The sequence below is a fragment of the Felis catus genome, chromosome B1 (genome assembly GCF_018350175.1).
Source record: "Felis catus isolate Fca126 chromosome B1, F.catus_Fca126_mat1.0, whole genome shotgun sequence".
Taxonomy (NCBI): Eukaryota; Metazoa; Chordata; class Mammalia; order Carnivora; family Felidae; genus Felis; species Felis catus.
In genome coordinates this window covers 109,299,417-109,443,595 of record NC_058371.1, presented here as the reverse complement: position 1 = coordinate 109,443,595, position 144,179 = coordinate 109,299,417, and the positions used below count along the sequence as shown (strand labels likewise).

Here is a 144,179-nt window from a genome sequence, read left to right as displayed (position 1 = left end):
ATATCGTTGAAGTCTGTGTGTTCATGTGTCATTTGCCATCATCAGGAATGACTCCACATTTGAGTAGTGAGAGTTGCTACTAACTGGAAGGTCCATAAGCCAAAACTTAGCAAGGTGGGGGAGGAGTGAGGAAATAGAAGATTGTGTGGTCAGTTTTATAAGTTTTAAGAAGAAAACCATATGTGTCTGCTTAGAATTTTGTTATATCTTTCTCAGAATCATTGCCTCAGTCCTGGCTTGTTCTGCTCTGCTAAGAAGCTCCTGAAGATGTGTCAAAATAAGTCTTCACAGGGACCATCACTTTAAATGCATTTTTCGGATTTACACTAGAGAAGATTACTAGATAGTTTCTCAATGTCCTCATTTCCTTAGCTATAAAATGGAGGAGATGAATGAGAAATTCTGCAAGAATCTTGCAATTCATAAACTATATGATTCTATGATCACACACCATATTTGCCTTTTTCTGGAATACCGCCTTCAGAGACTAGGACATATGATTGTTGTAACCCTATTTTAATAAAGTCCTTATGGAACTTGTTGTAACTAAAAACCTTTGGATTAGGTCCAAGGTTGTTAAAACTAAATTCTGTGATATAGTGGCTTCTATTCTGTAGAGATTTTAGTTTATAGCATGTGTGCATTAAATAAAGCAATTTATAATGAACTAAAGCCCGAGGGAGATCTGACTATTTTTCAATATGTTCTGTCTTACCATTGTCTCTTAGACAGTAGAATTGTCTGTAAAGGAAGTTACCTTGAAACTTCTATCAATGATTCCTATTAAAAACTTCTCACTTCAACTTAATGTTTAAGTCTCATAGCTGTTCTTAGTTCTGTGTCAGGCAAATTCTGACATATTCTTTCTTGGCTTTGTAAATATGATGTCTCAACAACCGTTATTACTTCTTCAAAAGCATTTATTTTGTTTTTCTCCTCTGATGTATTATGTCATGATAACAATAACTGACATCTCCTGGGCACATAGTATGCTCCCAGCTCTGTGCTCTGTGTATTATATGCATGATCTCATTTAATTTTCATAGGAGCCTCACAAGGCAGTGCTATCTTCACTTCCATTTTACGAAAGGGCAAATTAAGGCTTTGGAAAGTTGAATCTTGCTCCAGGTCACACAAGTGGTATGGTTAGGACCTCAACTACCAAGTTCACACTTTTAATCACTCAGCTTTCTAGATGAGCATGAGGGAAAGGTTGACAATGAGGATGGCAAAAGTTTCTGAATTTAGATGTGTGACCTTCACTAACAGAGCAACTGCAAGATTTTCAAGTATATTTTATTTGAGCATGATAGATGTTTGTAGAACTTGGGGATTCTTTTTCTGTGCCAAATATTTTGCTTTCTATAAGTCTATTCACTCTATTTTTCTCAGATGGAGCTTAAATCTATTTTTATCAAAACTAACAATTCATCCATGCTTTTAGAAAGTTTGGTAATTATTTCTATTTAGAAATGGCTTATAAAACTTCCCTGGAGGATCTTTGCCTTTTACACTCTTGAAAAATAAATTATTTTGAGTTCCTTCTGTCCTCAAAGAGCTATTATCACTAGCTGAAACCTTAGCATCACAAATAGGCCAAAGGGTAAGAGGCTTTTATTGATACTGTTCATTAAAATATTCATAACTAAGAATTTAAGATGCATTCCCTGTTGAGTGTAATCAAGCTATTATTGCATGTGTGTATCTTTACCTCCTTATTTTTTAAAAGTAATTTTCCAAAGTATAAAAAGTGTTAGACTTTATAAGAGAAATGTGTACTTTTGCTTTGTGTAGGGTGGAAGATTGGGAGAGAGCATGTGGCGATAGAAGCTTTTCTCTCCCTGATGTGCCTAGTCAATTATTAAACCAATAATGGAGGCATGGTACAAGGCATTAGGCTAGGTATTGTGGTGGATACAGGGAAATAAAAGAATATATGGTCTCTGGGACAACAGGATACACATTTCAGAGAAAAAAAGGGCAACTCATAATGTCTCAAAAGAATACTGACAATACTAAATGCTTTAAAGAGAGAGGAATTTATATGGGATCATCACGCAACATTTAACAGAACAGGTGACGGTTGATCTTGCCTATGAAGAAAGAACAAGAACTAGATGCAGGAAGGGATACACTTAACTAAAGCCAGAGGCAGAACCATGACATCAAGAGATGCTCAGGACAGTGCTAAGTCCTCCAGGCTCAAAGGGAAAGTGTGTATAAGGGCAACGTTAGAGGAAAAATGAGAAGGGTAGTTTGTATTCTGGTAGTAAAGAAATGTGAATGCTAATTAAAGAGTCTTGGATCTTTGTCAACAAAGAAGCACTGAGAATTTGAAAATGGACAAATGACATGATGTCGTTTAAGGATATTTTTAAAAGATAGGTAAAATCACGATTTTTCAACAAGATACAAGATAAACATGTATTAAAGATTTTATTGAACTTACAATAAGTGAATGAGGCAGATGTTCAAAAGAGGATTCAAAGAATAGACACATTTATTGATCAGGAATACTGAAATACATGTGCAAATAGAGGCAAAACTGGTTTTTTGTAAGCAGAGGGACTACCTCTCCCCTGCACAGAATTTATTGACATGTCTGTAGGCAAGACTTATTTTGCATGTTTAATATTTTATTTATTTATCTATTTATTTATTTACTTACTTTATTATTATTATTATTTTTATTCTAGAGAGAAAGAGTGTGAGTGGAGAGAGGGATATAGGGAGAGAGAGAAAGAGAGAGAGAGAATCTTAAGCAGGCTCCATGCTCAGCACGGAGCCTGATGTGGGGCTTGATCCCAAGACCCTGGGATCATGACCTAAGGCAATCAAAAATCAGGAGTTGTATGGTTAACCAACTGAGCCACCCAGGCACCCCTAGTTTGCATTTTTATTAGCTCTCTCCAACATTTAAAGTTGTAAGAACCAGAAAACCCAGAAGATTATATAGTGTTGTGCAGGTTGGATTGAAAAGAAGACTAAAGCTTGTTTTTTTGTTGTTGTTTTTTTTTAATATTTATTTATTTTTGACAGAAAGAGCATGTGCAAGTCGGGGTGGGGCAGAGAGAGAGGGAGAAAGAGAATTGAAGCAGGCTCTGTGGTGATAGCAGACAGCCTGACATTTTGGGACTCAAACTCATGAGTCATAAGATCATGACCTAAGCCAAAGTCAGATGCTTAACCGACTGGGCCACCCAGTCTGGCGCCCAGGCTAGAGGTTTTTACAGGGGTAGTTAGTAGTTTATAATGTGAATAGTATGGGAATAAGGAAGAAGAAATACAAGGTAGACAAGGAAACAAATTGCCTGGATGTACTTTCATTATCAATCATGAAATTGTAAGGGAGAAGGAAGATCCATGATTAATCTGAGTTTCTAACTTGCATCATTGGGTGAGCAGTGGTATATTGACAGATTTTTTTTAAGATTATGTAAATCAGTTTTATACAAACTGAGTCTGAGGTACCATTTAAATGGAAATGTCCAATTGCATTCCTTTTATTTCCTTCCAACAGTGGGGACTGCATGTTGCTGCGGTTTACTAATATGCTTTCTTTCTTTTTAAAAAAAATTTTTTAACATTTATTTATTTTCAAGACACAGAGAGAGACAGAAGATGAGCAGGGGAGGGGCAGAGAGAGAGAGGGAGACACAGAATCTGAAGCAGGCTCCAGGCTCTGAGCTGTCAGCACAGAGCCTGAAGTGGAGCCTGACCCAGGAATTGTGAGATCATGACCTGAACTGAAGTTGGATGTTTAACCAACTGGGCCACCCAGGCACCCCACTAATATGCTTTCTTTAGGAATTTAAACTCTCCTAAGTGTTATGCTAAGTGAAATAAGTCATACAGAGAAAGACAGATACCATATGTTTTCACTATTATGCGGATCCTGAGAAGCTTAACAGAAGACCATGGGGGAGGGGAAGGGAAAAAAAAGTTAGAGAGGGAGGGAGCCAAACCATAAGAGACTCTTAAAAACTGAGAATAAACTGAGGATTGATGGGGGGTGGGAGGGAGGGGAAAGTGGGTGATGGGCATTGAGGAGGGCACCTGTTGGGATGAGCACTGAATGTTGTTTGGAAACCAATTTGACAATAAATTTCATATTAAAAAAAATTTTTTAAGGAATTTAAACTCTCCTAGAATGGTGGGTCCTCCTGTGAGGTAAGACTTTTGGAGCAGTAAGTAGAGCACAGGCAAAAGAAGGTCTATTACACACCAACGTGTTGGATCTTTTCATAGGATAAGGCATTTTGTTTCCAGAAAATCCCTGAAATGAAAATGTTCCTTGAAGAGAAGATCTTCCTTTTTGAGGCTAAAGCTCTCTGATTAATATGAACAGAGTCCAGAGAAAACGTGACTTGAGGCTGGTGAATTTGGGGGCTGGAAAAGAGCAAACACTTATTGTGTGTTTTTCATGTGCATGACATTATCCTAGACATTCTCCCGTCATTAGTTCCTAGAAACCTCACAGAAACCCACTGAGGTAGGTAATATTAATATCTCCATTTACCGATGAGACAACTAAGAGAGTTTAAGTTACTTGTCAGGGCTCACAGAACTAGTAAACTCAGAATCAAGAGTAAGCTTGGGCTGGTGATCCGGATACCCCACAGATTCAACCTGGCCCCACTGCTACTTACGATGAGTGAGAAGTTTGTAGTTATGGCTCTGCGAGAGAAGGTGGAGTGAGGATAAAGATCACAGTGAGAATTCCTTCTCAGAAATTTTGGAGGGGAGGTACTGAATGTCTGGGAACAGGGAATTACAGGTGTACAATGAAAGAAGGATCATTCCAAGCAGAGAATCGGGGGGGGGGGGTTGAATTCAAGAGAAAAAGGATATGAAATTTAATTTTAAGATCCTGTCTTTGTTTCTTTTCTAAAAATTGTTATTGTAATGGTTAGGAGTTTGGGCAATAAAACACCAGCCATGAATTTATAATTGTCTCTGCCACTCACTAAGCAGTTTAACCCTGAGTGGTGTGCTCCCTCTGTGCTGTAGTCTCTTCAACGGTAAAATGGGGATGAGAGCTTTAGAGCCTTATTGTTCAGAATCAGTGAGCTGAAATGTAGAGCATTTAGACCAACATCTGGAACATAGGTAAGCACTCAATGCGTATTTGCTGTTATAATTATCATTCATTATATTAATGAGGCAATTCACTTTCCAGAGCATTTGAATACGTTATGGTCACATTAGTCAGGTTTCTCCAGAGAAACAGAACTGTAGGATGTGTATATGTAAAGCTGTTTCTTTTAAGGACTTGGCTCATGTGATTGTAAAGGCTTAGTGAGTCCAAAGTCTGATAAGGAAGGCTGTCAGACTGGAGACCCAACAAGAGCCAATATGGCAGTTGAAGTCCAGTTCTTCCTTGTGGGAAGAGGCCAGTCTTTTGTTCTTGTCAGTACTTTAACTGATTGGATGAAACCCACCCACATCATGAAAGACTATCTACTTTACTCAAAGTCCACCCATTTAAATGTGACGTCATTTTTAAGTTTTATAAAATCTTGTGTGAGCTCTTACTGTGTGCTTCCTTCTGTTAAGTTTGAAGAGCTTCAAACTGAGGTTTATACTGCCTGTGATGCTAGCGCTGCTGCTGTTCTAAAATACCTATTGTGGGATCCTTCATTTTTTCAACCAGGCTCTTTCTCGAGAATAGCTGTTCTTATTCTGGGGCTGAGCCCTTGCTATATACACCTTTGGAAATGCTGCAGGAGCGTACATCCATCTGTTTATCTATTAATCACTCCTTATTGAGTGGCTCATTCTTCATTCAGGGGTCTTTGGAGTGTATCTCAGTCACAGCCAGCATGCTAGTTTTATGAGTACAGTTTTTGGTATTTGTTTTACAATGAAATTCTCAGGTAAGAAATTATTTTCTTGTCCAAGGTTAATAAAAAGGCTTATGATAGAGTTGGTATTTCAGCTTATATCCGATAGTACAGTATGGGCTTCCTTATCACCTGGCTGGAAGTTCTTTTTCCTCACATGTTGGCTTGATACTAATTTTAAACACCACTTTTCTTTTCAAAGTATTTTAAAATGTGAAATTAATGCATGCTGACTGTAGTAAAACAATGAAAAAATTACTAAAGAAAAGCCAACAATTTCCTTCCACCTCCCTGAGGAGAGCAATGCCAACAACTTAATGTGCATTCTTTGACCTCTCTCCAAGGTTATAGAAACACACATAGTTTAGTGTTGTTTTTACATATGGCACCACACACATCAACCTGCCCTTTGTTTTTCCTTATTTAACAATATACCATGGACAACCTTCCAGGTCAACAGATATATTTTTCATTTTTAAAATAGCTCCTGCTTTAACCTGGGTTTCCCCAAAAATCCAGAGACAAGGGCTTGCCTGCAGACAGTGTATTCTGGAAAGCTATCCTGAGGACCAGTAATGGAGGATTAGAAAGAATAAACAGAGTAAAAGGGAAAGTTATCCAGTGGTTCACTACCAAGCTGGTCAGAACTGTGGAAACTAGGACTTCCGTGGGGCAGTGTAGCGTGCACACAGAATTGTCTGCTCAAGGGACAGATGAGAACCCATTTATATACTAGTTCCCACTCTCTGGTAGTCAGGATATGCCCTATGTTCTCCTCAATTGCAGGTTTGCACCTGTGTTGAAGTGGCTGTGATTCTGTAAATGTTCCAAGTGTTGATGACCGAGACTCTGGGCACAAATCAAGAAATAAGTGATGCAGCTGAAGGAGGGTGCTGTCAATTATATATCTATAAGCAGCTGGTTGCTACAGCAACAGCTGGAGTAAAATGTGGACTGAGAGGATGTGAGATGATACCCGACAGATGTCTAAAACAACTGCATAATGTTCTGTAATGTGTATGTACCACATTTCTTTAACTATACACAGTTGGATAGATATTTGTGTTGTTTCCACTTTTATTTTTTGCCACCACAATGTTGCACTGAACATCCTTACACATATATTCTTATTGGCTGGTGCCTTTAGAGCTATTTAACGTAGTCCCCAAAGCAGAATTTCTGGTTTGAAACACTTTTCATCTGTTAACTCACTCAGTCCTCCCCCACAGCAGGCTTATTATTATTGTCCTCATTTTTCACATGAGAAATCAGGGGCACACAGGAATCTAGGAAATGGAAGCAGTTAGAATTTTTTAATGGATAGTGAAAGATTAGATTCCAAAAATTTCAGGGACTTTAAAAAAGAAAAGATTTTAGTATTATATCAACATGTTTTTATTTCTGCAACCTGCAAATCATATTCCCTTGCAGCCATTAGAGAATTGCGTCTCCAAGGAAGGGTACAGGGGGATGCCACTGGCAGAAAGAAGAGGTTCTGATTTAGCAGAATTTTTTCCACACTGGCCACGTTAACCTGGAAGGTCATTCCTGCGGTGGGATAGGGAGAATAACCCTTAGCTGAAGACTGTAAAGTAGATTGCTTGAGTTGTAACTTTTTGCAGGAGAGAATCCCTGGGCCCTGACCAAGATAAGAGAGACCATGTTCAAGAACCCAGCTTATAAATTAGAAGACAGCAGGGGAACTATCTAGCAGGCAGACACAGAAATGGGCAGGTTATAGGGCATGTAATTAGGGCTAGATTACAGAAATCTTTGATAACAAAAGACCTCAATTTGCTGGAGTAACCCTCACTTAAAATGTCTGGATTCTTAAAGGAAACTCAGTATCATTTTGTGACTCTGGTACTAAGGAGATGCTCTTCTAAGCACACAGGAAGAAATGCTTATGTTCAGATGAAACTAAGAACAGGAGCACCTGGGTGGCTCTGTCGGTTGACCATCTGACTTCTGCTCAGGTCATGATCTCACAGTTGGTGAGTTTAAACTCCACATCGAGCCCCACGTTGAGCATGTTGGACACGTCAGTCTGCACTGACAGCATGAAGCCTGCTTCAGATTCTCTGCATCCCTCTTTTTCTGCCCTCACCCCCCCAAAATAAATAAGTATTAATTTTTTTAAAAAAAGGAAGAAACTAAGAACATACAAGTCAGAATATGAAGGTTCGTTATGAGACAAATTTGAGGGACCTAAAGATCTTCCAGTAAATCCAGTTGAATCTTGATTGCACGTGTTCTCTGGTTTAGTCATAATCCTAAGACAAAAGCCTCACAGATGAATAACAGGTGGTTCCTAAATTCAATGAACTAAACTTCTAATGAGTATAATCAGTGTGTAAACACAACTAACTTGAACATGATCTGGCATGTTGCATTAGTTTTCTATTGTCATAACAAACTACCACGAGTTAGATGGTGACACAATTTGTTTTCTCACAATTTCTGCAGGTCAGAGTCCATGTGAGCTCAGCTGGGTTCTTTGCTGAGGGCTTCAGAAGGCGAGAATCAAGGTTTCACCTGGGGCTGCATTCCTTACTAGAAGCTCTGGGGAAGAATTTGCTTCCAAGCTCATTCAAGTTGTTGGATGAATCCACTTCACTGCGGTTGTAGGACTGAGGTCTGTTTCTTTGCTGGCCCTCATCCAAAGGCCAGTTTTTGCTTCCTTTAGCTGCCTGCATTCTTTTTCATGCTTTCCATACAATTCCCTCCAGCAATATGGGGTAAGTCCCTCTCAAGCTTTCAATCTCTGACTTCTTTTTTTTTTCTCTCATATCTTTTTCACTCTAGCCAGAAAAAGTTATCTGCTTTTAAGGTCTGTGTGCTTAGATTGGGCCTCCCTGCATAACCCAGGATACCCTCTTTTTTTTTTTTAATTTTTTTTTTCAACGTTTATTTATTTTGGGGACAGAGAGAGACAGAGCATGAACGGGGGAGGGGCAGAGAGAGAGGGAGACACAGAATCGGAAACAGGCTCCAGGCTCTGAGCCATCAGCCCAGAGCCTGACGCGGGGCTCGAACTCCCGGACCGCGAGATCGTGACCTGGCTGAAGTCGGATCGTGACCTGGCTGAAGTCGGACGCTTAACCGACTGTGCCACCCAGGCGCCCCCAGGATACCCTCTTAAAGTCTATAATTCCATGGGCAAAGTCCCCTTTTGTCATGCAGTGTAACATATTCAGAAGTTCCAGAGATGAGGGCGTGGACATCTTTTGGGGGTTCATTCTGCCTATTCTATACATTGTTATTATAATGACAATATGAACAAAGTGTTAAGAGGAACACAGAACAAAGAGATGGTAATTCTGATGGAAAAGGCAGTGCAGAGAAAGACTTCCTCAATGAGGTTTGAATTGTGTTTCTAAGGATGAATGTGATTTTACAAGATGGAGTGGGTATATAGAGGTTATTTCAGGCAAGCACAAAATCAGGAAAGCATGAAAACACTTGGCTATGTTTGAGATTGGCAAACAGCCTAGTATAGATAAAATACGCCTGAGTTTAAATGCTAGCTGTGTACCCATATAATCTTAGACAAATCCTTCTAAGCCTGAGTTTCTTTTTCTGTGAAATGGGGCTGATGATTGTACCTATTTCACAGAATGTGAGGATTAAATGAACTAAAATACCAAAGGACATCATGTTGTGTCTTTCACTTTGCAAATGCAAATCATTTAACATCTCTGTTATTATTGCTAGAGCTAGAGAGGATTGGAAAAGTGGAGAAGTGTCAGGAGTGAGGCTGAAAATGTAGGCTGGGGTCAGAGGAGCAGTATTAATCACTACTCTTTTTGAATCATTTTGCTCATTTGACTCCTGTGACATCACACTTCTCTTGATTTTATCTTACTTTTGAAGATCTCATCTTAATTTTCTTCAGTAGGTTATATTCTGTGTCCTCTACATATCTTCTGACACTGGGTCCTCTCCCTATAAGAGTTAGCCTATTTTCATGTTTTTAATGACATCTTTTTCTCTGGTCCCCAACTCCCCTGAACTGATATATGAACTTGGATATTTCAACTTAAATATCACCTTCCTCACCTGTTGTTCTTGTGCTTTGACCATTCCCTGCTCACCTACCTCACCCCTACTACCACCCCCAACACCGTACCCAAGAACGATTCATATTCTAGTGTTTCCAGTCTCAGTTCTTGATATCAACATTCCTAGCAATAAAAATCATTGCAATAAGTAGGTCCCAGTGTGCTTTCTTATTCTTATGCACTTTGCATGTGCCATTCCCTTTACTTGACATACCTTTCCCAAACTCAGACATCTCTCCATTCTGAAGCCCCTAGTATAAGTTGTCACTCCCTATTCTATGCTGCCCTGTGCCTTGTGCACACCCTTGTGGTTGCGCGTATTGCATTGTATTTTAAATAGGTCTTAATACATCTGATTCTACTAGAAGTACACTATGGGCTCCTTAAGAGTCCCTGCCTTTTTATGTTCATATTCATCATACTTAGTAGGCTGTGTATGGCTTGCAGTAATAGATGCTAAAAAAATAAAATAAAATAAAATAAATTATTGTTTTAATGACTTTGAGTTTATCTTACAGGCAACAGGGGTCACCAAAGTCAGTTTTAAGCCAATGAATGACATTATCAGATAAGTGTTTCAGTAAAATCATTCTGGCAGCTGTGCTAGAAGGTTGGAGGGAAATGAGAGACAGGTGGCAGAGAATCTATTTAGGAGGTTTCTTTATAATCAAAATGAGAGATGATAAAGGTCTAGCAGTGGCTGTGGCAATGTGAAAGAATGAATAGATTTGAGATAATGATAGGCAGGATTTCTATGACTTATTGCATGATTAGACAATGGAAATCAGGGAGAGAGGAGCACAGGACAATGCTTTGGTTTGGGGCTTGGCTGACCAGATGAAATAAATGTTGAGTTAGGGAACTTGGAAGACTTTATTCATGGGGGGAAAAAATACTTGGTTTGGTTTTGAATGTGTTGAGATAGAGGTGCTCAGGGACATACCAGTAGAAATGTCTAATAGACAGTTGTATATAGAGGTCATATATATATTTTGTATGTTTTAAAACATTCTTCCAAATATATATGCTGATTTTTAAAAAGTTTAAACAAATTTATAGAACATTTCTTATCTTTTATTTTCTAAATTGAAGGTTTTATCTCATTCTATACTATCTAGGCATCTATCGTTGTACTGTATGCTGAGAATCATGAATAGAAGAATTAAGTTGACTAAGTGTTGGCTCGCCTCACCTCTCCTTCATTCTGACCTTTGCAGTGAGGAGAAACACACACACCATGTATCACCATGGAAGCAGTGGATAGAGGATACACAGGGGTCACAAATGGAACCTGCTCAAGGTCCTATGGGAAGTAAGAGTGGAACTTAACTACAGTTCCTGACTCCTTAAATGTAAATGTTTATCTCAAGAGAGCATTAGACAGATACTGTTTGACTTTCTCAAAAGATGTTGAAGAATCTCTCTTCTCTCCCACCCAAGATCGAACAATAATGGATCCTTGAAGAGCTGTATTTTTTTTTAGATTCAAAATATTTAATAAAATATTTTTAAAATCCCAGCTGTAAACCAACTCTGCAGAGAAAGGGTTATCACAATATGGAAAAAGAAACTGATAAAGAAACCAAGCTATAGACAAGACCAAGGCCATTTTAGAGAATGGCATAGGATTATAAAGAAAGATTGAGTTCTATTTTTATTTTTCTTCTGTTTTTCCTTGCTCATTATCCAAATCCATTAGGCAAAAGTAGTGCAGCAACTGAATGTATTTTGTTGAAGCTACAACATACACACAATAATGCAAAACATCGAAACCACATTAATGAAACATAATTTTGGGAAATAGGGAAATTTTGACTCCAAATATTGTGAGCTGTAGCTCCAAGAAACGTTCTGATGGATGTTCTCCCCATCATACTTTAGGATATGAAAGACCTTCTATTAAAATCCCCAAGGAAAAGTTTCCATTATTTCCTGAAGGGCTGTCATAATTCTATTGTTTCCAGAGAGCATTAGGCTCTTGAAAACCTACAACATTAGTCTTTTAGTTTATCTGGGTTCTTGTGATTCTAGAAAAGACATTTAAGGCCACCTGTCCTCTGTGACCTCTAATGCCATGGAAGAGGCTAAGTGGTACATGTGTCCCTGAACAGGAAGGGAAAGAGAATCCATGAGGGAGATAGCATGAAGCAATCCTTTCCCTGAGGAGTGTGATTGCATCGTGCAGGTTTTGTGCCTGGTTAGTGTCTCTAAATATGGATTTAATGGTACTGTGATAGCATGTTCATACTCACCAAGGATAGAAGAACAAGTAACAGCTTTCTCACCAGTAAGGCATCTTATTTACCTAGTGCTTGCTGGCTGCATAGAAACCACAGACAATAAATCTCTCTTGAACATTTATGAGATTTCTTCTTAAAATGCAGGAAATGTAGCCCTCCTACAGACTGCAAGCAATTCTAAACTCCTTCCTAGGAGATTTCTCTTTAAACTCTTTGTGCCAAAATGCAATTTATTTGGAGTACTCTTGAGTTTCTTAGGACTTTAATGAGTTTAATGATTGTTTGGCTGTCATTTTTACATCAGTGCTGTCAATTATGGATAGCCACGAGCTTTACAGGCTCGTTGTCTGTTATGGTCTACCAGACCAGCTCCCTTCCTGGCTGGCAGGTGGACATTAGGCATTTTTAAATTATTTGATTCTGAATGTCAGATGGTGCAACAGTAAAACATACTTAATTTACTATGCTGTATGGTAGATATCCAGAAATAGAAATAAGTTCATCAAAGTATTAGCACCTGCTTGTCCTCCCTCATTCTGATCTCATCAGTAAGGAGGAGCACAAATGCCTATCAAGGACCATTGTGGACAAGATAGACAAAGAAGAACCAAAGACAGTTATATATACATTCAGCAGGTGGGTGGGGTGCACTATAAAGATGTTGTGTCACTCACAACTCTGGGAGTTGCAGACTAAAGCCTACATGGAGGAGTGAAGGGATTATAAATGTAGGAGCCCTGGAGGCTTTCTCCATTTTCCATACTACTGGTGGGGATTGAGTGTACTCCCCCCCCCCCACCCCAGCTCTCTTGAGGTATAATTAACAAACAAAAATTGTGTATATTTAAGGCACAGAAGGTGATGTTTTGATTTATGTATACATTGTGAAATGATTGCCATCATCAAATTAATTAACAAATTATCACCTCACATAGTTGTCATTTTTTTGTGCTGAAAACATTTAAGATATATTGTCCTCGCAAATTTTAAGTATACAATATTGCTAATTATTGTCACTATGCTGTACTTCAAATTTCCAGAACATGTTTATCCTGCATAACTAAAACTTTGTATTCTTTGACCAACATTTCCCCATTTCTCCTACTGCTCAGCTCCTGGCAATCACCATTCTATTTTCTACTTCTATGAATTTTACTCTTTTGGATTTCTCACATAAGTGAGATCATGAAGTATTTGTATTTCTGTGCTTGGCTTATTTCGTTTAGCATAATGCCCTCAAATATCATCCCTTCATCCATGTTGTTGCAAATGACAAAATTTCCTTCTCTTTTAAGACTTAATTATATTCTATTACATATATATTTATATAGATATATAGATATATTCTATTTTCTGTATCCATTTATTGATTCATGGAGACTCAGGTTGATTCTCTATATGGGCTAATGTGAATAGTGCTACAATGAACATGAGAGTGCAAATATCTCTTCAAGATCCTGATTTTATTTCCTTTGGCTATATTCCCAGAAGTGAGATTGCTAGATCATATGGCAGTTCTATTTTTAATTTTTTGAGGAACCTCCATACTGTTTTCATAATGGCTATACCAATTTACATTCCCACCAACAAGGTACAAGAGTTCCTGAGCTGGATGTATTTTATGCAAGTAGGAAATCTTGGTTTTGTGAGAGGAATGCCAGGGTGAGCCATCTGGGAAGAGAGGCAGGATAGACTTCCAGGTTTAGTTTGGCTCCAAGCTTGAAGGAAGTGTGTGACAAGAGAGAGGCCAGGTGGCTCCAGAAATGTCTGACTTAGTTTCCTAAGTAGGAGAGAAGATACATATTTGAGGCAAAAGCCCTTGCTATGAGTGAGGAATGGACACTGGTCTGAATCATTTCTGAAATCCAAGGATGGTATTCATTCAGTTTTTTTGAGGAAGGAGATGCCCTAGCATTTGATAGAATAACCTCATGAAACAGCAATATCCATAAGATTCTCAGCACAAACTACAAACTGCAAAATGGAAAAACAGAGTTGGTTCCAGAAAAAGATAATTATGTACCAGGTCATAGCATCCCGATTTAGATATTCTTGTTAGCAAAAATAAAAAGGAAATTATGAAGTTTGTCATGTGGTCCTGGAGAAAATCTCCCTATTCAGCTCTAGGATTCTTCAAGACAATTTGGTTTCCACCTGGCTGCCCAAAGAGAATTGCTCGGCTGCTATAGCAACTGTAGTCCCTGAATATATGGCAGTTGACAAAAAAACACTCTTTGTATGCTGATTTTTATGCTTAGAAATGTAGGCTGGGCTGGTGGGATGGATAAAATAACAAGCTGGCTGGTAACATTGCTGTAAGACAATGCTGTAACACTCCTTTATCTCATACTTCGCCTCCCAGTCGTCACCAAATCCTGTCAGCTCCACCACGCCCACCCTGATGTAGCCACTGCCATCCCTCACTGCAATTCTTGCAGTGGCCTCTCAATTACTCTGTTTCCTCTCGGTACATTTCCTCCTTCTACTCTCTAAACAGCTGTCAGAGCTGTCTTTTTAAAATATGTCAAATTACTGTCTTCCTTTGATCTAAACCCTCCAAGGGTGTATTAGTCAGCTCTTGCTTCAATAGGGCTGCTAAACAAGCCACTCTCTCAGTAGTTTCCAACATTAAGCACTCATTTTTCTTGCCCACAGGTCAGCTGGGGTGACTCTGCTGCGAGCTTCAGGATGGATTCTGCTGTGCTCCATGAATCTTATTCTGGGGCCAAGGCTTGAATAGGCAGTGACTACCTAGAACCTACTCTTCAAATGGTAATCAAGGGAGCTCCAGAAAACAACCCATGAGAGCCCATGTAAGGCCTCCGTTTATGTCACATTAGCTAATATTCCATTGACCAAAGCAAGTCATCTGTGTGACCAGATATACTCCACACACATGGGAGGGTACTGCAAAGGACTATGGCCAAGGGTGTATGTGTAAGTGTATAATCCTATTACAAGTGAGTGAAAAAACTGGGACCAATAATCGAGGCTCCCCAAAATGGCTTCTGAGGGAACTTGGGGGGAAGAAAACAGTACTATAGACCTTACCACAGTTCACAAGGGCCCATGCAATCTGGCCTCTGACTGCCTTTCAGAAGTAATTTTCTACCACTTTTTTCCTTTCTCTCTGTTGCAGATACTTTGGTCCTTTTTCTGTTCATTGAACCCTCCAAGCATGTTCTTGTCTGTGGACTTTTCGATTCATTATTCTTACTGCCTGAAATTCCCCCCACACTTCTGCACTGCTTAACTCTTCTTCATCTCATTCTGGACTCTGTTGAGATGTCACTTCCTAAGAAGAGGCTTCCCAGGCCACGTGTTTAACCCAGCAGCACGTGTCACATTCCTTCTTTTTAACTTGCTTGCTTGCTTTATCTATTTATTTAATTTAATTTTATTTTTTTAGATATATAGAGAGAGACAGCAAGCAAGAGAGAGGGGCAGAGGGAGAGAGAGAGAATCTTACTTAAGCAGGCTCCATGCTCAGCATGGAGCCCAATGTGGAACTCAATCCCACGACCCTGGGATCATGACCTGAGACAAAATGGAGCAAAATCGAGAGCCAGATGCTCAACTGACTGAGCCACCCAGGCACCCTCACTGTTTTTTATTTAGAAAATTTTAGGGGTGCCTAGGTGGCTCAGTCGGTCAAGCATCCGACTCCTGATTTTGGCTCAGGTCATGATCTCACGGTTTATGAGTTTGAGCCCCAGGTAGGGCTCTGTGCTGACACGGAGCCTGCTTAGGACTCTCTCTCTCTCTCTCTCTCTGCCCCTTGCTCTCTCTCTCTCCTTCTCTCATGCACACGCTCTCTCTCAAAATAAAAAAGATGTTTATTTATTTATTTTTGAGAGAGACAGAGACAGACCATGAGTGGGGAAGGGGCAGAGATTGAGGGAGACAGAATCCAAAGCAGGCCTCAGGCTCTAAACTGTCAGCACAGAGCTGGAGGTGGGACTCAAAACACATGAACCTGAGCCAAAGTGGGATGCTTAACTGACTGAGCCACCCAGGCTGCCCGTCATTTTTTTTTTAACAGCACTAGCACTACCTGTCCTGTATTCTAAACTTCTTTATTTATTTGTTTTTTCTCGGTCTCTTCCCTGAGAAAGTAAGCTCTGTGAAGGCAGATTCATTGATGTTCTCAACACAGAGCAGTTCAGAATATAATTGTTGAATGAATGAATAAACTGACTTGCGGTAAGTTCCAGGTCCCATTCATTCCCTATTGCTCCACACAACCTTCCAAGCCCTGGCAATATACTGGCATGTGGCCTTGTAAAGACACAAAACACTCACAGGCCAAGGGCAAAGGGTTTTTTTGTTTGTTTGTTTTTGTTTTTTAACTCTAGAGATTTTTACAGGCTCCTTCCACAGAAGGAAAATATTGAGCTCAGAGTCATTTTTGTCTTGTATTTTCCCTTCTAAGCACTTTGTGTCAGGTTTTTGAACTTGAAGAAGACCCAAGGAGTTTGTTAAGAGCTCCTATCAATCACTGCTTGAGTCAATGCACTTTGGATTGTTTGTGTGTTTGTGTATATCAGGGATGGGCAAACTCTTAATATTGGGTGCCAAGTTTCCAACTTCTGCTTTTTTGTTTTTAATTGTTTTCGAAGTGTGGAAGTTCCCTGTCATGAATATGGCGTGTGTATATTTGAGTGTACAATTGCTCTTATTCTCCAGCTCTAGGGGTTTGACCCAGGTAAATAATCTAGCACTTGAGAGCAGTGTTGAAGAAAGCACTTTTAGAAATAGAATCTCTTTAAAAAGAGGTACATAGGGAGGACTGCAGATGGAGGAAGGCCCAGTTTTATTGGGAAGGTCCGATGACAGCACGCACACCATGGGCAGATAGTCCTTCACGAATGTTTGCCAAACCTGTGGTACCTTGTACCTCCTCTGTGAGCCAGCCTGGCCAAATTTCAGCCATGAGGAGGAGCATATGTGCGGTAGAAGGGTTGGAGTCATTTCTCAAAAAGAGCTCCCTATCAGTGTGTAACTTGAGATGATGTTTGGAAGAATGTGATTTGGAGTATAGGGGAGGAAGCCAAAAGTCTGGAAGTGGGATGGCAGCCAATCAGTGTGTCAGGATGAACACAAGGGAACCAGGAAGCAGGTGAAGGTTCAGCACAGAATACTAAGAGCAAAGTATGAGGGGGCAGTTCTAAAAGTTATTCTGTAAATGCAGTGTATGGGCCATGTATTCCTTTTAGGTATAGCCTGTAATTGAGCTGGACCAGCTATATCACACATGTGTGCTCAGTATTTTTATAGAGATTATGGTTCAATGCATTTTTTTAAGATTTTTATTTTTAAATAATCTGTACACCCAACATGGGGCTTGAACTCGTAACCCCAAGATTAAGGGCAGCATGCTCCATCAACTGAGACACCAAGGCACCCTTCAATTTATTTGTTTTTATGCCATATTGTCTAGGTAAAAAGGCATAATTCAAGTTAGATAAGGGTGTATAGTATTTGAAGGAATCTGAGTTGCAAAAAAAAAAAAAAATCTCTTCTACGTCAAGTCATTTGGTACATGAACATTTAGCCCTAATAAGAAGCAGGAGTGATGCCCCTTACTCCAATTAAATGTGAAAGAGAAAGGGTATGAGAATAGATAATGGGATCTTTTTTTAAGCTCAAATCTCTTCTTTCAGAACTCTAAGAATGTATTTAGACCCTAATCGAGGTGACATTTAATGGAATGTACTGTTATAAATTTTTTAAGTACTGGTACATGGCTTAAGCAAAACATTTTTGTATATCACCAATAAATATTGCAACATCTTTAAATTTTAATTTATCATCACCATTGTTGTATCTTTATTTGTAGCTTTAGCTCAATATGCTGAGATAAAGGACAAACCTTTGAAAAATAATATATGACTATGTTGGCAACATTAAAGATGATGGTAAGCAAACAGGCCTTATTCATGTAATTGTTTTGGGCATCAAGTAGTTTTAAATAAACACTCATTAAAACTGCATTTCATGAATTCAAACTTGTTTACTAACTTTTTTTTTTCCTTTGTGGAAAATCACATAGCCTGGGGGTAAAAATCTATTTGAGAAACTGATGCGACACACTTCCTGGGATTGTCTGGGGTTCATATAATCACTGTTCTCAGGCTCTCTGCCCAAGAGCATTTATTTCCATCAGGTTCTTCTTCTACATTTTCTCTTTCCAAATTGGTTTTAGGCAGTGGATACATGCATATCAATTGTCTTGAATAATGTCTTCTTTGCTTATTCGTGTGAAGTCTTTATCATGGTGTCTGGCACCAAAATAAGTATTCTCTAATATTAGTGTTCATACTATCCAGACTTCCACATTTCCTTGTCATTTTCCATTGTTCCCTCTTTCAACAAATATGTACTGAGTGCCAGTCAGACTCATAGAAAGCTGTGTGATAATGAAATACCCCAGTGGGCTGTATTATTGCAATGTGTAGGGTCAAAGCCAAGACTATGATCAAGTTTTATGGTACATTTGTACCTTTAAGCATTTCTGACAGAATTGCATCTTTTCAGTTTTAGTCTTCTATCATTTTATAAGCAAAAGCTGCTACTAATTTCCTAGATTATCTATGTCAAAATATAAAGTTATTATTTATTTTTATTTATAGTATTTTTTCATTATATAACATTATTAATTTATATATCAGTGTCATTGTATTAGTTATCCACTGCTTTGTAACAAGCTATCCCCAAACACTAACAGCTTAAAACAACAAATATTTATTATCTCAAAAAATTTCTAAAAGTTTGGAGACCAGAAGTGATTTAGCTAGGTCGTTGTGACTCAGGATTTTTTATGAGATTACAGTAAAAATTTTAGCCAGGGCTGGGGGTCATCTGTAGGTTTGATTGGGCCAGAGGATCTTCTTCCAAGATGGCTCAGTCAAATGGCTTTTGGCAAGCGGCCTCAGTTCCTTGCCATGTAGACCCCTACATAGGGTTGCTTACATGGTATCTAACTTCTCCCAGAATTAGCAATCCAAAAAAAAGCAAGAAGAATTTACTTTCTGTCAATATGAAAGCAGTCAATACTTTATCCTCTTAAATAAAAGAAACCATCTAGTACTAATAATTTTTAAAAAGAGAGCAAGGAGCAAGCAGCAATGCCATATTTTATTACTTATTCCTAGTTAATTCCACTGTAGTCTGTTCTTAGTGGATCATAAAGACCAGTCCACAGTCAAATGGAGGAGAATTAGGCTCTATTCTTTGAACCTGTGGACATATTTTAAAACTCCTAAAATCATAGTTTTATCAAAGCTTTCTGAGCCATTTTCTTACTTTCATAAATGAGGATACTGAGTCCCAAAGATGTGATGACATATTCCAGCTCTTACTAACCTCACACTTCTACCCTATCTGGAGTTGAATCCTTTTCTTTTTTACCCTAGATCTTTGAGTTTTCTGGCTTCTGGGTTTTATTGATGTTCATTCTGTCCTGTTCACTCCTTTCCATCTTATATGTATAGTTAACTAAATAATAATACACATTTATCTATTAAGTTCTTCATAAACACAAAACATTTATTACTCCTATTTTTACCCCAAATGCCTGGCACAGAGCCTGACACATAGTAAGAACTCAAATATGTATTGATTTGAGCTAATCTGGTTAATATTTGCTCATCTCTCCAGGCATATTGGTGTGCTATTGTTTAAAGTCTCAGATAAAAAATGGCCACAGGATATCTCTTAATTCTATTTTACAGCTCTTAAGTAGAGGATTTGTAAATTTGATCATGAAGATATTGAAGCAAATAGCAATAGTAGAAAAAAATGTTCTTTTTCCTGCTATTATTGTGTTAAAGTAATCATGCAGTAGGAGGTAAAAAGGCAGATTTATGAAAGGAAATGAAAATATTTAATATGTTCATTAATGTCTATAGAATTTAAATTGTTAACATTAAATGGGATCTGATTGTGTAAAAAAGTGGAATCAGCTACTTCTTAGATGTCAAGGTTTACTAACAGCTGGTGTAGGTACCAGTACAAATTTTATTCAATAGATGAATGTGAATGCATGAATGTGAAGGGAAGGTATTGCATTTTGTTCTCTATTCCATCTACCCGAGTGAAACAAGTTCCCAGAAACAGAATACTGGTGTTGAAATTAAGTCTACATGCAAGAGCTAAGTCTCCTTGTGAGCTGCTAGCTGGTTCTATCCATCCTGAGCCTATTTCCAAACCAGGCCTCTATGTCTCCTGGGGAACAGTCTCCAGAGCAGGCCCCGGGATTAGCAGCATTATGGAGACTAGACTCCCACTGTAGCTCTACCTCACACTGTTCTCTCTAGTGAGGTAGTTTTTAACTGCTATGAGCTATTCACTAATGTATTCATTTATCTACTATTTGTCAAGCACTGTATAGTATGATTGACATTATGCTATGGACCTTAACAAATTCAAAACAATATATAAGGCATTTTCTATGGTACTAGAGATATGATAATAAATTTACTTGCTTAGTGTTTTCCAATGGACAAGATAATGTATGCATCTAACTTTCATTAGCCAACATTGCCAGGGTAGAGGTGGCATTTTACAGATGAGGAAAGTAAGACTTAGACCATTTAAAGGATGTGTCCTAGGGGTGCCTATGTGGCTCAGTCGGTTGAATGTCGTACTTGATTTCGGATTAGGTCTTGATCTCACAGTTCGTAGATTGAGCCCTGAATGAAGCTCTGCGCTGACAGCACGGAGCCTGCTTGGGATTCCCTCTCTCTCTGTCTCTCTCTGCCCCTCTCCTGCTTGTTCTCTCTCTCTCTCAAAATAAATAAATAAACTTAAAAAAATTTAAAAAATAAAGGATGTATGCTAGGTAGCAGGCCAGCTGGTGCCAAATCTGCGTTCAACTTCAGGTAGTCTAACTGTATTTAGAGCATGTTTTCTGTACACAAGGCACAGAACCTAGCAATAGCTGGTGCTCAATAATATCCATTGATTTGAAAACAAGAACACAATTACTAAAATTTGAGGATGTTTATAACACTGAGTGAATGTTACAAAATAAATGTGTCTCTGGATCCCAGCTATGGAACTTGAAATCTGTAACATGGCAAGATAGTCTATCAGGCCTCAGAAAAGGAATATGGGGAAAGTGTCTGTGGGCCAACAGTGTCCTTACAAGTCTTTGCTTTGTTCTAACACTTAAAAAAAAAAATGCAGTTAGTTGAGTTAAAAATGTAGTTAGTCCCCTTATCACTTATCTTTTGTTGCTACTTTTTCTTCCTTTTGTTCACATGTTATTTTGCCTACTTTCCTTGATAATTTTTGGTCTTAGTTCCAAAAGGAAAGAGAATTAACATTTAAAAAAAAATAAGAAGATGCAAGATGTAAAATTTCTTCAGATGCTTCTTACCTCAGTGGCTATCCATGTCTTGTGTGAAGAAATCAGGTCTGTGGGAGGCCATGTTCTTAAGTATTTCTGATTGGATGAGCTATTCACAATACAGACATTTAAGAAAGTAATAGTGTTAAATGCAACACATATATTTGCATTACACAAAGTTTAAAATTAAAATTTCTCTAGTTTAGTTTTAGTCTTAGGTTTTGAAATGTCATTTTCCCTGGAGAGGTAGAAATGGCATCTTGAAGGGAAATTACTTCACAGAAGCTATGTAACTTAATTGGATTTAGTCCTAATAATGTGTGACATGAAAAGGTTAATTTGAAATGTTGAGAAGCAGTGAATTCCTTGGATGATTCACCAAATATTAGCTTTACTTTACAAATTATTGTGCCATACTGTCTTTCTTGCCCAAGGGTCATCTGGTACTGGAGCTCAGGCTGTCAGGGATAAAATAATGAAACGAAACAATTTCACATAAAAAGGAACAAAATTCCACATTCAAATGCCTGTTAAACATAAATTAAACTGCTATTTTGCATATTTTTTCATTACTTTCTGGTTTTAGTATATACCCTCTGTTTCAGAGCATTTTCAAAATTCAATGCCCTGAACCTTACATACTTTAGTTAGTAATCCGATAAAAATCAGAATAATTAGATTTAACATGCTAAGAACACTTTTAACTTGCTTTTTTCATTGTAGTGAATTCTTTTTTGATGTAGCTTTTTGGATTATTCCTACATGTGGTTTTGAAATACTTCCTTTAGTACATTTAGCCATATATTCTGGAGCCAATAAAATAAACTGAGAAATGTTGAATACTCCTGGTCAGAATTTAGATATGTTTTAGTGGTATTAAAATAAAATAAAATAAAATAAAATAAAATAAAATAAAATAACTACCTTTGATGTTAGACTTATTAGAATTGTTACACAATTCATCAGTTATCTTCCCAGTAGTAAGTCATCTCAAAATTAAAATAGTTTCAAGGCCAAAACTTCAATATCATTATATTAATTAATTCACCTGTCAAATACTGATTAAATAAATCTTAGGTAGTCACAAAAGCACACAGTTTTATACTGATTATAAGCATAAAACTCTACTAATAGCTACAGTGAATATTAGCAGTATCAGATAGGAGACTGTAGATACATATGTACATAATATTATATACGTAGATTTAGCAGTATCAGATGGGTTAGTGCTTTCTGTATTGCAAGAATTTTCTTCAGAATATTCACAAATTCAAACCAATTTCTTTAACAAAATACATTCCTTCACAACTATTTAAAATAGTAAAGAATGTGAGCTCTTGACTCCTGTGAAGTACAAAGGGAAAATAGTTACTGGTTTCAGAGAGACTCAGCTCTTACCTGGAAAAGCGGAGATGATGGATTGCTTAGAGTAATAACACACCGGTATTATTATTAGTTAGTGAGCCTGAAAAATGTAAACACAGGCTTCAACTCTGCCATCTGTGTAATTATGGGCAGCTCCATTAACATAGATAAAGGGGGCATAACACTGTAATGCATAAGAAAATGCATAAGAAAAAGATGAAGCTGAAATGTGCTCAGAAATACTTTTCATACTGACCTTGTAAACCACAATATGGTTTATATTTCTTCTCAGAACTGTAGCGTTTCCAAAAGACAGTTCTATCGCCATTGGAATCAACTACTATGCAGGTGACCTCGTAAGGCAGCATCAGCTGATGGAATGTCTGGCTTTGTTCACTTAGAGATGTTTTAAAATTTCATCAGTTTGGGTGAACTTTGCCATCCTTTAGCAACTACTTCTCTCCTGTTCACATTTTCCTAGATTAAATGAGGCTAAAGACTTTAAAAATAGGTGCTTTTTTTCTCATCTGGTTTGGATTCTCTGTGTAAAGTGAAAAACAATTTAAGCATGCATTATACATGCATTTGGCTACTAATGTGTGAAGCAAAGGCTTCATCTTTTATTTATAATTTGTTGTGATGAAAGGCCTGATTCAAAATACAAATATAGCCACAGAGCCACTGTTCAAAAATGATATCTGATTTTTTATGACATTTTGTTTCTATAAAAGAGGGCTGGTGTCATTTAAGAAATCTTCTTTCTCCTTTTTTTACATACTGAAGCCTAGGGAAAAATCTATTTCGTTTAATGGTCAACCTTAGTTATTATTTATATTCTTTTTGACTGTCTATGCTCCCTCTGGTGGATAATATTACATAAGAAAATTTTCCATTTATTTACCCTTTTATCTCCTCTAGGCCCTATATATCCAACACAGTAATATTATACCTGACTAATCTAAAACTCTGCACCTAAGTGATACATTCTATCATGTTCCTTTTATTACACAGCACTGTAACAGTGTAGAATTTCCCCACCATAATTTTTGAAAGCTAAATGAATGATAGCACAATTAACTATGTGTTAAATATCTATAATTAATGGCAATAACAAAAAGTTTTTTATGCTCATGAGACAATTTACGTGTCATGGGCATGCCAGAATCTTTCATTATGAATACGTAGGATATATTTGTTCCATTGTAAACAATAAAATAGTACAATTAATTTTATTATATCACCTCATTATTTTTGAGTATGCTGAAAGCACTTTGAAAATTATACAACATTTAGCCACTAGTATTAGACAAAAAAGGAAGGACCTGGCTTTTCTGTTTAATGCACTTCTTAATTTTATTTTTTTTTTAATTTTTTTTTCAACATTTATTTATTTTTGGGACAGAGAGAGACAGAGCATGAACGGGGGAAGGGCAGAGAGAGAGGGAGACACAGAATCGGAAACAGGCTCCAGGCTCTGAGCCATCAGCCCAGAGCCCGACGCGGGGCTCGAACTCACGGACCGCGAGATCGTGACCTGGCTGAAGTCCGACGCTCAACCGACTGCGCCACCCAGGCGCCCCATGCACTTCTTAATTTTAAATAAAGCATATTAAAAAAAAAAAAACTATTGGATTTGAGCCCTAAAGTTACCAGAGTATACTTGCTCAGAATTCCACAATTTCATAAGTAAATGTCACTATTTTTAGAAACCAATGTTTTATTCCTGGTCCCCCTCTACCAACCTTGCAAAAGATTCTTCAAAAAAAGACCTCCAATATAACCTTGTTTTCTCTTGAATAGAATAAGCAAGATAACAAGCACAAATCTAAGAATTATTAGTCATAGAATAAAAGTCATTAATTATAAAATTAATCTAGAGCAGTAATTTTCATGGGATTTTCAGAGCCCAGTTGTGAAAATCCCACTCTCCCCACCTGAACACATGGACACCTGATTCGAGCACCAGGAGTCTAGAGCAGGGAGTCCATTTTTTCCTCCCTCCAGATTATTATATATACAAATTGTCAACTGGAGCTGTTAAAGACTTTGCATACATATTGAAAACTAGACATGTAAACAACAGTAAATTGCTGTCTATATTCTTCAATCTCTAAATTACATTTTGGAATTAAGATTTTATGTTATGTTATTTTTTTAAGTTTTTATTTTTATTAATTTTGAGAAAGACAGAGACAGCACCAGTAGGGGAGGGACAGAGAGAGGGAGACAGAAACTATCAAGCAGGCTCGTGCTGCCAGCACAGAGTCCAGTGCAGAGCTCAAACTCACTAAACCGTGATATCGTGACCTGAGCCAAAACCAAGAGTTGGGTTTAACTGACTGAGCCATCCAGGTGCCCCTGGGATTAAGATTTCAAATGATGAATGCATTTACACAACCCTAGATGTTACTTGACAATGAAGGCAAAATATTTGATATATTCTGCCCATTATTCTCCATATTGATCAACCCAAACATTGATCAGCTTAAACTTTGCATCCAGCCCTGAAAGCCTTAGTTTCATTTAGGTCACTATTCCACTATTTCTCTTCCCATTCCCATAATTAACCCATTGCTGAACATAACAAAGAGAAGTTGTTCTGAATTTGTTTTTAAGAATTTCCTGTGATTCAAGAGGTGTGATGTTCCTGCATGTAAGCAGTAGAAAAAAAGAGTTCTTGATAAAGCCTCCAGGCTTCCTGCTACTTTTTCACTGCCCAATTGTTCCCTATAATGAGTCCCTTCAGTTCAGCTGTACTCCTCATATTTTTGTTGTACAAAATCATAACACTTTGGTTGGAGGTTGATAAAGTTCAGTGGATGGAAATATCGTGCATCTAAATGAACATACTCTTCTTAGCTCATTCTCCATAGGTATGTCTCGGGCTACATATTTCAACATTCATTTCTCCATTCATCAGACATTTCATGATTATCTAATCTTTGAGACTCTGTGCTGGGATTACAAAGACCAAAAAAAAAAAAAAAAAAAAAAAAGGCAGGGGGAGTGGACAGGGAGATTTTCCTCATGAAAAGTCTGAATAGTGATATGGGAGGCATAATTACAATGGGATTAGAACTTCAAACAAGCATGGGCTTCTGACGTTGGAAAATGACCTAACTGTAGCACAGATTAGCATCCAGAAAAGGGCAACTCACTAAATATTACTTGAATGAATAAATATATCATGATACTTTTCTGGAATTCTAGCCAATGTATATAAGACATTAAGTTGAAAAAGTAATACCTTTTTTTTTTTTTTTTTTGCAGTGACGGATACAATAATGTTTACTTGCTGGCGATATAGTATATACCAAGAATACTCAAGAAAATAATTTGAAGATGCTTAGTATGCAAAGAATAACTAATTAAGAAGATCAGGTATGTGAAAGATTTGAAAACAATAGCTTTCCAGTATGATAATGATCACAAGATATAATGAAAGAAAAATACATCATCCCAAATAGTAACAAAATACTATCAAGGGACATACCTTAAGAAGAAATATCATAATTCACATCAATTAAATTATAAAACTTTACTGGAAAACTGTTCTGATGTGTAGAGACATAAAATTTTTCTTATAAGAATATTTTAAAGATGTCAGTTCTTCCCAGATTAATTTATATACTTTTGTTCTAGGTGAAAATAACAGCAAGATCATTTTAGGACCTTGAAATAAAGATTTAAATATTTATTTGGAATGATAAAAAACTGAGAGAAGCTAATTTTTTTTCTTTTTCCTTTTTAAGAGAGGAAAAATTGAAAACTAAAAAAAAATTGTCTAGATTTTTAAAATGTATTACAAAACTAGAAATAATGTCATTCATTACTTTAAGAATCAATAGATAAAAAACTAAGAATTGATAAATAATTTAATCAGACCATAGTACATATGTGTGTTGTGAGTATATGTACATACAACAATATATGATATTTTAGGATTTACATATACATATGGATATGGATGGATAAATTCTTCAGTATATGGTGTTGAGAAATGGCCTTTCTTTGGGGGGGAAGTATTAACTTAAACTTTCTCATTGCATCATATACAAAGTAAAACCCAAGTGAATCAAAAGTTAAGCATAAAAAATTCTAAATAGTATAATTTAAAAGAAAATTTAAATATTTAACATATCCAGATGAGGAAAGAATATCTAAAGATATTATGCAAAAGAAAATACAAATAAAATAATTGATAAATTTCAAAGTAAAAAGTTGTAAAGCTGTTGTATGAGAAAAACATCCAAAAGGCAAATGAGAACCTAGGAAAATATAATAAATTATATCAAGAAATTAACATGCTTTGTTGTACAAAGACTTTTAATGATAAATGAAAAACATTTTCATTCCAATAGAAAAACTGGAAAGGATGTGGGCAATTCCTACCTGAAACTATACAAATGGCCAATAAATATACTTTATAAAATATCAAACTCATTAATAAAAAATTCAAGTAAAAATAAGTTGTCATAAGTTTTTAAATTTAAATTTTTTTTGAGAGAGAGAGAGTAAGTGCATGCAGGAAGGGCAGAGAGAGAGAGGGAGAGAGAGAGAGAATCCCAAACAGGTTCCACACAGTCATTACAGAGCACAATGTGGGGCTTGAAATCATGAACTATAAGATCATGACCTGAGCTGAGACGAACAGTCAGTTACTTATCTGACGGAGCCATCCAGGTGCCCCTGTCGTAAGTTTTTAAAATGCTGAAATACATAATGGTGCTGAATATATGCTTAGACTGTTTTATATGCTGCTGGTCACAGTCTAAATGGAAATAACATTTCTTGCAAACAGTTTCTATATTTATTCAAATACCTTTATTTTACATGATTTAATGGGGAAAAATATAAACAGCCTAGATATCCAATTATAAGGGAATGTATATATAACTTTTTGGCATCTATATAATGGAACATTATACCATTAGTAAGAAATTAGCTTTTAAAAAAGAGCATTTATTATTATTTTCTGAATCAGAAGTAACAATAATATTATGGAAAATCAGAAAATACTGAAAAAAATAACAACAAAAAAAAAGATTACCTGTAGCCAAACTACACACAGAAAACTTTGTGTGCAATTTTTTTCTAGCTTTACTTAAACTGTATATACCATATATTTAACTTTGAATCAATCTTTTTAAAAATTATTTTACCTGAGGTGATTGTGTGTGTGAGTGTGTGTGTGTGTGTGTGTGTGTGTATGTGTGTGTGTGTTGCAGAGAAAGCAAGAGTAACAGCTAGAGAGAATGAGAAAGCTAGAAGGGAGGGGGGAGAGAGAGAGAGAATGAGAATTCCTTGAAAAAAAAAAGATTTTAGGAGACACATTGTTGACTTACTGCCCTTTGACCTACTACAGTTTTATTTTAAGTTTATTTATGTATTTATTTATTTAATCTCTATACCCAACGTGGGGCTTGAACTCATAACCCTGAGATCAAGAGTCACATGCTCTTTTGACTAAGCCAGCCAGGCAACCCTACTACAGCTTTTTTAAAAATAGTAACTGGGGGCACCTGGGTGACTCAGTTAGTTGAGCTTAGGCTTAGGTCATGGTCTCATGTGGGTTTGAGCCCTGTGTTGGGCTCTGTGCTGACAGCTCAGAGCCTGGAGCCTGCTTCAGATTCTGTGTCTCCCTCTCTCTGCCCCTCCCCCACTCACATTCTGTCTCTGTCTCTCTAAAAAAAATGAGTAAACTTAAATTTTTTTTTAAATAGTGACTGAAATAGGAGTACCTACATGTCATGGATTATTTGCAATGATGGCCACTAACAATTCCTTCCCTCTATATGTATGCCCCTCCTTCCATCAAGAGCCCCCAAATTTTCTTCTACCCTTAAATCTGGACTGGTTCTATGATTTGCTTTGGCCAGTAGACTGTGTGAAAGTAATGTTTGACTTCTGGACCTAGGTCTCAATAAACTTTGCAGCTTCTGTTTCTTCATTCTTTTGGAAGCTAGCCATCATGTAGAGAATTCCAAATGTCCTGGGGCGCCTGGTTGGCTCAGTCGGTTGGGCGTCCAACTTCAGCTCAAGTCATGATCTCGTGGTCCTTGAGTTCAAGCCCAGTGTCAGGCTCTGTGCTGACAGCTCAGAGCCTGGAGCCTGTTTCAGATTCTGTGTCTCCCTCTCTCTCTGACCTTCCCCCATTCATGCTCTGTCTCTCTCTGTCTCAAAAATGAATAAATGTTAAAAAAAAAAAATTAAGAATTCCAAATGTCTAACTAGAAAAAATTTACGGGGAGAGACAGAAGGGTCCTGGAGGAATTATAAAGAGAAGAGAGGCCAAGTCAATCCCCAGCCATTCTGGCCACCCCAGCTGAGTGACAAATTTCTAGATGAGGCCATCTTGGATCTTTCTAGCCCCAGTGGAGTTATCCCAGATAAGATCACTCAGAGCAGGGACTAGCTCTCCCTATGGAAACTCATCATATGGCAGTTGTCTGCCATTGTGTTGGTGTTGTAGCCTTTACATATTGGGATGATTTGTTATGCAGTAGTAAGTTAATTGAAATGCTGTATGAAACAGATCTAGCTAATGGTGAGAGAGGCTTCTGAGACACAAAGCCTGTGGGCATGTCCCTCTTTCTTTTCCCTTTTCTTGTTCTTTCCTGACACGTGGCAGCTACAGATGTGGCAGCCACCATATGACGGCAAGGTGACAAACATGAGGATGAAGTTCTGTGTACTAGGAACAGCAAGAGCAACTATGCCTGTCTCACATCTGCCTATCCCTGGAATTCTTGGAGGTGGATAAGCACTTACATGTTTTGAATGCTAAGCTTATTTGTTAGGTTTGCTGTCCCTTCCAGCTGAATGTAATTCATCCTGACTCTGCAGAGTTTTAAATTTTTGGTAAAATTTCAAGACATAAAAAAATTACTTATTATATAATTGTATGTGGCAGAATCAGGTTTCAAACATGATTGTCTTAACAATAAGAAAATTCTATCATCTATCTATCTATCATCTACCTATTATCTATTTATCTACCTATCTATCCATCTATCCATGCCTCTATGTCTATCCATCCATCAGTTATTTATCACGAATGAATAAATGAATAAAAATTGAAATGCAATGCATCAAATGTCACTTACAACTTTTGTAATTAGTGGTTCATTCACTTAATCACTTAATTCAACTCACTGAGCGTTGTTTTCTCCAGCCATAAAACAGAACCAAGCAGTGTATCTATTTTGCAGTGTTGTTGGGAGGTAGAGAGAATGTATGTAAGACGCTTAGATTTGTGCTCATTCTAAATAAGTGCTGAAAAAATGTCAGCTAGAATTGTTTCTATTAAGTTTTCATTTTTATTTATATATGTTTTGCTTCTTTAATTTTCTACAATGAGAATAGTTGGTTTTATAATCAGAGAACAAAACAAAGCAAAAAGAGTCATGTAGACAAATCTCTGGATGGTACTTATACAGTATTAAGCTCCAAAACAAATAGAAAGTTCTATGGAGCAGAGGTTGAGTTTCAAAGTTTTGTGGCTTAGAAATAGGGTCTGCTAGAATCATTTCATCCACTACCTGAAATATTTATTGGTATTATTTAAATATTTTGTTTAATATTGAATGCAAAAATGAATCTTTATGGCTACATGGATCTTTATGTTATGCTCTTCTACCTATCCTTGACTAAACTGGTGTACTTGCAAATTGCCACAAAACCCCACCCAGTAAAGCCTGTAATGTTTCTAGATGGGTGGTTCACAAAACATCGAGTTGAACTTGTCTGAGATTTTTCTGAACATATGGCAAAGAGGTGGGAGCTAACACTTTTAGTTACTTATACTCACTGGATTTGCCTAGACTGATATTTCTGGAACTTTAATATTACTCAAAATAAAGTAGAGAAAACAGCACAAGGAATTTGATTATTTCTGACTGGTGGTTGATCCCCAGTGTTGATGGAAATCTGGCAATTATACCAGGAGAGACTGATGGCTTTGGATGCTTGGATTTTAAGTGATTTCATCACTCGAAGGTGGATGTTCCAATTTCAGGTCTGCTACTGTCTGGCTTCCTATTATTATCACATTGTCCTGTTTTTTTTAATGTGTAAAATGGGGTTATAATGCCAAACTTTTCCTTGTTTCTCTCTCTTTCAGGGTATTTCAGGTTTTGAAATTCTTTAAGGTGAAGTAACAGTGCATATATCCAGATAAAATAATAATATGTAACTAAGAAAATCACTGCAGAGGAAATACTGAAATGAGAAATAAAATGAAACTAGAAGGGAGTAGTAAAATGTTTGCCAAGAGATACTGTGCAATGGTTGGATATGAGCCATGATTTTGACTCTGTGTTCTCTAGCATCCAACAAAAAAGAAAAAACAATATGGGTTACACAATTCAGAGGGTCAATAAGGTAGAGCTGACCATATCAATAGCCATACGAAACCAAAAACAAAAGAGTTGCTCTAGGGACCCTATGCTCCTGGGAACTTCTTAACAGTTTCATAAAGTAATTTCTTTTTTTTCTTTTCTTTCTTTCTTTCTCTTTCTTTCTTTCTTTCTTTCCTTTCTTTCTTTCCTTCCTTCCATTCTTTCTTTCCGTCCATTCTTTCTTTTTCTTTCTTTCTTTCTTTCTTTCCTTTCTTTCTTTCTTTCTTTCTTTCTTTCTTTCTTTCTTTCTTTCTTTCTTTCTTTCTTTCTTTCATGTGTGAGAGAGAGTCAGAGAAAGAGAGGGAGAGAGAGAATCCTAAACAGACTCCACCCTCAGTCGGGAGCCAGACTCGGGGCTTGATCTCACGACCGTGAGATCATGACCTGAGCCAAAATCAAGAGTCGGATGCTTAACCAACTGAGCCACTCAGGGGTCCCCTTGGGGCAATTTCTTATAAAAATTCCTCAAAATAGACCAATGAGAGAACATCGAAGTATAGTTTTTGTATGATCAATCCAGATAGTACAAGAACACTACAAATTCAGCTACAAGTTTTCTGATGATCTGATTTCATCCAGGGATTCACACTGAAGCACTTCAAGAGACATGGAAGGATTGCACAACTTTTAAGCAGTCTTCAGTCAGTCATGTTTCTTTCAAATGAGCCTTTGTTAGGAACTGAATTGCAGTTGCATGTGTTGCCAGTTACATTTCAAATTAATTGCCAGTTAAGTTTCAGTGGAGCTGGCAAGCAGAATGACATTCTCCTGTGACAGAGGAGCCTAACAAGGTAGATGCCAGAGCAGAATCCCCCTACCTCTTCATGCAGGCGGGCTGGGCCAGGATTCTCCTCTTGAACAGGAGCCATGAAATGAGGTTGTTCAACAAAACAGAAAAAAAAAATTAAAATAAAATAGTAAGTGGAAAAACAGACATTTAAAGTAGACAAAGTCTAAAAACAAAAGAAGCAGAAATAGAATATAATTTTAGGGTAAGAGAATTTATTCCAAGGACAAAATATTAACTTCAAAATCTAGAAAAATCAATTGAGAAAACTAAATAAACTTGAAAATAAACAGATTCGAGATAAGGAGCTAGGTCTAAAAAGTAAAAAGTTAAGAGAGATTATTAAGACTAAAAGAAGTTTTTAAGTATATAAAATAAAGTTAAATTTTTATTAAAAATGTAAAGATAAAATTTTAAGTTAAAGGAAAGTAAGAGCCAGAAAATCTAAAATATGAAAACCAAATAGAAAAAAAAATTGGGACTACACATCATATAAGTTATTAGCAAAGTAAGTTTTAGGTCAGTGTTGAGGTGATGAACGACAAAAATCAACTTGTAGTAAAGGCAGAAAACTAAACCATTCAATAGGTGGAGTAGGAAGAGTGCCTCATAAGGAAAAGTTTTAATTGCAGGTGACTTAAGAGTCAACTCATGGGAAGGGCTCCTGGGTGGCTCAGCAGGTTGATTTCCTGGTTCCTAAGTGTGAGCCCCACCCACATTCAGCTAGGAGCCCTCTTCAGACCCTCTGTCTCCCTCTCTGCCCCTCCCCCACTTGCACTGTCTCTCAAAAAAAAAAAAATTAAAAAAAAAAGAGCTCATGAGGAAGTATGTCTTTCCTCAAAAAGCAGAGCTACGCAAATTCCTTAGCCTGTTTTTAGTAAAGGACCTCACTTCTGTTAGAAACTTTCACAATTATAAACAAAACTGGGACAAACATTTGTGTATCTATATCTCTACACTTGTTTTCTTTTTTATCATTTTTTAAGGAAAAAATTCTGAAAGTTTAGGTGACTAAAGAATATACACATTAACATTTTTTTTTCATGATATATAATGTCAACTTGTCCTCCTGCGGCTGGTAGCAATTTATAGTTAAACAGTGCAAAAACTATCTTTTTTACTTCCACTTTGTCCAACCCTGGTATTATCACACTGTTTACTTTGCTAATCTGAAAGTTGAAAAATATCTTGTTTTAAATTGTGCATCTTTGATTGTCATTGAGATTGAACCAAATTCTTCTGAAAGGAAAATTTGTTTATTGAGAACTCTTTCTTCTGTCAGCTCATCTTGATATAAATAGACTAGAATACTATAATTCTCACAAGGCAGAAAACTTAATTGGCAAATGACTTTAGAATAGACACTAACTACAAAACGTGTTTGTTCATATCCCTTTTGTTAAACAGGCCTTTCCCGAGCTTCCTGCTTACCAGTTAGCTCTCAAATCTGGCTTGATTCCTAAGAAAATGGAAATAATGATTAATTAATGACAATAGTTGCTTGTCATTCCCAACATTATTTGGTAAAAAAAAAAAAAAAAAAAAAAAGTGCTGAAATGACTCTTAGGAGCTTTCAGGTAGTTTAATTAAAATAAGAAATCAAACAATAAATTAAACCAAAACTGCCCTGTGGAACACTCAAGAATAGTTGTCTCATAACAGAGCTGTCTTATCAACTTTTTGTATTTTTTAGTATTATCTGAACTTGAAATTAAAATAAAGTAACATAAAATTAATGTGATATTTAAATTACAGAAATATCCTATGTAATTCAAATTTCATTTATTTCCTGAATACAGTTTACGGACTACACATTTATATCATTATTTAATGTGTATGGAATCTTCGTTGGTTGGCTTTTAAAAATGTTTTCTTACTGCCCATTTAGAAGATATTGAATATTCAGAAGATAGAGTCAATGGCTTCTATGTTCTAAGGTGAGTGAACAGGAAAATTCCATCTGCTTATTAAGAAATATTGACATCTTTTACAAAAATAGTTTCAATATTGAAAAGGAAGACAGATGTTCTCATATTTTAAAATGAGATTTCAGATGGCAACGTATGAAACTACAGGAAAGGATTTAAATTTCTCAGGGAAAATAAAAATTACAAAACATTTAGTCAAAAAATTCAAGTAGATTACACTTTCATGGCAATTGCTCAAAATGTAAATCAAGGATAAATCAAAGACTTTACTTTCAGCAAAATATTTCACTGTTGGAGCAGAGAAACCCATCCCAGGATCAAATGCCTGAAATAATGAATTAAGGTGAAAATGTTTTAAAAATCATTGCTGATGTGGGAGTAAATTAAGAAAAACCATCAGAGGGCAAAATCAACAACAGCAAAAAATACCCCACATATCCAGAACTGTGAGCAAGCACTGAACTCAGTGTTTGCCTGGAGAGCACCTGCTGGTTGCTAGTAACCTTGAGCCTGGATTTTTTTTTTTAATTTTATGTTTGTTTATTTATTTATTTTGAGAGAGAGAGAGAGAGAGAGAGAGAGAGAGAGAGAGAGCGCACGAGTGCTCACAAGTAGGGAAGCAGCAGAGAGAAGAGACAGAATCCCAAGCGGGCCCTGCGCCATCAGCGCAGAGCCTGACGTGGGGCTCAAACTCGGGAACTGCGAGATCATGACCTGAGCTGAGATCAAGAATCAGACGCTTAACTGACTAAGCCACCCAGGTGCCCCAAATCCGGTGTACCCACACAGGCTGGAGGCAAACCATGGGCCTGAATTTCATAGAAGGCTGAGTCAGAGATAACCTCAAAAACCTGAGAGCCTAGTTCCCAGAGGACAATACCCTCAGTGATTGAACTCGAGAGGAAATCCTCTTACAGAGGAAGGTGTCAAGAATACTTGCCCATCTAGCCTTGGGTGTTATATTTGTTTGTTTGCTTGTTTTAATATTTTATAATACTTCATCATCTTGGAGTCTTGCTGATCCCACAGAATTCCCATCCCAGAGCTACCTAATTCCTAGAGCAAATGACTCGCCCATGAGCATGCCTTTCATATGCAAGTCAATTAATCCTGAGTCCATAACCTCAACCACCTCTTTTATGTAACTGTCACACACCAAACCAAGATTTCCCCCCCCCTTAAACGACCCCAAGACCAGGTATTCAACAATGAGGGACCACCCTTATAGTTCAGTGCCCACCAAAATGATTCAAACTATGTAATCTTAAACTTGCTCAACCTGCCTACCCAGTCTTACTCCTTCCTTCTTGTAAAAATCAGGATAAAGCCTCTGCTCATGCTTTTCCCTTGCTCTTTCTGCTTCCTCACCAACCCTGGTGACTCCCCACATGGCTCTATGTGGCACAGCATGCCCCATTCTCTGGGGAATTATCAGTAATAAAGTCCTTCTTCAAGGCAATGATCTCCATGTCTGTCATCTTACCATACCTGATTAAAATAAACCCTAAGTACACATTAAAACACATTAGCTTTGCATGGAACAAAATAAAAAACAAATATAAAAACGACAAAAATCTTTTAAGAGTTTCTAACCAGAACATCTTAACATACATGGATCTGGAGCATGAATTCACACTACTGTGTGGCTTTAAAACCCAAGCCAATAATTAACTTAAAATGGTTCTGGATTTTTAGTGGCCCCAAGAGCCTGACAAAAGAAAACACAGATGTGCTATATGGAAAGGAACTTTAAAAACAGCTTTCAAACATTCCTCAGAGTTCCAATCAATATCATCTCCCAATGAAATGTCATTAAAAACATGAAGAAATAAGACATAAGCAAAGTTACCCCCCCCCCAAAAATACCCAAAAACCTTATGAACCTTAAACAACCAATTGATGGATAACACATTACACAGTTGAAGAAAAAATTACTCAATGGAAGGTTGATGCAAAGAAATTATCCAGGATCAGCAAGGAGAGCGAAGGACATGAAAATATGAAAGAGAGGACAGAGGGAAGAATTCTCAGATACTCCTAATGATAGTTTCAAAAAAATAAAGTACAAAGGATGGTGAAAATGATATATTTAAAGAGATAATTGCCATTTCAGACTTTATGAAAGCACCAACACACCAGTATCAAATTCAGAAAAAATGAATCCAGGGGCTCCTGTGTGGCTCAGTGTGTTAAGCTTCCAAATTCGCTTCAGGTCATGATCTTGCAGTTCGAATCATGAGTTTGAGCCCCACATAGGGCTCTGTGCTGACAGCTCAGAGCCTGGAGCCTGCTTTGGATTCTGTGTCCTCTCTCTCTGTCCCTCCCCTATTTGCATTCTTTCTCTCTCTCTCTCAAAAATAAACATTTAAAAAAATAAAAAGAAAATTCAATGAATCCCAAGGAGGTAAATAAAAACAAATACACCCCTACACACAGGGAAATGAAAACATTAATGAAAAGAGTTATTGAAAGCATCAGAAAGTAGAATAGAGTAATCACAAAGGAAGAACAATTAGATTAAAATTAGATTTCTCAACAGCTGAAAATGAAACCAGAAAACAATGTAATAATATATTCTAAGTACTAAAAGAAAATAATTGTTGCCGTAGAATTATATATTAAACAGAACTTTCTTTCACAAAGGAGATGTACATAGGTATTTCACATAAGAAAAAGAATACAAGAGACTGGTTATTGATAGTCTTATCTGTTTTAGAATGTAAATCTTGCAATCAGTTTAAGCTCTCCTTTCCCCAGAGTCCAGTCGAGTGGCTTGGGACTTGTGCTTAATGGTGGGAATGGAGCAAACTCTCTCACGACCTTGTCCTTTTTCAAGCTCTTAGTCCTCTCGTGTGGAGGCAGAGAGGGAAAAGACTCAGAATGTCTTTCCATGTGCAACTATGGATAATTGGCCGATGTTTATTAGTTGAAAATGCTCTTCCATGCTCTTTGCTATGGTTATTTGTTCTTCCCTTTCTGTCAGTTGTAGCTACTTCTCTGTGGTAGGCATCCAAATGTTTGTTTTCTAATGGGCAGGTGTTCATTGGTTCTATGAAGAGCCCTAATGGATTCTTGCCCTTTATGGCGCCATGGCTTGGAAGAGTCAGCTGAGGCTGAACCACTAACTATGCCCATTTTGGCTGTGGGGATTTCACTTTATTACCTCTTGCAATTGAGGTTACTGTTCAGTTGGTAGCTCTCTTGAAGAGTACTAGCAAAATCACTCAGTTTCTAACTTACACCCATTGTGCTTGTGGGAAACAGATATCCTTGCCAAACCATATGGTGGGAATACAGGCAGTGCCCCCCCTGTAAGTTGTCTCTCCTCATCTCTCTTGCCTCTCTCTTCTCTTGTCAGTAGCTTTCAGTTTAGGGCAGCAAGTACCCTGCTGGTTCTGTAGCTTAGAAAATTTTACCAAGGATGATCAGTAGTCGCAACGTAGTAGAAGAGGTGGTGGTTCTGACATCCTCAACCATGGAGGATCAGAAAGAATATTTTGAATGTTCTTCCTCACCTACAGGAGGAGTATGGGAAGCTGCTCCACAAACTCTCATTCTCTTCACAGATGACTTCTAGCCTTCCTTCTTCGTGTATAGTTTAGGGGAAGTGGAGACATGGATGGTTCCAGCTGTGTTGAAATAGTGCCTTTCAGAAATCCTCTCTTCAGAGTGGTTGGTCCCACAGCTGGTAGTTTTTGATTTTAGAATTTGAAATTACTTGATATCAGAATGTGCTTCTGGGCACCAATTCTGGGAAAACAAGAAAATACACTTGCGTTACTTGGTGTCAGACTATAGACCCTTAGGCATTAATTCTCAGACAGTAAGAAAGTTTTCCATTGGTACGCTACCGCATCAGGTTATAATAACATAATTTATCACCAAAGATAAAAATTGACCTCTGCATAAATGTTACCCAAACACCATTGAAGACCATTGAATTCTCTACACTATATGTAAAAAGTAATGTTTGTAATAAAACAATCAAGTTTCAAAATATGGACAACTGTGGTTGTTGGAGACAACATCAAACCGTAAATAGCATTAGAAATAAACAATGAAGGTAAAGTATGTAAAATATAGGTATGAAAGCACTTTGGTTAGCCTAATTGTCCAAAATGAATAGTACATAGAGCCACTCAACATGAGAACTTTAGGGGGCTAATTTCCTATATAAATTCAATTTCATAATTTTGAAACTTATTCTGAGTCCTAAACTACATTGGACTTGGAAGAAAAATTCATTTTCTATTCTCATTTCCATTCCATTTCTCAATCAGCTTAGTAAAATGATAATATAATTTTTGAGTGACTATGCAAAATATTTTAATCTAGTCTTCTAAAAATTAGTACAAGAAAAAGGCAAGTTCTTTTCACACAGAATATTCAGTCAAAAGTATAAGTTAGTGAAAAACTACTTCAAGTCCTTGCCTTCTCATATGATGGCCAAATATTAGTGGGATTTGTTTTCTATTTGATGTTTATTTCTTTAAGAACTCTTACTGATTTCATACTAACAGTTAATTTCAGGTTTTGTCCTTCAAGAATGACATATCGTTGAACTATTCAAATCCCTGTCACATCCAACATCTTTAAAAACCATTACAGTTTTTTTTTTTTTTTTTTTTTAGAAAACAATCAAACAAAAAATATAAAGAATCCTACCTTAGAAGTATACAATAATCTGGGGCACTTGCGTGGCTCAGTGGATTGAGTATCTACTTTGGCTCAGGTCAAGATCTTATGATTCCTGGGCCTACACCAGGCTCTGTGCTGACAGCTCAGAGCCTGGAGCCTGCTTCAGATTCTGTGTCTCCCTCTGCCCCTCCGCTGCTCGTGCTCTGTCTCTGTCTCTCAAAAATAAATAAACATTAAAAAAAAAATCCTTACGGGGCGCCTGGGTGGCGCAGTCGGTTAAGCGTCCGACTTCAGCCAGGTCACGATCTCACGGTCCGTGAGTTCGAGCCCCGCGTCGGGCTCTGGGCTGATGGCTCAGAGCCTGGAGCCTGCTTCCGATTCTGTGTCTCCCTCTCTCTCTGCCCCTCCCCCGTTCATGTTCTGTCTCTCTCTGTCCCAAAAATAAATAAACGTTGGAAAAAAAAAATCCTTAAAAAAAGTATGACAATAATCTTATCCATTGATAAACTAATTAATAAGCAAAAAAGTAGTTATAATAAAATGAAGATAGATTTTGATGTAATGCTCAGCATATACCTATGAATGAATTTAACAATACTGTAGTTGATGTAAATAAGAGAAACATCAGCTCTTGGAAACACAGCTAAAGTTTATGAATCAACTCTTGTCTGATGCAATACCTTAAGCTCTTGAGGGAGATTTGATCACAAACATCTGCATCATACAAATGGCTGCCATCTGAATGAAATTTGGTAATAATAGTCTGTCCCTAAAGTTTCCATATGACATTAAAACAAAGGGCAATACTTTTCATAAATGCACAAAGCCACATCCTGAAAAAAGATGTAATTTTTAAAGGTTTTACTTTATGGAGTATACATTCAGGATGTATTTCTGGAACTTCATTTTGGAAATATCGATTACATTATATATTATTCAAGTGAAAACATACATGAAAATTCTTTCAAGTTAGTTTAAGCTTTCCCATTTCCACTGGATATTTGGCCAGATAATTGATGTGATGGAAGTCTAGATTTTAACCAGTAGGAGGTGGTTAAAACACAAGGGCTTAATTGTTCTTATTGTGAGATGTGAATTATAGTCACAAAAGTTTGGATTTTCTTCTGAGATCTTGGTTCCTTCATTTACCAGTTCCGTTTTTTGTTTTTGTTTTTGTTTTTAAGTAATGAATTGATTAGTATAAGAAAGTATAGGCCCCCTGACCTCTTTCTCAGGTCACCTATTTCAAAGTCCTATCATTCATAGAAAGGAACTAACTCCAGTTAAAGTTCCTGAAGTTGCATTGTTCAGTTTTTAATATACAAGAGGAAAAAGCAGAATTCTTTATTGGCAAACATTATTGTTACCGATTGTCCATTCTTTTCTAGCAAACTCCAGTAGTTGCATATGATTTGTTTCATTATGCTAAGAAAAATCAGTTTAAAATTTCACTTTTGTAAGCTATTTTACCCTTTCCAATTTCCCTACTTTTGAAAAAGCTAAAATAGCAAACCTTTATGTTATTTGTGAACATACTTCTCTAATCCAATATTCAATGTGCATTAATAATGTAAGCAGATGCTTCTTGGGCCTTCTGGTGTCACCCTTTCTGCTTCTTGTAATCACATGGGATAGTCTAACGTATGATCTAATGTCGACATATGGCTTCTAATATTCTTCCCTAAAAGTAATGAGGGCTCCTTGAAGTATAGCTGACTCCACTTCAAATCAGGAAAATAAGAATGGACTTAGAAAATATCTTGATGTTATCAAAAATAAAAATGCTTTCAGAAATATCTGAGGTAGTATGAAAAAAGATAAAGAAGCTAGTTTGTGAGAGGGCTTACAGGGGCCCATTGTATCAATTTTAACATTAAAAAGGAGAAAAAATGATGGCAGTCAATTTGAACATGTTAGTATCTTAAAGGAGACATGATTTCATGATGAAACTAAAAGTACACAAGTTAAAAAGTGATTGTAATGCTCATGTAGGTTTCCAGTATAGGTTTTTAAAATACAGATTTTAAAGTTTCTGTCTCTTCATTTTTCTAATGGAGATGAAATATTTGAGAGAAACATATGTAAAAGATGGAAAAAATCTTGTTTTTAATGTGGTGAAATGTATTTGAATTAATTAATAAAAATTAAATGTCAGTGAATCAAAGGAAAGATCAACACCTTGTGAAAAACAGGCAAAATTAGAAGGGGGAAACTGCAGAATGCTTACATTTTAATCATACAAAAGTGAGGCCAGACAAGGATGCAGAGGGAATTTGACAAGGTAGTGTAGGTTTTAAGGAAACAATTGTGCATTTAGGTTGCCCTTGGCAACAGGAGTGTCTTATTATGCTAAGACATATTGACTATGAAGTAAATCATAATTAGAGTGGCCCTATCTCCCTTGGAGATAGGTTTGGAAAAGAATTTGGGACAGGTTTATGCCATTGACAAAAGATGAAGGCATAAGAGAGAAAATTTGAATGATGTTCTAAAGAGAGAAGTTGAGCCCAGTTAGTATACCCACTGGGAAGGAACATGGGACTGGAGAACAGCGGGAGCTCATTTTTCTGGGTGCCTAAGGAAGGTGGCTTTGGACCCAACGTGTTGTAGCAGTTTGGGCTGTGGGCAAATCTCCTGGCTGTCATTAACCCACAGAGTCTGGATATGTCCCTCCCATTTAGTGATTCCCCTTCTGTTATATTTCTTTCAATAACAGGAAACACAGGTAGACTTCTGTGTCTGCCATATTCCACTGAAGGCAGCATTAATTGCTAGAAAGTTCTTGCTTATATTGACCTGACATTTACCTCTGTAATTTCATCTGTTGACCTAGGTTTGCTTTAAAGTCACCTAAGGCAGTTTAAAAAACATTTTAATCTATTCCCGAGCTTTAATTAAACTTAAGCTTCCTTTTACGTGTTTAACAATGATATATGTTTAAAGATACTTCTTAGTAATTATACCTCTATTATTAACCATAATAAATCATAGTATATGTCTATTATCAGTAGTAATAGTAATATTGCATTATTATTTGTAATTATGCACACATCACTTTATATTTTTATAAACAAATAGCAATAGCAGCATCTCCTGGCTGTGAATCTTTCCAGAAGAGGAGGTGTGAGGTATTGAGAGAAGATTGGTTGAACTCATCGTTTGATTGATTTCAGGCTTTTTATCATTTGTTGCTGTTAACCACCTACAGCCAAAGGACGATATGAGACTCAGATGAGACTCAAAAGTCATGTGTCAAGCTCAAGGGAATCAGTGGCATCTAGTTTCAAACATTATGATTTGTGAAAAATCAATTTCACCTTTTGCTGTCTTGCTTTGATTTAGTCCAACTTTCTTTTTGTAGAAAAATAAGTACAACGTGGCTGGTTGAAGAGAACAATTTTCCTACAAAGTTCTCATGTTTCTTATCTTGGAAGAAAGGAATAAATAAAAGATCTGGATTTAAGTGGTAATTTTTTTTTCTCTTTAGAGGATATACACCTAGCAATGTGAAGCCTCTAGCTACCTATTTTTCTTCCACTTCTATATCAAGTTTGGTTGTCTGGCTCCGAGAAATATCAATATTGGTTGTCTCGCCCAGAGAAAGCGGGTAAAAGGAAATGAAATGAAGTTATTGATATTTTTATAAAACAGTCACTCTCTCTTTTTTCACACACAATTATATGAAGTTCATTCAGAATACTGTTCATTTTTGACTCCTGGAGAATTTTAAAAATGACACATGCTGTGAATGTGAGGTGAGAATAGAGTGAATGGATATAGTCTGGCAAATATGATCCTATTGCTCATTATTTATAAGGTACACTTGTATCTTCAAGTATACTTCAAGGTTCTCAAAAGAGAGAGTAAATAATAACAATAATAGCACATTTCCTAAGATAAAGAGATGTTAGTACATTTGAACAATAGTTGAAATCCATGTGTTTAAATTCCTTCATTCCTTAAAGTTGAGATAATAAATAGACTTTGGAAGTCAGATTTCAGAAATGTATATTTTGCATGTAAATAGTGTACATGATACTTTTTAGTATAAGAGAAAAGGCAAGCAATGACAGGAAAATGTCCAAGGATCTACTTGGCAGTATTTCATGAGCAATGTACAGCATCCAAATCAGCTAATGAAATGCTTCAGCTCAGTAACTGGCTGCTTACAAAGACATTTTAAGATAAATGTCAAGAGAAAGATGCTGTAAAGGGCAAATAAATTAGGGAGTAAATTAGCATTAACAAGTTATGAGAAAATTAGAACATTTTCATTTTGACAAAAAAAAAAAAAAAACCCAAGATATATGTAAGAATTGTAAAGGAAACAGAATAATTCATGGTAGAAAAAATTGGTCAAATGATGTTTAGAGGGAAAAGGAGGAATATAATGTGTTAATAACCTGAAGTTTATTGCAACTATAACTTTGTTTTTAATAGAAATGGGTCAAATTTAGAGATTGAATTAGGTAGCTCATAAAATAGCTATTGTTTTGTTAATTTATCAGTGAACCTAAGACAATTTAGAATAATTCAAAGTATATTTTGCTAAAATTATCCTACAACCCAGCATAAGTTCGGTAATTGACAAGTTCATCAATGCTGAAGGTTAGTAGAATATAATTTAATAAACTTTCTTGCTTGAACAGATTAATGCAGTTTAATAGAAAATGGTGATTCATTTTATTGTTCAGAAGTATTTAAAATTAAATCATACATCAATTTTATTTACAAAATGATCATATACATAAAAATATTGACAATTCAGGCAAACAGAAAATGATACAAATACTAATAATTCACAATCGAATCCACTTAAAATTAATTAACATCCTGTCAGTACACATGCCTTTCTCCACCAGGAAATATAACAAGACAAATTTTTGAGTTGCAAATACATTTTCTTATTTAACAGCCAATAATAGTTGTAATTAGTTCTGGGAACCATAATCAAGCAAACATGTGATTATAATTAAACATACAAATAGATAAACAAAGATACTTAAGAATCTGGTAACAGTAAATAAAGTTCTCTATTGTTGAAATATGATCATTTTCTTTGACTGTAGGTAAAATACAAATTTGAGGCCAATTGTCTTTTTCACTTTTAGATTAGGATGGAACATAGGTGGCTATTTGGAACAATTGATCCTCATATGAAAATTTGCTCAAAGACTTTGAAAGATAGGTGCACAGAACTAACAGGAGTTGATGTTGAATCCCAACAAGTAAGTTTCTTTAGTTTTTTTGTTGTTATTGTTTATTCATTTTTTGAGAGAGAGAGAGAGAGAGAGACAGAGAGTGTGTGCAAGTGCTAGAGGAACAGAGAGAGAAGGGGACAGAGGATCTGAAGGGAGCTCTGTGCTGACAGAGGACCCTGATGTGGGCTAGAAGTCACGACACTGGGATCAGGACCTGAGTTGAAGGAGGACGTTCAAACGATTGAGCCACCCAGGTGCCCCAAGTTTCTTCAGTTTTAAACAGGTTATATTTCCTGAAAGGTGGAGAAGGAAAGGTAAATGTGAGAAAGAGAAAAGAGCCAAAGAGGAGTGGGGGATAGACAAACAGGCAGAGGAAGTGGGGGTGGGGTGGAGTGGAGCAGGGCTGGGAAATGCAACAGCACTGAAAACATGAGAACAATAGAGGGGGATTCAAGGGGAATTAATATCTTCTCAGTAGAGTATCATTTAATCAGAGAGCCATATGCATGGCTCTTTATTTCAAATTTCTATTTATTAGTAATTTTGATTAGAATTGAATTTGATCTGTGATTATTAAACATGAATCAGTTGAGAATAAAGTACATATATGGATATAATTGCACTTGTCACTCAATATGATTCTTCACATGGCCCTAGTTTTATGACTTAATTTTAAAGGATTTGGATTTGAATAATTAAAAATAATAAAATTAGTTACCACTTCAATCAGTTGAAAGAAACCTGTTAGCACGACACCTGGTGGCAGTCATCTATAATGTAACAGGTGTGATCTTTATTTAGGTCCCACTTAATCTCTGCATGCTGGTTAACACGGTAAAAAAAAAAAGTGATCAAAATATTCAGTGAGTATATTAGGCCTTTTTTTTTTTTTGTTCTGCATTCAGTGTTAAATGTATACCACAGTGTGCAAGACAAGTTTCATCCCTGGATTTGAGTAAATATCTGGGAGTAGAATTGCTGTGTCATAGGTAGGGTGAGTATAGTAGACAAGCCTATTATATATACCTATTAGAGAGAAAGAAAGAGAGAGAGCAGATATATGTAGTAGACTCTGCATATATAGTGGACTTTGGTAGTGGTGGGATTTGTGAGAAGTATAACAAATACATAAAAGTACACAAACCATAAAAGAGTAGCTTAATAAATTTGTAGAAAGTGAACATACTCCCATAAGCAGCATCAAGTTAAAAAATATTAATGGAACCCCAGAAACTCTACTTATGCCCCTTCCAGTAATCAACCAACACTCCCCCCTCAATGAAATATAATTTCATGATATGGATGCGACATTGATTTAATCAGAAAAATATATCTTGGTCTTCCTTCAAGCTTATGAACGGAGCTCCCCAAACCCTTATTTTTTCCAAAGTGATAAAAGCCATAAGAACATCTTGTGTTGTAATATCTAGTTCTTGTCCCTGGCTTCTGAAATAGCTCCAGAGCCATAAGGTGAAAGGAGCATTGCTTGTGGTTCATAATAGGTCCCTCTCAACCACACCTGAATTTATGTTAATGAGGTGATTTTTGGAAAGCGCCTAAGGATTAGGGCTGGTTGGGTGTTGGGGGACCCAACCATATTATTAGTGGAACAAGTTTACTTAATCACTAATGGCCAATGATTTAATCCATCATGTTTATGTAATAAAGCCTACATTAAAAAACAAAAAAACAAATAAAAAATACCTAACCTACAGGACTCAGAGAGCTTCTGGGATGCTGAACACGTGAAGGTGCTAGAGGTATGGTTTACCCAGAGAAAGCATGCAAGCTTCATGCCCTTCCCCACACTTTGCCCTACGAGTATCTTTTCTGTGTGGCTGTTTTTGAATTGCTTTCTTTTATAGTAAACCAGTAATCTAGTAAGAAAATGGTTTTCCCGAGTTCTGTAAGCTATTCCAGTAAAGTATCAAAACTCTAAGAGGGAGTCATGGGGATCCCCCGTTGTTTGCCACCAATCAGTAGTACAGGAGGCCTGGATCTGATTAGAGTCAGAAGTGGGGGAAGGGCAGTCCTGTGGGAGAGAGCCCTCAGCCTGTGGAATCTGTGCTAACTCCAGGCAGTTTGTGTCAGACCTAAGTTAAATTGGAGGATACCCAGTTGGTGTTCGCCAATTGCTTGGTGTGGAAAATCCCACATATCTGGTGTCAGAAGCATTGGTAAGAGTAGAAGAAGGGAAGTGTTCTCTTTTTGTGGGTATACCATAATTTATTCATTCTATTGTTGATGGATATTTAGGGTGTTTAGTGTTGACCTACTATGAATAATGTTATATCCCTTTGTATGACTTTTGATGACCATATATAAACATTTCTCTTGGGTATATACCCAGGAGTGAGATTTCTGGGTCATAAGGATATATATGTGTTCAACTTTCATTGATATGATCAAAGCTTTTTCTAACACAGTTGCATAAGTGTATACTCCCATGAACACTCTCACCTCATTGTTCTAGATATTCACCAACATTTGGTTTTGTCTTTTTCATTTTAGCCTTTTTTTGTGGGTGTGTAATGGTATAGAATTATGATTTTGTATTTCCCTAATGCCTAACGATTTTGAGCACACTTTTAAATCTTTATTGGCTATTTGAGTGTGTCATCTTTTGTGAGGGACTTTTCTTTTTTCTTATTGAGCTCATTATCTATTCTGGATACTGATCTTTTGTTAAGTTATATTTGTTATAAATAATCCTCCTGATGTATGTCTTGCATTTAATAGCTTTATTGAGGAATAATTCACATACCCACAACTTGTCCACGGTAAGTGTGATGTAGGCAGGCCAGCTCCGAGGACCCAGAGGGGGTCCCACAGGACCAGCCAAGGGGGTCCTTGGCTTCTCACAGGATAGAAATCCAAAGTGGAGCTGAGAGGAAGTGAAAGCAGAGTTTATTGAAGATACAGGGAGAGCAGATAGAGCATCCGGGACACTTGGAAAGGACAGACTCTGTCTTTGCTTGTTGTCTGGGGTTTTTAATGAGGATGGCAGTCTGGTGTACGTGTCCTCCCGGGAACTGGTCAAAACAAGGTGTTCTCCGTGTCACTTATGCCCTGGAGCCAGTGTTGCAGGATTTTTATCTCAATACCCGGGATTCCTGGTCTTGCCACTTTGAAGATTGAAGACATGGCCATAAAATAAAAAGAGCAGCAGGCAAAAGTTTATTAGAGTATAAATTAGAAAGGAGGAATAGTAGGAAAGGTCTCTTTACAGAGAGGACATTCAAAAGTGAACGCCCACCAACAACAGCCAAGGTCCTTGTTTTATAAAGTTCTGGCAGCCACATACACCCCCTCTTCCTTCCCCCTTGTTCCTTCTCAGGTTCTATCTTTATTGACTGGATAACTCTAGGTTCTGGGTTGTCCATTCCTGATTGGCTCATTTCCATCATATGAGGGGTGGTCTATGGCCATACTTAGGTCTTTTGTCAAATTCCTGAGGGAAAACTGAGGGGGGGGGGGGTGGGGTAGGTTACATTCTTAAGAGGAACCTTACCCTGAGGGGGTTTGCTGCGGTCAGACACTCCCAGCATTGTTGCAAAATATGTCTTTTTCCCCACCCAGGGACCTCCAGACCTATCATCTCCCACTCTGCCTATTGTATCCTATTTTTTCCTATCACACCAGGGGTCTTCGTGTCAAGGTGTCTGTAGTGAGTGGTCTTGGAAAAATGGCCTGGTCCAGTCACTCCTGAGATGCTATCTATTGTGCTGGAAGACTCCAAAGAAATCATGAACTCCTTGGCCTTTATAAGGAGACACATTAAAGCATGTGTAAGGCGGGGATGCAGGTCCTAGGAGGAAGAGACGCGGCAAAAAAAGTCTTTCATGGGGTCCCTTTAGTTTCCCCATCTCAAGTATACAGTTCAGTGATTTTAAAAAAAATTTCTTTTAATGTTTATTTATTTGAGAGAGAGAGAGGGAAGGAGAGTGAGCAGGAGAGGCACAGAGAGAGAGAGAGAAAGGGAGACACAGAATCCGAAGCAGGCTCCAGGCTCTGAGCTGTCAGTACAGAGCCCGATGCGGGGCTCGAACCCACAAACCGTGAGATCATGACCTGAACTGAAGTCGGACACTTAACCGACTGAGGCACCCAGGGGCCCCACTGAGTTTTAGTACATTATGAGTTGTGAAATCATCCCCACAATTCAACTTCTTTATTACAATTTTTCAGTTTAATTTTTAAAAATTACAAGAGACATTTATTTAAAGTAGTACATTTGCAGCTCAAATATTTCTAAATTGTACATTTCAGGTCTACCCAACTTCTTAAAAATATTTGAGGAGAGCTGCAACCACAGATTTCAGCTCCAGCTCCGTGATTATTCCTTTGCCCATTCCTCCCTCTCTTTTCTTTGCCAAGTGACTTCTTTCAGATAGGGTTCAAGATAGAATTTACCCTGTTCATATTTTGCCCACTGTTCTTTCCTTTATTATTATTACTTAAAAAAATTTTTAATGTTCTTTTATTTTTGAGAGAGAGAGAGAGTGCGAGTGGGGGACAGGCAGGATGAGAGGGAGACACAGAATCCAAAGCAGGCTCCAGGCTCTGAGCTGTCAGCACAGAGCCTGAACCCATGAACCGCCAGATCATGACCTGAGCTGAAGTCAGACACTTAAATGACTGAGCCACCCAGGCTCCCCTTATTATTATTACTTTTAACGTTTATTCATTTTAGAGAGACAGAGAGAGACAGAGCACGAGTGGGGGGGAGGGGCAGAGAGAGAAACAGAATCCGAAGCAGGTTCCAGGCTCTGAGCTGTCAGCACAGAGCCTGACATGGGGCCTGAATCCAGGAACCATGAGATCAGGACCTGAGCCAAAGTCGGATGCTCAACTGACTGAGCCACCCAGGTGCCCCTGTCCACTCCTCTTTAGGTAAAATCTGCTTGCTGCCTTGCATTCGGGTCCACTGTTCTCTTAATGCAAAACACCTGTTGTTATACAGGTTCTCAGGAAGCCTTATGGCCTCTTTCACATCATCATGCTCACATATGGTAACACAACCCCAGTTTATTAAACCCTGCAGCACTGTAACACCATTTTCATATACCCTCCAGCCACCGGCTTGATGCTACAACAGCAGCCCTGCTCCCCATTTTGACCCAAGACCCCACAATTCAGTTTAAAATCCTTCCCTCACCCCAGAAGATTCCCTTCTACCTAGTTGTGGTCAATCCTGCTCCAACATTCAGACACAGGAAACCACTGACCCTTGTCAAGAAGTGGATATTTTCATGGTTCTGCACGGTTAGAGCTGTCTGAGAAAACGTTACTGGCACCTGGGTTAAAGGACAAGCCTTGGAAGTTAAAGGGAATTAGATAGACCTTGAACCATCTGTTCTCATTCAAAGGGTATTAAACTTACCTCTTCCAGAGCCAAATGCTTCACCTTCTGTGGTGCTGACTTCCCTCTCCCTTTTGGAGAGAATTTACATTTACATTCCAAAGGACTGTAAAGACTGTGCAGCAAGGGTTTCTCTCTTTTCTCCAGAGGGAGGAGGGAAGGGGAGATAATCCTATTTCTACATAAAACCCCGATTCTTAATCTCAGGTTTCCTGAGATACAACTCCTGGACATGGGGTCCCAACCATGTGGCTATTACTAGGTCACCTCTGAGAAATTGGTGGTGCCATTGTGGTAAGTAATAACAAAGACTCTGATCTCTGCTCCAGCAAATTCATGGTTTCTTTCAGGACAGTGATGAACAAATATAGACAGTAACAATGTATCAATTTTGCTGACAAGGATGAGATCCCGTTTGAAACATAGTTTTCTGGAAGAGACACAGGAGACCCTCATAGGCTGACTCATGGGATTTGAGAGATATCAAAAGAAACTGTAGCTGACAGGTTGAAAGGATTGGAAGACCTTGTTGGCTGAGGACTGGGAGGTAAGATTGGAACTAGCAGCCCAAATAGTGCCGTGGGCTTTTTTTCTCTCTTACAGGCAAGGGAAGAAAGGGCCCAGGAATCCTTAAAATTGGTCTGTGGGTGGGTTGACAATGTTAGACGTTTCTGCTGCTTTCTCCTCCAGGTTAGATGAGAAAGAAGAGGAATATTCCCAAAGTTGGTCCTTGGGTAGGCCAAAAACAGTAGAAATTATTTTGTTTATTGCTCTCTCCCTCAGTGGGAGGAGAAAGCATTAATTAGTTACCAAAACTGAAGCAAGGTTTGGGGCACAGCGGCTGCTAAGGTGCTCAGATCTGAAGGGAGATGCATCTCACTTATTCCTATGCAAACACTTTGCTTCCTCCACATCCCTCACTCCCCTTCTGCTAAGATCTCTGCTGCCTAAAGGTTTAAGGGTAGGCTCAGGACTTCCTGTCTCCGGGGGATGGGGGTAGCTACACACCCATCTCTTTAAGCTGGGGACTTTTAGGAGGGGAAGAATTAAGATGTTAATCATCTGTTGGACACAGGTGTCTATGTGCCTAGTTCTGTGGCAGGAAGTGGGAGTCAGGGATGGATAATAAAGGTGCTAAAAATGTAAAATGGGGAGCCATGGTTGCACGTAAGAGGACAGAAAGAAACAGCCCAACCACAGCCCAGATGCTCAGAAGTGCGCAGGCATTGAGCCAAAGAAAGAAATAAGGGCAAAACCTCTCCACTTATCCACTTACCTAGTCTAACTGTCACTGCAGCCACTTCTTCCAGCTGGGAAATAATAGCTTATCTTGGCGGCTGTCACTGTAGTTTTTGAAATGCTAAGTTAACTCTTAGGGCTTTGAGCAAAACCTGAAGAAAAGAAAAACAAATTTAATAAAAGACTGTATATTTTATTTGTACATGTACTTGGGCACCTTCACGGGAAAATGAAGACCCAAAGCAGTAGCTGGAGCTGAATGCTATGTGCTAGGTTGGACAAAGGGTAAGAAATCATGAGAACGTGACAAAACACAGGGGTTTGGGCTAGGGCAGTTAATTGTGGAAAAGTGACTAGAAAGATGAGGATCAGTTTAACAAGTTTGTACAGAATTCTCCCAGCCTCCACTCCCCTTCTCTGGCGACGAAAATGTTTTCCTTCCTTCTGGTACAGGGAGGGCACTTTTCACATGGGAGTTTTATCTCCTGCTTTCTAGAAGAAAATGGAAGGCCGGAGGGCCCTCTTTGCATCTGCTGCTTTTAATGTGACTTTAACTCACTCAAAATAATCAGTATGCCAATGCAGCAAATTTTGGGGTAACATACTCTGAAACCCGAAATTTTGTTGCTGAATTAAGTCTGACTGCAGAGTAGAAATTAACGTGGATGTTATATGCTTGTAATTTCCTACCTCCCAGGGGCTAGAGTGGATTGATACTCAAATCATGAAAAGCTACAAATAAAGAAATGTTAGTGGGACATGTATTAGAATGAGTCTCCATGACTGATGAATTATGTTACCATTCTTGCTGAAAAGGATCCTCTGGAAGGTCTGGTGATGAAGACATGAGAAATTACAGTTTCACATGCTATATAAAATTAAGGTTTTGTTTTTGTTAACCTTAATTATATAAAAAAAATTCTCATAGTTGTTTAGGATTCAGAAGTTCAGTCGAAAGTATCTGCCAGTCATTCACAACTCTCAAGGCTGAAGAACATTAATTCTTTAAAGTATTGTTTCTCGAGAGATTAATATGTCATATTGAAAATTGGTTGTGGATTTTTATTCTGAAAGACGGATTTTACTTTTATTTGATTAAGAAGATGCTCCCCACTTAAAATTATCAGCTAAAGAATTCCTGCAAAGAGTGAATATGTAGACATTTCTATTAAGCCTATGTTATTTTCTCATTCTTTTTCAGTTTGGGGGATTAATTTTACACAACATTGCATAAGCCAATTGACCAAGAACATTATAGGATTGCAGCAAACTTGAGAGAAAGGAAATCTCAAGTCAGAGACATGAAATGGAAGGTTAGGTAATATTTGTCTGCCTAACTCCCAAGGACATTTTGGCATCCTGTGTTTAATAATGCCATATCTAGCCAATAAATCAATAGACTTCATAGGGATGCTACAATCTAGCTTAAGAAAAATATATCTTTAAAGAAGAATTCCTGGGAGCCTGGTGGCGCAGTCAGTTAAGCAGCTGAATTCAGCTTAGGTCACTATCACACGGTTCATGAGTTCGAGTGCCGCATCCGGTAAACTTGAGCCCCTCATCCAGTTAGCACTAGTCCTCCATGTGGTGAACATGAGCCCTGCTTTAGGTGAACATGAGCCCTGCTTCAGGTGAGTCCCATTTTTCTCTCTCTCTGCCCCTTGCTCACTTGCACCCTTTCTCAAAAAAAAAAAAAAAAAAAAATCCTGCTCTGCCAAATTGGAGAGCTTTGTAATGGAATACCCAAGTATATGAGCTATAGTCCATGTGGCTTCATAATTCTATGAAGACACAGGCTTGTTTGCTATTTATATTTTTTCTTTCATGATTTGCTACAAAAAATTACTCACGATTTAAGCTCCCACCTCTCCTTTCTGAAAACTCTCATTTCAACTAATGTATTCTATGATATTCAAAGTGTGTTAGAATAATAGTGTTCTGCCCTGTTAGGTAATAAAGATTATGTAGATAAAATTTGCTCTCAATTTTGTGTGACTTTTGCTTGGTTTTTGCTGTAATACTCTGTTTTTATAACTGTATGTTATTAGAGTTACTTTTTTTATAGTGCTGGAAATGTCTGTATTTCACATCACTACTATTATTATGAGAAAAGGTATTAGGGAGGATTAGTTCTATTTTCAGCAGTGAAAGCTCTCTATAAAGAAATGCAAAACGGAAACCTAAGCAAATGTAGCTGAACATATGGATATATGTGATTATTTTATTTATTCATTCAAAAGATATATATTGAATGCTGACTATGAGGTGGACATTGTTTTATATACTGGTGGTACAGATGTAAATAGAGCAGACATAAACCACTTTTCTTAAGAAGCTTATACTCTAGTGGGAAGAAACAGAGAATAAAGAAAATATGTAAGTAAAATATGAAATATGTTAAAGAGTGATAAGTGCTACAGAAAGAGATTAGGAAGAAGGGTGGGGGAGATGAGGATGTTTGGTTTGTTGATTTATGGCTGTGTCTCCTAGGAGATGTACATGACCTGAAGGCAGGGACTCTGTCTGATGATGCTTGTCATCATACCCTCGCAGGTATCATTACATGTGGCACTTGGCAAATCTTGAAAGAATGGGTGGATAAACTCAGCATTGAGTGAACCCTCCCCTTATCTTGATCTACTTTTTTTTCTTCACATTACTTTATATAATACAGCAATCCCAAGACCCCAGGTGGATGCCTGAAACCTCAGATAATGTCTAACCCTATATTCTACGTTTTTTGCTATACATACATACCTATGATAAAACTTAATTTATAAATGAAACACAGAGATTAACAGCAATCTGTAATAACAAAATAGAACAATTATAACAGTATACTGTAATAAAAGTTGTGTGAATAAGGGTCTCTCTCTCAAATATCTTACTGTATTTTACTCAGCCTTCTTGTGATGACGTGAGATGAAAAAATCCCAAAGTGATGAAATGAAGTGAGCTGAATGACCTGAGCATTGGGATGGCAAACCATTGACCTGATGATACGGAAGAAGAAGTATCATCTGCTTCTGGGCTGCAGTGGACCGTGAGTAAATGAAACCATGGAAAGCAAAACTGAGGCTAAGGAGGGGTGGGGGTTGGAGGGAGGGGATTTTGTATATAATTTGTGTGTAAGTTTTGTTCATTATTTATTGTCTGCCTAACTTGGCAAGAGCATAACCCGCACAAAGGTAAGAATTTTTACCTGACAGATAGAATTTTACCTGACAGGTAGGAGGATATGATAAATATTTGTTGCATGAACGTACACATTTGGATAAGTGATTTTCCCTAAGAGGGAACAACGAAGTTATTAGCTTATGACATAAGAATTTTGTTTGCTTCTTTTGCAAAGCCAACTTACTTCTGCCAACAACACATATTCTGATAGCTACTGACAAATTCACAATTTGCTCAAGCACCTTATGAATTAAATGCTTAAGAAGCTAATCCTGATGCCAAACTCATGTACCTTGGAATATCAAATGCCAAAATACATTAACTGTATACTTATTCAGTGGTCAATGGCATGCCGTTTTCTCTATTTCTGAAGATCTTCAAAAAGATTTTTAAGAAACTGTAACAGTCGCTCAATTTTTTGAAAAGTGAGGTAAGAGTATGTAAATATACATGAAACATCTCCTTTAGTAGACTGGACAGATGTGGGGTGGAAGTTTTCACTGGAAAGGTACCACAAGGTTTTGTTGCTTTGTTATTTGTTGCTTTGTTGCTTTTTTATTCCAATAAAATGTTTATATCCTTTCTCATCCAAGGCACATAGCCATAGCCACAAAGTATTTTCTGACAAAGCTAGTGGGAAATAGGACTTTCTTTTGTTCTCCTAATGAAAGGATCTGAGGTTTTTTTAATTTGTTTTTAATGTTTATTTATTTTGAGAGAGAGACAGAGCATGAATGGGGAAGGGGCAGAGAGACGGGGAGACACAGAATCTGAAGCAGGCTCCAGGCTCTGAGCTGTCAGCACAGAGCCTGAGGAGGGGCTCAAACTCACAAACCATGAAAACATGACCAGAGCTTAAGTTGGATGCTTCACAGACTGAGCCACCCAGGGGCCCCAGGATCAGAGGCTTTAAAGCGTTGCAATTTACACTTGGAAGAGCCACAGATGGCCCTAGAAATTCAACCTGAGAATCGCAGTTTAGGAGATTGACACCTGAGACTAAATACCCAGTATTAACAGAGTTTGAATGATTAGGACATGAAAGTCAAGTGTACAGTATTTTCCTTCCTGGACATCTTGAAATACCTAGTGATTTGCTGACAGCATTTTGGAAAGATTTTTGTTCATTATTTATAGATGACTATTAGACTTTAGCTCCTTAAGGGCAAGACAGACTTCTCTTAAATCAGTCTACCTAAGCACCAGGTGCAGCGAACAATAGCAACATTTGTGAAGCCATTTCTAGATAGAAGACTGTGGGCTAATTTATTTTCATTGAGAAAGTTATGGTCATTAATAGAGAACTTAAAATCACATCATATTATGTAATCCTTAGTGGCTTCATGTGAGTTAATTTTCATAATCTTAATTGCCTCCTTTTTCTAGAAGATTCTATGTTTACACTCATAATTTTCAAAGTCTGTTCCACACTTTGCCTAGTGCTGTGCAATGTGCTATTGACAAGAGTTTTATGGTGAAATAAATTAGAAAATCATGAATAAAAACTTCCATCTGTTAGAGATTTATGAGGCAAATCAGGATTTTAAGAACTCTTAAGAAAGGCAGCATTAAAGAGACCTTTTTAACTTTGTTTAACTCAGCATTTCCTGAACTTACCCTCAAAACTATTTTCTAATGATAACTCTATTTTTTGAGTTATAAGACATCAACTATTGTAAATCACATCATTATTTGATGTACCACTAAGAAAGGAAAACACTGACAATATGCCTTTGATTTCTAAGACTCATTTAATATATAGTCTATAAAACACAAGCTCAGGAAATAGTTCTTTATCCTACATAAAACATATACTCTAGAAGTAAAATACTAAAATTATTTTTTATCATTTTGGTTAGTAATTTCAGTAACAGTCTAAATGTTCTTTTATTGATTTCCATAAATTGTGAAAGGCAGTCCCTTGAATTCTGATACAAATGTATTTAATGGTATGCTGCCATACCACCGCATACATTTTGTTATCGCAGTTGTAACTTCTTTCTGTGATTTTTGAAGTGTTGACTATGAGGCTTAGAGGCCCTTGTATTAGGGGAAGTCACTTTAAAGAAAACTCTAGGGCAGACAGAGGAGCCACATCAATCTAGGCCCATTGATGACCCATGATAAATTTTATTACAAACCATGCCCTCCTTTTTTTTTTTCTTTAAGTTTATTTACTTATTTTTGAGAGAGAGAGAGAGGGAGAGCAGGAGCAGGGGAGGGGCAGAGAGAGAGGGAGAGACAGTGAATCTCAGCAGGCTCTGCATGCTCAGCACAGAGCCCAGTATGGGGCTCAGTACAGGGCTCGGTACAGGCTAGAACTCACAAGCTGTGAGATCACGACCTGAGGCGAGTCGAAGGCTTAACCACCAACTGAGCCACCCAGGTGTCCCAAGATCATGCTCCTTTAATCCTCCTCATGGTATTCACACATGTGAGTTCCAAACCAGATTTTTAATTATTCCAGGTAGGATCCATATCTTCATTTCTCTCTGTCTCCCCAGTGTGTCCACTTTATATAAGAGTAGGATCATTATAAATGTTATTTATTAACAAAAGGACATTTTTGTCTATGAAATAGCCAAGTGGAAACATCTCCTATTTGAAAAAATCCATATTATTTACTATGGTAGTTAGCAAATCATACCTGCAATTGCCTATTTGTAAAGATGTTTGTTGTTAAGGTGAAGAATATAATTTCATCTAGAAATTAGATCAGAAAAGCCACAATAAAGTTTCTAGTGCCATAAAATAAGTCATTTTAATAATAAAGACACATAAATAAGGTGTTTATTATGATAGACAATAAAGTTGTCTTTCAACCCTGTACAACACTGAATTCCAAGTAATTTGTAAGGAATATATTCATCTTTTTACATTCAAATAATGGCTGAACAATGAGGATTATCATTCTTGCTGAATAATTTTCTTTTTATCTTTTACAAATTCACCCAGTATTACAGTAATTTATAGTACTACAGTGCTTGGTAATATTGAAGATATGAAATAAAATTCTTCTAACAGTATTTAGAAAATAAAAATAAAATAATTAAAAGTTATTTGTATAACTTTTTTGTGAAAACAAAATAATTAATATTTTTTTCTGTAAAAATAAATTACATACTTTACGTTGAAACGTCATTCTATTAAAGTGTTTAGAAAATAGTTACATTCACGTTTTGGCAGTGTGCTCGAACATTCTTATATGCCATTCCCTCATGCATGACAGAATGAGGTGCAAGCTGTTTACATGGGAGCAACAGCTTATTTTCACAGGAAAGGAAATGATACGTGAAATGGAATTAACTTCAAAAACCAAGTATCATAAGACAGAGATACAATAATTCACGAAGAAAACGTATCTTTCAAGGCCTTTCAGGTGATGCAACCTTTGACTGTACTTTATCAAAGGTAGTTTTTAATCATGCTACCCTGTAACTTCCATCAAATTAGCATGTCCGTTGATCGCAGTTTTAAAGCATAGTGTCTGGTCAGTTGACGAAAGCACAACAGTTGCACTGATTAAGGACCATTTTTGTAAAGGAGCAAAAGAAATCAGCATCTCCATTCTCCTCTAAGTGTGGCTTGCAAGGGTAGCACCTTTGGCACAAAACAGAACCGTCTTCCACATGACGACCAGGTGGCAGCAGTCTCTGGAGTGGCACAACATGAAAACAGGGCTGCTACTTCTGGCAGTAAAATTATTGAGCCAAATTTGCTGGTCTCTCTAGAAAACAGCTAAAAGACTAAGACCGACTTAAGTTTAACCAGACAGGAAAAAAATTTGTACTTATCTAAGATAATGGCAAACGCCTGAATGGCAATTTGGAAATGAACCTGCTTTCGGCTGTTTCTTCTTTTTCTTACTTTTCTTCTGCTTTTTCTCAGCCTTATTTTTGCTCGGCTTCTTTTTCTTGTTTTCCTCTTTATACCATGGTCCCCAGACTCCTCCGTTGAGCCGAGGATTACTCCTAGGGTCTTTGGGAGGGTACCTGACAGGCACTGCGGTTTTATTGAACTGTGAGAGCCTCCGTAGGAGCTGTTTCACGATTCCAGGATACCTAGTAGATAGGTCCACCCTCTCATATGGGTCAGCCGTGATGTTGAAAAGCCATATGCTTTTGCCGGTTGACAACGTAATTCGTTCATTGTGCCACCGGTTTGGCCCCAGGTTGCTGAAAGACTGAGGGGGAACCCAGTCACTGTAGCCAGGGTTTCCTGTAAGCAGTTTCCAGTGCTGCACCCTGATGGCTGACTGGATTGCAGTGTTCCAGATCCCATAGCCTGCTGCCCAGGAGCCATTTTTTGCCTTGGTATAAATGGGGTCGATGTTGTGCAAAATATCCACCCGGGGTGAACGAAGGCCTTCGCTTATGGTTTCCCAGACATCATAGCCATCCAGTTGAGTGTCCTCATCAATCTGTCCTTCAGCCAGTGAAATAAGAGTGGGGTACCAGTCAGTGATGTGCACAAGCTCCTTACACACTGTTCCCTTGTTTTTCAGAAGTGGACTGTGCACAAAGCCAACAGCTCGAATGCCCCCTTCCCAGTATGTTCCTTTGCTACCTCTGAGAGGCCAGTTACTTCCTCCTGCTGTGGGTTGGCCGCCATTATCTGAAGAGTAGATGATAATGCTGTTGTTATAGAAACCGTATGTCTTCAGAGCCAGGGTCACATTGTTTATTGCTTCATCTAAGCAGGAAAGCATGGCAGCGTACCTCCGCCTATTTATGTTGATAATGGATCTGTAATGTTCAAAATACCTGCCAGGAGCTTGCAATGGTGAGTGAACAGCTTGGTAGGCAATATATAAAAATATAGGCTTTCTGGGATCATGGGAAGCTAAGATTTGCTGGACTCTTTGAGTGTACATCTGTGTGGAGTATAGGCCATTGTCATAGTCCCAGGCAGCATTGTCATTTTCATATAAGTCATAGCCACACATCCCAGGACTGTCACATTTGTAGTGTGTATAGTAATCACCACTTCCCAAGAGGGAACCAAAAAAGGTATCAAATCCTCTCTTGGTGGGCATACATTCTTTTCTGTAAAAACCCAAGTGCCATTTTCCAACCATATGTGTCGAATATCCAACCTCCTTCAGCTTCTGAGGTAGGGTTGCATTGTCCAGAGGTAAGCAGTTGGGTTGGGTAGGTCTTATGATAGAATGTTGAAGTCCGGTGTGTATCTGATACCTTGATAAGAGTAAAAAATTTTGTCAGTGCAGGATAAAAGAGATATTATAAAGATTCTTAAACTAAACATGCTCTTGTGAAGAGAAACTTCACCCCAAATAAAATATGACCAATTCAGTATTTCTACTGCTGATTCAAGTCTTACCCTAGTTAGTTTCGTATATAACATTTGAAATACATTTGACTCTAAATCGGTACTTTTGAAACTGAGATTTCACCACTTACCTCAAAGTGTTTTTAAAATTCTTCTAACAGTATTAATCTGAGTAAACTTTAATCTCTTAACTAATTATGTAATGTTGAAAACTAATGTGATAAGGGAAAGGATATGAATGTACATAGAGTATTATTATTATTATTATTATTATTATTAGTCTAGAGAACTCACATTAGCTCCCAAATCATTTCCTGAGATCTCTAATTCAAGCTAATTCTGAAGTACTAAAAATACATCCAAAAGTTATACAAAAGTCTCCTGTTTGATTGTCACAAAAATATTTTATAATTAGTCCCCAGCCTGCTAGATCTCTGTAAAGAGAAAGAATTTTTTCTGGCTCACAATACATTATTGCTGAAAAACCATCTTAGGGTAAGTATTTTAGCTAACGCTAAGGAAGGATTACATTTTCCCCCAAACAGCAGGAAATGAGTTCTTTCATGTATTCTCCACAGTGTCTCTGTTTTTAAAAAAGTTGCATTCACTTACAATGTAGTCTAGGAAAACAAGGTAACCCTTTCTATACATTAAAATTAAATGAACGTTAGTTTCTGGCATTGTTCTTTTTCCCAAAGATATTTTGCCAAGGATTTTTTTTTTTCAGAGAATGGTTATTATCACATAGTGTATGAATTTTCACTTGGGTCAAGATGTGCCTATCAGTTAATGACATTTAAAAGTGATTGATTCCATAGTTATTATATAAGTTCAAAAGGACTTTTCAAATAGAAAATATAGAAATTCTGAGAAAATGAAGGTTGTAGAAGGTTTTAAAGTAAATGTGAAAATATTCTTGGAATCAAGTTACAAAGAGTAATATTGAGATCAAAAGTAAAAGTTTTTACAATGGATTTAACCAGAAAGGCCAACATGTCATACATACATACCTTGGGTGAGTACTTCAATTTATTTAAATCTACAAATGAAAGGTTAATGTAACTGTGAGTTCTTTTGAAGTATCAATTGTAGTCACATGCTTTTGGTTTTGTAGGGTCTATAGGGATATTTGGTCACTAAGGCAAGGCAACATTCACATGGGCCGTCTGCTCTGCTGATCATTTAGCTGTCAAAGTTTCACAATTATCACAATTGTAAGAATTTAAAATGTAATCAATTCTCAAAGAAATAAGCATTTCAAAAGCATTATTTAGCACCAAAGTCAGACAGTATTGTTACTATCCTTGGTAACTTTTTTAAATACTATTTTATGTATATTGTTCTGGTTATTTTAAGTTTGTATATTTTGAGAGAGAGAGTGCGTGTGTGAGTGCATGCAAGCAGGGGAGGGCCTTTCAGAGAGGGAGAGAATGAGAATCCCAAGCAAGCTCTGCACTGTCAGCTCAGAACCCAGTTCTGGGTTGGGCTTGAACTCATGAAACAAACCGTGAGATGGATCATGAGCCAAAACCAAGAGTCAGACGCTTAACGGACTAAGAAACCCAGGTGCCCCTCCTTGATAATTTTTGATGATCTAGTTCAAGATCCAAAACATTCACTTGTGAAACTATTGATTTTGTGACAAGGACATGACAAATTGGTATCACCTATCATCATAAGCATTGAGTAAATTTAAAAACTGAAAAATCTGTATGGGCAAGCATTTTGATGAATTATTAACTAAATAATTCTATGCAGAAAATGTACTTGGCCAGAGCATCTATTCAATTCATTGAATGGCTAACCAATTCAATCTTTCTAATCAAACTGGGAATTTTCTCAGCTAGTACTAAAGGCAAAAGTAATTGAGCCTTTTGAAAAGCAGGAAGTACAGAAAATGTTTACACAAAAAATAGTAGGAAAGAAGAGGTGTGCTTCTTTCAGGAGAGGTATAGTGTTAGCAGATAAGTGAGAGAGGTCAGAATTATTAACTGTGTGGTTTCTGTCTTCCCCACAGCCTAGAACAGTTTTCATACGGGAAAATCCAGAACCAACAACAAAAAGATTAGGCAGCGGCTCATAACAGAAGAGATATTTTCAGGACAGACTCTTATTAAATGAACTTGAGACTGAGGCCAAATTGGTGGAGTTTCAGGTAGAATCTGGGACACAGTTTGGGGGTCAGACAGTATTGGGTTTGAGTTTGCTCCACTGCTTATTAGCTGTGTAGCTTTGGGCAGTACTTAACCACTCTGATCCTCAGTTACCTCCTCTGTAAAATAGAGATAATAATACATATTGTGTTGCTGTGGCATTGAAGACAGCATAGAGTCTGGTAAGGAGAATATGTCAGCAAATGATTGGTTTTGCTATTATTATATCAGAGTTCTGAGTTACTATGTTACACATTTGTGTAAAGTTTTATAATGTATAGGCTTTCTTTCACATGTATTATTGCATTTAGTCCTCATTGCAACAGTAAGAAGTAGGATGCTTTTATGTTAACTTTAAACATTTTTTACAAGTTTATTTATTTTGAGTGAGAGAGAGAGAGAGAGAGAGAACAGGAGGGGTAGAGAGACAGGGAGAGAGAGAGAGAGAGAGAGAGAGAGAGAGAGAGAGAGAGAGAGAGAGAGAATCCCAAGTAGGCTCCGCACTATCAGCACAGAGCTCGACATGGGGCTTGATCCCAGGACCTATGAGACCACAACCGGAGCTGAAATGAAGAGCCAGATGCTTGACAGACTGAGCCACCCAGGTGCCCCTTATGTTTATTTTAGAGACAAGAGAATAGAGATGTAGAGATGAGCCCAATTCCTCCAACCTGCTCCTCCAAGCTGTGAAATGAATTCCTGAATGACAGAGCTTAAGCTGATGCTCTTTCTATTCTCTTACAGAGTTAATATCAGTACTTCTTGAAAACTCAAGGAGCAGAGGAAAGATGGCATCAGTCTTGAGAAGCAAATCGGTTCTAACTTTCTAATGAAAGATGGGGAGGATTTTTGTAAACCAAATAGTGAGGCTTATCGTGATCCCAGAAAAAAATTGAGAATAATTTTTTAAGGGGATGCCTCGTGAGCATGTTAAAAAAAAAACAAAAACAAAACAAAACAAAACAAAAACAAATTAGGTGGAGCCAAAAAGAAAAGTCTTGCTAAGTTAGCTTCATTTTCTTTTTTTAAAAAAAGATCAATATTAGGTAAACAGCTTAGGAAAATGATGGGCATTTCAAAAATCTGCTCATGATTCTTTTCTTATAAAATAATGAAAAAAAATAACTGTATGGTAACATTGTATATTCACTAGAATAATAATAATAATGTTACACATTCACACCAATCAAGGCATACAGAAAGTTTTCATTTATATTATTTCTCTGGCTTCTACAACTCTGTGGACTAGGCAGGGGTAATCCATTTATTACTTTCATCTAATAACAACGAAGACAAAAACACTGAAACTCAGAGTAATTTAGTATAATTGAGTGGTTTGCCAGGCTTTACAGCTGTAAATCTTGAGGTTCTACTCTGGAATCCAGATTTTTTGGCTTTAGAGACTTTTCCATGGTACACAAACAGATTATTGAACAGCTAGACCTATTTAAAGTTTGGGTTAATTCATTTGCATTAATCTTCAGTATTTATTAGTTCAGTTAAGCAATATGTTGAGTGCAAAATGTGTGCCAGGGACTAAGCTTTTGTTTTGTTTTGTCCACTACCTTCCCATCCCCAAAGCTTTGACATCCCTAAGTGAGCTCTAGGTAAAGATTGTACCAGCGACGGGGGTGAGTTCAAGGCATGAGCTCCTTGAACCTTGGGGTCAGGTGGGGCTTGAGACAGTGCTTTCAGTCATGGAGAACACCACTGAATGGTAATAAATTATTTTCTTTCAGGAAGGAGATGGTTGGAATCTAGGGAAGAATCTTTGGCAAAATAGTGACTTTAAGTTGGCAGCAGCAACTAGCTTGATTATCAATCAGATAATTCTTCAAAATACACTACAAAATAGTTTATTAATTAATGTAACTGATTAATTGGTCGAAGACTGCTGATCTGGAAAGTAGTCTCGAGCAGTACAACAAGGCTGTTTCCTTGGCTTCAATGCATTGGTCATTATTATCCATTGATTATTATAATCCATGATATATCCATATCCATTATCATCCATTATTGCTATGACTTGAATAAGAAACAGAAGAAATGCTTATTATCTAGGTGGAATAGTCAATATTATAAGTGGCATAATCAAGATTCAAAGTAATCTAAATGACCTGAAATGTTGAAACAAAGACAATGATATACAGATCAAAAGTTAAGGAAGGGCTCAAAGAGTGAGGGGAATATGTCAAAAAGATGCAGAATCCTGAATGAAGGGGCTCTTGCTGGCCAAATCTGGGATAATGTGAGCATCAAAATAAATAGTGATAGTAAAGAATTATACCAATGAATCAAATAGGAAACCCTGAGTCCATACTAATAAAAAGAAATAAGTAAATAATAAAAGGTTGCTATGGAATGGGATGACATAGTCTACATAATAATTACAAACCACGTAATCAAAGAGTAACTGTACAGTGAAAGCACCTGATAAACACCATATAAATCAAGCGATTAAAGTTAACATCTCAGTAATTGGGACAAATCAACATCTTGTGCCTGCAGACAGGATGCAATGAGAGGAGAACAGCATTGTTTCTGCGGTGTGCCAGCCTAAGATGCATAAGGTGAATCTAGTCCCGAGTAAACAACAGGCAAACCCAAACAGGGATATTCTACAAAATAATGGCTGAAAATATTAGAAAAGTGCCAATATAATGTAAGTCAAAGAAATGGTTCAGGAGAAAATGTTATTTTTTGTTGTACATGTTCAGTACTTGACTTTTTCAAAGTTTATGAGTGTTTCAAAATTAAAAAAAAAAAACTGTAAGGAAATCTAATTGGGATAAGTGGAAAGCACTACATGTTAAAAAACAATCATTTACATGATCATTATAGATCTGGGAAGTTGTATATATCAGACTATGAATTTGATAAAAAAGCAAATATGTAAAGAGCTAAAATGCTAATAAGATCTTACATTATACAAGGGCAGTGTGCAAATTCTAAGAAGTAATATTCCTACTCTGTTAATCACAACACATCTGGAATAGAGTATTCAATATTTAAGCATGTTCTCCCCAAATATATGTACATTTTTAAATTTATAAATCACACACATCCACTCCTATACCAACTTATGAACATTATAAAGCATACACAATTGAAATTTTAAAAAAAGAAGTAGATAAAAATAAATAGACTTTCTGGTATTTGTTGTTGTATCCTAATGAATCACCCTGTGTTGCCCTAGGGTGTACGCATTCCAATTTGGAGACCACTGGTACAGAAGGTAGATTGGTAAAAGATGAGAACTAAAACAGGGATTAATTAGGACGCTGTTACAATAGTCTAGGTCAAAGATGATGGTGGCTTGGACTACCACCTAGTGGCAATAAAAATGGAAGTAAGTGGATAAATCCAATGTATAATTTGAATTTAGAACTGATAAGACTAAATCAGTGAAGGGAGGGAAAGGAAAAGGAAAAAAAAAAAAAAACAAGGACTTTCAGATATGTGGCTGCTATTTTGGTAGATGGCGGATGGACCAGTGGATCTCTGTTTTGTTCCAAAGTATACAATTAGGACTAATGAATAACATTACAAAAAGGCAGATGGCAAAAATAACAACAACAAACAAACAAAAAACCCAACTAGGAAAAAAAAAGAAATGAAAAACAAAATAGACTAGATGATCGTCTGTCAGGGATTGTGTAAAAGATATATCTGAATTGGAAAAGGAGTACTAGTTACCTTTAAGGTTCCTTCTAACTTTAAGAATTTATGGACCAAGGATGATAGGTCAATGTTTCCTCAAAGAACCCCATGCAATCTCAGAGCAGATTCACAAAAACAAGTTTATAATGTTACATACAAGTATTTGATAAAGAAGTTTCCACAATGCATCATATATATATAACATCTTTCTTTGATTAATATAAAGTTAGCTTAAAAAATAGGTTTTTCACATAGCATTTTCTGAATGCAATGATCATGACTAAGAAAAACTAATTTTGAAATTCAGTCTATTTTTTTTATTACCATCTGGCTACCATGTGAAGAAAATTCCATATGAACAATAGTAAACCTAGAGTTGATGTCAAATCTGTTGAAATCAATAGCCATCATTCTCACTTTCCTGCCAGCTTAAAAGACAAAAGCTAAGTGGGCTTTTCAGCTTGGTGTTAGAACGTGTAAAGACTTCTGTAATCTTTTTAAATATTCATTTATGTCACTGGGTTCTGGTAGTGGCAGTGGTTTTGAATTCTCTTTTGTCTAGGGAAGTCTAATGTAATATTATTGTTTTAATCCAATTACGTAGTTAATGTACCCTTATAAATGTAAAACACTCATAAGGGTAAAATATGAATCATCACAGTTCCACGCAGACTCTAAAGTGTAGGATTGTTACAGAATATGAAGTTAGCCGATAGTGTAGGAAAAATTGATATTTTGAAGGGAAGGAACCAAGTATAAGAGACTATAGTTTATGAATCAAATGTCACTTAGATATTTATAAGTTAGAAAAATATAACTAATTTTCCATATTCTGCAAGGTATTCCTTTACCACTTCCTTCCAAAAGACTCTTTTACCTCCAAGACTGTTGTTCTATTTATAGGACTTAATTTCATCTTTTAGTTAAATATGTCTTCTGACAAAGGTTGTACGTGGGAGAGAGGTATCATAATAAGTTTTTCATCTCATGAATGAATGAATTTCATTGGATATTCATTCATGAGATGAACAACTAGACATAGTTTAGAATGAATTACTTATTCAACATTCAATGATTGAGAGCAATGATTCCTGCCCTCAAAGAACTCAGTGAGCCTTCTTGCTCAACTATAGACCCCAACAGTTAAAAGCAGAAATAGACAAGACTGCTTAACTCATGCTCTAACTAAAACCCATTGTGCTTATTTCTTATCACACTTTCTTGAGGCATTGATGTAGGTGTTTTGCAATGAATGGAAAATTCCAAATGCCAGGCCAGGAAAGCTCTGATAGCAATGGAATGCCTAGAAGACCACACATCCCCTTCCCCACCCAGATTCATGGACTAAACACATATCCAGTCCCATCCATGATCACTCTCTGCCTGCTCTTTTGCACGTGCCCCCACCCCCATCCTCTCCTCATAAAACTTCAGGTGTCCATATTGCCAGTGGAGAGGCTGGTTGTTCAGTGTAGAGGTTGGTTGTTTTTGTAAAAAAAAAAAAATTAATGGTTTTTTTATTCATTTTTGAGAGACAGAGCAGGGGAGGGGCAGAGAGAGAGGGAGACACAGAATCTGAAGCAGGCTCCAGGCTGTCAGCTGTCAGCACAGAGCCCAATGTGGGGCTCGAACCCATGAACCACAAGATCATGACCTGAGCTGATGTCGGACACTTAACTTACTGAGCCACCCAGGTGCCTCATGTTGGTTGTTAAGGCTTGAACCTGCCACCTCCCCTAGCTGCCTTCACCCAAAATAAATTTACCTCCTTCTCTTTTCTAAACCTCCTCCCTTGAATTTACTGGCTTCTCTTGTGACGAGTTTATCTGAGTTTGTTGGGCAACAGTGTTGGCAAACATAGCCAGGAGCTCTGCTTTTGATTTGTTGGGATTCCTCAGGATGGAGCAGTTGGCTGTGGCAGCTTGCCAGGGCTTCCCCTTTGTTTCCTGAGTTAGAGGCTATGATAGATCTTTAGGTAACAAGTCTAGTGTCTGAGACAGACAACAATTAGAGGACTATTGTGACAGGGATAAATACTACAACAAAGACAACCAGAGCATTCTCTGAGTACTCATATTAGGCTCAGGAAATGCTCTCAGAGGTGGTCATGTTTGATCTCAGGGCATTGATGGTGTATCTAGGTGAATGTGAGGGAAAGGCAGATATTTGAAACACTTGGAACAATATGGACAAAACACAGAGTCACAAGGGAACATGAATCGAATCTGAGGTGATTCTTGAGGGAAGAACAGCCATCTAGGTTAAGAGCTGACATGAAGGCAAAGAGTTTTTCAGTAAGAGGGCAGAATGTTCAAATGCACAAAGGGAGAGAATTTGGCCCTCTGTGGATCAACAGTTTAGAATATGAGAACAGATATTCAGACACACCTTGGTGGAAGATGAGACTACAGAGGTAAGTAGGTGCAAGTTACAGAGAGCTGTATTACAGCACATAGCTGTACAAAGATTTTTGTACTTAATGTGAGGCTCACAGAAAACCAAAGAAATACTTTTGAAAAGAGTAATATATAATAAAAGTCTGCATTAGAAAACTCACTCTGGTTGTAGTGTGAAGGGTAGACTGGAGTGAAACATGACAAAGTTAGGTAGGTTTGCCCTAGTGTAAGAGATAAATGCTGACAACTGAAATGGAGATGGGTGACAGTAGGGATGCAAAGAAGATTCTAAGGAGGCACATCTGAGAAGGCTACAGGCTATGGAGAATGTGGGAGAGGGGATGGTAAGAGTGAGTCCCAAGTGTCTGGGCTGGGCAGTGGGTGAAAGGAGTTTTCCTGCATGAAGTTAAGAAATCTAAGAACAGGAATGAATGGGAAGATGGTGAGTTCTGTTCTGTGTTTAGTTGGAAGCACCTATAAGATATCCAGTCGGAGGTGTATAGGATGAAATTATTCCAAGATTTGAGACTCATTAACATATAGGTGGTGGTAATTCATGGGAGCACATGACACCATTTAAAGACAAGATGAGATTGGGGCACCTGGGTGGTTCAGTCGGTTAAGCATCTGACTTTGGATCAGGTCATGATCTCAAGGTTCATGAGTTTGAGCCCCGCATCAGGCTCTGTGCTGACGGCTCAGAGTCTGCAGCCTGCTTCAGATTCTATGCCTCACTCTCTCTCTGCCCCTTCCATGCTCAGGTGCTCTCTCTCTCTCTCAAAAATAAACAAATATTAATTTTTTTTTAAATACAAGATGGGACAGGACACCAAGGTGACCCAGTCAGTTAAGCATTCTACTCTTGGTTTTGTATCAGGTCATGATTTCACGGTTTGTGGATTCAAGACCAATGTCAGGTTCTGAGTTGACAACGTGGTGTGGAGTCTGCTTGGGACTCTCTCTCGCTTTCTCTCTCTCTCTCTCTCTCTCTATCCCTCCCCCACTCACAACCATGTGTGTTCTCTCTCTCAAAATAAATAAATAAACCTAAAAGAAATAAATAAAGACAAAATGGGGACTGAGGGCCAAAGATAGAGCCCAGGAAATGGCACTATTCCGAAGAAAGACAAGCAGAACAGGGAAAGAGTTTGAGATGAAACAGCTGCTGTGTGCACTAGAGTAGTCAAGGGCAGTTTTAGAGTTGACTGCATCACATACTGCAGAGAAGCCAAGAAAAGTGAGAATTGAAAAGCACCAACGAAACTTGGGAATAAGCCTGTATGATCTTGTAGGGGCCAAGGGCAGACTGCCACCTCCCCCACAACTCCCTGGATGTACCAGGAAGAGAGCTATTAACACAGGTTCCTTTTTACCTAAGAAACTTGATGGCATAATAGGGCAACCTTTGTTTTCCAAACATCTCCCTTCTCCTTCCTACTAATAAACTTCCTTCCCTTTGTATCCCCAAAGGCTTACCCCTCTTCTTAGCTCAAATAAACCTCACATTGCCTGACTCTCTTTGGAAGTTCTTGTCCGTGTGGATCCCGGTAAGTATGAAACTAAATTTGATTTTCTCCTGTTAATCTGTCTACTGTCAATTTGATTCTTAAGTCTAGAATAGAAGGATCTTGAAGGGCAGAGGAAATTCTTTCTCTTTAACAACCTATTAAACTATATTTTAGTAGAAATCCAGATTTTAGTTGCTTGAGTCCTGAATGGAAAGTGAACACTGTGAAAATATTAATTTTCCACTAAGGTAGAGCTGGAAGGCTAGGAGCGGGAGCTATACCATTCAACATCAATTACAGGAAGAATTGTCAATTATAGACCCCATCAAAAGAATCTTAACAGGTAAGAATGATCAGTTACAGGTCCCAACAGGAAAAGATGTATACTGCATCTGCTTTAAGAAATTGAGGACCCCTGCAACTCAGCCAATGAAGAACCATCATCACTTTGAACTCTTGTTTTTTCTCCAATGGACCTTAGTTAAAAACAACCCTCCCAACTTCCTCCTTCTCCATAAAATAGTCTTCTTCTCCTTAGTCTGTTGGACTTGCCTATGGCTTTGCTGTAGCTTGCAGGTCCTGAATTATAATTCTCTACCATTCCTGAAGAAACCCATTTTGTTGATAAAATAACTGCTTTTTTTTAGGTTGACAAAATGTGTAGATGCTGAGTATAAACTATTTCATGATACATGAATGGAAAAAGAAAAAAAAAAAGAATAGGGTGAGGCTCCAAGTGCTGATGTGGAGAAATGCTTATGATGTATTATTGAGTAAAAGAACATCTGGCACTGCCAGAGTACCTACTGTATTATTACATTTTTATAACAAAAAAATGTATAAATTCCCCAAAGGCAGGAACTGTTCACTGCTGTTATCTCCTAAAACAATACCTGGCTCATAATATGACATCAATAAATATTTGTTGAATGAATAAATGAATGAGAATGAGTGTGTATTCATAGAAAGAGAAAGAGAAAGAAAAAGAAAAAAAATGTAAAGATGTACACCAAACAGTTAGACATCATTATTTCCAGGGAGATAATAATAATTGTAAGAGAAGAGGAAGCTTGCATTTCCTGATATATAAATTTATATAGAATTTATATGTATTATGTAAATACCATTTATAATTTCTATATATTATATAAAATACTGTAAATGAAACTTAGGTGAATGGGTGTCAAAAACTTAGCTTACTCTACTCAGACTAATTACATATGGCACTAATGTTTAATTTAAAATAAAAAAAAGAAATCTAAATTCAAACAAAGAAAATGTTCATCTCATCAAAGAGGGTTCTTCTATTAGGGACATCTACTCAGGAGACCACATTTAGACCAGAAGAAAGCAGATGGAATGAACTAAATAAATTATGTAAGTATCCCTTCAAAGCTAGAGAAAATGCTCCCTTTAGGCAAAAATAAATAAATCAATAAATAACTTGTCAGGTAACTTAAAATTCCTGGTTCTGAATGGTCTTTCCTTGTCATGAGAGCCTGTTGTTCATTCCTGCAATTGCCTTGCTCATCCACAATATGTTAACGTTTACAACATCAAAGATTTTGCTACGCTGAATACAGTTGTCCTGGTCTCATTAGAAACATGGCTGCAAAACACATGTTTAGTGATTTCTTTCTGGAAATTTCCCTTTTAATCTTGAAATTGGTGTCCATCTCGTCAGTGCAGATGAAAGAATGAACGCTTGAGGTCATATCGCCCAGGCACCACTGGACTGACCAACGAACCTGTAGGAATGCGACTCTACTAGCTTATAGGTATGAATCAGCACTACCCTAGAGATAGATCACCGACTGTACCTAATTAAAAGAATAAAGATATTTTTCAGGTTTCAACTCTCTTGGGATGGAGAAGACCTCCAGGGAATCAGACAAAGCGGCACCAGAGCACCTGCTAGCGTGGGCCTTCAATCAATGGTGTCCACCTTTTAGGAAACCCCTTCCCCAAATTTTGTCTTTAAAACCCCTCACTTGCAAACAATCAGGGAGTTTGGGACTTTAGAGTATTAGCTCCCTAATCTCCTGGGGGCACCACACCAAATATTGCCTGTCTTTCTTTACTGCAAAAGGTGGATACTAGTTTTTATTGGCTTGCTGCATATCAGGTGAATAAACTTTTGTTTCCTTCAGTTATAGACTCTTCTATAGTGTGTGTGAATTCTTGGTAGTTTCCACCAAAGGTGAATTTAGTTCCCAACTAGAGGGTCTTCTCCCCGATTCTTTTTGGAATTATTCCTTTTGAAGACCATACTTTCTACTCCCTTAAAAAAACTAATACATGGGGCGCCTGGGTGGCGCAGTTGGTTAAGCGTCCGACTTCAGCCAGGTCACGATCTCACGGTCCGTGAGTTCGAGCCCCGCGTCAGGCTCTGGGCTGATGGCTCGGAGCCTGGAGCCTGTTTCCGATTCTGCGTCTCCCTCTCTCTCTGCCCCTCCCCCGTTCATGCTCTGTCTCTCTCTGTACCAAAAATAAATAAAAACGTTGAAAAAAATTAATACATAAGTAAAAGATTACCAAACATCTGTCTAAATGAATATTCACTTATATAATTAGTATGTTCCTTTTCAGTAAAATTATTTACAGAATAAAATTTAGGAGGCAACTCCAGAGGTTTATTTACAGTTATTTAATTTTAAAAAAGTTAACATTTATTAATTTTTTGAGAGTGAGAGAGACAGAGTGTGAGTGGGAAGGGGCAGAGAGAGTGGGAGACACTGAATAAGAAGGCTCCAGGCTCCGAGCTGTCAGCACAGGGCCCGACCGACATGGGGCTCGAACTCACAGACGGTGAGATCATGACCTGAGCTGAAGTCAGATGCTTAACGGATTGAGCTACCCAGGTGCCCCTACAATTATTTAATTTGTAGAGACTATTTTAAGGTCACATATATTTCACAAAGCACAGTGTAACTATAGTGTGAAAATAAAATTTTCTATTTCTTTTTGCTATTCTCTTTACTACCACAGAGTATTATTAAGTCATTTTTTTTTTTTAAGTGCAACTTTTAATCTCTATTTCAAACAGAAAATGCATGCACAGGTGTGGACCAGAGATGTCTTAAATGTTGAAGCACATTTCATGTTACCAACTTTGCCCTAGAGACAGGGTGCGTTAAGGAAAATACCCTTAACTAATATCCTTTGATATTAGAATTCTCAAAGTAAGATATCGATTCCTTAGAAAAAAATTTAAATCCTTTCAATTATTTTGAAAATATGATCTCTCGTTTTCCTCTGTATGCATTAGTCTACCATTATTATTCTTCTAGAAATAGGACTGCCATATTTAAGTCCAACATTTTCTTTGTAGTTCTAACTTTGAAGAGAGAAAAATTATGAAGAGTTTAACATTTATGTTCACCACGTGGCTTTTCTAGGAATTAGCTCAACAAAAAAGTGGTAACTTCTTGCATTCTTAAACAGAATTACTTCCTTTTAGCATGGTTAGGAATTATCTTTCAAATAACTGATTATCTTTGAACCTGAAATTATCCCCACATAGGTGAAAGTATTTCATGTCAAACTCATGTGGAACTCATCAGTGTCTTAGCTGCAAGCCAGGTGAAAATAAACTGAAAGTAAAGATGGCTTAGCAGGGAATAGATATTGTTATATAATATAATTGTTGGGGAATGTGATCAAAAAGACATTTGTCAATTGACTCATGAGCTGGACTGGGCACTGGGGGGCTCCTCACCCCCTCCTCTGTCCCGGGAATGTGGGTTCCATTTGCCTTTCCTGCTCCCAGATGCTGCTCCAAGGACATAGCCTTGAGATGGTCCTGTGATGTTGAAAACACCTGTGCAGTATATAGGGTATATATAGGTGACCGAACCCAGTTAGGACCTCTTTATAAGCTTTTAAGATTTGGAGAGCTGGTGTGGGGATCCATTCATCTTGTTGCCATCCAAGATTAAGTCTTTAGGTGAGTTCCTTTTGCTACTGTTAAAAATGCCACCACACACACACACACAAAAGCCACCTACAAATTTGGAGTGGATGATTTTTTCTTAGGTCTTTCCCTGTTTTCCGTGGATGGGGCTGGTCTCAGATTACACCAGGAAATCTACAGCAAAGGCTCTGAACATAATTCTTCAAAGCCAGTAGGTTTACTAACACTTTCAGTTGATTACCATTTGTTTTTAAAGGATGTTTATAATTCTATGCTACAAAGCAGTTTTAATAAAGAAAAACGCAATTATTGAATAAAAGCTCCATCAATTGATATGGCCAAATTCTCAAGGTTGGAGCCATGCATTTTCATGCAGGCACCATTAGACTTAGAACAGAGAACCAACTGTCATGTATTGGATAATTTTTTCTCTAAAAGCTGAATTCATGGAATTCTGTCTGTGACTTTGCCCTTTTATTGGTTTCTCTCTAAATTCTAACACTGATTACTATTGATTCTGTCCTGAATACAGATATTAAACTATATTGAGTAGCTTAGGATTTATTATTAAAATGGCAGTATTAATAAGCAATTAGTGCAGATAAGGACGTGGAATTGATATTTTATGTTGTAGAAGATTGAACTTTATACATAGCTTTAAATGAGAGTAAGAAAATTAGCAAATTAAAATGGACCCTTTGCACTGATAATTATTATAGATACTCTTTCATCTACCACATGTATAACAGGATGGTTATAATAGCTGTCTTAATTTTAAAGTTTGTTTTATTTATTTTGAGAGAAGGAGAGTGTGTACAGACACGCTCACAAAGGCGAGCAGGGGAGGGGTGGAAGGAGAAAGTGAGAAAGAATCCCAAACTGTCCCCTTGCTGTCAGCACAGAGCCCAATGCAGGGCTCAATCCCATGAATGTGGGATCATGACCTGAGGCAACACCAAAAGTCCAAGAGTTGGATGCTTAACTGAGACACCTAGTCACCCCTGTTACTGTCTTAATTTTATATAATATTACAATTATTTTCATTCAACTTTCTCCTTTATGTAGAAAAATGCTCAGAATATGTCATATTATTCTTAAGAAGATTTAGTGTGTTTGAAATGTTTCACAGTGATAATAAAAATAATTTTTGAAACTAGAAAAAAAAGGAAAAATAAATATACTCTGAAGATCTCTAATAGCTAAAACCTATTGCCTTGAAATATATCCGAGGGAAGGAGATTCTCCCCACTCTGGCTTATAATCAGAACACCTTTATCAGAGTTAACTATCGTCTCTCTTGCTACATAGCCTAGTCAGCCCTCTTTTTTTTTTCCAGGAAAGTTATCCAAAAATTACAAGTAAAAAGTAATCATTATACAGACACATTATTTTCCTCAGGAGAGAGCTCACTTCTTAGAGACTAAAAAAAGGCACTAACTGGAAAGTTCCCAATATTTAAGTCACATGTGATCTGGCAATAATCCTCTTTATTTTCTCCAAAAGTTTTGCCCTGGTAGTCAGGGTTGGGTCTACAGCCCAAGGTCTCATACCCATCTCCTGGGTAGTAAGTGGGAGAATGTGTGCTTTATATTTGTTAGAAATCAGATTGGTGGAGGGATCAGTAGATGGCATAGTTTATCTTTGGACATTCTGCCCAATGACTTGACATATTAGGATGTTTTCTAGGATGTACTGTGGAAACAATCCAGCCTATGTGGTGGTACTGAGAAAAGCCTACAGTTTTAGGAATCACAATGGCTGGATTTGAAATCCTCCTCCTTACTGGCTGTGTAACCTTGAGCCAACCACTTAACCTGAACCTCAGTCTTCATTTGTAAAAAAGGTATTAATAATAGCAATGCATCAACTCCACAGGATTCCCCTCTCCCCTTTTTGGTTAGGATTAAATGAAATGAAATACTTAAAACATACTGTAAACTGTGAAATTTTATACAAATGCTAGCTATACCAATTATTATGACATCTTGTCTCTTCTTGTGCCCTTCCTTTGCATCGTCTCTTCAACACCATGTCCTCTTCCTCCAGTGCCCTACTGTATACAAGTGATGTAACCAAAACCAAACCAAAACAAACATGTGATTCCATTGCTTGGAGCTAATGAACTAGTATCTTGCCCATTCTCTTTCTTCCTGGCAGTCAGATTGGAATATGCAATTATCAGACTGAAGTTTTGCCCATGGAGTTGCTTACCCCCGACTCCTTTTATTTACAAAATATGTCAATTCCTCTAAATGTCTATGAGGAATGCAAAAAATAATAATTCACATCGCTCTATAAGGAGACCCAAGTTATTGCCAATTACTTAGCTTTATTTTTATGCAATGAATATTCTGAATGGAGTCAGTTTGTGAAAAGAACAGGTGTTGAGCCTATAAGAATATTTATGGTATGCTGAGTTGTAATGTCTTATAAACAAAAACCAACTGATCTAGTTGTCTGAGTCATAACTTCCAGTATTATTTTAATATATGCATCTTGATATATTTCAGGAGTAGAGATAAACTTATTCCCCTAAATTCTCTTGAGTGCTTTAATATTAATGTTTATTTTATCTATCAGAGGGAAGATTTGATAGATAAATCTCAGCTGGGATACACTATTCAATTTTTTTCTTATTTTTTATTCATACCATAACTCATATCATAACTCATTCTAAAATACTATGCAAATGCTGCATGTATGACCTCGAGAAAGCATACCCATTATTAAGCATAGTTTTCTCAGCTGACTCTATTCTGGAAAGCTTCCAGAAAGTACCCTTAAGATTGGCTGCACTAAAAATTGTTCTTTATGGTATTGCTTCTGCTCTTGCTCACCACTCCTTTCCTGTGCCATCAAGAGGAATTATGTCTTCCTGCTATGCTTTGCCTGACAACTCCTCTAGAAATTTGTGTTATAACATCCCGAACTGTTATCCCTATGTTCCTGAGATTTTGCAATCCTAGAGAGTTATGTAAATCCTGAAAAGCTATGTCTAGCTTTCTTTTACTAGGATCCCAAACACATTTTCCTAAAATTAATTTAAGGTATTTTTATTAGCAATATAAGGGAAAGTTCACACAAAAGTGCAATGATTGGTAAAAATTATATTCATAAGCTGTGTTAATGTAGTTCTTCGATATCATATTCAGAAAAATACTGTATTAGAAACAAGTTACCAAAAATAGATCGTTCTATTGCAATAGGCAATATAATTGGAGGCATGCTAAGAGCTTAATAAGTGATTTTGGCCTACTAAAGGGGGGCTGTTATCTCCCTTTGTAATTAACCAATGTATTATTAGTGTTCAATATGTCATATGCTTACCAGTAACTTTGAAATTCTATTATTTATCCTTGTCATTAGACTTATTTCATTTTGAATTTACTATCCTGTGAAACAATAGAGCTGAGCAGTAACATGGAATATTCATTTCAGAGGTTCTCTAAGCCTCAGTTTCATTATTTGCATAATATGAGGTTAATAATAGCACCTTCCTCAATGAGTTATCAAGACAATTAAATGAGTTAGTTAATAGATCTAAAGTGCTTAGAACAGTGGCTAACAGAAGCACAATAGGAAAAATTAGAGTGCAATGACGTTATTAGAATTTTGGCAGATTTAATACATTTTTCCAACTAATTGGTTGTCTGACCTCACCTAATGGTAAGTAAGACTCCCTAAGAAACTACCATTTGTCAAATTTTGGTGTAGTATCAAAGAAGAATACCCACATTTACCTGAAAACACTACTCAAATACATCTCCTGTTTCCAACTATATGCCTCCATGAAGCTAATTTTCTTCATGTACTTCAATAGTAATAATGTATACCAATGACAACCTAGTTATCTTCTATTAAGCTAGCCATTAAACAGATTAGCGAAAATAAAAAATAGTGCTAATCTTCTCATTATTATTTTTTAGGAGAATATAGTTCTACAGTAGTCCTTCCTTATCTGCACTTTTGCTTTCTGTGGTTTCATGTATTTCGTTTAATCCTGATCAACCATGGTCCAAGCAGATGATCTTCTTGATGTATTGTCAGGTCAATAGCAGCCTGACACTACATTGGAATGCCTGCATCATCCGCCTCACTTCATGTTGTCACACAGGCATTTTAGCATCTCACATTATCACAAGAAGAGTAAATGTAGTACAATAAGATATTCTGAGGGAAAGAGACCATATTCACATAACATTTTTAAAGTATATTGTTATAATTGTTTTATTTTATGATTAGTTGCTGTTAATCTCTTAGAGTGCCTAACTTTTTATTGTTTATTTAGTTTTGAAAGAGAGAGAGAGAGAGAGAGAGAGAACGAACTAGTGAGGGAAGGGTGGAGAGAGAGAGGGAGACATAGAATCTGAAGTAGGTTCCAGGTTCTGAGCTTCAGCTCAGAGCCTGATGTGGGGCTCGAACTCAAGAACTGCAAGATCATGTCCTGATCTGAAATCAGGTGTTTAATCAACTGAGCCACTCAGGCACCCCTTAGAGTGCCTAAGTTTTAAGCTTATCATAGGCATGTATATATAGGAAAAACATAGCATATATAGGGTTTGGGACTTTCTGCAGTTTCAGGTATCCACCGGGAGGTCTTGGATCATATCCCCTGTGGATAGGGGGTACTACTGTACTCATAAAAAGATCTTATTTGTGTTAACATGTAATTGGTTTGTTATTATTTTTAAATGAATTGATAAAAAAAATTTTAATTCTCACCTTTAATTTCTATTATGGTAAAAAACAACACTTTTAACTCCTATAAATAAAAGTTCTTTGACATTCTTAGTGATTTTTAAGAATACAAGCAGGTCCTGAGGACAAAAATTTGACAAAACACTGATGTCATAAAATTCTTTATGGTTAAAATTTTCTGAAAGGACACATAAATCATTACCAAAGCTAAATAACAAACATTTTTATGAAGCAATATTTTGTAATAAAAAATAACATGAGATTAGGTATAAAATTTCCAATACTGAATCCATTATTAACTCTGCAGCAAGATGAAACAAATATTTTTTAGTAAGCCAACTCTGGCAAAATGCACATTAGTGGTGAAAATTTTCCAGGTTGCTTCCTACAGCTTCTAGAGTAGTTGGCTTTGGTTTTTAGAAAAAGTTAAAAATAAATACATAAAAAGGACTATTTTTTATATGTAGGTTGCACTGAAGCTGAGAAACCTATCATCTAGTCTAGAACATGAGATTCAGCTGAGACCAAAGGCTGTAGAAAGAGGTGACCATGAAACTTTGAGCTACTAGTAATTATAGAAGTCCTTGGAACACTACTGGACTTCAGTAAGATGTATGTTAGGAGTTGAAATCAATTTTATGTAAGTGAAATTGCAAAGGAAAGTGTAAGTCGAGTGATAACAAATTGGCAGTGCCTTTGATAAATCAATTCTGTATGTATCTACATGTGCTCTGCAAAATGGAATAATACTTCCCACACAGGGTTAGTAAACAGATTAAAATGTGTTAATGCAAATGAAATATCTATATAAATTATAATGTACCAAACAAATGGTTATTGTTGACATTGTTAAAATAACTAGTGGAGCCCTGGATCTGTCATTCTTCAGGTCATTCTCCATGATTTGGATCTATCACTTACCCCTCCTGAACCTAACTTTCCTAATCTGTATGAGGTGGGGGGCATGTTTGAGGTATGTGGACTTTGGGAAGGGATGGTTTGTGAGACGGAGAGCCAGAGAAATGGCAGAGACCATTTGCTATGCAACATGTCCCTGAATTTTCAGAAAAGTTAGTCATGCCTCAGAAAAGCATTGAGGATCTTGTGGAGACAGGAGAAAGGCAGAGATTCATGGTTCAAAGTGACAAAAAGAGGAATCTGGAATATGGGCAGATGCTGAGAAATGCAAAGGAAGAATGGGAATGGCTTTCTTTAGTCCTGACTACAGAAGTGAGCTGTGGATTGTAGTTAACTAAATCTCTACCAATCTACAATGGTCAGACTCGCACACTTGCCTTTCTCTTCTGGTTGTTGTGAAAGTTAAAATAAGATAATGTGTATAAATTCCTCTTTATTTTTTATTTTTTTTTAATGCTTATTTATTTGGGGGGGGAGGGGCATAGAGAGAGAGAGAAGAATCTAAAGCAGGTTCCAGGGTCTGAGCTGTCAGCACAGAGCCCAATGTGGGGCTCAAACCCAAGAACTGCAAGATCATGACCTGAGCTGATATTGGATCCTTAACTGACTGATTCACCCAGGTGCCCCTAAACTTCCTCTTTAAAGAATGAAATATTATGAAAGGTTAGTTATCATTATTAAGTACCAGGAGCAAGATGGTCCTGTAGATCCCTCCCATAGAGATAATCTGGGTATTGAAATAGTTTCGTATCTAACAGGAATCATGCTCTGTAAAGTTAATATGCTCAAGATTTATTAGTGATTTCTACTAGGAACAAGAAACACACTATTTCTATAAAAATGAAGCACTTCCTTTTGTGTATTGAACACAGTGCTCTACCCTGCTTTGAGTTTTAATAAAAGAGAAAGCAGCTTGATATTCCTTTGTATAAAGCCAACAGCTAGTTTCTAAGAGTTAGAAAATTTAATGCTACCATTGGGCCAAAGGTTGTAATTATTCTCTAGTTCTTGTAGCAGGCTAGTTTCAGTGTGGATCAAAAGGCTTCCTTGGAATATTTATGTTTGCGTGAGTGTTCAAATATCATAAAATATTCTCTAGAACAGTGTTCAGTAGCTATTAGGTACAAATGAACAGGCCTAAAGCACACATTCATAGCACTGAGAAGCAAACATAAAAATTACCCAGGATCACTTCAAAACATATCTGTACACTGTGATCTGTTCGTATATTTCCAGAAACAGGTCCAAATCACCACTGGTAATCACTCAAAGAAACACACAAACCAGTATCAGGAAAAACCGTAAACCTTCTTATGTAAAATAAAAAGTCTGGAATTTGGGAGCCTCCAGTGCTTTCAGTTCTGGCATTCCAGGAATCAGTAACTTTTATTGGCAATTAAAAGCTGAAAGATGAGGGCACCTGGGTGGCTCAGTTGGTGAAGCATCTGACTTCAACTCAGGTCATGACCTCACAGCTCATGAGTTCGAGCCCTGTGTCGGGCTCTGTGCTTACAGCTGAGCCTGAAGCCTGCTTTAGATTCTGTGTCTCCCTCTCTCTCTGTCCCTCACCCACTCACATTCTGTCTCACAAAAATATATAAACATTAAAAAAAAAAAAAAAAAGGAAAGCTGAAAGACTGACTGAATTCTCCTAAAATGAAACTTTTTTTAAAAAGAAAAATTGTAAAGAATCCAGAGGCAATATGTCTCTTCAGAGGCTGACTGAAGAGTGGCCCATACTTAAATAAAAGTCCACAAAGGGTCATGACTTAATGACAATTGACCTGTTTTGACTGTCTACTCCGGAAAGTCAATCTGGTAAGTATTTAATGTGCATTATCACATTTTAGTATAAAAATGAAGTTTTAGAATTTTTAAATAACCTGGAAGTCCAAGATAATGACAAATGTCACATTTATATTTTTCAACAATTTAATCTGGGCTACTGACAAGGTCTTGAAGGTATTAGATTAAAAGCAATGGCACCAATCATGACACACTGGAGTGAATGGGAATGAAATGGGATGGCTGGACTGTGTCGGCACTGTATGGAGTTGAATGAGATTCATCAAACAAAGAAAGAACAGAATGCTGCTAACAATTCTCTGAAATAGATATACAGATACACATTTTAAATGACCATAGCTGTGAAACCAGTGGGAAACTAGAGTGTAGAAAGAAAAATTATAAGCTTTAAACTTTGAGTCAGCTCTGGTTAAAATGAAAAGAAACTATAGGAAACCATGGTATTTGATGACAAGTCTTGAGAGAAAAGAATCTTGTTGACACACATGCTCAGCAACTTCCATAAACTGCAGAGTATTACTCATTCTACCAACATAAGGAAGAACAGAAAGGGCCAGGCTGTTAGGAGACTGGAGGGTGGGAGGTGTGTGCAACAGATTTAGGTAAGATTCTTTTAGTTTATACATACTCTTTTTCTTCTTATCTTGAATGACAATTCTGTCTGTGTACTGTTTGTTGAGGAGGGGCAAGAGGCTCTCAGAATTATTCACCTGAAACTGTAAAATACGTTTAATCTACCAGGAATGTAACTTTTAACCAAGAGCTGGGTTAACCATAAGGCTGGTTAAATAGGTTTGTTTATATCCAGGATATAAATGAAGCCACCATCTCAGTGATTATTAACCCCTAATTCTAGGAATGATCTCACCAGTCTTGTGTTAATTAAACTTTCCAAATGGCATCGCTTCTCTTCTTAGTCAGAAAACTATAGTCACTTTCTATTTTGCAAACTACTAAAATGAAGGGTGCACTTAGTAGTCTCTAACCCAGAGGCAAGATAAAATTTCATCTTTCAGACGGCCGCATCCAGGCAGAGTTGTGCCTGCAACACCAGGAATGGGGTACCTTGGTGAAACTTCAGGTGGACAATGAGTCTGAACAAATAGGCAAATATCAATGAATTCTCACATAGTCCTAAGAATAAACCAAGTAACAACAATCATGTTCATACAACATGAACAGAGCAGATTTTTTTTTCTTGTGATTCATCTTCTCCATTTAAGTGGGAAAGAGAACAACATCAACATCAAGTTTGTGAGGAAAGTAATGTCTACGACAGGAAAGATCACTTAAAAAATGCAGGAATATCCGTCCCTACTTCTCTGCTTAAGTAAAACATCATGCCTTAGTCAAAGATGTTATGTTAGGAAAGTACTGAGCTGAAATCCATGGTGCGAAGTTAAAAACCAGACCAAATCAAATATTGTTATTGAGTTTTAAATGGTTTCGATTACTAAGAGTTTGTAAGCAATGAAGAAATGTAATTTAACATTTAATTTTCATATTTGAAATGTAAACAGGATTATTAACAAATATTCCAGCTCTTTTATGATTAGTTATTGTTCAATGTTTAATTAAGGTATGTGTAATATTATCCTATCAGCTCTAATGCTAAGCTTTTTTCCCCTAATATATAAATATACTAGATATGTTCTCTAATTATTTGATGGAAGTTATGGTGGCTTCAACTCCTATCAATCACTGTTGTGTTTTCACTATGGAGAAAATGGTAACATTTAAAGCAATCTTCTTGCTTTTATTCATACATTATAGAAACAAAAAGTAGCATTTAGAATAATTAGCATCAAAGAGTTTTAGAATACCATGAAATAATATAACATTAACTTAGAGTGCTCTATCTGGTGATTTATTGAACATGTCAATTTTGTTTGATTTTAGAAAAGCAATCTGCTTTAGTACCAGTCAAATTCCTTTCCAGTGTACTCCATGGAACAATGCGGTTTGTTGTACTTCATACAAAAGTGCTCAGTGAACTATGGGATAATTAATTTTATATGTCAACTCGGGTAGGCCATGGTACCCAGATATTTGTCCAAACATTATTCTAGATACTTCTGTGAAAATATTTTTTAGGTGAGATTATCATTTAAATCTGACCTTCTCTGAAGAAAAGAGAATTTTCCCAGTATTCTGCCTTTGGACTTGAACTGTAGCATCAACTATTCCCTAGGTTTCTAGCCTAATAACTTATCTTGCAGATTTTGGACTTGCCAGCCTCTGCAGTCCTTTAAAATAAATCTCTCTCATTCTCTCCACGCTCATAATACACCCCTCCACACACCCCTCTCTGTGCATTTTGTTTCCTTATATGTAAGAAGATAATAAAAGTAGAATTTACCTCTAGGGTTATTTTGATAATTAAGTATTATAATGTATGTAAAGTACTTGGCATCTTGTAAGCATTCAATAATTTTTAGATTTTATTGTATTATTACTATAATCCCAAATCCTAAAATGCACATTTTTCATAACTTAACAATTCCCAAATTGTGAAGCATTTTATAACTGACTTACATATTTTATGTGGTTTTATATAATATATTGGGTTCTCCACTATTAATGGGATATTATAATCAATAAAATATGAAATATATTCCCAGAGCAATGCATATGTCTAAAATTTGCATATCAAAGTGGTACAAAATTCTAAAAAAGAACCATAAGAAATAAATTAGGCAGGAACACTGAGATGAATAGCTTGGAAAAAAGATAATTTGTTTTATTTTATGTCATAAGTATAAAACTTCAAATCTATGTCTCTTGCTTCACATTATGAAGGCTTTCCAGCAAATATTTACTTTTGCATGTCTAAAGGTAGATGAAAAGACCCATAGCTCTTTAGTCTTCTTTAGCTCTATAACTTCTTCCTTCCCTCCTTATTTCTCCCTCCCTCCCTTCTCCAACAATGTGCTACTCAAACAAAAGTAAAGAAGACACAGTGCTTTATCTAAAGGAGTTTATAGCCAAAAAATAAAAGATAAATGTCCTGGTGATTTCAATTCAGTGTGTTAAGTGCTCACATAGGGGTGATGACAATGTGATATGGGGACTCGAATGTTGCAGTTCAAGAAAGTTCAAGGAGATGTTTCCTGGAAAATATTTAAGCAGAGACTAGAATGTAGAAAGGAAAGGTGAAGAAGGGTGGTAAAGAATCTTTCAGACAGAGGCTAAATGATGTGAACAAGCACAGTGGTGGACTCTTACGTAGTTCAGTATGGTAGGCAAGAGCGAGGGTTGAAAGTGTGGGTAAGGGTCTTGTGTGGTAAAAGCTTAGGTAAAACTAGCTCACTGGGATGTCTGTTGCTATGACTTTGCCAGTAGAACTCCATAGTTTTCAAGATATTTTAGCTTTCAGGTTACAGCAAGGAGATAGTACATTTACTAAGAAATGGGGAACCACAAAGTTCTGAAAAATGGAATCTGGAAGAGATAGACATGAAGCCGTGGGGCTGTCCTTAAAATGCAGGATGAAGCAATGAGTTGCACCAGAAAGGGTGCTGCGAAATGAGGCAATGGAGCCCACATATGAGGGAGAGAAATACTGAAATAGAAAATGGAGCTCTAGAAGCCACCATCATATACTTCTTTTTTTTTTTTTTTTTTTTTTTAACGATGTCAAGGCAATCAGAGGAAGTTTCACAGAATGAGGACTAGCTTCACTGCAAAGTGTGGGTTTCTGTGAAGGGGTGTGTGAGAGCAGCAACTTCACAAACTCAGAAGGGAAAAAAAATAAGATGAGCCCTGTGAGAATTAAACAAAATTAACATGTTAGGCAAGAATTTTGGTATATGTAAGTCATTTGGTGGTGACATGCACTGTTAATTTTACCAATGTCTTAGCACCTATATAAAAAGGAATGAATATGTTTAACTCAGAATGAGGGCCAATGATTTGCAATTTATCCAAAAAAATTAAGTTAGAGGGGCAGTCTTTATTTTTGTGTCTCTGAGACTGCTGTCATTTGGGTGCCTTGTTTATTGGACTCTTCAATCTGTCCGTTCCTGAGACAAGTTTATCTCTACAGCAAAGATACAAGTACTTGGTTAGTGGTTTCCAAATTGGATGTATCCACCTCAGGGAAGATGCAAGGCAGAAAGAAATCAGATTAAAAACACTATTTACAAGTATTTTATCATTCTTATAAAATTTCTGTTAGGGGGGTGTTATTAAGGCATATTAAATATTATTTGTATAGATAATACATGATTAAATAAATGTGCATAAATTGGGGCAACTGTTATAAAAGCAATTTAGAAACCATAAAACATTAGAATCCTAAGCATGTCCACCAGTTCTAGGTTCACAAACCAGTTTTTGCTTATAATTTGGCTTCCATTCAAGCAGAGAATGAATGCAGCAGTCATGCCAACACAAGACTATTCTACAACACATGACAATTTGTATTTTAAGAGAATAAATGCTCAACTCGATATATGTATTTATCTTGTGATCCTGGCTATTAAGAATCTAATAATGATCTAATATTCTAAGAAAAAGGTTCATTTTCAGTGCAGTGGCTGAAAACTTAAATACCACTCTCTGAATCCTGGAAACTTAGAAGTTAAATATCATCCAATTAAGTATCAACAATTAAGCACTGCTTTTTAATTTGATTTTTCAATATGGTCCACACATGTTTCTAAGTCTGCTAACTGTAGCCAATAGAAGTATAAATAAATATGCATAAAAATAAAGACTAATGGCTCAGCCTCCTCTGCTTTGGCCCAAATTCAACATTTTGAGCAAGAAAAAAAGAATAAGTATGAATTTTTCCTCTTCATTAACAACTTTACACTCCTTTTGGACCTACCATGATCCAAGATTAAGTAAAAAGAAGAGGAGAAAAGAATTAATGAGATAAGCAAAGCAAAAAGGTAGAGGAGAAGGTCAATTGAGCTATGAAAGGAAGCCATTGTTCCCAACTGCTTAGAAAAAACGAAAACTACCCTCAAGAAAGATTAGATGTGTTCTCTCCTGCCCCATCCTTGATTTTATTATGCTACTGAATTTTGTTTAAAGTAAATGTCTCCAAGAAAGTATTTTTACTTAGTCATGATTAAAAATAATATTTAGATTATTTTGGAATGGAGAATGTTTTTCCTTTGAGGAAGTTTTGCATGCAAGCAAGAACTTATGTCAAGAGGCTCAAAGGATTTTCAAGTAAAAAAGTAGTAATTAGAAGAAAAAAATAAATAAAAATTAGAATCAAATTGAAAAGCAGGAAGTATCTTTAGGAGAAATTAAAATGCAATTTAATATCTGAATCAAAACAGACAGAAATGTAAACATGGGGGCAATGAGATTATTAATCTTAATCAGGAAAGAGTCATGAGATTAATAAGAAACCAAGAAACAAAGACAGGAACTGAACGTCACAGCCTCAAAAATGGCAATGAAGAGAATTTGCTAGAAAGTCAGAAAAGGATCGCTTCTTAGCCTTTTGGCTAAGATCAAGTGAAAGAAAAAAAAGATGCAAGAAATGAAAGAAAAGGTAAATAGTTCAGAGATGGAAGCAGTTTGCAATTACTTAGTTGGCAATTATCTGATTTTTATTCTTAAGCAGGGATTTAAGAGTGTAAAAGTATTTTTTAAGCTTTTGTTTTTTTTTTAAGCAATCTCCACACCTAATGTGGGACTTGAATCTACAACCGAGATCAAGGGCCTCATGTTCCACTGACTGAGCCAGCCAAGCTCCCCATAGTATAAACACATTTTTAAAATAATTAAATCTGCTGCGTGGACCAGAAAATTGGCTAGCCCAGAGAATTAAGTCCCTGTCATAACCACAATAAAGCTAAATATTATTGGTGAAGCTTAGACTCTGGGGAACGGAAGGAGAATACAGGGAAAATAAATCATATTATGTGAAACTCCAGATTTTCCCAAGAAGTCAATGTCAAAACATATGTGAATTCTTGGAACCACAGTATCAGCCTAGATCTGACAAAACTCATAAAAGACATTCCCTAAAGAGCCTTTTCCTTTATAAGCTAAGAATCAGCTTAGGCTAAATTTCTACAGAATATCATCAATTTGTAAATGATCTAAAGCAGAATTTTCTAGCAAAAAGTTAGACTCTATTCTTATTCACACTCTACCTTTCTACTCATGAACCTCAAACATCATTTGTTAAACATGCTTATTTCCCAACAGTATATTCTCAGTTCTGCAGGCCAGAGGCAAGACTCTCCACCACAACACTGACAGGTCCCCATCACTCTCCTGCTCAGCCCTAATCCTATTTGGTCACAACCCCAGGTGAAACCTGCGTCTCTTATGTCTCAGTCTCTAATTTCCATCAGGCCCTATATATTCATCTTTCTGTTCCCATCCCTGACTCCTCCCCAGGACACTGACCCCTCTGGAGCTCTCAGCCAGTCATTAGCATAGTCCCCTTGATCTTCAATCTCCTCTTGAATGTGACCTTTATCTTTTGGTTTCTTTCCACTCAAAACAGGCTCTCTTCTGAACACACTCCATCTCCTATAACCCTCTCAAGTGGCGGCTCTTCTCTCTTTGACACTTTTCACACCCTGGGACTTGAAGTGGGGCAAATAACCCACTTGCATTTCATTACCAATTCTAAACAATTCTCTTTCTCCTCCCTGTAACCCCAACTCTGAACCCCATGTTATCAGACTATAGAATCTACTGCATCTCATTTTTCTAGCATCCCCTCTCCATATATTCTTCCCTTTCAGTTCTTGAAGAATTTGGCTCTTAGTTTACCATAAAGCATTCTTCAGTTCTGCTTCAATATCCACACAAATGATTCTTCCAATGCCTTGGACTCTTGGTTACTTGACTTCCTTTCCTCCCATGATCTTTTTTTTCCTAGCTACCAACTCCAGTGATCATGCCCTAGAAGATCTTCTCACTACCATTTATGGAAACCCCAATTTTAAGCACCTCATTCTCTAATCACTGATGCCAACTTTTTTCCTGCTCATTCCTTCTAGTATCCTAGTTAATAAAATATTTGTCCTCTTTGAGACTAAGAATCCACTTATTATACTTTCCACTACCTCTATACCTAATTGCCTAGTTTAAATTCCACACACCATAATTATAATTACCTCCTTACACATGTGTACCACTCTCTTTCCTTCTTTCTAACTTTATCATACTCTTTCAGGGAAACTCTAATTCTGCTTAAATCCAACTCGCTGCCTAACCCATTTCCAGAGAAAAACCTGAAATGATGTGTACTGGTCTTACTTTGAAGTCATGATTACTAATCTCAAATGGGCCCTGATGCTGGCCCCTAGTCCTACTTTATTTTCCTCATTCATTGCCTCCCAGTTTTCTAGATATATATTTCATACCACACTCTTCTCCTCAGATCTCTAACAGCTCTTCCCTCATGCTCCCTCTTTCTGGTAAAGGAATTACCGATTTCACAAAGGAAACAGAATCACTCAGATTCTATTCTAATTTCCACAAGTTACCCAATCCAATCTACAACCTCCTTGCTTTTGTGTTCATAACACTCTGTCTTCCTTACTATGTTCATGGCTAATTCCAATCCCTCATCTTGCACACTGGATCTCATCCTCTCTTGCCTACTCAAGAGCATCTTTCTATATTCAACATCAGCAAATTTTGCCTTTCTGCTGAACCATTCTCATTAGCTTACATATGTTGTTGCTCTTTTTTATTCCATCTTACAAACACCTTCTCTTGACCCTATGTCCCTTTTCACGTACTGCCCTGTTTTTCTCTTCACTTTTACACCAAAACTCGTTGAAATACTTGTCAATACTTGTTGTCCACCACCAGTTTTCTCCCATCCTCTTTTGAACATATTCTAATAGGTTTTTCTATCTACCATTCTACTACAAGATCACCATTGACCTCCATGTTGTTAAATCCAATGATCAATGTTCAGCCTTCCTCTCACTGAATCCATTAGTAGCTTTTGACAAAGTTGATCATTTGCCTCTTCTTTACACACTTCCTTCACTTGGCTTCCAGAACACACTCTCTTACTTTTCCTCTTAACTCACTGGCTGCTTATTTTTAGTATCCTTTTGACTCTACCTCATTCACTGACCTCTTAACTCTAGAGTGCTTGGGTTTATCTTTGGATTCCATAAGTCTCATGGCTTTCATGTATATCTTCAGATATAATCTCTATTCCAAAACTCAGTTTCTTGTATCTAATTGTTTACCTGACAACTCCACTTTAATGTCTAAAATGTGCCTCATGCTTAATAAGGCCCAAGTTAAATTTGTCTCCCTCCTTGAAAGAAGTATTAATATGGTTCAAAATAATAATATGAAATTGTGGATTATAAAATTGGGGTTTATATTTTGCTGTACTGGAAAATGATCTGGTCTAAGAAAGTAACAGCAAACAAAACCAGTTTTCTTGAAACCTGATTTAGGAATTCCCTATGTCCTTATTTTGACAGCTTGTTCAACTATTCCTCTGCTTTCCCATTTATCCTAAGTGTATACCATGATTCTCAAATTTCCCCTAATATAGTAATTAATAGTGTTTGCCTTTTTGAAAGTCTCTCTTAAAACTTAAAATGCATTTTAAACATTCTTTCAAAACTTAAGTAATTAACTAAGGGTACTAACTGAGGGGATTAAATGTCAAATAACACCAAATCCTTAGAGAAGGTGTTGTCCATTATATCCTCAACCATAAATTTTAATGCAAAACATGATGTTCTAACCTGTAAAAAATATTGTGATCATATGAGCAAGCACTCTGACTTCATATGACATTTCCCTCATTTGTGTAATAAACATACTGAGCGACTTCTAAGTGTAGGGAACAACTTTTGATGTCCTGATATATAAGAAATAGCTAAGTAAGGAGGATAAGATATCTATAGCAACATATACAAGACAGAAATTCTTTAGATGTTCTGAAGAGGAGGAAACTAATTCTGGAAGGGTGGGCAGAAAGATGAGGGAAGGGTTCATATGTCACAGCTTATGATTTATTGGAGCGTAGAATCTGAGTCTTACCATCCTGGTTTTCCGTTTTGTACAGCACATTGAAATAAAGGTGTCACTTTAAAGATTATTAAATGAGGGGTGCCTGGATGGCTTAGTTGGTTAGGCATCCGACTTCAGCTCAGATCATGATCTCGTGGTTCCTGGGTTCAGGCCCTGACAGCTCAGAGCCTGGAGCCTGCTTCAGATTCTATGTCTTCCTCTCTCTCTGCCCATCCCCTTCTCTCTCTCTCTCTCTCTCTCTCTCTCTCTCTCTCTCTCTCTCAAAAATAAACATTAAAAAATTAAAAATTATTGAAGGAATCAATACATGAATGAATTTTGTGTGCTTGTACGTTCATGAATCAGATTGACATTCAAAGGAAAGAGAACGAATGTATCTGCTACCTTTAAAAAGAGGATATTTACATGGTAGAAGTAGACAGAAGTAGACCAGATGCATTCCAACAGGGGTTCTGGTTTAGCCAGTAAAACAAATTTGAAGAACATTTGAAAACACATCTACAACTTCCATTAGGTTGCTGCTTTACACACTTCACACACAGACAATTTGTAATTTCCTGTGTACATAATGCCAACATAATAAATAAATAAATTGTATGAATGTGTGTGAGTAAAGGTTGCATATTAAATCTCTACTAAATCAACCTGTTTAGAATAATCTGACATTATCTTAATCACTGGTTTCTTACTTGTCCTCTACTCCCTGTTTACTAGAACTAGTATGTAAAGATCCAAGCAGGGGAAGGCCTTTTCTGACTTCTTTACTACAGTTGGTGCACTGCACAGTGCCTGATGCATACTATCACTGAATTAGTACATATTATAGTATTTTAATGTAAAGTCATGGGGGAGTGGAGAAAGGAATAAAGTTAACCATTACAAATGAGGAAAGTTAACTGGTGCAGCTGCTCTGGAAAACAGTGTGGAGGTTTCTCAAAAATTAAAAATAGAACTCCTCACGACCCAGCAATAGGACTACTAGGAACTTATCCAAAGGATACAGGAGTGCTGATTCATAGGGACACATGTACCCCAATGTTTATAGCAGCACTTTCAACAATAGCTAAATTATGGAAAGAGCCTAAATGTCTATCAACTGATGAATGGATAAAGATGTGGTTTATATATACAATGGAATACTACTTGGCAATGAGAAAGAATGAAATCCTGCCATTTGCAACTATGTGGATGAAACTGGAAGGTATTATGCTAAGTGAAATAAGTCAGTCAGAGAAAGACAGATATGATATGTTTTCACTCATATGTGGAAACTGAGAATCTTAACAGAAAACCATGAGGGAAGGGAAGGAGAAAAAATAGTTTCAAACAGAGAGGGAGGCAAACCATAAGAGACTCTTAAATACAGAGTATAAACTGAGGGTTGATGGGGGTGGGGCGGGGGAGAGGGGAAAATGGGTGATGGGCATTGAGGAGGGCATTTGTTGGGACAAAAAAATATGCGATGGCCTCATCGCTAACAACTGATACTTGTTTAATATTGACAGTTTATTAGGCAGATGCTATATAGGATTTATATACTAAATATTAGGCAAAGAATATAAAAAAAGTATACTGTTTTAACACCTGTTCATAAAATAAAGACAATAATATTATCATCCCCACTATAATCCATAAACACAGAATAACACTTTTTGCGTTAAAAACAAAGAATTACTTAGAGAATGTTACTAGATAAAGACAAATTTTTAATAGCTAGAATTAGAAACAGTGGTCTAATTTTTAAAAAATATTTTGGTTTTGGGATGCCTGGGTGGCTCAGTCAGTTGAAAGTCCAACTCTTGACTTCAGCTCAGGTCATGATCTCATGGTTTGTGAGTTTGAGCCCCACGTCAGGTTCTGTGCTGACAGCATGCAGCCTGCTTAGGATTCTATCTCTCCCTGTCTCTTTGCCCCTCCCCTGCTCTTGCACTCTCTCTCTCAAAATAAATAAACTTTAACAATATGTTAGTTTCTTCTTTTTATACTACATTGAAACTTTCTAACCACAAAAGTCATTCTTCAAATTTTATTTATTTATTTAATTTAGTGAGCTTTAAGTTTTTATTTAAATTCCAGTTAGCAAATAGCGTAACATTAGTTTCAGGAGTAAGTGATTCACCACTTACATACAACACCCAGTGGTCATCACACTTGTATTAAAAAAAATTTTTTTAAGCTAGCATGGATTCTTTTAGAATCAGAATCAAACTCACTGTAAATTTTCATTAATCTAACAATAATCAGAGGGCATCTGGGTGGCTCAGTAGGTTAATTGTCTGACTTTGACTCGGGTCATGATCTCACAGTCTGTGAGTTTGGGCCCTGCGTCAGGCTCTGTGATGACAGTTCAGAGCCTGGAACCTGCTTCAGATTCTGTCTCCCTCTCTGCCCCTCCCCCACTGGTGCCTGTGCGCGCGCGAGCGCGCGCGCGCGCTCTCTCTCTCTCTCTCTCTCAAAAATAAACAAACATTAAAATAAATAAATAAATAAATAAATAAATAAATAAATAAATAAAATTAGAAAGGCATGGTTATTAAGCATAGAGGTGAGGATATTTTATTAGCTCAAATACCAAACCATTTTTATTTTGTAGCTCATAATAGCAGAATAATAATGAAGCAAAATAGGGGCACCTGGGTAGCTCCATTGGTTGAGTATCTGCCTCTTGATTTTGTCTCAGGTCATGATCCTAGGGTCGTGGGACACTCAGCATTAGCCAGATTAAAATTCTCTTTCTCTTTCCCTCTGCCCTTCTCCCCTGCTCATGCCCTGTCTATAATAATAATAATAATAATAATAATAATAATAATAATAATAATAATAAAGCAAAATAAAAAACACTTCTAAGAATTTGATTATTTCAAATAAAATATTAATGTATCTTTAATATCTTCTGTTCATATGTTCATGCTACCACTTTTAGTTATATTGCATTGAAGTCTGTGAACACAAGAATATTACTGAATCTAAATACACTAAAACCTTAGTGAGAAGTAGGTCACACTGGATTAAAGTAACAGGAAAACGCTGAATGCCTAGAAAATGGTGATGAAGACAGAAGACCTAGAAAACGAGGTGGAGGGGCATCTGGGTGGTACAGCTGGTTGAACCTCTGACTTCAGCTCAAGTCAGGATCTCACAGTTCACTGCTGTTAGCACAGAACCCCCTTTGGATTGCCCCCCCCCCCACTCCTCCCCTACTCTTTCTCTCTCTCCCTCAAAAATGAAAAACATTTTTTTAAAAAGGAGGTGGAGTTACCAAAGATAGATTTCACCTACTTTATTTTTTTTTAAGTGTATTTATTTTGAGAGAGAGAGAGAGAGAGCACATGCACACAAGTAGGGAAGGGGCAGAGAGAGAAAGGGAGAGAAAGAATCCCAAGGAGGATCTGTGCTGTCAGTGCAGAGCCTGGCATGGGGCTCAATTTCATGAACCACAAGATCATGACCTGAGCTGAAATCAAGAGTTAGACACCCAACCGACTGAGCCACCCAGGCACTGCTCACCCACTTTAAAACTTGGCCTAAAATTTACTCTAAGAGTTGCACTGAAGAATACATTTTAAATGGATTATAAACTTGAATAAGATAATTTTTTAATGTTAAATGTAAATATTTTGACAGATGGCATGCATGTTGCTTAAATCTTGGGGTATATGTGTAAAGCAGATTACTCTTGGGGCGCCTGGGTTGGCTCAGTCAGTTAAGCGTCCAACTTTGGCTCAGGTCATGATCTTGCAGTTCATGAGTTCGAGCCCCACCTTGAGCTCTGTGCTGACAGCTCAGAGCCTGGAGCCTGCTTTGGATCCTGTGTCTCCCTCTCATACTGCCCCTCCCCTGCACGCTCTCTCTCAAAAATTAATAAACGTTTAAAAAAATTAAGAAAAAATAACTTAAAGCAGATTATTCTTAGAATAAGATTCTTAGGGATTCCTTACACAACTGATTTCCTTATTCTCTTCTAGCTTCTACAATGCCTTCCTGAAGTAAACCTACAGGTTACAGGGACAAAAATAGCCTTCCAGGTGAGTAGTCCTTGAGGGTTTATCAACAGAAAATAACTATATAGCTTTTTCCACTCGGTTCCATATCTGAATCCTGTGCTCGTCACAGAGCCACAAACACTTTAGCAGCTCATAAACATTTCTATAAAGAATGAATGACTTCTTTCTAGATGTAAATGTGATGTACACAGCAACATGTGAACACACCCCCTATTCTGAAAATAAGATACACTAGTTAAGAGTTTCTAGGGACTCTTAAAGTTGTAAAATAAAACAAACACTTCTCAGTTACATGAATAAGCAAGCCAAAGTGGCTTGCTTTTTGGCATCTCAGAAATTTGAAAGAATATTGGAGTCACTTCCTTTGTGTTCATGTTTTGATTCAGTGAATGTTTACTTGGTTCCTACCATATGGAAGAAACCATATGGTAGGAAGAAAATCTACTAGGAATGTAACAGGACAGTGCAAAGATGAGAAGGCATGGCCTATATGCCCTCAAATGACTTGCAACAAACTAAAGTATCTGATATTGGTATGTTTCCCAGAAGCCCTCACATAATCATAATTCAAGATAGATATGTTGCTAACCATTATAAAATGTAACTTAATTCAAATTAAAAACATAAATATCTAATGTGTAAAGCATCATAACTCTGGTGAAAATGAAAATAATATTCCATTTCCACTTTCAATTAAATTAGAATCTAGATGCAGCAATAATTCATGTATATAAATGGCTGTATAGGAAGACAAAAGGCTAAATTAATATTGCCAAGTTGAAACTGCATCGATTCAAAAACAAGAATGCTCAAAATCTTTTCATTAATTACTTTAGCACAATTCGGAAGTGATGCTATTATTATCGTATATTAGAAGTTAGAGGTTTAGAGAGATAAGGATAGATCATGGTTCCCAAAAGTGGAATTACAGGGATGGTGGTGGCAGCAGATTGGAGAAAGTGTCAAGGACATAACCTCCCTGAAATATGACTAAACAGAAGGAGGAAAAATGGATACCAGTTACAAGGAGCCTTAGTAGGTAAATGTGTTGAATTTGAAGAGCACAAGAACTGTCCAATTTTGTTGGAATGGAAGCGATGAGTAGTAAGCAAGAAATGCAAAGAAAGATCAGATCATGGGATTACTTGAAGACCTAGTCAAACCATGGTAATAGCCAATGAATTCACATGTCCACCTTTTCTTTTTGCTTCCTAGGCCTTTCTGCTCAAATTAATTTATCAGCTTTCAATTCAATATTTTATAAACTAATCCCAGTGATATAAACTTGCTGCTAAAAAATCAGTTACCTGAAAAGTACATAAAGTATAGATATCTCAGAATGAGGTCCTTGAAATTATGGCTGTAAGTTTTCACAGACCCAAGTAACTAGTATCCACTTCTTCACTGTTCCAAGTATACCCAAACAATATTACTCCTGAGACTTTACTTGATATAAATTTTTGTTTTGGAACCACTTCCATATTTAAAGGTCCATTTCAAATGCCGCCTCTGCCATAAGGCTTTCCTCTTGACTCTGAGCCACAAAGTAAGCACAATCAACAATGACTAGGGAATGTTCTTAGATTTTGGCAAGCAGTGGATATAAGTGATATTTGCAGATCTTCATTTTAATTTGGCATATACACAATGCACAATCTGCTAGAATTTTGGAACTTTTTCTTAAAATGGAAAAGTCACAAGAATATGAAAAAAATGTACCACATGTTTACTTAAATAGCACCCAAGCCGTATGTTCAATCATAGCCTAGAATAATTAACTGGTGCAGCTAATAAATACATGTGAGGAAAATATCTTGCCTAATGAGTCAGAAATTTACCTAGATACTAAAGAACAATAACTAGGAGTACAAGGCATCTTTCTACTAAGAATCACAAAATATTCATCCATAAAGGTAGGCTTTGAATATCTTTGGTGGATTCTCACACATGTCTTGAAACCCCAACAGGGTTTATCGGGAGGCCACTGACTTCTTTTGACCAACATTTATCACTATGGGTCTAGAGTTGCTCAGATACTTTTTAAAACTTGACAGAGAGGAGTCAGCATCTGGCATAGACTCCAGTTTCAACTTTCCCTGCTCTTATTCCTATCCTGGGGCTCCCATGATCCTGAATCCGTGCTTCATACCTTAGCTCACATCCAAGTACCTACCAAAGCCCTATGCAGGAGTCTCTTCTGCCCTTATGCTCTATTGTATCAGATCTGTTATTGTCCTGAGCACCATTCCATCATGTTCTCTCACATTAATGTAACAGTTTAGATTCCTAAACAGAGCAGAAATTCCTCCATAAATACCACAAACATATTTTACTGGGGTTTACCTATGCTTTAACAAATATTAATTGAACACCACTTTGGGACAGGCACTAGAGTATACATGAACCCTAGCTCTACTCTCTCCACAGGGGAGTTGAATAATAAACAAACCAGCTGCAAATAAGAAAATTCAAGTAGTAATCTGCTATGGAAAAAATTAAAAGAAGCAAATGGTGGAGTGACTAAAGAAAGGTACATTAGAGGGGTGCCTGGGTGGTTTAATCAGTTAAATGTCTGACTGTGGCTCAGGTAATGATCTTGCAGTTTGAGTTTGAGTCCTATGTTGGGCTCTGTGCTGATAGGTAGGAGCCTGGAGCCTGCTTTGGATTCTGTGTCTGCTCCTCCCCTGCTCTCTCTCTCTTTCTCTCTAAAAAATAAATAAACGTTAAAAAAAAGGGAAAAGTACATTAGGTGGGGGGCAAAGGAAGTATTCTTTGAGGCTGTAGGTTTTAGACACCTGAATGACAAGATGAAGCCCAGTGAAGATATGGGTAAAAGTCATTCAAGCAGAAGGAATGGTAAATGTAAGGGCCCTGAGCTGGGAATCGGTGAGATGTGTCCATGAACAGAGAGAAAGATAGTGTGGCTGGAGCACAGTGGAATAGCAAAGATGGCAGGTAAGGAGGCCATGGAGGTAGAGGTCAGACTGTGTTGGGTCTTGTAGGCCATGTCATGAAAATTTTATTTTACTCTAACTGAAATGGTAAAGCCATTGGAAAGCTTTAAGCAGAAAAGTAATATGATCCAATTTAAGTTTTTCAAAATCTTTCTGCTGACTTATAGAGAATGTAATTTTGGTGACCAAAGACGAAACAATATAAATGCTGCTGTCCTAGTCCAGGCAAGTGATGTTTGTGGCTTAGAACCAGGAGACTCAGAGAAGTGATATATAGGAAATGATTTGCTCATAGATCTGACAGGGCTAGACAAGAGATGTGTATATGTGTGTGTTTGTATATGTATATATCTGTGTGGCTCTATGTATTTGGGAAGGGACAGATGGATAAGCAGAAGCCAAGATGATTTCTAGGATTTGGAATTACATAATTGTGTGAACAAGGGCAAACGTAGAAGAAGACAGAAAGAAATCAACAGCTCTGTCTGAGCTTGAGTTTGAGAGTCTTAAAAGTTTGAGACTCATCAGGTAGATGAGGTCTCATAAAATGGCCTCATGGTTTAAAAGTTGTCTAGTTACAAAAAGGGATTACCTAAAAAAAAAAAAAAGTCATCAAGATCAGTATGTCCAATAAAATTATATACATTGTGAACGAAATATTTCTCAAGACCTGGAAAAGGGTGAAGGAGATTTCTGAATGTCCTTTTCAGGTCCATGATGGGGGGTAAAGTCTTCTACCAGATCCCCTGGGAATTGTCAATTCTATAGGAATGTGAGTCTTATTATTGACTTGGCTACTTTACAACTCTGTAGGGGTTAGAAGTTAAGTGTTAGAAAACTGAGGGTAATACAAATGATTCTCATTTGTAGCAATGCAAATGAATTTTGTCTGGTAGAGAAATAACTGATCTCTGCCCTATAGAAAAGATGACCCCTAACTGTATTTCATTACACCATGAAAATTAACTAGTCTTGCATTTACTAACAAATTCACTTCAGCATTCATGACTGCATATATATCATTCTTCAAATTCTCATTTAAATTAATATTGACATCTTAATGGGTCTTTCCTTAATGAATTTAATAAATCTTTGACATGTTTATTTTATATTTGAATGACAGAAGTATTTTTATATTTTGAAATTACATGTTAACAAGAATAACAACAGTGCATTAAAAATCAAAGGGGCATTTTTAAAATCCGAATAGAAAGTGATTTGCTGTGATTAGTTCTTTGATGGTCTCTCTTCAAATGTCCATTTCTGACAATTAAAGAGCAGATAACAGAAATTGGTAAACTTTGAATAGTTAGAATTATAATTGACTCATAGAGATATGGGTAATATCATAATTGTGTTTGAAATATATGTAATTATTCCTAAGATACTCATATTCTAGGAGAATTTTTTTTGTCACTCATTCAAAACAGGCATCATGAACAACTATGAGAAAACAAGTTTTGGCATCATAAATCCCATTTGTCCATTTCAATATTAAAATTCTTAATGCAGTTTACCTTTATGCATGACATTTATATAAATAGGTAAAACAACTATTATTTAGAAGTAGCTGTATTTTGCCCATTCTTTGATTTCTTCTTACTCTCTTCCTAATGAAAATAAAAATAATTCTACCTAGAAATTTCCACACATATCCTTTTCTGATTTGAACCAATAATTAAAAAAAATTATGTTTATTTATTTTTGAGAGAGAGAGAGAGACAGTGCGAGTGGGGAAGGGGCAGAGAGTGAGGGAGACACAGAATCTCAAACAGGTTCCAGGCTTGAAGCTATCAGCACAGAGCCTTACACAGGGCTTGAACTCACCAACCACAAGATCATGACCTGAACCGAAGTTGGACTTTTAACCTACTGAGCCACCCAGGTGCCCCTGAACCAATAATCTTGATTGTTGGGAGAGGATACTGGGGACTTAAAAATGTCAATCTGTTTCTGGGTTGCAGGCAAAGTGATCTGGGAAAACAATTTCACACAAAGTACTTTCCTTCTACTCTTTAAATTCCACGCCCGCCTCCCCCCCCCACCCCACTAATTATCACTTTTCCCCCTTGGTCTAAATACAATGTGCCTGGTGGTTATTGTGATGAGTAACTTAAAATAAAGGAAGTGTAGGTCACTTCTGTGTTCCCCAGGTTGGATAAAAGGAAATAAATAAAAAGCGAGCCAGAATTTACTCCTTCACTCTTCTAGATGTCCTTTTCATCAATTTCTTATCTGTCTTCTTTATAGTACTTTCTTAGAACTAGGAACAATAGGGACTGTACTCCAAAATTAAAGTGAAAACAAATCTTAAATGTATCCACCATCTTTTAATGACTTGCAAATCATTACGCATAAATACAATGAGGCAGACACACATGGAAGTTCCACACAGAGAAGACTCCTTTGCACATCAAGTGGCACTTTTAGGAGCATAAAAAAAGTACCTGAAAGAAAAGAATGTTGAGATATTAGAAATAATTTAAATATGTTATATTTCACAGTGGATCCACATCCCAAATTTTGCACATGGTCTCCACCAAACATTTTAGAGTAATAAGGAAATCCAGAAAGGCTGCATTATATGTACACATAATATATACACTCACCCATGCACATACACATGCCAGTAAACATGATTTATATAATATGCCAAATTCTTCAAGTGCATACATTTGTATTTTGCCTTGACCTTAATAATAGCAATAATAATGCATTTATAATATTTTATATTTTATGTAAATCATATTATTTATTTTCATATACATCATTACAATTGAGCTCAGAGGTTAGCCCATGAGGAAAAAATGTAGCATGAAAATTATTTTAATGATTTGAATTATAGCTGTTTTGTTTTCCTGTACAATGGTTTCTAGGTTCTTATTTTCTTTTCCAAAACATAGTTATGATATTTTTAATTATAGAAAATTTATTAATATTGTAATAACAGTTAAAAGTTACTTATGCAATTTAAAATTTAATATAATTAGGGGCGTCTAGGTGGCTCAGTTGGTTAAGCATCTGATTTCAGCTCAGGTCATGATCTCACGGTTGTGAGTTCAAGCCCCACATTCGGCTCTGTGCTGACAGCTTGGAGCCTGGAGCCTGCTTCAGATTCTGTGTCTCCCTCTCTCTCTCTGCCCCTTCCCCACATGTGCTCTCTCTCTCTCTCTCTCAAAAATAAATAAACATTAAAAATAATAAAAGTTAATATAATTAAATTTTCATATATAAGAGATGAGACATCAGCAAAATGAGTGGTATGTAACATTTGATGATTACACACTAAAAGAAACTGATGACTATCACTTCTCCATAAACTATGTGGAAAGCATTTGATTTTTATTTTTGTCAATAAGATATTTTGACATATATCCAAAATTTTCAAATTTTGATGTTTAGGTAATTTCATTATGATTTACAGGCGAAAAATAGGTTTTACTTTACCCAGTAGAGAATAAAGTGCCTTGCCAGTTAAACAAAGAAATTATACAAACTGTGTTTTACAAGATACTTAATAAATTTTACTTTTTGCATTCGATCATTTAGCTTGAGATACTTGGTACTTTCTTTAGAGAAGTGTAATATGGTAAAACATATGACCAAATATATCTGGATATAGAGTATTTTCTTTAAGTAAAGTACTTGGAAAGTAAGTCTTTAAACTTTGTATCTGATGAAAATATATTAAAATATAATATATTGAATATCTTAAGCTGAAGGAGTTTGAGAAAACAGCAGAAGCATGAAGCACCCCTTCCTAAAAAGCAGGAGATAAACCTTCCATGTGAAAGTTTCTCTCCCTGCACCAGGAGGAAGAAAGGCATCCTAATCACCAGAGACAAGGAATTTAGAGCTAAGAAAGCTGTGTAAAGAAACCTTGTTACTTGTTCACCATTCTTCACAAATTTATTGTTTCTTTGTGTAAAAAGCATTAAAAGCTTTTTGCTCTGGTTACTTCCTTGGGTCTTGTGAAGGAAATCTTCCATGTACGTGTAAAACTTCAATAGAATTTGAACGCTTTTCTCTTGTTAATCTGTCTTATGTCAGCTTACTTCTGAGACAGAGTCATAGATCCAAAGAGGGTGGAGGAGAACTTTTCCTTTCCTACAGAAATAATAAGCTTGTGAGTCATTTATGGCTTCACTCTACTGTCTTATCCATATGAGCCCGGGTAAGGAATTGTCGAAATTTATATTCTTTCATAACTACAGATCGGTAAACACAAATCGTTTACAATCACCAAGAAATTTAAACCAGGAAAGACTTTAAAAATTATTACTCTTTTCTTCAGAAACCCCCTTATAGTTAACAAAGATTTGGGCATTCCCTCGAACCCTAAAGCTATATGAAATGTCATATTTTATACCATGTAGGCAGTTTTATCTATTTTAAAGCCAAACACTTATACTTTAGTTGCAAGCATGCTGCATTCTAGCATTTTTTCCAAGCATGTTGTTAATGTTATCCTTAGACCCTTGTTTTTCATTGTGCTTTACGGATTTTTTCTATCTATGTCTAGGCAATCATATATTAGAACCACATTCTAAGGCACACACAAAAATTAAAGCACATACCAGAAAACACAACAGTTCTATCACCACAGAAGCACAAAGAGTACACTACAGTTCTTCGTCACAGATGAGCTGGATTTAGCCATTCCACATCCTCTCCTAGGCTTCTTAGATGGTATTTGGCTTTGCTCTTAGAATTTCCTTTTCTTTCTTTCTTCCTTCCTTCCTTCCTTCCTTCCTTCCTTCCTTCCTTCCTTCCTTCCTTCCTTCCTTTCTTTCTTTCTTTCTTTCTTTCTTTCTCTTTCTTTCTTTCTTTCTCTTTCTTTCTTTCTTTCTTTCCTCTTCTTTTCTTTTTTTCTTTCTCTCTTTCTTTTAAAACTTTTATTTTTAAATAATCTCTGTACCCAACACAGGGCTCAAACTCACAACCCAAGATCAAGAGTTTTACATGCTCTACTGGCTGAGCAAGCCAGGCACCCTTGCTCTTGGAATTTTCTCTATCTCTTCATTGCAACACATGCTCAAAGAGTTTCTTAAAGTCCATCTTTAAGAAATGTGCTACCTCACCAATAGCACGTTTTTTTCTGTCTAGAATTGAAGATGCAGTGATACCAGAGACCATCATTTCCCTTTCTGCTTGATTTTCATCAAAGGAAGAAAAGGAAGTGCATGGATGGAAGTTAAGGAAGCACACACTAGAATCTGTCATTTCTTTCTTCTTTTTTAAAAAAAAATTTTTTAATGTTTATTTTTGAGAGAGAGAGAGAGGCAGAACATGAGTTGGGGAGGAGCGGAGAGAGAGAGAGGAGACACAGAATCGGAAGCAGGCTCAAGGCTCTGCACTGTCGGCAGAGAGCCTAACGCAGGGCTTGAACCCACAAACCGCAAGACCATGACCTGAGCCAAAGTCAGACGCTTAATCGACTGAGCCACCCAGGTGCCCCTAGAATCTGCCATTTCTGAACGAAACTCAAGATCTGCACACACTGAACAATACTGGTATTCAACAGCCCCCACCTTTATTGCACAGGCATTTACTGATGGTCCATTCACTGTCCAACTGAAAAATAGACAGGAATCGAAAAATCTGAGTGTTATTGAGGATCTACCCCATGCCAGTCCTTGTGCTAAGGGGTTTTACCTCCTTCTTCTTGTTTTCTCCTCATAATTACCCCATGGGATACATATATCAGTGTCATTTTAAATATGGAGAAATGGAGGCATGAAGAGATGAAGCTGATGGTCTCATCACTAATAAGACACTTTTGCAATCTACACTCTGCTCCATATATATATATCGTATTAGCTCCTGACACCATCAGGCAACCCTGCACAGCAGAAGTAGATTCTTGTTATGAAGGTTCACAGCCTCTCTTCCACTTGATGTTAAAGACTCTTTGGAGGAAAAGAAAAGAGAGGTGTGGAGATTTTTTTTTTCCCTAGGTTTTCCCAACTTTTAATCTGGGAATGGAGTCAGACACTGTAAATGCCAAGACTCTAAGGACCCAGAGTAACACATGCTATACGATGCAAACTGCATGGTTTCTCAGGCCATAAAAATAAGTTCTAGTAAAATGTACTGAAAAGTCATTACATATGAGCAGCAATATTGGGCCATCTGAATGGAGAAACCTGCTTCTGAAGGAGCAGCTTCTCCATTTCCCTCCCTTGGAAGAGATTTCAGCTGTCTAGAGCTGCCGTGAAGGAAATCCATCACAAAGGAAGAAGGACGTTTCTGTTCTACACCCCCTCCCATTCTTTTTATGCTCCCCCAAAGCTGCTTCCCACTGTACCCTCATGGTGCCTTACTGCCAGCTGGTGAAGGGGAAGCAATTCCTAGTACAGCAGAGGTGGGAGACAGCAGCCAGTTGAACCCTGGACCCGGCAGTGTGGTTTGGCAATAAGGAAACAACTCAAGAGAAACATAGGAATGGGACACTTGATCCTTCTGCTGAGACACACCATGAGACAACTGTGAGATAAATCCTGAAAGAAAGAGAGAAAAAGAGGGAGGAACGGAGAGAAGGAAAGAGAGTGAGAACTGATTTTGCTTCAAAAGGGCTGCAAATTCTGAAGTTATATAAATTCTGCTTGGTTCTGTAATATGAATATCGAAACATTGCACATAAGCTCCTTAGGCTTATGATAAAGTGTGTTCTTTATTTTCATAGTCGCCAAATATAAAGCTTTACCTATTAAGAGACTATGCTTTTCTGATTATACCATAACTGGGGATAGGAATGGGAGTTATTTTCTCTGGAGTCTGTTCTGAGACAGCATCTTACTTTTTTTTTTTTTTAAATTTTTCAATGTTTATTTTTATTTTTGAGACAGAGAGAGAGACAGAGCATGAATGGGGGAGGGCCAGAGAGAGAGGAAGACACAGAATCTGAAGCAGGCTCCAGGCTCTGAGCTGTCAGCACAGAGCCTGACGCGGGGCTCAAACTCACAGACCGTGAGATCATGACCTGAGCCGAAGTCGGACGCTTAACCGACTGAGCCACCCAGGCGCCCCAGCATCTTACTCTTAAAGAAATCTGCATACAGTTGAAACACTGGCATACTGCTTTGGCCATGATATCCTGTAATTCTGTTTATGACGCTGCCTTGTCCAACTTTGTACAAGTTTGGGAGGAGGGATTGGAGAGCAAAAGAAAACAAAGGTTTCTGTATTTGAAGACAGAAATGTAAAAAGAGAGAAAGGAAACAGAATCATAAAAGTTAAAGATTTACAAGAAAGGCATTAGACACCCCAAACAGTAAAGCTATAAAGAGGCATACTTGTTTCTTAGTCCTACGGCTTTTTCTAGAACACTTCCAGTGCAGGGAGTTCAATTTCTCACCAGACAGCTCATTTTGTTTCTGAAGAGTTTGCTAATAGAAGGTTCTTATTTGGATTGATCCAGCCTCTACTTGTCTGGAATCTTAATAAACGCAGCATCTCCTCTACATTACAGTTCTCCTAATACGTGAAGACAGCTACCATGTTTCTGAGTCATCTCAGCTATTTCAGCCAATCCTCACGCCCTGCAGTTGCCAGATCTCCTTGGCACATGCTTCAGTTTGTCAGTGTCCCTCTTAAAATCTGGCACTTTAAACTGAACATCCTACGCCAGATGCGGTATGAAGAGTGCAAAATTCAGTGGGACTATTCCTTTCCTTGATCTGAACTCTACACTTTATTAGGACTCACGTTAGCTTATTTGGCAGTCATCACACTGTTGGCACAGGGTGAGCCTGCCGGCAGCTAAAGCCCTATGTTACCGGTTTTGTGTTGTTCTTTTTTTTTTTTTTCTTTCACTTATACTTTTCTTAAGCCAGGTTTCCTTCATCTGTAGCAGAACGGTTTAATTTGTGAATCGGCACAGAGAATTTTCCACTTCTTGATGTTTTCTCTCATTCTTCCTGCCATTTAGAGACCCAGAAGATACTTGATTTTGTCATCCAACACGTTAGCTATTCCTCCTCTGTCAATTTTGGCAATAGATGTCTTCATGTGAATCACATGTTAAAGATTTTGAGGGGACAGCGCTAACTCAGATCAAAGCCTTATAAAATGTTACTGGAGACCTGCCCTCAGGCTAACTTTTGATTTAGTACTCAGTTCACTTTGAATGGCTCATTCAACTTTTTACTTACCACTCAATCTAATTTTTTGTTTATTAAAAAGGATTGCATTTTCTATGAGCTTTGCTGAAACTGAGATAGAGTATATCCATAACTTCCCCTGATATTGGCATGCTAAAAGAAAAGTAAATGATATTTTGGGGGCATGATTTCTTCTCAATGAATCTAAGGTAGATTCTAATGATCACTGATTCCTTTACTAAATTACTGAATAAAAATCATTTCCTAGTCAAGTAGAATTTTTTTATCAGGGCACTATAATCAACTAACTGGTCTTTTTTTGTTGTTGTTGACACTGAGATCCTACACATCTTCAATATTGTGACACCTTCTCTTTTCAGGAGTCTTCTATGGCTGCTTTTCAGTTTTTTCACACACATGTTAATGTTTAAAATATGGAATGTAATTTAACCCACTGTGGCTTCTCAATTCTGCTGACTGTTCTTACAGTCTTTTAACCCAGGTAAACAAATGCTTCAGCACAAGGATAAACCACCAAATGAGATAGTGTGGAAAGCAATCACTAGAGGGCAATAAAGGGCTAAGAAATAGTTACTAAAGTGAGTGACAGCTGGTTAGAAGGACCAAGAGACCTATAGGCTAGAGAAGGCCAGCCCTCTGCAGGAGAGGCAAATCTCTTAGGCTTATCCAAAAATTCCAGTTTAGATAACGGTTCACATAAGAACTGGGATAGAACTGGGACACAATCAAGAGGGATCAGCCAGTCAGCAATCAGCTGGAGGACACAGCAATGACATTTTTAGGAGGTTTGATATCAGTGTCAGAAAATAGCTTTGACACTGGGAGTCTTGGTATCATTGTAGACGTCTATCTTGAAAGCTAAGATCAAAATAGCATGGATTCAGGGGTGCCTGGGTGGCTCAGTTGGTTGAACATCCAACTCTTGATTTCGGCTCAGGTCATGATCTCACAGTTCAGAGATCAAGTCCGCTGTGTTGGGTTCTGTGCTGACAGTGCAGAGCCTGCTTGGGATTCTCTCCCTCTCTCTTTGTCCCTCCCTGAGTCCTGCACACGCATGTGCATTCTCTCTCAAAAAAAAAAAAAAAAAAAAAAAAAAGAAAAGAAAAAAAGAAAGAAAAAAGAGAGAAAGACAATACAAAACAAAAGAAAAGAAAGAAGTAGCACAGATTTAGCAATAATAGCTACAATTTATTGAGTACTATATATCTAGCAATAAGCCAACAATATATCTCTCATTCTTGGAACAACCTTTGGAAAATAACAGTGTCCCTGCTTTATAAAAAGGAAACTAAGGATTAAGAAACTGAAGTGACAGACCTAGTATCTAGAGTGAGGTCTGTTCAGGGTTGTTCTTTCTATGCTCAAAGATTATAGGGTATCCTGATTCAGTAAATTAGAACTCTGGGAAGATGGCGTGGAAAAAGCTTGTGACAACTGGCTTTAAAGTCTTGGCCATCTCTCTTAAAATTTGTGGAGAGTAGACACATCTCATTTACTTCTTAAGCTACTATTTCCTAATAATCATATTTCATCAATCCTTCAGTTTGAAGTTCATTCTGCTTTCTAAAAAGGATGCAAACAAAATACATTCCATTTCCTTTAATTTTTTTATTTTATTTGTTTTATTTTTTTGAAAGAGAAAAAACACACACAATCGAGCGTGAATGGTAGTGGGGGCAGAGAGACAGGGAGAGAATCTTAAGCAGGCTCCACGTTCAGCACGGAACCAACGCGGGACTCAATCTTGTGACTCTGGGATCATGACTTGAGCCAAAATCAAGAGTTGGATGCTTACAGAGCTACCTAAGAACCCCTCTATTTTTGTTAAAGTCTTGAGACAACTCTCTCCCTCCCCTGACCGTGCTCTCTCTCTCTCTCAAAATTAAACATTAAAAAAATTTTTTCTTTAAGTCTTGAGACAAATATATACTTTGTAAACATAACATATGGCTTTTTTTGTTCAGTATGATGGATTTAAGACCAATGTCATGCAGTGAAAATCCTTAGCAATAATTTGAATTTCAAACAACAACTGCACCTTTTTGCCCCCAATACTGGCCATACATATGTGGCACCAGATCAGCCTAGTGAAAATGCTAACTAATTAATTAAGGGAGAAAATATTCTAAAGGGAAAGGAAAAAAAAAAGATTTTCAATTTTGGTATCTGTAAAATAAAAAAAAATGATCAGTGCTAGCACAAGAAAAGAATTTTAAAAGTGCTGAATGTTAAATCAGTCAGATAAAGTGCTCTGGGGAAAAAAAAGTATCAGAAAGTTAGCAGAAGCAAATAAGGTCACTGATATCAAAGATGTCTGACATAAGTCTGAATAAAATTGTTTCAAGAAATGTGAGATTCAAAAAGGCAACATTTCTAAATATATTAGAAGCATTCTAGAATGTGGTATAGGCCTAAGTGAGTATGGTTCTTTATAGCTTTTATTGTTCTGGGTTTCTGATAGCTTTCTCAGACAAGAAGTAATTAAAATAATATATTACCACCAAAATCTATTTTAGGCCTCTGAAGGGATGCCCTCTGGTTTCCTGGAGTCACTGACATCCCATTAGATATGCAAATATATCCAATACATAGTGACTCTAGGGAAATCTATTAGCCACGGTGCCCCTCCTCTTTGCCTCCCTCCTTCCCAGTGTATATATAAAATATTCTCGGCAGTTAACACAGAATTTTCATTAAAATTAACATATAACGTTTCCATAGTAGCTTTCTCTGATCTTTAAAAAAATATAATCTGCAAGGAGTATGACATAGAACAAAATTTTAGGCATATGTTATTGTTTATGTTTTCATTCTTTACGAAGATACATGTTTTAAATACTTGTAAAAGAAAATAAATGAAACGTTTATTTCAAATTCTGCCTCAAACAAAATACCTAGGAAGCACTGCTTCCAAAACTAAAATATCTCCCTTCATTTCATTTAGAGTTAAACATAGATTGTACTTTAGAAGTCCACATCTATCTCCTTTAACGCTCTTTGCACAAACTGTTCCTGGGACAAAGATTTCTGCAGTTATTATAGGCATTTTTTGATGTATGGGTATTGCCAATAGGTGGGAATTTATCTCTTAGCAGCGAGACAGATGAAGCCAGATCACACTGGGCAGTGAGCCACCAAAGGCCCACTTGCTGAAAATAGAGCCATGCCTTTTAAATTTGCACTGTTTCCAAGAGGTCTATGGGTATTCAGCCCCCAAAACCCAGGAGCCAGATGTCTGGAACCTCTTAGGAATGATTTCCAATTTGTTGTAATGCAGTAATGCTTCCCCTTTGCTATTGTCTGTGCATTTATCTGTCTTGTGTTATTTTGGTCCCATTCTTTACCCCGACAAACAGAGCTGTGTTCTTTTTTATTCCTCTTCTCAATTTCATGACTGTTTTCTTTAGCATATGTGAGCACACAGCATCTGTTTCTGAGTCTATGCCAGATGGATGAACCTAATTATTGGAGAAATCTGAGGAAAGGGAGATCAAGGTACTTTTAACACAGGAAGGAGATAATGGAAGGGTAGAACCAAAATCCAGAGACACTCGTCGGAAACACAGTAAACTGCTTCTCAAAGTTTTGCCAGATCCAGTGACGCTGGATACATCTTGCTTGAGAAAGTCTTTGAGCAGTGTGGTAGATGCAGGATACTTATCTCTCCCTCCCCCACATTCTCATTAGAGCCTATCAAAATAAGTAGTCAGACTGCTTACTATCAACATATTAACTCAACCAATTCATCAACTTCTTTTAGGTCCTAAATCTACATGGACTCGTGGTAATCTAAATGATTACATAATTAAACAGGAAATTCCAGAAAAGACTATCAACAGAATTACTAAATTAAATTACTTGGAAGCCCAGGTTCCATGCCATCCTGCAGGGGTTGTGTCATAGTTTTTATTATAACAGAAAGCACAAGGATGCAGTCTGTTTGGTATTTTCAAGCACCAAATTCATATGGGTACAGCTTGATTAAATACTATGAAAATAACAATGGCTAACATCTGTATAGTGCTTTCTTGTCTACACATTGCTTTGTTTAACCTTGATAAGCATTGTCATCCTCATTTATAGATAAGGAAACTGAGGCTTAAGGAGGAAGGCTTAAGGAAGTCATTACGATTCCATAGCAAAAGACAGTATTTTTAGCTATAATTTTTGATTCTAAAATGAGTTTTTTAATTCCAAATCTAGTGTGAGCTCTACTATGGTATGCTGCCTCTCTTTGAAACATTTTAACAAATTCTCCATTGCGGAAACAATAATGTGATTATACTTTCTAATGGGACTTTTAGAAATTGCTGTCTTTTAGTATGTTCCAACTATAGGTGCTATGGTCTAATAATTCATGAAGATAATATTTCTGAGCCATTCATACTATGGAAACAGTGTTTTTAAGATTTTTTTAATGTTTATTTATTTTTGAGAGAGAGAGAGAGAGATTGAGCGAGCAGGAGTTGGGGGAGGGGCAGAGAGAGAGGGAGACTCAGAATCCGAAGCAGGTTCCAGGCTCTGGGGTGTCAGCACAGAGCCCCACTTGGGGCTGGAACTCACTCACCTCGAGATCATGACCTGAGCTGAAGTCAGATGCTTAACCAGCTGAGCCACCCAGGAGGCCCTGGAATCAGTGTTTTTAAACTGAAAATTTTTAAGTATTATTAAAATTTATTAAACAGTTCTACTTGGTTCCACTGGTGACAAAATATTTTTTCTATGTATTGAATTTTGCAGTTTGGGTAGACAGCAGCCATAGAAAAAGACTACAACCTCACTGAAGGATCCTCATGGGTACGGACACATGCTCTACACAAGTGGGCCAACAAATCATGAAAAATGTAATGCCTCAGGACACAGAGCACTGACTTAAAACAAAATGTGTTAACGTAAAGTTTCAAGGCACACTAACTTTGATCACCATTAATTAAGGTGCTGTCCCAATTATCAGTGTTTCTAGACTAAAGATAAAAGTTATATATTCATTTAGATGAGGGAAAAATAGATACCATGTGTTTATATGATATAATTGCCATAGCAGTTAACATGTTTTCATGTTAAGCATGTTTGAGCTCACACTTCAAAAAAAAAAAATTTAAAAAGCCTGAAATGTTTCTGTAGTAAAATATTCAAGAAAAGTTGAAGACAGTTGTCTCAAACTTTAAAGCAAGTATATTCACTCTAGTTTGGAGCTAAATGTGAAAATATTTGGTTGAAATAGGGACTAGGTTTATAAAGTACTGAGTAGCTAAAATAAGAATGCTATTTTTTAATCATTTGCAAATGGAAATTCAATAATCTTTAAAAATATTTTAAGTTTATTTATTTGAGAGTGAGAGTGAGAGAGAACAGGGGAGGGGCAGAGAGAGAGAGAGAGAGAGAGAGAGAGAGAGAGAGAGAGAGAGAGAGTCTCAAGGAGGCTCCATGCTGTCGGTGCAGAGACCCACACGGGGCTCAAACTCACAAACCATGAGATTGTGACCTGAGCTGAAATCAAGAGTCTCACAGTTAACAGACTGAGCCACCCAGGGACACCAATAATTCAATAATTTTAACGAAACAAAGAGTGCAATTAACAGATCTCTTTATAGATTTTGATCTTGTCCAGAGGCCAAAATAAATGTACTCTTCAGTCCTTATCAACCCCCTGATGGTAGTGCACAGCTGCCTTCATGAAAGGTCTGTAAATGACCTAAGAGCTGCCTTTTTATGATATTGCCCTAACTTTACCAAATTCTTCCACTAATGCACTGGGATCAGGGGCAGGGCCCCATACTCACCAGCTGGCCAGTGTTAGATGCATAATCTATGGAGGCTCCTGGAGCCTGAAATGACCCATGGTGGTGTTCCCTGCACTTAAATACTTGGGTTAGGCTCCAGGAAGCAGTGGGGAAGCCTGCCTTGGAAACATGGGGAGTCAGACTGCATTTGTGCAGGTGTATTAGTCTACATTTTACAGTAGGGTTTGAGGGGCAAAATTCACTTCTGTGGACCAGCTCCCCTTGACCTAGCCCAAAATGCAAGTAGAGAAAGCAAATTCTACTCTATCCTGGGAGACACGCTATCCTTTACTCTGGGAGGCTGTGGCCCTCTGCCTCAGCCTGACTGAAATACTGACAGCTACAAAAATCATTTTGGAACCTAAATTAGATCATGTCACACTTCCGCTCAAAACCTTTCAGCAGCATCTCCTCACTCATAGGTTAAGTTTCAGAGTCTCTACCATGAGCTGCAAGACGGACTCCATCTCTGTTCTCATTTCCCACCATGCTCTGCTCATTCACTCCACACCAGCTTACTGCCCACTTCTCAAACATGCCAAGCCGGCTCCAATCCCAGGACCTTTGCTACTGTTGTTTCCTCCACCTACACTAATTGCTTCCTTTCATTCAGGTTGCAAATGTGTCCTCTTCACAGACACCTTTCCAGAGTGCCCTATAGAAATAGGGCAATTCCTCTCATTCTCTTTTTCCTGAAGTTGCTTTATTTTTCTTCATAGTATCTACCACTTCTTGGCATTGTATCATCATTTTATCAATGTAAGCATTAGGTACAAGAGTACCATTTTATAGGTTAAAAAAGCCCAAATATCAAGAATTTAATGTAGTAGATATACATGCAAGCTTTTTATCTTCACTGATAAATTTTTCCTCTATGTGAAAATATTTCATGTAAGTTACATGCAATGCTGGTTGGATTATTCTGTTTTATCTATTCTAATCTACACTGTTTAAGTCAGGAGATGAGCTAGTGCCACAAATCTTTTGTGTGTGTGTGTGTCATAAAAATGCAGTTATTATACATAAACTATAATACAAATTTATCGTTATACAACATTATATAATTTATGAAAACTAGTTTGCTAAAATTTACTTCACATCAAGCTCTTATTCCATGTGTAACCCAATCATGATGAAACAGAAAAACACTCCACAAAAACAAAAGCTCAAGGAAATCAAGGCCAAGGAATGAATTAAGGCATTTATAAGTTATGAAAATGACAGCTTGTAAGTATTCCAATTCCACTGAATATGGGGAAGGACAGAAGAAGCCTAACTGGAATTTAAAATCGGTTATAAAGGAAAACTTTCCTACCCATGTGGTTGAAAGTAACCATGACTTTTTTAAATCAAAGGAGGTTTTGGAATTTTTTTCCCTAGATTTTTTTTTTTTTGAATGAAAAATTTTCCCTTTTGGGGATTGTTCAGCTATGATGTAACTCCAAACTCAACATAAGCAAATGGACTGTATCCAAATGTACCACAGAAGGAAGTAAAACTTATTTTCTAATTATTCTAGGATAATAATACATATTACTTATGAGAAGACAAAGGAGATGATTCAACCTCTGCTTATTATATCCTAATATTAATTGGAAAATTAATATATTAAGGAAATATAGCAAATAATTTATGATATTTAATTTCTATTTACATAGTTTATAATATATAAAATTAATAGGTTCAATCAGGAAGGACAAAACAATTTTATAAATGTAAAAGATTTGATTTGAAAATTATGGTAGAGGTATAAGGCAACTGTTTTCAACAGGATATATTAATAGTCAAACCTGACTGGATATAAAATATCTAAAAAATATACAGCATGTATTTATGCTTCTTTGACGATTGTACTCAAATGGTAGTTGTTTGGTTTACATTCTGATAATAATTTCTTTTTCCCTTTGTATTCTTTGTCTTTATATTTCTAACTGACTTGACATAAGCTGTACTTTAAGCAGCTAGAACCAAGATATAAACTATTACCAAGTATTCATTGAATTCCATATGTTTACCAAGACTAGATGAATAGTAGATGGGGCAAGTTAATAAAATAGACATGTATTGAAATATAATTTTTCAAACCAGCACTGGGGAAGTTGAATATTTATCCAGCTATATGCCCAAGCTAAAAAAAAATAATACAGTATTTAATTTCTTTGTCTAAAAATATAAGAATAATACTGGGGATAGACCTTGTACGGATTTTGAAAGAAAGTAAGGCAAAGCCTTCTTTATGAAAACATAGATTTAGAATAAAAAATTAACATTCAAATAATTCATAATAATAAAGGAGGCTCTGGGGTGGCTGGGTGGCTCAGTCAATTAAGCGTCTGACTCCGGATTTCAGCTTAGGTCATGACCTCATGGTTCATGAGATTGAGTCCCACATTCAGCTCTGTGCTAACAGTGCACAGAGCCTGCTTGGGATTCCCTCTCTCCTTCTCTCTCAATGCCCCTCCCGTGCTTGTGCTCACTCACTCTCTCTCTCTCAAAATAAATAAACATTTTTAAAAAAATAATAAAGGAGCCTCCCCTTCTTACAGGATGTGATTAATATATTGTTCCCTTAGAATACAAAGAGTTAATTACTAGTCATTTAAAAGAAAAAATAAAGAGAAGGGGCTGTAAGATGTTAAAAGTGAAAATACTAAGAAATATTACAAATATGTTAGAAATCAGTAGGAACACACATTCACTTAATATTTATTGACTGTTTACTATAGGCCATGTAAGCTAGGTACAGGCTGAATTTCAACTTATAAGACAAGGCCTATGCCTTTGACGAGCTCAGAGTGCAATGGAGAATACGGCAATGAGTGCTATAGTACCGGTAAGTATAAATAAAATCTACGAATAAAAAAAAGAGAAACCCGTCCACAGGAATAAGCAAAGGAAGTAAAATTGGACTTGAGTTCTGAAGGATAAATCACATATAAACAGAATGAGAAAGGAGTGAAGAACACCTCAAAAGGGATGGCCTGTGGAAAGGCAAAGAGATATGTAGAAGAGGTAAGTTCATGGAATGGTGACATATCAGTGTTCACAGATTACAGGGTACTTGGAAGGGCAGTGAGAAATTAGACCAGAAAGAGTGAGGGACTGGTTTGTAAAGGCTCTTTTATGCCAAAGTGCGGGCTCCACATTGTCGAGAGCACTATCTTACAGGTTATTCACAAAGATAATTCCAGTGGCTTATGGAAGGGAAAATGATGGAAAGAAGAGACAGGTGGTAGTGGACCATTTCACAGGCAATTGCAATTGTACAGGCAAGATGTATGTTGTAAATTAGAGAATCATTTTACTTTAGAATAATTACTGTTTTAGTAGTTGTGGGAAGATCGTAAATATGAAATGTTTTGATGCAAAGCTAGATTTGGGGAGGAGGGTCTTGAGGAAGATTTCACTACATAGTAAGTTAATAGCAATAAAGGCTTCAATGTGATGTCTGATGCCTTGGGATAGTGACGGTTCTTTTATATTCAGCTCTCCAAAAGGTATTACCACAATTTCATTTACATATTTTTATTAACATCCTTAAACACTAGGGGTTTATTCTTTATAAAAAAGTTAAGGGGCGCCTGGGTGAGCATCCAACTTTGGCTCAGGTCATGATCTTGTAGATTGTGGGTTCCAGCCCCAGGTCGGGCTCTGCACTGACAGCTCAGAGCCTGGAGCCTGCTTCAGATTCTGTCTCCCTCTCTCTCTGCCCCTCCCCCACTCTTGCTCCCTCTCTCTCTGTTTCAAAAATAAAACATTAAAAAAAGTTTTAAAAAGTCAATTTCAGAGACCTCTCTGAAGAAAAGAACACAAAAACAAATCCTTCATAAGTGCAAAACTAATAAGCAATACATTTTATTGGAAAAATAAAATCTAAAATTAAGTGGACTAGCCATTTATTTGAGAATATCAATGGGTCTTTAAAGTTCTTCTGCAACAAATGTGACTATTAGTTTCATTGAGAAGGAAAATTTTAAATTAATCTTTCCAGGATAGAACACTGAAAAAACAAAACCCAACAACTCCAAACCTTCTCTCTACTGTTGAGCACACAACTATAAACACAAATACACAACATATGTTTCCATAGTTCACGGCCACTGATTTATTTGTATATTAAACACAGTGGTTTCCATCTCTTGTGTTTCTTACATAAATAAATAAATAAATAAATAAATAAATAAATAAATAACAGTAACTTACAAGAAGGACTCCCAATCACATGTGAGAAAAAAACTTAGAAGTCAGAATTTCATCTATAAGGCTTGTATCTTTTAATTTTAGGATGCAATGGAAGTCTTAAAACTTTCATGGATAAATAACAAAATCAGTCAACACACAGACTTCCTAAGACATCCTTTCTGGATAATATCTTCTAAGTTAGCATTCAGTGATTACCATTCTATGTTCCATGCTAAGATGATCAAGGAAAACACTTCATATTGAGTGACATACACAAGTGCAGCAAATCTTTTTAAATATGCATGTTGTTTTGGGAACCTTTTTAAAAGGAACGGTAAGCCAGCATATGGAAAGTTATAAATGGGGCCCAAGTCCACCTGGAATCTAATTAGAGATGCCTTCCAGCTGTTGCCACTGCCTGGAGCCTCTATTTCCTCTTACTCTTTTCTTCCAAAATACCATGGAAAAGAAACTGAACAACAGTTCTCCTGAGGCAACGTGAAGAGTGAGGTGGTTTGGTGAAAAAAGAGATGAAAAATCAGCTACCTTATTGAATGTCCCTGTACATAAAGCATTACTCTATGAAAATCCAGGGAGAGAGTTATAGAGGCAAAATTAGCATTAAAAAAATTATGCACATAACCAGTAGCACAGTGTTATCAATGCTATGACTAAAGATAGAATGCAGTCTAAGGTTTCCCTGTGTGTAGAGAAATTAAGAAATCCATTCATTATTTTTCTTTTCATACTATATTCCCCAAACCAGAAACCTGTGATAATTATAGAACCTCTATAAACTGTTCACTTTGACAGATATCAGACCCTACCTCATAGATTGCATATATTTTTTCTCTATGGATGTTAACCTGAATATTTTATTGTTGGCTATAATATATATATATATATATATATATATATATATATATATATATATAAAATGTATACATAACAGAGCTTAAGGCTCTCTCTCTCTGTATAATGTATGCATAACAGAGCTTAATGCAAGGAGGATTTGGAGAAAGACAGACATTGGTCTGGATCTTCTAGGACAAATAAGATTGCAAAGAGGCTAAGAGAAGAGGGTAATTGTGATAAAAATTTACCGCTTGCATTTGTTTAAAGATTTACTTTCCCTTTATTTTCCGCTATTTTCTGCTAATTCCCCTTTATTTTCTGTTATACCTTCACCAACATCTTCAAGCACATGTCTTGAAAATACCCTCTCTTTGACCCTGCTGCTTTTTAAATCAACAGAACACTTCCCTCTTGCCTTTGTTTCAAAGTCAAACTCCTCTCACAGTTTCCACCAGTCTCTCCATTTCTACTTCTACTCCACTGGCCCTTTTGGTAACCCTGTCAGAATCAAAGCCATTTGTGGTTTTAGTTGTTGTTGGTTTGTTTGTTTTTATGGTAGGGGGGGGAGGGTGATAAAAATGTCTTCCTTCTTAAAATAGCAACTTAAAAGCACTATAAAATTTTTTAATAATAACTAAAACTATCTAAAAAGAACATTTCTTTTCAGGCAAATGTTAAACTAAGTAATCAGCTTCACATTGCTGCAGACAGCTTTGTGAGTGGCTCACACAGAACATAAACTTCTTAAGTCAACAGCACACTGAGAGGGGAAATAATTTCTGTTCACCCTCAGTCCAGTGTTCTGTTCTGTTAACAGCTCTACTTCTAAATATGCATGACATTTCCTTTAAAAAAAAAAGTCTTCTGTTTCATGTTTCAAATGCACAGACTAATTCTGATCTAGTGAATTGATTCTCTAATATTGAATCATTCTGGCAAAACATGAGTCAGAGTAATAAAGCTTTCTGAGACAGCTAGCTATTAAAATATTAGGCACATATGTGAACCTGTGAACAACTTCACAGTCTCAAAAGGGACAGAATTTTAGCTTTTATAAGAGACCAGGGTAATAGAGAAACAGCACTTTATTATTTTCATGTCTTATATTTTCTAAATTTCAACATTTACTAGAAGAACCTCAGTTTGCTATCATTTTTTTTATTTTTACAGGGTTTATAATGATCATGTGTGGAATTTGAAAAAAAATTTACAAACACTTCCTATGTTTCGGTTTATATTTATTTACCATGTTTTTATTTTAATCATCATTTTTTAGACCATTTGGCAACTACAGTGGGATGACAATGATGTGGGATTAACTGTGTCACCAGAATGTCTTTATATGGTTGCATATAATCAAAAGTCATTTGGTTTCTGAAAAACAGAATGCAAATACAAAGACAAATAGTGCAGTTTAAAGTCAGAATATTCACAACTTCGTATTTTGATTAATGTCTACTTTGGTTAACGTTAGGTAATCTACCTGCCACCCAAAGAGAGCTTTCCTGAAAGTCTTCCAGTTTTTCCTCATTTCATTTCAAGCTATGTTCATTTGGGAATTCAGTAATGTCCATTCTATCGCTGATTATCTCTTGAAATTTTGTTCTTTTTTTTCCAATCTTATTGTTATTATTATGTCTTTCCAGCTTCTCATTTCTTACCTAGATAGTTTCCTACTGATTTCCCTGCTACAGAAAGAGAGATGATAACAAGGTAGTGGAGTCAGAGTCGGCATTTTATAGACTATGCATAGAAGGAGGACACATTTTAAGTGTTAGTTCTCAATAACTGTTGTGCAACAGGCTTACCTATGACTTAGTTATAGAATAATAGTCTCCTTGTACTCTCTTTTGCTCTCTTGGGCTATTGAAATGGTATTTTTTTTTAATTTTTTTTTCAGCGTTTTTATTTATTTTTGGGACAGAGAGAGACAGAGCATGAACAGGGGAGGGGCAGAGAGAGAGGGAGACACAGAATCAGAAACAGGCTCCAGGCTCCGAGCCATCAGCCCAGAGCCTGACGCGGGGCTCGAACTCACGGACCGCGAGATTGTGACCTGGCTGAAGTCGGACGCTTAACCGACTGCGCCACCCAGACGCCCCTGAAATGGTATTTGATGACAAGAAAAAAAAACTGAAAGTCTGATATTACCTAGGATGTCTTCTCCACTGTACAGATATTGTTTTTTTATTATTATTTTCCACATGCATCCATGTACCTGTATTTGAATATTAACATCTTTCATGCCTCTGCATTGTAGCATTACAATACCTTAAGATTATTAGTAACTGCCTCATCTTTAAAAACTATGATCAATTCTTTAAAAGAATCATGACAAACATCATGATTTGTAAAATAAAATATGTTGTAATCAAAGCATTTACTTATAAAAGATGTATTTAAGAGATTGGAAGCTTTTTGTTGCTGCTGCTATGTCAGTATTTTTACATTTTGTAACTTGATGCCTATATTCTCTATCCTTTTTTTAAGTTTATTTATTTTGAGAGAGAGAGAGAGAAAGCAAGTGGTGGAGGGGCAGAGAGAGAACCCCAAGCAGGCTCCCCATTGCAAGCACAGAGCCTGATGTGGGGCTCGAACTAGTAAACCGTGAGACCATGACCTGAGCCAAAGTTGAATGCTTAACCAACCAAGCCACCCAGGTGCTCCCTATATTCTCTATTCTTGAGATTGACTGCATTTGTCAACACTATTTATTTAAGCATTAAGTCAGTAATGTATCTGTAATGTATCTTCCCTGACCTGTTAGAAAATCAATCACAGAGTAAATAAAATATGCCTAAGTGTTTCAAACCATGACCCAGGAACCCTGAAGATTGGGCAAAGAGGCCCTGAGCCTACCTTACAAGGAAGAGTTTGAGGCTAGGAACCTCCACCAGACTCTCTACTTTCTCATCTGTTTCATATATATTTTCCATCAAGACTTGAGTAAAAAGTTCCACAACAGAAAAAGGGTTTGTAAGTCACAGAACAAGTTTCAGGCCCAACACGGAAATAAATCACTTTACATGTGGCAGAGAAACCTGTGGACTGGCCAGCTCCTCGAGGTCAAACAGAAGCCCAGGGACAAAGCAAGGACTGTATGGCTCCTGCATAGACAGCCAGAGGCATGATACCCTAGCCCCACTCCAGGGGCCCAGAAAGACCTCAGCACTTGGGAAGTGAGGTAACCCTTAGAGGACAGGACAACATGGCTTCACTAAAGTTTCCCACAAAGATTTAAAATTAAGGGATTTTGAGAAGAAATTTGAGATGGTAAAAGATTCTTGAGATTCAGTGTTCTTCAAAAAAATTTTTTGAAAATTTCTTTTGCATCGGCATACAATTTTTTTTTACAGTTCTTGTGCTTAAAAATCCAAGAAAGGGAAAGTTTGGGCTCACTGTTATATGAGATGGAAGGTGGACCTTGTGATCACAATATGAGGTGGGTAGGTGAGGTGAATAAATGCCCTGAAACAAATATTCATCTCATTAAAGCTTGTTTCGGGATCTGCACAGTGTATCCCAGAAAACAACACAGAAACCAGCATCAGTGACACAACTTACCCAAGGTGGTTCATAAATTGTCTAGAGAACAATTTTACTAATTCGGAGAACAAAAAGAAGAGATTGCCAATGTGGAAAAGTTTGTTTATATAAGTGTTTTCTAAAAATAAAAGCAGATGTTCTATTTTTAGCCATTTTTAAACTAAGGAACAAAATGGGCACAGCTCAAATTAAAAAAAAAAGTTCTTAACAGAAGTAGATCCTTAAACATTATAACTCTATAAATACAGGTGCAGAACCAACCACCAACTACCACTCTTTAGCCTTGACATGAATCCAAGAGAAAGGGAGGTGTGCGTGTGTGTGTGTGTGTGTGTGTGTGTGTGCGCGCGTGTGTGTGTGTACACTTGGTATTTAATCTGTCTCAAGTAGCAGCATTTTCAGTGTAATAGCAATAGAGAGGAATGTTGAGTTTATACATTGGTTGTTCTTGTCTGTTTCCTTTTTTCAGCAACCATCTGAGCAATTCTAATAATGTGTAGTGTTTGTGTCTACATGTCTGAGGAGGTGAAGTGATGGGATTGGTGAATTCGCCTAGTTAATGCTATGCTGGGTGACTTGGGGACCAAACAAGCCCCTGTTCTTGCTCTGACACAGCTGCCTTCTCCACATTCACCCATACTCTGTCTTTCCTTTGAAATATTTGTGAGTGGCTGAGCCAGAACTCAAATACAGATTTTTTTATTTTTTATTTTTTTTATGAAATTTATTGTCAAATTCCATACAACACCTAGTGCTCATCCCAACAGGTCCCCTCCTCAATGCCCATCACCCACTTTCCCCTCCCCCACCCACCCCCATCTCAGTTTTTAAGAGTCTCTTATGGTTCGCTTCCTTCCCTCTCTGTAACTTTTTTTTCCCCCCTTCCCCTCCCCCCCTGGTCTTCTGTTGAGTTTCTCAGAATCCACATATGAGTGAAAACATATGGTATCTGTCTTTCTCTGCCTGACTTATTTCACTTAGCGTAACACTTTCCAGTTCCATCCACGTTACTACAAATGGCCAGATTTCATTATTTCTCATTGCCAAGTAGTATTCCATTGTATATATAAATCACATCTTCTTTATCCATTCGTCAGTTGATGGACATTTAGGCTCTTTCCATAATTTGGCTATTGTTGAGAGTGCTGCTATGACCATTGGGGTACAAGTGCCCCTATGCATCAGCACTCCTGTATCCCTTAGGTAAATTCCTAGCAGTGCTATTGCTGGGTCATAGGGTAGGTCTATTTTTAATTTTTTGAGGAACCTCCACACTTTTCCAGAGCAGCTGCACCAATTTTCATTCCCACTAACAGTGCAAGAGGGTTCTCATTTCTCCACATCCCCTCCAGCATCTATAGTCTCCTGATTTGTTCATTTTAGCTACCCTCACCGGTATGAGGTGATATCAGAGTGTGGTTTTGATTTGTATTTCCCTGATGATGAGTGATGTTGAGCATCTTTTCATATGCCTGTTGGCCATCTGGATATCTTCTTTAGAAAAGTGTCTATTCATGTCTTCTGCCCATTTCTTCACTGGATTATTTGTTTTTCGGGTATAGAGTTTGGTGACTTCTTCATAGATTTTGGATACTAGCCCTTCATCCAATATGTCATTTGCAAATATCTTTTCCCATTCTGTTGGTTGCCTTTTAGTTTTGTTGATTGTTTCCTTTGCAGTGCAGAAGCTTTTCATCTTCATGAGGTCCCAATAGTTCATTTTTGCTTCTAATTCCTTTGCCTTTGGACATGTGTCAAGAAAGAAATTGCTGCGGCTGAGGTCAGAGAGATTTTTTCCTGCTTTCTCCTCTAGGGTTTTGATGGTTTCCTGTCTCACATTCAGGTCCTTCATCCATTTTGACTTTATCTTTGTGAATGGTGTAAGAAAGTGGTCTAGTTTCATTCTTCTGCATGTTGCTGTCCAGTTTTCCCAGCACCACTTGCTGAAGAGACTGTCTTTATTCCATTGGATATTCTTTCCTGCTTTGTCAAAGATTAGTTGGCCATACTTTTGTGGGTCCAATTCTGGAGTCTCTATTCTATTCCATTGGTCTATGTGTCTGTTTTTTGTGCCAATATCATGCCGTCTTGATGATTACAGCTTTGTAGTAGAGGCTAAAGCCTGGGATTGTGATGCCTCTCACTTTGGTCTTCTTCTTCAATATTACTTTGGCTCTTTGGGGTCTTTTGTGGTTCCATACAAACTTTAGGATTGCTTGTTCTAGCTTGGAGAAGAATGCTAGTGCAATTTCGATTGGGGTTGCATTGAATGTGTAGATTGCTTTGGGTAGTATTGGCATTTTGACAATATTTATTCTTCCAACCCATGAGCACAGAATGTTTTTCCGTTTCTTTATATCTTCTTCAATTTCCTTCATAAGCTTTCTATAGTTTTCAGCATACAGATCTTTTACATCTTTGGCCAGGTTTATTCCTAGGTGTTTTATTCTTCTTGGTGCAATTGTGAACGGGATCAGTTTCTTTATTTGTCTTTCTGTTGCTTCATTATTAGTGTATAAGAATGCAACTGGTTTCTGTACATTGATTTTGTATTCTGCGACTTTGCTGAATTCATGTATCAGTTCTAGCAGACTTCTGGTGGAGTCTATCGGGTTTTCCATGTATAATATCATGTCATCTGCAAAAGGTGAAAGTGTGACTTCATCTTTGCCAATTTTGATGCCTTTAATTTCCTTTGGTTGTCTGATTGCTGATGCTAGCACTTCCAACACTATGTTAAATAACAGTGGTGAGAGTGGACATCCCTGTCGTATTCCTGATCTCAGGGAGAAAGCTCTCAGTTTTTCCCCATTGAGGATGATGTTAGCTGTGGGCTTTTCATAAATGGCTTTTATGATGTTTAAGTACGTTCCCTCTATCCTGACTTTCTTGAGGGTTTTTATTAAGAAAGGATGCTGAATTTTGTCAAATGCTTTTCCTGCATCGATTGACAGGATCATATGGTTCTTATCTTTTCTTTTATTAATGTGATGTATCATGTTGATTGATTTGCGAATGTTAAACCAGCCCTGAAGCCCAGGAATGATCCCACTTGATCATGGTGAATAATTCTTTTTATATGCTGTTGAGTTTGATTTGCTAGTATCTTATTGAGAATTTTTGCATCCATATTCATCAGGGATATTGGCCTGTAGTTCTCTTTTTTTGCTGTGTCTCTGTCTGGTTTGGTCAAATACAGGTCTTTTAACCCCACCTACTATGTTCTTTTCCCTCCACTGTACTACTCAATGAAAAAATATATATGTTATAGCACTCCCTCAAACTATAAAAACTCAGAGAGGCAGAAAAGAAGGGAGAAACAAAGGCTCTAATTTATTGGTGGGCTTTGAAGTGTAAAATGTAATTGCCAAAGGCATTCCTGTAATTTGTAATGGGTAGTAACTTTACCTTCTTGAGGGAACACACTTTTTTTCCCTGCTGATAGCAGAATGAATGACCTTGAAGTTGTCCTTGACTCCTCTTTTTCTTCCTAACCCATCTGTAGTCCATAAAAGAATTTTATGTGGAACATACTCAGAATCCACTGCTTTCCATCACCCATCTCCACAGCCCACAATCTCTCTACAGGCTAACAGATGATCTCTTTACCAGGTATTCCTGCTGCAAACCTTACCTCCACAATCTATCCTCAACAAAAGCACCAAAGCAATTCAGTTAAAACTAAGCTAGGTTAGGTCACCCCTCTTCTCTAAGCCTTTCAGTAGCTCCCATTTTGCTCAGAGTGGAAGTCTTTTTCCTGTCCTGGTCTTCACTGCACTACACAGTCTGGCTCCTTTAATGACCTTGACCCCACTTCCTCCTACTCTTCCCTGTTCTCCCTCTGATTGATCTAGGTAGATGAGTTCTTAATGGAACCTGAACAAAGGTGTTCCTACCACAGGTCTTACGCATTTACTGTTGTGTCTGCCCAGAGCATCAATATACTAGACTCCCTCCTTCACTTCATTTCTTAATGAAGCCTTCCGTGACCTCCATAATATTGCCCTCTTAACTCCCATCCCCTTTCTTGCTACATTTTCCTTCACAGAGCATATCATCCTCTGGTATACTATATATTTTACTTACTTGTTTCTCCTTGCACTAAAATATATATGTCACAAGAACAGGGATTTTTATAGGGTGTGTTGAATGATATGTTTCCCAGTGCCTAGAACAGTAGCTGGCAAAGAGTAGGTGCTCAATATTGAATGAATGAATGAATGATGAATGAATCTCAGGGAAATAAAAACAAGAAGCTCAATTAAGTTAAGGGTGATTACCTCAGGAACCATTAACTGGTAATGGAAACTTCATGAAAGCTTACACGTGAGTGTGATGAGGTAGTCAAAGTATAGTTTTCTCCTCTACAGAACTTCTAAGGGTTTACATTTAATCTTGGGAGACTCCTTTGTAAGACTAAGAAATATTAACATTCCCTTTCCTCATAGATTTGTGGTGAGGCTTAACATTTGTCTTAAAAAAAAAACCTTAAGTTTAAATCATTTATTTATTTTGTTTTGTTATTTTGGCATCTGTGATCATTCAGAGCCACATCAGAAAAGAGATCTGAGAAGTTCTATTGTTAAAACCAAATCACTGAATTATTTTAGCAAATGTGAGACTACTGAACCAAATGGTCTGATTTCATTTAAAGGTAAATGATGACAGTGAATTCTTCAGCTAATTCAGACTAGCTACAACATTTTTAAGAATTAGGATATACCTGAACTTATCCTGAAACTGAGGCAAATTAGATAAAATTCTTAATTTACTGATTTAAAGGAGACCTCAAAATAAATGTCCATTTTCTCTAAGTCGGCATTGTGGTAGAAAGGTTCTAAAAGAGAACAATGTGCTAAAATATCTTTATTTCCTAGCACTTTTAATTTCATGATTCAGTTCTCAGAAATTCAATTGCTTTTGCTCTTGTGCCAGTTGCTTTGCCCAAAATTGGAATCTTTTTATCATCCACTTTGTGGGAGAGCAGAAGCGCATTAATAGAGAAGCTGTCTCTTCCAAGAGCCAGATCTATGTGACCTGAAACAAGCCTTCAACTTTAGAGGATGTAAAGAAAGCCTCAAGAATTAACTGTGCTTGCTAGTCGGATGGTATTTAAACAGGCTTGTGCATATAGTGGGTGCTAAATAGTGGCAAAAAAGAAAGAAGTAAAGATGGCAATAAACAGGGGCGCCTGGGTGGACCAGTTGGTTACGTGTCCAACTTCTGCTCAGGTCATGATCTCATGGTTCGTGGGTTCCAGGCCCACTTCAGCCTCTGTGCTAACAGCTCGAAGCCTGGAGCCTGTGTCTACCTCTCTCTTTGCCCCTCCCCTGCTTGTGCTCTGTCTCTCAAAAATAAATAAACGTTTAAAAAAAAAAAAAAAGATGGCAATAAAATGTCATGGAGCCTTAGGAGACCAAAACTGTATCACAGTGTCACTCAGCACTGATTGTGGTCTCCAGACTAGCAACTTCACCATCACCAGGCAGTTTATTGGAAATGAGGAATCTCAGGCCCCACCCAGGACCTTCTGAAACAAAATTTCTGGGTGACGCCCAGAGGAATGAATGTTTTAACAAGTTCTCCAGGTGATTCTTATGCACCACACTGTTACATACATCTTACAGTTCTAAGTATCTAATTGTTAATATTTAAGAAGTTAGAGTCAACAATACATATGAAAAAAATCCTTAAAACTTTTCAAAGTCAAATTAAACAAAACATTTTATAGGGACTAAACAACTATTACTTCAAAACACAGTAACAAAAATAGAGCTGGAATCACATGGTTAAGCATCAGACTCTTGATTTTGGCTCAGGTCATTATCTCACGGTTTGTGGGTTTGAGCCCCATGTCGGGCTCTGCGCTGACAATGTGGAGCTTGCTTGGGATTCTCTCTGTCTTCTCTCTGCCCCTCACGTCCACCCCTCAAAATAAATAAGTAAGCTTAAAATAATAGAGCTGGGATTATATTTTAAGTACCTCATGGGCCATTTAACTTCTTCATTTCACCTCAATATGAGAAAATGTAGTTTGACTAATAATTTAAGTAGTAAAAATTTTGAAAGGTAAACTAATAGTGTCATCCTTAATTTAGATATGACACAAATGGATAACAAGAACTTCCTTCAATTTTCCTGAAATTGTGTGAGTAAGCCAATTTGAAAATGAATTTCTGCCTTTTAGAATTGCTATGTTTATTTTAGTCTGTTATGGCTTTGCTTCAATAAGATATTTACTGATTTCTACTCTAAAGATAAGCTGTGCAGCTATACTAAACCTACCCTGTCAACCATCTGAGCAATGTGGTGGAGCACTCATAGTGTTAAGGTTGGAATTCTAGTCTCATCACCTACTATGTATGGGGTCTTGGCCAAGATATTTCATTTCTGTGAGCTTGATTTCTTCATATATAAAATGTGATTAATAATATTTACCCCTGAGTGATGAGGCCTATATACATATTGGGACAAAGAGAGATACATACATAGACAGATTAGAGAATAATATATATTTCCTGGGGCTCCTGGGTGGCTCAATTGGTTAAGTGTTAGACTCTGGATCTTGGCTCAGGTCATGATTTCAAATTCATGGGACTGAGTCCTATTTCAGGCTCTGTGCTGAGTAGAACCTGCTTGAGATTCTCTCTCTCCTTTTCCCTCTGCCCCTCCTCTGCTCTCTCTCTCTCTCAAAGTAAATAAACACACACACACACACACACCCATATATATACACACACACATATACACTTCTTAACACTTGTTAAATGCCAAGTAAATGTTACTTCTCTACTCCCAAGATTTTATCTTCAACTAATCTCTTAGAAAAATTTATGATTAAATTAGACTTCAGAGCATTGCAAATGCAACCAAACTAGAACCAAAGCCAAAAAAACAAACAAATAAAAAGAAAGTAAAAACCAAAACTGATTTCAAGTATCTGAGCTTATATTTCAAGTGTGTTAAAAATTCTCTAAACCAAAAAAAAAAAAAAAACTTTAATTTGATGAGCCTGATACACTCAGCTCATATACTTTTATGATACATACTTATTCTGTGCAAGAACCTGGTATGTTCAAAAAATATAACACAGTCTTTAATCATAACAATCAACCCCAAAGATAATTTTTTAAAGTATGATAAAACAATTTAAAAATTCTTGAGGTCTTCTGATCCAAGATTATGGCAAGTCTTTTTATAAATTTGTAATAAATTAAAATTATAGATAATTTATAGTATACATTAATATTATGGTTTAGACTATTCATTATTGCTTCTGTTGTCTCAATGGAATTTTGAAGTAAGGCAATGAGCTGATGAGAGGATATTGGCAATTTGAGGAGATGGGAAATTTTGAAATGGTAGTCCTAAAGACTGGAACACATACTAGAGGGAGTTAAGAAGATCGCTGTGCATTTTTGAGTGCCTATTTTCAATTTGTGGTGATAAATTTAATCAAGTGTTGGTCGCCACTCATGTTCCTGCTGCTATGCCTACCTGTTCGCTGGACCTTACTGGACACTGAATGCTGCCAAATCATGCTCACAAAGCCTTTTTGGACACTGCATGGAACGATCCAGTACTCCCATAGCGTCCAGTCAGTTTCCTCAGCCTCCTTCTTACCCAGGTCTGATTACCTTACCCTCTCCAATCCAGCCTGACACCAACCAAGTATTGAGAAAGCACATCAGTATATCTCCTCAGCAAGGGGGCAATGACCTAGTGATTATTTTCTGGCTTGTCTCCCTACTAGGCCCAGGTGGTTGGTAGATCGGTGTTGGTGTTATGATAGAGATGCACTATTATTGATTCTATTTGGTCAGTGGAGAAAAGAGTCTCATTCATTGTCATAAAATGAAGGAGCTGAAAAAACATTATGTGTGATATCCATCTGCACTCTAAGAATTCTATCACTGTGTTGCTGCCATATCACATACCTAAGAAAAGGTTTATAAAGCCTACATAAGGTAAACCCAAAGGGTTCCTGAGTATTGTCATATAATTTGTGGTAAGGCTCTACACATCCCCACTTTGGAAAAAATTTAAAAGAGTGGTTGAGAATTTGGAAAGATTTTTCCTTTTCTGTTCAAAAAAATGCCCCATAGAATTCAGCTAAACCTAAAACTAGAATGTATGAAGCATCTATTATATGTCAGGCAATACTTTATGCTCTTTCACCAACAAGGTCTCATTTAATATGATAACCAAACCAGAAATTAATGGTCTGTTAGCTCTTATTATGTTCATTTGATGAGGAAACTCAGAGGCATGCAGTAACCTATCTAAAGTTTTACTGTAAGTGGGAATTAGTATTTAGACCCAGGTCTTCAACCCTATGCCTACTGTTCTTTCTACATAGCAAACTGCTTCTCAAATAACTTCCACTTAACATGGCTGCTTTCTCTGAATATAATAGTTTAAAGTTATACTTGAACAATTGTTAAAGGTTGTTAACAATCTGAATATTTATGTCTACCTAATTCTATTAAATGGAGTATCAAATCTCAGTTGATCAGCAATGGTGATATGGATGTTGACAATTTTTTTAAATGTTTATTTCTTTATTTTGAGAGAGAGAGAAGGAGAGAGAGAGAGGGAGGGGGGGAGGAGCAGAGACAGAGGGAAAGATTCCCGAGCAGACTCTGGGCAGCACAGAGCTCAACGTGGGGCTTGATCCCATGAACCGTGAGATCATGACCTAGGCCGAAATCAAGAGTCAGATGCTTAACTGACTGAGCCACCCAGGCGCCTCCAGATGTTGACAATTTTTAAATCAAAATATTCCTTTAGGGCACCTGGGTGGTTTAGTAGGTTAAGTGACCGACTTTGTCTCAGATCATGATCTCATGGTTTGTGGGTTCAAGCCCTGCATGGGGCTCTGCACTGACAGAATGGAGCCTGCTTGGGATTTTCTCTCTCTCCCTCTCCTCTGCCCCTCCCCTGCTCATATGTGTGTGTGCACTCTTGCTCTCTCACTCTCTCTCTCTCTCTCTCTCAAAATAAATAAACTTTAAAAACAAAATAAATTCCTTTAAAATTTTAAGTCATTGTACTAATCAATGAAAAATATGGAAGCTCCTAAAATTCAGAATAAACTCAAGTATGTGACTCATATACACTTAGCATATTTTTATTAATTTTTTTTAACATTTATTTATTTTTGAGACAGAGAGAGACAGAGCATGAACAGGGGAGGGTCAGAGAGAGGGAGACACAGAATGCGAAACAGGCTCCAGGCTCTGAGCTGTCAGCACAGAGCCCGACGCGGGGCTCGAACTCACAGCCCTCACAGACCGCGAGATTATGACCTGAGCTGAAGTCGGCCGCTTAACCGACTGAGCCACCCAGGCGCCCCATACACTTACCATATTTTTGATATTTCTCATTAAGAGCTTTTCACTTGATTCAGTACAATTATTGAATAAATATTTATTGAAAGTCTGATTATCAACACTAATTATCTGTTGGATAGCTTAAATTTGTCCAGCATGAAGGTGATAACCGAGATAATCAAGGTTTATATATATAAATATATAGAACATATATAGATGGGTTTCTATGTGGCAGACTCTATTCTATGTGTTCTTCCTACACAATCCCACTTAAGTCTCACAATAAACCCTTTGAGTAGGTATTATAATTATGATGACCATCTTCCCATGAGAAAACTGAGGCACATATAGCTTAAGTTACATGGCTGATGTCTTACAGGATCCTTGCTTTTAATCACTAGGGTATGTATTTTTAAAAAATAGACTATGTGGTAAGAAGTGTACAGTTTAGTGTGCTGTTGTACATTTTGGAATTTGAAGGAAACAGGTAAATAAAATAATTGGAATTTATTATAAAAATAGAGAGGAAAGGTTGCAGAAACAGAAGAATGCACTTGATTCTGCCTGGTGTGGGGTAAAGAAATGATCAGAGAAGGATTGGAGAGGAGATGAAGGTAGCAGAGGGTCTGGAAAGATGCAGTAGCATTTTCCCAGAGGAGAGTGAGGAATATTCCATGCTTAGATGGAAAAAGGAGGATTTGGGGCATAGCCCTTGTGGGTAAGTGTAAGCACCCTGGCAGTGATAATCCAAAGAAGGTATAAATGGGAATGTGTTGGCAGATTGCACCAGAACCATATCAGATGCCATATTTTAAAAGTCCTTATATAGAATGCTTAGGAATTGGGCTTTAGTCTACAGATAATGGCAGCTTCTAAAGGATTGTAAGCTGGGGAGTGGTATGATTTCGACTGTGTTGAAATTTCACTCACGTCCTAGTGTTAGAGTCAGATGCTACAGGCAATATAATCATTTCGGAGCTGACTGAAATAGTGGCCATAGAGCATATAAAATTCCAATTCCCGCGAAGCCAAGAACAATGTCTTAATTCAAAACCATTGCATACCTACCTTGGTAGTCCCAAGGGTGAACTGGCATTCAAAACTGAATGAGATATGTTGATGATATTCAATAAAAAAGTTATTGTTGACTGAAGGAATTTGAAGTAATCTTTCCATTTCTCTATGTCCATTACTTCTCATTTAGTGTTGTAGTCTTAACTTATTGTTTAAATATGCATCTGCTTTCAGTTGTCATGAGCTTAGCAGTATTCCATCAGATTCTGCCAAGCATGATGATAACAACACACAAAATCTCCAAGTGCAGAAGCTTTAAAAAAAATATACCCCTAGTCACCTTCCCGAACATCTCATAACTAATAATATTATGTGAAAAATGTTGGTGGATAAAATGTATAAAGTTTAAAGCATATGGTATTTAACTTTAACTCTGCACTGCTAGATAGAAATTGGAAAAGAGATACGACTCTTCTACAGAAAACTTTTAAAAAGACCAAATTGTTCTTTTAAAGTTTGTACGTAATTAAAAATTATGGAGAGGTAGCTCCAAATTTAAAAGACTTTTTACTTAAAAACTATATAAACTTAAAAGTTTTCAAAATGTTTTCACATGTTACCTCATTTGATCAATGGAATAACCTTTGAGATTAGTAATATAAATAATATCATTATTCCTATATTACAGATGTAACCATGGAGTCTCAGAAAGATTAAACTACTTATTAAAGGTCACAGTCAGGAACTTGTTCATTGAATCAGCACTGTAATTCATATTTCCTCACTATAAATTCTATGTTATTTCTTCTCTATCACATTGCCTGTCAGAAGGAAATAATCATTTATTCATTAATTCATGTATTCATTCATTCATTTTTCACACATATGCTTATTGTCTATTAGTACAAAGCACTGTGAGATTTACAGAGATTATAAATCAGGGTCTGTTCTGGGGACTGACTGGCAAGGGAGGTACGAGGTTCAGTGACAGCTATGAACAAGGGGGAAATCATGCATAATGAGACAGTAATAGAAAGAATTATGAAAGGTAATCACTGGAATAAATTATTTCTGGCTAAGGAATCATGGAAAACTGCATAGGAAAGGTGGTATTTTAGGTGAGTCTGAGTGGCTGACATTTGGGCAAAGAGAGATAGGGTATGAATTCCAAGAAGTGAAAACAGTATGTGCAAAAGAAAGAAGAAAGTGAACTATGTAATGTGCTCAAGAAACTGAATCATTCTCTTTGCTGGGGTTGAGTGTGAAGGTTGAGAGAGGAAAATAAGGCTAAACACTTTTTTAAAGACTTGACTAAGGTGCTTACAATTTTCATATAGTGCAGAATGATGTGATGAAAACAGCAAGGGTCTTGTTGAAACCACACAAGTATAGGTTCACATACAGGCCCTACCACTTAGTGGCTGTGTGATCTTGATCAATTTAGGTAATTTCTCTAAAACTTTCATATATCATCCATGAAAGGAAGACATTTGTTAAATATTTCATAAATATTTTTCAATAAAAATATTTTACCTTCAGGGTAGCCATGAAGATCAAATGACAGGATGTTTGAAAAATGACTAGCGTGATAAGGTTGTCAGTAAGACTTAATTTCTCTTCTTATTCTTTGGTAGTCAGTGGTGAGGCAGGAAGGGTGTTTGCTGAGGCTGGTGATGTAATGAGAGTCATGTTTGAGTAAAGCAAATACGCTGGGTGAATTAGAAGAGAGAGGAAGTAAATGAGGTAAAAAGTCTTTTTTTGCAATGGAGCACACAGGAATGCATGTCTCAATAAAGTAACACTACTGGGAATATTTACTATCTACAATGATAGAAGGACATTGCAACACACAATAATTATATCAAGGTGAAATACGGAAAAAGATCATAGTGAAATTAATTCTGGAATATTGCTATAGGAAAAATATGAATGAAATCAAGCTTTGAAATAAAAGAGGCTTTCATACTGAGCTCACGTTGGAAGCAGGGGCTCTATGTCTTTTGCTTCTCTCACCTTTGATCTCTCTCAAAGAGGTCATTTGGATGAAACAAAATGTTCTCAATTCTCTACACCTGGATAAATTTCCACCTTTCAGAGCAGCCATTCAGGAAACTCACCAGGATCACCTGAATAGAGATTCATTTCAAAAGAAATCTTTTTAAAAAGCCTCATTTAAAATTAGGGACTTGGATTACAAGAGTGTGCCAATAGCTTACTAGACCATGATTCTATTGTCAGAAAAACCCATATGATCAAATAGGAAGAGGGAGCTATTTGTTGAATTGTCTCCTCTATTGAGCTGTTCTTTTTGAAATGGATATGTGAGGTTTTAAAGCCACCCTCTCCATTTGTTGTTACATTCGTTTGCCAAAGCCCAAGTGAGCCTTGGAAAAAAATTGTTTCTTCTAAACTTTTAACCATAAACATTTCTCTAAATGTTTATGCATTAACTAAATATTTATGCATGTAATAAGTGAACTCTTAGTAACTGATATTTATTGTGTACTCTGAGTGTGTAGAACCCTACTTAAAACTAGGCTTTGGATAAAAGAAGTAGATGGGAGAGAAAGCATGCATGACTCTTGATGTTATGTTTACAATACAAGTAGAGGGAAAATGTGTACCCGCATGCCTATGAAATGGAATAATTGAACCCTACTCCCCTTAGCTTCCTTGAATATTTCTCCTATGAGAGTGGCTGAAAGAGTTCAATTACTTTTTCAAGGGTTTCAACACCAGAACAATTGTTAATTGATAATTGATTTTTTAAATTTATTTATTTTGAGAGAGAGCATGCATGCGAACAGGGGAGGGGCAGAGAGAAAGAGAGAGAATCCTAAGCCTACTCTGTACTGTCAGCCTGACATAGGGCTTGAACCCACGCACCATGAGAGATTATGACCTGAGCCAAAATCAAGTCGGACACTCAACCGACTGAGCCACCCAGGAGCCCCATTAATTGATAATTTCATATCTACAAACAATACGTTATAAACTCCCAACAGACATGGTCCCCTGCTTCCACTGCCCATTGCAGTCTACAGAGGAAGTCTACATGGATCCTATCTGCCTGGACCAAATGAGGCCCCCAGGGCTCCTGACTATGTGCCTGATTATGGCTGCAGTAGTTGGCAATGAAGGGCCAGGAGTCCCCAGCTCAGTCACTCTCCAGGATGAGGCTATAATTAAAACTGAACACTAATTTCCTAGGAGATATTCTGGGGAAAAAAACCCAACGTGCTTTTCAGCACCATCTGTGTTTTCACTATAACTCCAGTCTTCTCAATGTATCATTCTCCACTTGGGTTTGAATCTCCATGTATCTCTGTACATCCTCTACTCTGATTCAATCAATCCCTCTCCTCTCCTCTCTAACCCTAGCCAAGAAGCCTTCTGTTACTGAAAGTATGCCATTAGCAAAATTCAATATGACCTCCCCTCTTTCCTGGACATTCTCTCCACCTTCTTGCTTTAGTTGATTGCTGGGTATCCCTGACATTCTCTCAACTTGGAGCTGTTCTTTTACCCATACCCCAATTATCACAGAGCCTGAAACAGGGGCGGGTGTCCTCTTAGCTCCTCACTGACACTTCCAGGCAATTTTGGCTCTTGTCTCCTTCTAAAAGCTCAACTCCTTTGAAAACCAAGGCAACAGATTATAGACTCACTATCTTCCCTGTCTGACTTCTTTACCCAGTTCCAGGCCCTGCCCCTTACCTCTCAGTCATAAATGATTCCAGCACTTGGTTCACTGTCCTGTTGAATATTACTTCTCTCATTGTTGTTAATGGTTTCAATATCCACTGAAGTGATCCATCCAATACCTTGCCCTTCTAACACCTTGCCTTCCTCATTTCCAAACATTTTTTCTTCAATCTCACCTTAGTATCCATCACCCTGTCATTTCCCCAAACTGTGCTACTCACACAACTTTGATCCCAAGCATACACTTCTCCAACTACCATTATCTATCTTGCTTTTCAACTTTATAAGAGTGTCTCACTTGACCCCAGCCAGATAGCAAATTCATCGACCCTGGAACTTTTCTAGAGAACATAATTCCCTCCTAGTCTTCCCCTTTTCCTTGCCAAGTTTAGAGTCCATGATCCCACTCTATTCATTTAGCAAAGCTCCAAATCTAGTTAAATCTACCTCTTCAATGGCGATTCTTCTGCACACCAGCACCTGGCCATGGCACGAGAAAAACAGACAATAACTAGTTTCTGTTTAAAGTTATGACCACAAATCTCAAGTGGGCTCAGCTGAGTGCCCCATATTTGTTCAGCATTTCTCTACTTAATTCACTTTCTCATTCTCCTGGAAGAATATTTTCTATTTCTGTCTTTAAACCTCCAGATCTTTATTCTTAGCTAATGACCTCATTTGTTATTTCACTTAGAAAGTAGTATAATTCAGAAAAGAACTACTTCATATTCCAAAACCAAATCTTCCATACTACCTGCATCTGTACACCCATATTTTCCCTTCTTTCATATTACAATGAATGAACTGGTAAAGAAGGACTAAGGCAATTTTGAAGGAGAACAAGTAGGAGAACTTAATTGCAGATATCAATATTATAAAGCTACAGTAGTTAAGAATGTAGTATTGGCAAACGATAGACAAAGAGACTAATGGAACATAATAGAGTCCAGAAATAAGACCCAATGTCTACATTTATCTGATTTATATAAAAGTGATTTTCAACAAATAGTGTGGGCCAAATGGAGGTACACATGGAAACAAATCTTGAATCTTGACGTATACCATAACAGAAATTTAATTTCAACTAATTATAGATCTAAATATAAAAATAGGACAATAAAACTTTTAGGAAAAAAAAAGAGCATTGTCATGACCTTGGTTTAGTCAAAGATACCTTAAATAGGACATAAAAAGAAAAAGATTACTAATTAGACTACAATAAAATTAAAACCTTCTGTTTGTCAAAAGACACTATTAAGAGTGAAAAAGCAAGCCACAGAGTGGAAGAAGACATCTGCAGTGCAAATATCTGACAAAGTCGTCCAAGTCCCTGCTCCGCTGTGTCGGGTATACTTGGGCCCAAGCTCGAACTTGCAAATAAACCCTCATGTGTTTGCATCGGAAAACAAAACAAAAGAAAACAAAACAAAACAAAAACCTAAATATCTGACAAAGAAACAAATATATTAATAACTACTACAAAGAAAAGCAATCACCTAATGAGAAAATAGGAAAAGACTAAATAGACACTTCTTAAAAGGGAATATTCAAGTAGTCCATAAAAATACAAAAAGATGCTCAACTTCATTAGCCAATAGAGAAATGCAAATTTAATCCATACTGTTATACCAGTGCATAACAATCAGAATAACTAAAACAAAAAAGACAGTATTAAATGTTGACAAAGATGTGAAGCAAATAGAACTCTCCATACATTGTTGAGCGTATGTATTGCTAAGAGTATAAACTGGTGGAATCACTTTGGGAAACTGTTGGGCAGTATTGATAAAAAACAAATACACACATTCCCATAACCCAGCAATCCTACAACTGCATAGATATTCAAGAGAAATGTATACATATGTTCACCAGCAAACACCTACAGATATGTTTATGAAAACACTATTCATAACGGCTCAACACAAAACCACCCTAATGTCTGTCAACAGTAAACTGGATGAATAAATTGTAGTATATTTATACAAAAGAACACTGTTCAGTAGTGAAGATGAATGAATTATGTCTACAGGCAACAACACAGAAAGGTTTTACAGTCATAATGTAAAGAGAAAGAAGCCAGACATGAAAGAGTACATTGTCTATAATTCCATTAAGATACAGTTAAACACAGGCAACAATTAACCTGAGGTGTTAGAAGTCAGGAGAGTGATTACCCTCCGCAATAGGGAGGGCTTGTTTTAAAATGAAATAAATTTATCAATATCCTATTACAAATACACATTTGAGTTACCTTTGCATTTATAAAAATGCTCATCTTGGTATTTCAAGTAGAAAAATGAATAACAAAATAATAAAAAAACAAAATTATTGCTAAAGACATAAATTCGGTTAAGATGGCCAATTTTTCCTACTTTAAAGTCTACATAAAATGCATGTCTAAATTTTGCAAAACTTTTCCTTTTCTGAAGACGTCACTATATTCTAAGAAGAAATGATGTCATTTATCCATGTCTATGTGTAAAACTGTGAAAAACAAAACAAAAGGTGGGAAAATTACTTTGAAATAAATCAAATGTAGGCAGCTACTTTCTCAACCAACCTTTGTATCATGAGGCCAACTTCGAACACATACAAGGCTGTTTCTCAAAGCCCCATGTACATGTACATGTTACTATCTCTCGTGAAATCTTTTGCCATAACTATATAAAAAGAAGATAATAACAGCAACTATCTCATAGTGTTATAAAGGTTAAACAAGATAAAAATGCATCCTCCTGGAACACTTAATTTGTATTAATAGTGTTAACATCACAATAACCTGAGGTGTTGGTTAAATCACTATTGATTTCTGGGCTCGACCCCCTACATACTGAAGTAGAATTGCTGGTTGTGCCTGGAAATCTCCATTTTATCTAGCATTTTGAGTGATTATTTTTGTCGATTTAAATTTGAAGACCACTATCCAAAGATTAAGGTCCACTTCCTACTTGTTCCACAGATCTTCAATACAGGGATCCGCACACAGCTAGTGCTTACTGACAGTCTGAATGATATTCAACATTGCCAGACGAGTATAATACAAATGATTAAAGGAATCTGGAATTTGTTACAGATTTGTGTAGTATAAGGGAATAGATTTTTACATTTTGACGCGAGTAGGTTTGTTAATATTAAAAGTAGTCTCAGTTTCAATCATTTTAACTTTCTTTACAAATGCAAAGATATTTGAATCTTATATTTTACATAACCCATTTTTTCTTAAAATAATTCAGTCCATTTAGATTTTTATTGTTTTTTGTTTTGTTTTTGTTTTGTTTTGTTTTGTTGTACTTTAGAAGATCCAGAGAGTATAGTCATGTGCTCCTGAAGAGGACAAATGACCATATTCCCTGGGCACTGCACTATTCACATTAGGCCCATAGCTGGGCTTCTAGAACTACTTTCTTTCTTACATCTCATTCATTTACAGGAAAGTTCCAGTCTAAAAAGAGAACTGTAAATGAAAATGTCTTCAACTGTTTAATTCAAATAAAAATTTAAATAGAATTACAGTAGCTATTTAAACTTTTTGTCTATAAAGCACTTACACAATTTGTTGCACTGAATAGAAAATCTTAATAGGAGACAAAATCTTTTCATAAGATGTTTGATTGCATTGAAAGAACAAGAGAGTCACCCTTTGACAAAAGAGATAAATTAGCCACACAGCAGTGAGCGCAGCATAATGTAGAGTCATGGAATCACTATGTTGTACGCCTGAATCAAATGCAACATTGTGTAACATGTTCAATTTAAAAAAGAGAAAAAAAAGCTAGGAATTATTTCCAGTTTCATTTCTGTTTCATGTTATTGGGTAAACATAAAGATTAAAAGATAAAACCTAGATATTTTATCAGTACAAGATAATGTTTAGGAACTAAATGTTCTTATTTGGTGAAAAGCCTTAAAGCATATGCTCTATTGTGAAAGATAAATTCATATAATTCATTTACATATTTTCAACTACCATTGGCTATCTGAGTAAATCTACATTCTATAAATTAATTGAAGAAGTTCAGTGAGATTTTAAGACATATTTAATTCATAAACCAAATATAAGAGTGGTTGGGATTAGACATGAAGAACTTGACCTGCAGGCCGCCAGATGGACTTATTTTCCAGCCAAAATCTGCTACTTTATAAATATCAAATGCCCTTGACTTTCTGACGCCACAATTAACCTTTAAAATTACTCTGAAGTACAGTGAGACTCTTTTTTTTTTTTTTAATCTCTCTCTCTCAAGAAAGGAAAGGATAGGATTTTTTTCTTTTCTTTTTTTGGCAATGATGCTAAGTTCTGACAGTTTGCTAAGCAGTGGAAATCATGCTGTAAGCAAAAGTCTCTGCAAGACAGAGATTCTTACAAAACAGTCTTTATGTTTCCAACGGATACTGGCTACTTTTATAGGATTCAATTCCAACAACAACTTCACTGAAGCAGGGTTCCCTGAGACTGAAATCACAGGACACACATACTGAGCCACTAAGGATTCCCCACTATCTTTGTCCAGTGGTAGCTTGACCTCCAGACCTCCTAGTCTATCTCTGTTCCACACGCTGACTTTGGCCATCCAAATCAATAGCAATAACCTATATTCTAGTAGGATAGAATGAAAATATGGAAATGAGTGAACACCTTAAGTAGAAGGTTTACCTGTTGAGCAAAGCGACAATATTAAAAACGCTTTACTTAAGCATCCAAATAACTTGATTTTTCTTAGAGTTAACCAGAAAATTCCCAGACCTGTGAGAGCAGCAGAAAACTTCAGATGAAATTTGACTCCTGTTGAACATTTATCATTGAATTTCCCTGCATTTTGAGAATGGCCTTGGTAATTGCACATGACCGTCTTTAGTGATCCAGTAAGACAAAATTACCAAAGACCCAAAAAGAGTCATTTGTACACTGATTTTATATCGCCTTCCACCTATTTCCTTGACCTCTTTTCTGGCCATGAGGACCTGTGGCTTTGATTATTCAATTCTAGATTTAAGAACAAATTGAGAGTTGCAGAAACGTTTTAGTCTGTCTTTCTTATCAGTGATGGTGACTGGGAATTCTGTTGTGATACGTGAAACAAATCTGAGCATGCTCAAAAGTCAAAATGGATTTGGAAAAGGAGACCCCTTCTGGAGACATCTGGTTGGTAGGTCAGACTTCAAAATGTCCTGATCTTGTTTAAAAACCTGGAGGGCACTTCACAGCAGGCTCTGAGAGTAAGCAGAGTAATGAGCCTAGACTAGTGACAAGCCGTTCAAGATCGCTAACAGGGAATCCATTTTAATACTAACATAAATCAATACCACATTTCATTCATTCATTCTCTCCTTCCCCATATTTTCTGTTACTCTTTAAATTAGGAGAGGGGTCTTAGTTAAATGCTTAAGATTTCTGCAAGGCATAAATACATGAAGCAGTAACACTTACTTTCCAGTAATAAACTGACTCCTGGACGGTGTGCAAATAGGCTGGACATAGTAGTTCTCCAGTTTAACTCCTTCGGCAGCAAGCTTGTCAAGAGTGGGAGTCTTTATCTCCGAGCCGTGGTAACCCACATCTCTAAATCCCTGATCATCCGCTAGGATGAAAATGAGATGGGGTTGGGAGGTGGCAGATGTGCTGGGCTCTGGCCTCTCTCCAGACTGAGCTCTCAAGGCCCCTTCCTCCTCCTCCTCCAAGCCCTGGCCCCAGGACAGGTAACCGTAGGTGAGGAGACTGAGGACCCAGAAGGCTGCCAGCGCCCCCATGGCTAGCATCTTTCCGGGCCAAACCCAGGCCGGTGGAGTCGGCGGAGGCGGGGGCCCCGCACACCCCCTGGGGGCCATTCACTTGGGTCCCGGCTGAGACTCCACTCGCAGAACCACGCACCCGGTGCGGCCGCCGACGCACACATGCACGCGGGAGAGGGGTAGATCGCACAGGCGGTGGATGGTCCCCACCTGGAAAGAAGTCCTGCGCTCCTCTCGGCTGTCACCACAAGCAACAACTTCAACCTTCTACAAGTGATGGGACGTCGGAAAAACAAGGAGTTGCTCTTTTCCGTCGGATTTGACTCTCTCCTCCTCCTCGCTCCCCTGAGTAGCTTCCACACACACAAAAAAGTGAAGGCTTCCACCCGAAAGTTCTCGGGACAAAAAGTCTAGCAAGGAATCACCTTGGGTAGGGACCTTTTGTGGCCAGAGCGCCCTTGACGTTGAGGAGCGAGGTTCTGGCAGCCGCGCGCGCACACACAGGTCGGGGGACCGGCGGTCCGGCGGTCCCCTCACCTGGAAGGCACTGGGGGGCGGGGGGGGGGGGAGGGGGAGGGTTGAGCAGCCGCGCCGCGCTCTTACCCTGACAGATAAACGGCTGCCTGAAGTGCACCGACTTCCTGACCACTTTCTCCACTTTTCCAGGGCTCTCTATTTCTCCCGGTCCTCTCCAAGGCGTTTGCCAGTCTCCCCGACACTAGGCGGCGAAGTAAGGGGGAATAAAAGCCCAGTTTCCTGATCCCTTTCCACGGCTCACCACCCTTTTTCTGCAGGAACTTCGGGCACCAAGTCCTCCGGGCCTCTGGAGCGCGGAGGGAGCGAAGCGGGGTTCCTGCCCCGGTGGCCACTCCACTTCGAGCCCACTTGGTCTCCGCGGAGTGGGTGCACCCGGCCGAGGCGCTGCAAGATGGGTGCGTTGTGTCAGCTAACTTACTTAGTTTTGGCACTGGGATTTCGTGGCTGCCTCCTCCCTCTTTTTTGTCCAGTGAATCACAGAACGGTACTTTCTGCTTTAGCTCCTCCAGGAAGAGGGGGAGGGGTAAGGTTGGTTTAGAGGTTCGGGCTCTCCTTTTTCCCTTCCGGGAGGAGGAGGGAGGGGGGGCTTTGCGGGAGAGAGAGAAAGCTGCGCGCTCCTCCTCGGTCCCTGCGGGATCCAGGATCCGGGATCCGCCAGGGCTAACGCTTCTCTGGGTTTCGCCGGCTGCCCTCCATCATCGGGAGAGGGGAAAATCCGCGGCGGCGCGGATCCGGAGGGGGGAAGCGGGCGCTTCTTGTTGTTGGTCGGTAAATGAAGAGCTCTCTCCCCCATCCCGAAGGCTGCGCTTGCAAACTTTTTCTAGCTTCAGGAGGGAGTGAGAGAGGAAGAGCAGGAGAAACAACAAACTGCGTAGCATACCCTTTCTTTTACTCTTCTAGTTTTCCTTTACTACTCCCTTCTGCCCCCCTCCTCCCCATTTTTCCTACTCCTTTTATCCCCGCCTCTTTTTTTTTTTTTTTTTTTTTCCAGCAGCCTCGACTACAAGTTTTTAAATTGAATTTCCTTTCCCTGTTGCTGGCCTTTCCAGCCTGACTTCCTCATTAGCTTCTCCCCACGTGAAGATACTGAAATTGCCCCCTTATTCTTACCTCTTCCCAAACTTACCCACAGGGCGTCTCCAGCCAAGAATGTGGGGCGGAAGAGGAGTTACACATTTCACCCTCAAGAACGGAGAGCCCAGTCTGTACTCCTGCAGTAAAGAAACCACAGTTTCCCATCTAATAATTCAGGGAACTTCATCACTTTTTAAAAACTATGTGGAGTGAAAGTATTGTAAAAGCTTGTGCTGACGGGGAAGATACGCATGCTTGTACTAGAATTATGGGGTTTTAAAGCTCTGCTCAGTCAGGAAAAGGATTTAGGGTATGTATTGAGAGAGAAGGCAACAGATGCCAAGAGCCACTGAGACATGTTTTTCTTTCTCCAAATTTATTCAACGGTTCTTTCTTGAATACCTACTATGGGCTGACACATGAAAAGTCAGATTCTCCCAAATGCCTGAGCATAAATCTAGGTTTCACTTAGCCAATTTATTTTTAATTCTTTCCTATTGCTAAAGTTCCTATTTAGTTTCTAGGCAAAACATTTGTAAATGGAAACTTAGCACCTCTGAAACTTGCAGTATGCTCCATAGAGTTAATGTTACTAACGTGTAGCCTTCTGCTAGTCTATTTTCTTTCCTGAGACCATTCTGATTAGTCTGTGGAGAGATGAGCAGTGTTAGAAACCTGTGAGAAATATGATCTTAGCAATTCGGTAAGTTAAATCACCAAATATGTAATGAGTGAACGGAATATTGGGACATTGGAAAGCACTAAGGTAAGGCTTCCAGCTTCGTGGGTCTAACGAGATGCTTGAACGCCAGCAGACATTTCAGATGGGTTAGCCACTTTTAGTTGGAGTGGTCAGTGACATAGAACAAGAAGTATCCATGTTACTATGCAAGAAACAGGGTCCTTTTTTTTTTTATGTCTACTTATTTTTGAGAGAGAGAGTGTGAGCAGGGGAGCGGCAGAGAGAGAGGAAGACACAGAATCTGAAGCAGGCTCCAGGCTCTGAGTTGTCAGCACAGAACCCGATGTGGGGATTAAACTCATGAGCTGTGAGATCATGACCTGAGCCGAAGTTGGAAACTTAACAAACTGAGCCATCCAGACGCCCCAAAAGAGGGTCCTTTTCAGTTCAGGTTTCAAGCAAAAGAAAGAGTAAATAATAATATGATGATGATGTTAACAGTCATGGAATACCTACCACGTGCTGTATATAATGATTATATATATATGTGTGTATACATAAATATACACACATATGCTGTATAGTATTTGTATAATGCTTTATATGCTTTATCTCTTCTCCTTATCCACCAATTTTATGAGGTATTCTTCCATGGAACAAATATCTGAGGAGCTGGGCCGATGCTAGAAGCTGGGAAAGTAATGGTCAGCTAAATCAGGCACAGTGTCTGTTCTTGTGGAGTTTACATTGATGGAAAGAGATTAACAGATCATCCCCAAACTCCAAAGGTTTGGAGTTTATTCTGAAATATTCTGAAGAAAAGGAACAAAATTAGAAGAAATTTTAAAACAAAGAAATCTGACTTAGACTGGGTGTGTTAGTGGGTGGGGTGGTACAGGGATGTGACCTGTAAACTGAGGGAGCTGTTATTTTGTTATCCACACCCTCTTTGGTTTTAAGAGTTCAGCTTTTTATTGAACAGATTACAGAAGAAGTTTAGTCAAAAAGCCCATGTCATCATCAGATTCCTCGGATTCTTCTTTCTTTGCTTCCACTTTCTTCTCCTCAGCCTGAGCCTCCTGCTGGTGGAGCGCCAGCTGCTGGGGCAGGTCCACCAGCCCATACACTGCAGGTGAGACTCCTGATGTTGACATTGGCCAAAGCCTTTGCAAACAAGCCCAGCCAGAAAGGTTCAACATTTACAACCGCTGCTTTAATGAGGGCATTGATCTTATCCTCCGTGACCCGTCACCTCATCGTTGTGCAGGATGAGGGCTGAGTAGAAGCAGGCAAGCTCCCAGACCGAGGCCATGGTGCAGGTGGGTGCTGAGTGGGTGCTGCCAGGAGCTGTGCTAGTCACAGGGTGAAGTGAGGGCCTCACCCTATTCTGGCCGTAGCTTCCTTAGAAGAATGGAGCACGTTAGCAGCAGCTGAGGAAAAGCTGTCTATCCCCCTTTTACAGGAAATTTAGACTTGCAAATCTGTCTGACTTCAAAATCCATGTTTTTCAAAAGATAATCTTCCCACAAGTAGGCATTAAGGTCTTTTCCAGCCACACAGCACAGAGAGAACACAGCTGCCAGAGTTGGAGAATTCTAATCTTTACACAAGGCATGCATGCTCTCCACATTCAAGATAGAAGGGCAGAATTCTGGCCCTAAAAATGCCATTTTGGAATAAACAGTACTATATTAGGGGAGACGAAGAACTATTTGCAATTAGTAGTAAGAGCCAAGAAACAAGAATAGTCATGCTACGGCAGACCAAATGAGATGTGACTCAGAGGGAAAATCCATTGGTTGGGTGCCCTAGCCAAAGTGGGAAATGGGTAATGGTTATTCCCACATCCATAAGGAATACCTTCAGAATGAAATCAGAGGCTATTGAATGCACTATACATTATTGTACATATACTGGTATTATAAGCACAGAAACTTCACATTTCTCATTATAGGATTGGGTTTCATACACTCCAAGCAGTAGTTTTAGCGTCCTCATGAAATCCCAGGTTAAAGACCCTCTATAACTGAACTGTTTTTTTCTGACTTTAGAGCCAGGATTTTTGGTGTTCAGGCATCAGCTTCACTAATGGAACCACATCATAAATTTATTTCGGCCCAGATATAGTCACATTACACAGTCCTATAGTTATGGAATGGCATTATAAAAATTAAAGGTACCATTTGATTTAGTAAAGGGAGAGAGAAAGAGAGAGAGAGAGAAATAGAAGTGTTTAGAGATGAAATTAGCATGGACTGATTATTCAGGTGAGGCTTAGGAGGTAGGACTAAAGCTATGCCTGAAAGGACCAACAAAATTAAAATTTGGGAGAGAAGAGAAGAAGTTAAGAAAAAGGCATTTCAGGTAAAAGGAAAGAGAAAACCAACTGGCTGAGATATGTTTGGACTGGGAGAGTATGGGAAGTAATATTAGGAAGTTCAGATCACCCCATATATTGGAAAGCTTTGAAAAAGTATGAAGGTTAGAACTTGATTTGGGGGCATTAAAAGTGATAAGGTCCTTTGAGCAGGACATAACATTCTCTCTCTCTCTCTCTCTCTCTCTCTCTCTCTCTCTCTCTCTCTCTCTGTCAAAAGAAATAAACTTAAGAGATAAAAAGACTACGGAACTAAAGCTACTTTGAGTCATTGTCACAAGAAACAAGAGCTCTCTGATTAGAGAGAGAGCACAATTACTGATTAAGTAATTGTTAAGTAAGGATCACTTACTGTCCTTTCTTGGAAAGTCTCTGTTGAAATAAGCTGTAATAATTTGAGTAATGTGAGTGACACTAAAGTTTCAACCATGTATAAACATTGCTACCCAAGAGTGACAAGGTTTTTGACTTTAGAAACTCAGAAGATCTAAACTGCCAAAGAAGAGATCTTTTTTTTTTTCAAACGTGTGAAAGTAGACATTTAAACAAAATTTTTACAGTGAGAAACCTGGTAATTTCAACAATTTTAAAATCTGTTCTTACTGCTTAAATTGTAAGTCAAATTCTGTATTACTTATGTAGCAATTTTCTATTTAGAATATCAATTTCTAAACCTGGCTGGTCATTAGACTCCTTTAGGGATTTTTTAAATAAGGAAATTCCCAGCTCCACCCAAGATACAAATCAAAATATCCAGAGTTTGGGAATATTTATGTTAAGAAAAGCTCTCCAGCTGATTCTGGTGTGGATAGAGTTTTGAAAAACACTGACTTAGAAGCTACAGCATCAAAAAAATTTAATAGGGTTGCTTAATGGATGAGTTTGGTGCCATCTATCAAATGTAATAAGGGGAACACAGCTGAAAAATGGGTGGATAAATGTAGAGTCTGAACATCTGAGGGAACAGTCAGTTTCTGTAAGAGGGCAGGAAGAATTAAAGTTGGGGTATAGCCAAGCCACCAGGACCAAGAAAAAAGGGAAAGGCATTAAAGCTTAAGTGGGTGAATGACAGGGGCAATAGCGTGGGCAGGCACTACTGAGTTCACATGTACTGAAGGGAAAGACTGGAAGGAAAAACTAAGTTCTAAAGCCAGCTCTTCCATAGTGATATCTTTCGTCAGGATTTGTAGTATTCTCCCAATTGCATGGGCCAAAGGTCTAAGGTGCTGACCTCCTGAGATCGAAATGTGCTGGTGTCTGGTCTCAAGGAGTCTAGATAGCTGTGAAATCTAGAGTCAAGGTTACTAAGTAAAAGTAAGTGCCTGATCTGGCATCCAGAAAATAGCACATTCCC

The 144,179-nt window shown here is 37.4% G+C and overlaps 1 protein-coding gene, 1 long non-coding RNA gene and 1 pseudogene across 2 annotated transcripts; 1 reads left to right on the top strand and 2 right to left on the bottom strand.

The window, feature by feature from the left end:
- Positions 1–56,327: 56,327 nt before the first annotated feature.
- Positions 56,328–138,910, bottom strand: ARSJ (arylsulfatase family member J). The gene is made up of 2 exons (XM_011281663.4): positions 137,854–138,910; positions 56,328–58,787 (listed from the first exon to the last, which is right to left on the bottom strand). The coding sequence occupies exons 1-2, from the start codon at positions 138,249–138,251 to the stop codon at positions 57,383–57,385; spliced, it is 1,803 nt and encodes a 600-aa protein (XP_011279965.1). The 5' UTR covers positions 138,252–138,910; the 3' UTR covers positions 56,328–57,382.
- LOC123384974 lies at positions 72,414–101,222 on the top strand. Its single transcript, XR_006596846.1, has 3 exons — positions 72,414–72,544; positions 92,893–92,952; positions 100,992–101,222. It is a non-coding gene; the product is annotated as an uncharacterized LOC123384974 (long non-coding RNA).
- Positions 138,911–141,431: 2,521 nt separating the features above from the next.
- LOC123385148 lies at positions 141,432–141,760 on the bottom strand (annotated as a pseudogene).
- Between the last annotated feature and the right edge of the window lie 2,419 nt (positions 141,761–144,179).

Excerpts from the sequence above, each read along its gene's own strand:
- ARSJ (XM_011281663.4), bottom strand. The coding sequence starts at position 138,251 with ATGGCCCCCAGGGGGTGTGCGGGGCCCCCGCCTCCGCCGACTCCACCG. Across the intron at positions 58,788-137,853 it reads AGTCAGTTTATTACTGGAAA|GTATCAGATACACACCGGAC; the intron begins GTAAGTGTTACT and ends ACTCTTATCAAG.